Genomic DNA, 144,179 nt, shown 5'->3' on the forward strand with positions numbered 1-144,179 from the left:
AAAATCCATCCTGGAACTTTTTGAACAGGCCTCGTATACATTTAAGATGCACTCTTCAGAATTTCAATAGATCACCAGACATGACGCTCCTCTCCTGAGTCGTGTTACCGAGGACTCTTGCAGTAAAACATACATGCATGCAGAGCTATTTGATTAGCAGAAACGCATTTCTGTTCCATCTAATTCTTCATAAGAAGAGGATTAATTAAACATGAAGAGATACATCAAACAGAAGCCTTGTGGATTAGGCTTTATCACAGCTGGTGTTCCTGTGCACAGCAGTAACAATTCGTTAATCCCCACAGCTCCTGTCCATGTGGCTGGTGTGGCTACCAGCCCAATCTGTGCTATAATACTGTATATCAGTGGTTCCCAACTCTGTCCTGGAGGACCACCAGGCCAGTTGGGTTTTCAGAATAGCCCTAATGAAAATGCATGGAGAAGATTTGCATGCCTGGCACCTCCATTATATGCAGATCTCTCTCATGCATATTCATTAGGGCTATCCTGAAAACCTCCAGGACAGGGTTGGGAACCACTGCTGTATATAGCATGAGAAAACAGAGCAGGAAAACTAGTCTGATAGGTCAGATGAGAAAACAAAGACAACAGTGTGGTGTGGTGGTTAGAGCAGTGTATCTTAAAACTGTGTGGCACGGCACAGTGTTGTGCCCCGAGAGATTCCAGAATTTTACTTTATTAAAAAAAAATTCCCTTCATAAGTCACGTACGCAAGAGTCCCTCAATGTTATGAGCGTCTGTGTGCGTAAGGATACAATCGCCCAAACAAGCATCATTCTTAGACGTGATTGGTCCTTGAAAAACACTTCTTCCTCAGGGGTCCGAGATCTTGTATGTCTCAAGAGAAAGGAACCAAATGGGGGGGGGGGGAGGGTGCAACAATTTGAGGAAGTTTCGGGCCAGTAAAACACCAAAAGTATCCGGTTGAGAATCCATCTCAGTTTGTTCAGAGTATCAAACGGACACGAATTCTCAACCGGATACTTTTGGAGGTTCACATGCCCGAAACTTCCTCAAATTCTTGCACCCCATTGGGCTCCCACTTTTGAGACATACAAGATCTGAGGAAGAAGTGTTTTTCGAAACATAGACCGTGTCGGGTCCAGGTTTCTAATCCAAGTGAACCATTCTTTGGGCTACAATGTTTTATTGACCTCAATCGCTTCTAAAGTCTCTTTTGGGTTTTTGTTGTCTGACAATCACTGCAGACGCGTTGGACGTTTCTTTGTTTGCTTGGGGATCCCCACCAACTATAGAAATGGATGCTTAGTGTTGCACTATGAGGGTCTGAAACTCGAGGGGGGAAGTCCTCCCCGGGCGCCGGGTTGCTGGGGTCACTGATACTCCTCCTCCTCTCCGCCTCCCCCACCTCTTCCCATTCCACCCCGCCATGTGCATGCCCCCTTCCCTTCCCCCACACCTCTAGGTGAAGTTGTTCTTCGTGGCGGGTGACAATGTGCTCTTCATGACCCCGTCAGCTCTCCCACTAATGTCACTTCTGGGTGCTGCGCATAGGAAGTGACGTGAGAGGGGGAGCCGACAGGGTTGTGAGGAGCATGCTGTTGATCGCCCTGAGCGACAACTTCAACTAGAGGTATGAGGGAAGGGAAGGGGAAGCGCGTGGTTTGCGGGATCAGGGAAGGAACGGGGACTGAGATGAGGCTGGGGGAGGGGCGCCACCACCCTAGGCGCCTCTCACGCTCACTATGCCACTGGCAGAAAACAATGTAGATACAGTTCTTATTGTATTCTTATTATGTATGCTTTGATGGAAACCACCTACATGTAGATGGTGTACAAATTTTTAATATAAAATAAGTAATTTCCATTGAGTTTAGCACCACCAATCAAAAAACACCCCAGCAATTCAATGTCGGTCACCAGATACGGCACAGACATTGACTTTCCAGTTTCGCTGCCGATTTTGGGAGAGATCTGGCCATTTCCCATGGTCTTAATATCAGCCCCAATGTCCATGGATGGATTTCATTATAGCGTAATGCCATATGACTTTTCACAGAGACACTACTACCTTTGGAGAAGCTCATGTCTTGTAGAATGATCGATGTGGACAAAGATGGGAAACCAGAGACCTAGGTTTGAATCTGTTGCTAGCTCATGTTTTGGCCATGAGTAAGTTACCGCTTTTCCTCCTTTGCTCCCCTCTTTATTTATGGTCTTCATAATAAGAAAGCAATTACCTGGTGGCGAGTATACAAACCTAAGGATTAGATTAGATTAGATTTATTCGACTCTTAAAGGACCAGATTGGCGCTGCCCAGTCTAAATCACTCAGTGGGTTAATCATGCAAAAAGCCCATTGGTAGAGTAGCAAGAACTAGCTTCATGCTACTCTTTGCTGTTGGAAAAGAACTACGTTACAGGCCCCTGAAAGCCAAACATGTGATTCATAAATTTTAGGGGTTTTGCTATTATAGCACTGCACCATACTCTCATTCTGAACACCTGGTGTAAAGTTTTGTGCTTTATTTCAGTGTTTTTGACATCATCATTAGTGAAATAAAGTCTCAGATTTTTTTAAAATCAAGGATTATTAGCTCTAAAAGTCCATTCTAGTTGTGACCATTAACACAGACTAGGCTGGTGCTCTCCATCCTTGAAGTTTGTCATTTCTCTTTCATTTGGGATCAACTGTGTTAGGTCATTGGTGTATACATCCCTTCCAAGTTAACCTATCACACATATGCATTCCAGAAAAAGTTCTATGTTGCCTCACAGTGTAATATCCAAAGCCATTCTTCTTCTGCCTTCTTGCCTAACTCATTCGATATCAATGAAAACCGATAATCTATTGAAACGGGACAACATTCATATCTGCAGAATGACTTTCTCATGCTCTTCCATTTTTTGACGTTCTTCTGTAGTCAAACACTCATAACAGCTAAACATTCGGCCCTCGGTATCGCCTACCCCTCCCTGAACATCTATTACACAACAAGAAAACACATTCAAGATCGTTTTGTATTTGCTTTTACAGTAGGACAAACTGAATTGTTCCTGGGTCATCCTTCCTCTTCCTCCCTTATCCCCTGTATCCACAGAACTTCGACGATTGAGTTGACATTATGTAGCACCATCGCATATTCCGACAATAAGTTTCAATGCTCCTTGCCGGTGCAGAGTTTGTAGGGCTTTGAACTCCAAAGGCATGGTGTGGGGGCTAGCTTGGGAAGTATACCCATACTCCAGGCTGTCGTAGTAGTGATATTTGACAGGATTTTGATTTATGTCCCGTGGGAAAGGCCAAAAGCCATATAGATGGATCCTGTTACAGAAGCGAGTAGCTAGGGTGTACATTAACAGGCCAGTGCTTGGACGCTTAATATGGACTTTGTTAGTCAACCAGTACCTGCAAGAAAAAGTAGGAATGTTATTCACTTTTTTAATTTTTTTTTTTAAAGTTTAATTTTATTTTGATATACCACCTATCTATCAATCTAAGTGGTGTACATACAAAGTTTAAAAAAACAAAACAAATTAGGTTTACAACAAAATTATCGGTGGTACAGACAAATACAAACGATAAACACAGACTTTGCTACAGGAGGGAGGGAGGGATTCTAGTTACATGAGTTTCCTATCAAAATACAAAAAAAAGATGGAGAACGGTCTAAGTCTTGAAATGGTGATCGGATTTATGTTTTAAGGTTGGATTTGAATTTGATTCTCTAATAACAGCCGCAAACACGGCCATTAATTTAAGTTCCAACATCCCAAAAGAAGCTCACGTGAACCAAAGCTGTGAAAGGTAATTCTCTAAATTTAGACACCGATGGTGCACCTAGATTTGAAAATAGTGTTGCCAATCATTAGCAGTTATGCGTGTACGTGCCAAGTGCTATTCTATAATCAGTGTGCTTAAATGGTTTGAGAGGCGTACACGTAGGCAGATCATGGGAATCATGGGTGTGTCGCCAAGCGACGTGTGCAATTTATAGAATATTATCAGTTGCACGCATCGCACGGCGCCCTTAGGCGTGCCCGTTCATGCCAGCCATTGACCTGTTGCAAGTAGGCGTGTCTAACTTTTAGTGCACAATGAGGCTTTCCATTAATATACTATAATGGCTTAAGTGTAGTGTTAAACCCTTATAAAATTGGCACTCTGCCCCCCCTTTGTGACACCTAAATGGAGATACTAATTTGTAGAATTGCCACCCTAGCAAAAACCCTGTAGGGTTGGATTCCTTGGGGAAAGAAGACAATGGCCATTGGCTCGTCTGCTCTCTTATACTTCTTTCCAAATGTGCGAGGAAGCACCTTTCACTGCTTGACCTACAGGCAGGGTGGGCAGGGAGACGGTCCGCCCCCAGGTGCGGTCTTTGTAAGGGGCGCAGGCACCTGTCCTCCTCTCTGCCCCCTGCTCCTTCCTGACCCCCCCCCCCCCCGCTGCACGCATGCACCCCTTCCTGTCTTTCGTACCTCTTTATTTTTCCCTGCGCGAGCAGCATTACAAACTTGCCCGCATCGGTGTCGCCTCTCTCTGATGTCACTTCCGGGCCCAGAGCCTAGGAAGTGATGTCAGCCGACACGACGCGGGAAGCAAGTTCGTGATATTGCTCATGCCTGGAAAATAAAAAAGGTACGGGGGAAGGGGGTGCGCATATGGCAGCGGGGGTGGGGGTGGAGGTGTCAGGAAGGAGCGGGGGATGGGCAGAAAATAGGGGGAAGGGGAGGGGTGCGCATATGGTAGCGGGGGGGGGGTGTCGGGAAGGAGCGGGGGGGGCAGAGAAGAGGGCAAGGGAGGGGTGTTACCGTCCCGGGCACCCCTCACTACGCCACTGCCTATAGGTAGGTCCTTCCAAATTGCACTGTCTTGTCCAGAGCTCTGCTTCTGACTCCTCAGCCCATCTGCCCCAGAAGTACCTGTACAATACTGCGGAAAATCATTGGCTGGCCTGATGAGTACCATTTATTCAGGTAAGAGCAGCTCCTACCCATATAGGCCCCCGTGAATGTCCACCTATGCATTTTGACCTTATTCTTTTACATTTTTGTATTTCTATGGTACATGCTTGGCAGTCTTGAAAACTGAAGCCACCCGCTTAGACATAGACCGTCGGATTCTGTAGATGGTGCTCAGACTTGGGTGCCCAAATTTGGACTCGCTTCAGAAATGTGCCCACAATTAAATTGGCCTATGCACCTTCCGTAGCCGTGCCTCCTTTTGAGTGGCGGGCTGTGGGATTTGGGCCCCTGGGGTACAGGATAGAATACAGTCAGATATGGGCGCAAATCCCACTCGGTGCCAATTACACCACTGTGATCCTGAGACAAAACAATGGCGGCACTCAGGTTCTCCAAGGCCAAGGAAATTCAAGACCCAAAAGACAACAGGAAAGGCCGTGGCCACAGTGTTTTAGGATGAGGAATGACTGACTACCTTCCAAGGGGCCAAATATTTAATGCAGAATACTACTGTAACTTGCTGTGCCGATTAAAGGAGGCATTGAAGAGGAAAGGAGTTCTCTTTTTGCAAGACTGTCTGTCTGTATATGGCCGTTTGGTGGAGGATGGGCTGGGGAGGGCTTCAATGGCTGGGAGGGTGTAGATGGGCTGGAGTAAGTCTGAACAGAGATTTCGGCAGTTGGAACCCAAGCACAGTACCGGGTAAAGCTTTGGATTCTTGCCCAGAAATAGCTAAGAAGAAAAAATTAAAAAAAATTTAAATTGAATCAGGTTGGGCAGACTGGATGGACCATTCGGGTCTTTATCTGCCGTCATCTACTATGTTACTATGTATGTTATGTATGTAAGACAAATGCACCTGCTTACAAGGCTGGCAAAAACAATGAATGTTAGGACACAGTTGAGGTTTCCGTGCATAGTCCATCCACCCTACTCACCAGATCTTGCTCCATCTGACTAGTTTCTGTTTCCAAACCTTAAAAAGAATTTGAAAGGGCGACAATTTTCAAGTGATTCTGCGGTGATCGCAGCAGCGGAACAGTATTTCAATGACCAGGCTTCAGAGTATTTTAAAGTTTTCTCAACTTTGGAATGATCTTCCATTTCTTTTAAGGAGTTCCGGCTCACTTCAATTTTTTTGCAAATATTTTAAAACTACTTTATTTGCTAAACACTTTGAAAATTAATTTCCCGAAATTTAGTCTTATTTTTTATGGTTTTTATTTGTTAAGTTAATTATTCTAAACCGAGTCGAGCTTTCTTAGAATGATGACTCGGTATATAAAGCCAAGCCTTAGATTAGATTAGATTACAGAAACTTCAGACAAGATGTGCCATGTGTTTGGAACTTAGGGGTGAATATGTGGAATAACTTGTAAGTTTCATGGCTCCGTGTCATTTCCTCCTTGGTTGGGCTGAGAACTTTGCACCGAGAGAGTGGTTGATCCTTGGAACGAGCTCCCGGTGCAGGTGATCGAGGCAAACAGCGTGCAAGAATTTAAGAGCAAATGGGATGCCCATGTGGGATCCCTTAGAGGGTTAAGCCAAGGGAACCTGTCACCAGGAGTGGGATCCCTAGGATAGTAGACTTGGGGGTGGGTCAGTAGAGTGGGCAGACCTGATGGGCTATGGCCCTTATCTGCCGTCATCTTCTATGTTTCTATGTTTCACCCCCACTTATACAAAAATACTTGGGAATAGAAAAGCAACTCCCCCCCCCTGAAAACATTTTACAATTTATGCACCTCCACTATAGCTCAGTGCATGGGAAGACCATGAATATTTATCTTGGTAACATTCATCATTCAGGGCAAGGAACCATTCCCCATTTCATGTAGAGAAGTTCGATGTAAAGCTCCTTCCCTCAGGCAGAGAGTGGTTTGAAACAGCCAGCTGTTAGAATCAATAACAGCCTTAATCTAAATGCTACAGGCGTCAGCCATGTTAGAATCCAAATGCCAAAAATGAGGGTCATAAACCTTTATAGCCTCTAGTCTATAAAATTCTGAGATGTGCAAAAGAAAAACCAAACAAAAAAGAATCAGTACAGGCGTAAATTTCTGCTGTCCAGAGATGATTATTGCCCTCAACATGAGCCCAAATATCCGTTCTAAAACATGGCAGCAAATCCATCAGGAAGAACAGCACCAGATGGTTGGTTAAGCCAAAATGGCAATTTTAAGTTGCTCAGGAATTATTATTATCGTGATTTGTATAATGCAGTCCAGATGTACAAAGACACATAAAGGACGGGTCCTACTCTCTGGAGCTTATCATCTAGTCAAGATAGTCCGGTAAGATATATGACAGAAGAAAGCTTTGGGGGAAGACTACCAGACCACTTACAGAGATCTGGAGAACCCTAGGACTCCAGCAAGGTATTTTTGTAGTCACCAATTCTGGGAGGGTTTATTGAGTGATGCAAAAAAAATAAAATAAAAATGAGGGCGGTGCTTTAAGAACATAAGAATTGCTCTACTGGGACAAGCTTACATAATGTGTCTCAGTGAATCTTTGAGGGGGTCATTGCGTAGGTAGCTGGTAAGAGCATAAGAGTTGCCATACTGGAACAGTCTGAAGGTCCATCAAGCCCGGTATCCTGTTTCCAACCGTGGCCAACCCAGGTCCCAAATACCTGGCAGAAACTCAAATGGTAGCAACATTCCAGAGCTGAGATTGTGATGTCATAATGCCTCAGCCACCAATGCCTAAGAGCCAACCGCATCAGTGATGTCACAATGGCTTGATTGTCTTATGCTTGGTTCACATAAGAACATAAGAATTGCCATACTGGGACAGACTGAAGGTCCATCAAGCCCAGTATTCTGGAGACCCCGAGCAGTCTCACAATACTCTGATAGTATTGTAGGGTACTCTGAGAGTACTCTAAGTTACTCTAAGTGACAGTATTCTAAGTTACTCTGAGAGTATTCAAAGTTACTGCACAGGCAACACAGATACCCATATGCAGAAAATTTGGAATGAATTCTGTGAACCACGCACTTCATGCTTTCCCTGCTTGCTTAACATTTTATGTATGTATGTCTTTATTTATTTCTCATTTTAAAATAAACAAAGCAAAGAACATATGACCTAGACAACTGACCCGTACACCTCTCTCAATAAAGGTTTTCTTGACCTATTCTCACTCTCTTCTCTCTTGTTTACTCATTTTGTACCTCCTGTAATCTTTTGTAAACCGCATAGAACTTGACGGTATTGCGGTATATAAACTGTTATTTTTATTATTATGAAACAAATGATAACACGCAATTGGAAATGTTATAATCGTGTTCTAGTTATAAATATGAAAGAATGAACGCTGAAATTTTAGATTATAGTAAAGTATTTAACATGGTGTAGAGCCCATTGGCATCGTTTATTGAATCACAATAGATGTCATGTACCCTTTTCTTTTTATCTGACCTCCTTACACATCCAGGGTGGGAGAGAGGGTGGTGGGAAATGTATTATTGTTTGTTTTTCCTATTTTATTTATTGTAGGGAAATTATAAATGTATATCTACTTTTATTAGTTAAGGGGGAGGGGGAAGAAAATGAGTGTTTTTTGAATTATTTGCATATTTAAAGTGCGTTTTTTGATTTGTTTATGTTTAAATTCATTGCTCTATTGTACTATTTATATTTTAAAATTAATAAAGGTTTACAAAAAAAAAAAAGAAATAAACAAACAAAAAAGATTGTGGATACCCCTTTGGGGCCATGGAAGACATAAAAAAAGCCTGGAAAGTCCTCAAGATGGTGGTGGAGATTGAGGGGATGGTTGGATAAGCATAAAAAGATAGGCGGTTATGGTCAGTGAGAGGAAGCACTGTGGTAAAGATATCCCCGAGGGATCAGGTGAAGCAGTGGCGCTGTCGGTGGATAGGAGCAGTGCAGACTAGCTGGAAACCACATGAGGAATTTAGTGCAAAAACATTCAAAGCACAGAAATCTTTTCCACTTACAATTCCCAGCATGCAACACTATAAAGTCTACCAGGCAAATGACCTTCTCCATCCAATATCAATTAGAAAAATGTCGGAAACAACTATCGCTTACAGTACGATCTTGTGGCCACTATCTCAGGTTGAGAAATCTTTTAAAAGCAAGACAGGGAGTCTGTTCGGATCGATTACAGTTTAAGCGAATGTTAAAAACTCAGACGCCTTCCTCTGATGCTATGTGGAAGGGAGATGTTTAAAGAGGAATCTTCAGTCATTAACGATTGATGGTATGTAATCTTGGTCCCTGCTATTTTTAGTGGGTTAAATGTGTTTCCTGAAAGTATCGTTATGTGCTGTTCTTTGAATCACTGTGAATTTTTTACGCTGTAACCCGCTTAGTTATCAAGTTTCAAGTTTATTATAAAATTTGATTAATCGCCTATTCCAAATTCTAGGCGATGTACACTAGATAAAGGTACAAAATTATGGGAAACATATCTCACAAACATGAATCTAGACAAGTTAGATCGACAGATACAAACATTCCTGGACATAATTTAAGTCTGTTAAATATAATAACTTATACAAACAATGTCAAAACAAGAGGGAAAATTATTAAGAAATTACAATCGGTGTTTAAAAGCAATACATTTAAGGTAAAAAAACAAGAGGAGGGGAAACAGATGTAGATTATAATGAAATATATGGGTAAAGAGAGTCAATATAGGCGGTTACGAAATTTTAGAAATAAAATAAATAAACCCAGACGTAATTGAAATGGTAATTGTAAAAGCCCATTTCTAGACTGTCTAATGTAGTGGTTCTCAACCCTGTCCTGGGGACCCCCCCCAGCCAGTCGGGTTTTCAAGATATCGCTCATGAATATGCATGAGAGAGATTTGCAAATAATGGGAGTGACAAGTATGCAAATCTCTCTCATGCATATTCATGAGCGATATCTTGAAAACCCGACTGGCTGGGGGGGTCCCCAGGACAGGGTTGAGAACCACTGGTTAATGCAACTCCTGGGACATAACAATGAGCTAAAGACGACCAACTTGAACTGCACTGATCCCCCTGTACTGGCAACTCTATTGATGTCTGCGTCAAACTGTCCATTGTAACTTCCTGGGTAACTGATCCAACCTCTTGTAATACAATCTGACCTTGAACTGAATAGTAAAGGCAGAATAGAAAACCTGATTAATATAACAAAACCTATAGAACTGAGGTTATAGCAGGAGTGAGTAATCATGGTCCTTGAGGGCCATAACCCAGGCGGCCTTTCAAGATTTCCACCTTAGGTTTGTATACCGCATCATCTCTACATTCGTAAAGCTCGACACGGTTAACAAGAGTTAGGGTAGAAAGGAACTCCAGTGGGGGGAAGAGGCAAAATGAAGAGAAAATTTAGAGGACTAGAATAACCAGAGAGGGAGGAGGAGTTACATTTTTGAGAATAACCCGGTTTTCAGATGTTTACGGAAGAGTTGGAGGGAGCTCAGATTCCTAAGAGGGGAGGTAAGGTTGTTCCAGAGCTGAGTGATTCTGAAAGGGAGGGAGGAACCTAGTTTTCGTACAAGTGAAACGCCTTTTCGAGAGGGAAAGGAAAGTTTCAGTTTGCACTGCTACCATCATACGTAAATCAATCTCATGCATATTCATTGTGGAAATCTCGAAGACAGTTGTGGCTGTTAAGGACCAATTTTACCCCCACCCCTTGGGATATAGGGATCCATTTAAGAAGCGTGAAGCAGAGCAGAATCAGAGCGGCCCCCGAGCAATAAATCACCGATCTGTGATCGTTTCTGAAATCATTTTGACAGAAGACCTGCTAAACAGCACTAAAAATGTTCCCGAGGGAAGCCAGGTCATTTTAGAAATTCTGGATTATGTACCCCATAGTCCAATCTAGCTTGTTCCCCTTCCTTTACGAACGCCTAGTGCGGGTTTTAGCGCCGGCAATGGCGGTAACTGCTCTGCCGCTCACAGGAATTGTACGAGCGTCAGAGCAGTCACCGCCGCAGCTAAAACCCGTGCTACGCGTTCGTAAAGGAGGGGGTTAACTAGGCAGTAACCCGACACAGTATAGATTGCCAACGAAAATTAGCTTTGTTTGCTGCGCCTCCCAGAGAACAAACGCTCTTTCTTAAGAATGAAAATCTACTTGGTTAGTAATATTTTATCATCGTTCCAAAGGCAATGTATTGGAATGCTTTCGTTAGTCTCTGTATCCCTCCCCTCATATCATTCTGGAAGTGACAATTTCTCCACACGTCTGATCTTGGCAGCAAATCTTAATCTCATCTGATTAAAGCCAGGGAAGGAAACGGGTGAAAAATGATAGCAGCGTGGGTCCGCACGCGGTTCCGGAATGAAGTATTTTTACATCTCTCCTGACAATGGAAAGCTGCCTCATGAATAAAAGTGCTTGCTTGTCGGCTGTGGGAAACGTGTCTTTGGCAGCTGGTGTCTATTTGAACGATGTTAACGTCACTGCTCTGATATCAAAGCTGGTAGAGATGTGAAGCTGGGGGGCCTTCTCTGTTGCTTATTTCTTTTTCAACAAGCTTGCTATGTCCTTTCATACCCTGGTAGATGCATTATTGAATGCCCCTCATATAACAATAATAGAAACAACTGGGCAGACTGGTCCGTATCTACCATCTCCACCTCTCTTGCTATTTTTGAAAGAATGAGGAAATAGACATTTCTTTTCTTAGTGAAACACATCTCCTCTTCATTACACTCCCGGTAGTAGAGCTTTCTGTGTGATTTAATTGCATTTATCGCACAGTTCAGGTTACTTAAAAGCTATCAAAATGTGATTGTATCGAACACCTTTGTTAAATGAGGTCCTGAACAATGTCTAGCAGGCTATAGGTCATAGTTTAGACCACATGTGTCAAACTCAAGGCCCTCGGGGCGAATACAGCTTGCTGGGCCATTTTATTTGGCCCGTGGTGCGATGCGGCGATTTAACAGCCGCCCCCGGTGTTATCATCTGGCCACTGATGCAGTGTGCATAAAGCCGCGGGCAGCGGCGACTCCTACACGCGTCCAGCTCCTGATCCGGAAGCCTTCCCTCTGACATCGCAACATCAGAGGGAAGGCTTCCGGATGAGGCAGTGAGGAAGAGGGAGCCGGCCAGAAGATAACACTGGGGGTGGCAATGAAAATGCGCATCGTACCATGGGCCGCATAAAATGGTCAGGCTGGAGGCTGGAGGGAGGCACCTAGTTGAGACACAGCATGGAGGGAGGGAAATAACAAAGGTAGGGGGAATTATTTTATTTTCAATTTAGTGATTGAATTGTGTCAATTTTGAGACTTTACATCTGCTGTCTATATTTTGCACTGTTCAGGAAGAAATGCTTTTGTTTCTTTTTCTCTGGAGGTTGTACTGCATGCAGAGTCTTGAATCGTAAGGTTTCATTTGTATATATTAGTACTTTTAGTTTTTGGTCCTGCATTTGCATGGGTTTATCTGTGTTCTGGTAGGAATGAATGTTGAGAAGCATAAAGTTTAATTTTGTGGTTAACCATTATGTGTTGTTAATACGATTATATTGTGTATATATATGAAAAATGAATGGAAAAAATGGTGTTACAATTAGTACTATTATGGGGGCGGGGTCTGGGGCGGAGATTGGGCGGGGTCTGGCCCGCGAGTTAGACTGTGTTTTGGAATCTCACGGTCTCTAATTATCGGCTAATTTGCGTTCTGTATAACACTAGTAAGTTAAGACAGAAGGATCTGGCACTTTTCTCTGCTGCCTCAACAGACCTAATAGAATTTGATCTGTTCATTGCCAGCCGCTTGCTCTTCGAGTCGCCATTCCCAATTCTGAAGGCCGCCTATAGGTCCTAAAAGTACTTCCCTGTAACTTCATCGAGTGTCCCCCTAGTCTTTCTCATGTTTGACGGAGTGAAAAATCGATCCACTTGTACCCGTTCTACTCCACTCCGGATTTTGTAGGCTTCAATCCTATCTCCCCCCAGCCGTCTCTTTTCCAAGCTGAAGAGCCCTAACCTCTTTAGTCTTTCCTCATACGAGAAGAATATCAGCCCCTTTATCATCTTGAGCTCCTGGGAAAAAAAAAAAATTCACTTTCAGCTATATAAAAAATAACTCCCCGAGTTTGTTCCAGTTGTAATTGACTTGCTTTCATCTGTCCAAATAAAATTATGCTCCTATAATAAACCCTTTCAACAAGCAGCCTGCTAATCCGGTGATTGTGCCAGAAACCATGCTGCTTTGGCAGAACTCAAGAGAGCTCTTTCTGTGATGGAAAATGCTTCTTCCCTGCTGCTGCCCCATTCAGTGGGCCGCTGGACCTCACAGGGTTGTTCACAGGTGGTGTCGTGGAGACATCGGTTAAGGCATCTCATTGGCGCTAACAGTTTCCAAAGACGTGGATTCAAAGGAAAGGCCTTTGCTACAATGCTTTTATCCACTGTTTAATGCTGGCACTGGGCACTGTTAGGTCAACGTAAAGAAGTACAATTTTCCCTTAGAAATCTTTGAGGGCCCCTAACTGGTCCATCGACTATTTTGGGGAGTAATTTCATAAATGCACGCATGGGTAAAGAGAAGGCGCCGTCATTCTCAGAGCGGCCTTTGCTGGATTTTCAAAGCAAAAATGCACGCTTTGAAAATTTCTCCGTGAAAACTGCGTGCCCCGCACTTGCGCCTGTCCTTTGGGGCACGCAACTTTCTGACTTGAAATATGGGAGCTTGTGGGCAACGAGCCGCCTTTCCCATCTAGCAAATCTATTGCTCTCTCTCATAGAAATGTGGGCTTCTATATTACATGGCCAAAAGGTTGTCAGGAACAGCTGAGCCACTCATGCTATATTTGTATTGCTACATTCCCAAACTGCTCGTTCTGACTTCCCATTGGTTTCTACTGCTACTGGCACTAATTATTTCTATAGCACTACTTAGGGTTACCAAACGTCTGGGGAAACCCGGATATGTCCTCTTTTTAGCGGACTGCCTGGGCTCCCGGATGGATTTTCCAAAACCTGGCATGTGTCTGGAGGGCCTTTGAGCATGTGCAGATGACCTCATGCACATCCACGCATGCTCCAGATCCTCCAGACGCGGCTGGAGCTCATTCGGAAGGAGAGAGGAGGCTTTGTGGGGGACGAAACTGGGCGGGGCTAGAGATAGAACTGGGCGGGGCTGGAGGTGGAACTGGGTGGGGCTAGAGGTGGAACTGGGTGGGGCTAGAGGTAGAACTGGACGGGGCTAGAGGTGGAACTGGGCGGGGCTAGAGGTAGAACTGGGCGGGGCTGGAGGTAGAACTGGGCGGGGCTGGAGGTGGAACTGGGCGGGGCTAGAGGTGGAACTGGGTGGGGCTAGAGGTGGAACTGGGCGGGGTTAGAGGTGGAACTGGGCGGGGCTGGGGTGCAGAATGGGATGGGAGTCATGTGTCCGAGGTTTCCCGGAGAAAAATATGGTAACCCTAGGACTACTAGATACGCAGTGCCTGGATTATACACATAATGGCCTGGATTCTGTTAATGGCACCTAAATCGGCTGGCATCTACAAAAACGATGCCTGCCGTGTGTCAATCACGCTTAAGCACTGTTAACAGAATCGCGGCTACCGGCGCCTAAGAAAAAACTTAGGCGCCGGTAACGTAGGCTATGGTTTTAAAGGCTTATATTGCTGGTGCCTAAGTTTTATGAGAATCAGGCCTAGTGGCGCTTAATGTAATCTCCGCCCCCCCAACCACGCCCACTTTGACCTTAAACACCTCTAGCCACCATGCTATAGATGCGATTCTGGCATCTACCCTGACAGGTGCCTAGCAACACCTACTTTTTTAAATGACTTTTTAAAATTACACGGTCAATTACTGCGTCAATTAAAGCAATTGCGCTAGATAACAGTAGGCGCGATCAAGGTGCCTACCAGCGCCTAACTTATGACACCATTTATAAGCAGGCTTTTGACTTCTAACTCCTCTCACCTCGGGTTCTGTATCCCCTATCCTCTATGCCATAGGCGTCAGACTGGGGGAGGCCACAGGGGCCGTGGCCTCTCCAAAGATTGGCGGTCTCGCGACGGGTGCCACCCGCTTCTTGGTGTTCTCATTTTTAAACCTTCCAGCGCAGCGTCAGCGAGCAAGCCTGCCCCGGAGCACTTCATCCTACTTCCGGGGGCAGGACTGCTCGCTGACGCTGCGCAGCGGCTGCCTGCCGGGAGGAGGTAGGTGGGGAGTCGGGAACTGGAGAGAGTCCGCACCGTAGGATTCCACGGGGCTAAGGTGGCGCTCCTGGGGGCCCCCAAACCAAGCAGCGTTCCGCTGCCTATGCTCTATGCCATATCTGTCTGTCCAAGTTAGATTGTAAGCTCTTCCGAGCAGGAACGGTCTATAAATATAAAAATGTACAGCGCTATGTATGCCTTTCAGCACTTTATAAGTGATTAGCAGTAGAAGTAGTCCAAGAGCGAATTTCTACAGGTAAACCATTGCATCCACTGTGCCCTATAAGATGGGCAGGAGTCCTCCAACTGCATTGCTGCCAGTGGGGGGTGGTGCTTTAATATTCTGCCTTCCATCACCAGGGACAGGCAGACTCTCTGGAGTTTTACAGAGCTTGCCTGTCTCTCACTATTAGTAAATATGTGATAATGAAATGGCGCCCTCTACTGGCAGGACTACTAATGGAGGATTCCTGATCAGCTTATAGGAAACATTGATTACGTCCCCACGGAACTGGCTTTGAAAATTGCTCTTCCCATGTAACCAGGCCCAAGAAGCAGCACCTCGTCTAGCGATGCTCCTGGTTGACCTGTTCCCCTTTCTTGGTAGAATTTGAAAGGCATCTTACCCTCGAACTGCATGCAGCAGGCGAAGTGAAGGGTAGGCAGTGCGCACATTGATGCGGTGCTTCAGGATGAGGTCATTGACCCACTCGACCCTCTCTTCCCCGCCTTTGGCCATGAATGCTGGGATCCAAAGGATACTTCCATTCAAATTCTGGAGACGCTGCAGGAATTTTGCTTTCCAAGTCTCGTTGACCAGGTCTTCAAAGGCACGCTGTACCACCGAGGGATTCATTGTCACCAGATCTGTTTTCATACCAACATCCGGGGCATATTCTTCTACAGGGGCCAGATTACATCTGAAAGAATAAATCATTATAGTTTGTCACTTCTATCTGTGATGTGCTATGAGGTGATGCAATAATGTGTGAAAACAAAGGAAAATGAAAACTAATTTAAAGACTGTCGGGGCAGTGAACTGGGGCTCATGAGAAGTAAAGAATGACTTGGGGACAAATTTGTCCCCGTCCCTGTGAGTTTTGTCGCTGTCCCTGCCCCATTCCTGTAAGCTCTGCCTTAACCACACATGCCTCAAACACATTATTTTAAAGCATTTAAGGCTTGTGCAGATGAGGTCAGAGCCTAGGCATTGGTGGAATGAGGCATTATGACATCACAATCTGAGCTCTAGAATGTTGCTACTTAGGATTTTAAAGTGTTTGAGGCTTGTGCAGATGAGGATGGAGTTTAGGCATTGGTGGAATGAGGCATTATGACATCACAATCTGAGCTCTAGAATATTGCTACTTATGATTTTAAAGTGTTTGAGGCTTGTGCAGATGAGGACAGAGTTTAGGCATTGGTGGAATGAGGCATTATGACATCACAATCTGAGCTCTAGAATGTTGCTACTTAGGATTGAGTGTTTGAGGCTTGTGCAGATGAGGACGGAGCTTAGGCATTGGTGGAATGAGCTATTATGACATCACAATATGAGCTCTAGAATGTTGCTATTTATGATTTTAAAGCTTTTGAGGCTTGTGCGGATGAAGACGGAGTTTGCAGGGATGGGGCAGGGACAGGAAAAGAACTTGCTGGGACGGGACAGGAAAATGAGTTCCCAGGGGGACAGGGAAAAATTTGTCCCCGTGTCATTCTCTAATGAGAAGTTTAAAAATACAAGAGAGAGACTGTTCTGTGCCACTGACTTTCCGTGTCTCCTTAACCCTTAATTTGGCATTGTTGGTCACAAGCAGCATGTGTCTGCTATGGCTCTTAAGGGAGATCTGCATCGCCAGGTGCCTGTTACTTGGCGAGGTTGCTCTCATTCAACAACAAGCTACGGGAAGCAGCCATGCCGCCATCTGCCAATTAAAGGGTTAAACAAGCCAAATTATTTCCTGGGAATAAAGCACTTAGGGTCAGATTCTGCACCGTAGTGTCTCGCAAACTATGCAGAGCTGCGGCACTCTAAACAGTGGGCTGAGGCTGGGAGTGCATGGATGTCGACGTAATGACGTCATCACGCTGACGCATGCGCGAAGGCCTTGCAGGCAGGCTCTGAGCGGCCAGTGAGGGGGTGCTCAACAGGAAGGACACGGAGAGGAGGAGAGGCACTGGCGCTAGCTAACTGTCTACAGTACGTGCCTCTCTGCGCGAGAGGCTTAATGATGCCTATCTGAAAAGTAGGCGTGGTTAGGGGCGGAGACTAGGCTTGGTTGACTTTGGCTTCACTAAGCATCCAAGTTAGGTACTGGTATATTAAGTAAAACCTGGCCTAATGTGCTGGTGGGATTCTATAAAGGACGCCTCGCGGTCGATTAGCAACCGTACCGAGAGGCGCCTACAGGGTAGTCGCGCTTAGGCAGCGTTTATAAAACTCGACACCAGCCTACACTGTAGCCTCTCAACTACTTGGATTTTTGTGCCTTTTTTATGTTTTTATATCCCTGAGGAAGGCATTTTTATTTTGCCAAAACACAGCCGTTACCAAAAGTATCCTCCACAAACTGATACGAAGTGTCTCGGGGGGGAGGATGTGCTCTAGAACAGTGGTTCCCAACCCTGTCCTGGAGGAACACCAGGCCAATCGGGTTTTCAGGCTAGCCCTAATGAATATGCATGAAGCAAATTTGCATGCCTATCACTTCCATCATATGCAAATGTCTCTCATGCATATTCATTAGGGCTAGCCTGAAAACCCGATTGGCCTGGTGTTCCTCCAGGACAGGGTTGGGAATCACTGCTCTAGAACACCAGAATATCAAAGCACAAGAAAGAGAAAAACAACAAAAAGATTGTGGAACACAAGATCGAATGCATCAGTTTGTAGCACGCGTCCAGATAACTTAAAAACAATAAAAACTATACTCTTCAAGAAATTCCTGAAACAGCCCTAACTTCAAACTTAACGTCCTTCCCCCATCCCTCTTCCCGCCACACAAAAACTACATAAGCTATTCTTTACCTCTCTAGAAAGGACAAATATTCTTCCATTGTAACCCTCCGTTTTTTAATCGCTTTTGTAATCCGCCTTGAACCGCAAGGTAATGGCGGAATAGAAATCTCTAATGTAATGTAATCTTTACAAACAATCCACAAAGGGGGTTTTCAGTCACAAGTGACCTACAGGATAGAAACCAAATAATGGGGGGTGTTTTACTAAGGCGCGTTAGCATTTAGCGTGTACTAAATCGGCTCGTGTGCCTTAGTAAAAGACTCCCAATGTGTAAAATACAAATGACCCAACATGCTAATGGTTTGGGAGCAGAAAGAAGACCGAAACGGAAGTCCGTGCCGCCCCGACTCTCCTGCTCTCTGCCGCCCTTTCCCGCAGTGCAGCCCCGCTTTAAACCCGCGGGTTAAAACCACGGGCTCGCACTGCGAGGAAGGGAGGCAGAGAGCAGGAGATGTGCCTCAGCGGCCTGGTTGCTTTTTCAGGGGAGCCACAGGAGAGTCGGCAGGGACGTGTGCAACTGGTCCTCGGCAGTCGCTTCTTTTGTGACCGGCCAGCCCAGCCGGTGTGCCTGAATTTTTGGGGGGGTGAATCGCTGCCTTCCTCCTTTTGGACGACCTTCCCCTCATTTGCATGCACGGATCGGAAACGGATCGGGAGGAAGGTTAGCGAATCGGGTCGGGGTCGCTAAGTGGTCGGGGCTTGAATCTAGCCCCAAGCTCGACTAAACTGAGGAACAAAGACCCATTTCTCTCTCTTGTTTTTTTTTCACCTTTCTCATGTCTGTTGTCTCTTGCCTGAATCACCATTTTGGAGGATTTATAAAAGCCGGGACACCAAGAGATGAATGTTAAGTCTCCAGCAGCTGGATAAGTGACACAGGAGAAATCTTTATTCAGTCTGATTTTGAGTTGGCAAGACAGACAGGCCGACACCTGTGTTGGCTTGTTGGAGATGTAATATTTTGGCTACATTATTATCTCATGCCTTTCATCCTTCCTGCCTGTACCCTGCAAACAGCAGACACCCGAGGCTTCGTGCAAGTAACAGCAGTGGGTGGTAGAAGCTGCTAGTGATGTCGAGACAGACTTGAACACGCGGGAGCCTGCCAAGAGGACATGATGACGGAAGGCTTGCCTGATCACTTCTTTATAATTTATCTGTCCAACGAAACCATAAGGGCATACCAAAACATAAGAGATCATTTACTTTCCAGTGTCTACATATCAGAATGGAGGAACACTCGCTGCTTTCCCTAGCTGTAATTCATAATCCCAGCTGGCAGAGATAGGAAGAAATGAACGGCAAGTGCAGACAGCTCCAAAGATTCCAGGGCAGTCAAGTCTATGTCAACAATGCAAAGAAGGGATGTAGGAAAGATCTCTATAAGAACCTAAGAATAGCCATACTGGGTCAGACCAATGGTTCATCAAGCCCAGTAGCCTGCTCTCAAGGTGGCCAATCCAGGTCCCTAGTACCTGGCCAAAACCCAAAGAGTAGCAACATTCCAGCATCTCAAAGAATAGCGAGATTCCAGAACCCCAATGAGAGCAACATTCCAGAGCTGAGATTGTGATGTCATAATGCCTCAGTCCATAGTGCCTCAGAGCCAACCTCATCAGTGATGTCACAATGGCTTAATGGTCCTATACTTGGCTCATGTAAGAACATAAGAATAGCCTTACTGGGTCAGACCAATGGTCCATCTAGCCCAGTCCTCACTAGTACCTGGCCAAAACCCAAAGAGGAGCAACATTCCAGTATCTCAAAGAATAACAAGATTCCGGAACCCCAATGAGAGCAACATTCCAGAGCTGAGATTGTGATGTCATAATACCTCAGTCCACAGTGCCTCAGAGCCAACCTCATCAGTGATGTCACAATGGCTTAATGGTCCTATACTTGGCTCATGTAAGAACATAAGAATAGCCTTACTGGGTCAGACCAATGGTCCATCAAGCCCAGTAGCCCGTTCTCACGGTGGCCAATCCAGATCCCTAGTACCTGGCCAAAACCCAAAGAGTAGCAACATTCCAGCATCTCAAAGAATAGCAAGATTCCGGAACCCCAATGAGAGCAACATTCCAGAGCTGAGATTGTGATGTCATAATGCCTCAGTCCACAGTGCCTCAGAGCCAGCCTCATCGGTGATGTTATAACGGCTTAATTGTCCTATACTTGGCACACATAAGGGCATAAGAACAGCCATACTGGGTCAGACCAGAGGTCCATCAAGCCCAGTAGCCCATTCTCACGGTGGCCAATCTAGGTCACTAGTACCTGGCCAAAAACCAAGGTATAGCAATATTCCATGCTACTGAACCAGGGCAAGCAGAGGCGTCCCCCATGTCTTAATAACAAACTATAATAATAATTTTATTCTTTTATACCGCCATTACCAGAAGTTCTAGGTGGTTTACACTAAGAGAAACTGGACAGTCAGCGAAATATATTCATACCATAAAGATAAAATCATACAAAAAAAAGTGAAAAATATGGTAACAATCTTAAGAATACCAAGGTAAGTAATAAATTTGTCAAACAGAGAAGACTTGACTAATTTTTTGAAAAGAACAGTAAGACGTGGCTTGATGAATACATTCACCCAGCCAAAATTGCAGTTGACCTGTTTGAAACGCTATGGTCCTATCAAAGAAGGTCTTATAACAAACACCGTTTGGCTTAGGAAAGGCAAATAAGTGGAAACTTCTTGTATTCCTTAATGGTCTATATAAATCAAAGTGAGGGGAATGATAAGCTGGAGACAATCCCGATATCAACTTAAAACAGATACAAGAAAATTTGAATAGTACTCTCCATCTCCACCTGTCTTCGTCAGAATCCTTTCCGTCCCCACCCATCCCCGCAAGGAATTACCTCCATCCCCGCCCGTCCCCATAAAAAGCAGCAATTACTTCTGACAGGATCATCAATTCCACAGTTTCTTTTGCTGTTTTCCTTGTGGAATCTCTTTGGTGGAAGCCTTTTTTTGTTTTCTGTTCAGGTAATTAACTTATAAACCCCCTCTTTTACGAAGGCTGACGTGTCCATTATATTATATGGACGAACCCTACTTCCAAAGCCTTCCATCCCCGTGGGAGTCCTGTTGGCTAGAGGGGGGGGGGGTCCCTGTGGGAGTCCCGTGGGCCAGAGGGGGGTCCCCGTGGGAGTCCCGTGGGTTAGGGGGGATTCCCGCGATCCCCATTCCCGTGCAGACCTTTACCCCGTAGCCTATTTGCAAACTGTCCGTCTTTCAACTTCAGGTAGGCTTGGTCCCCAGAGAAATCGCCCCCGATTTTTTGTCTATCCCTAACGCTGGCTGTGTAAAAACAAATGGCTGTGTCAGAAGATAACTAACCTGATTATAAAATCATGGGAATCTATCTCTCTCCCGCAGTCGCTGTTCAGCAGAATTCCTGAGTTGCCCACGATGGCACACGTCTTAAAGTGCTTGTTTTTCAGGGGCGATGTCTTTGGTAGCAGCTCGTATAAATTCTTTGATATGTTCATGGTACGGTCTCGATCAAATATGTAATGGATGACGTCACCCGCCTTCAGCGTCCCTTTCAGCACTGATATGTCCCGCTCCGCATCTAAAAAATTTAAGACTTGTTTTCTGACAGGGGGAAAAAAAACAAAACAAAACACAGAAAGAAAAAGAAAACCTTTATTTTCTTAACCCGATTCAAATTCTCAAACTTTTAAGGGTCGGATTCTAACGTCGTCGGCAGGCACTTCCAAAACTGGCGCCAGCCGCGTGTCAAGAGAATTGTAGCTTACATCTAACATAGGTACCGGTAACGTAGGCCAGGGTTTTGTCGGCCTATATTAGCGGTGCCTATGTTTGACAAGAATCGCGTCTACAGGGGCGCATCCAAGGTCATTTCCAGCGCAAACCATGCCTACTTTGACTGCAGGCACCGCCAGGCGCCTCTGTAGATGTGATTGCGGCGTCCATTTCTGGGCATCTACCTTTTTTATTTGAAATAACTTTTTAATTGGTTTCAAATGACGCTGTCAATTAACACGCCAATTACCACCAATTACAACAATTAAGGTAGGCGGCGGCGGGGCACCGTTTCGAGAATATGGCCCTTAATGTAGACGCTAAGGTAGACTCTGATTTTTTTTTTTTTTTAAATCTTCTGTTTCATTTATTTTGATATTGTATCTGTCTTTACAAAAACGCCCAAGGCAGTTTATGAATAAACGAACCAAAAACGAGACGAGAAATTAAGCTGACTGAAATAGAACGCTAGGAGTATCTTCAACCAGATCGAGTTGCCAAACTCCAGGAAGGGGTAAAACGTGGACCTCGCAGATCTAAACCCGCACGTCCTTAAAAATCTGAGGTCAGTGCCGCTTGTAGTTAGTTTCTGGCTCTGACAGACCTCGGTGACAATTTAGCGCTGACGGATCTGTCTCAGCATAGGGAGGGAAAAGTATTAGGATCCGTCAGCGCTAAAATGTCCCCGAGGTCTGTCAGAGCCAGAGTCTAGTGCTGGAGCGGCTCTAAAACGACCTTTAAACTGGTTTCCTGCAGCCCCAGTAAATCGGCTCTGACAGACCTCGATGACATTATGGCGCTGACGGATCCTAATACTTTCCCCTCCCTCTGCTGAGACGGATCCGTCAGCACTAAATTGTCACCGAGGTCTGTCAGAGCCAGAAACTAACTACAAGCGGCACGGACCTCAGATTTTTAAGGACGTGCGGGTTTAGATCCGCGAGGTCCGTGAGGTCCGCGTTTTACCCCTTCCCCCAAACTCCTTCGATAGCAAGAAGAATACTGAAACTATTGTTTTTTTATTTGTTCCCAGAAATAATAGCATTTTTAAAAAAGTAATTGCTCATCCAGCACCGTCGGTTTTACAGGAGAAAGTCCTTTTGCAATCGCTCCACACGGTGCGTCCATCTGATTTCTGCTTCTTGCCACAGGTCATCCCGATTACCTGATCCTTAATGAGAGCGTCTCATTGTGCCGCCATTTCGATTCAGCAACTCTAATGGTGTACTTAATGCTTTCATTACTTCTCTCGGCAACAGCTGGAGATGAAGAGTCGTTTATTACCAGTTCAGCTCTATATAAAAGAAAATAAAAGAGAGAAATGGTTCGATAGCATTCAAATAACGTCTAATGGTTTTGTTTTGCTGAGGCTCGGATTCACTCTTCTTCACAGAAGCAAAATAACCCCCCCACCCCCACCCCTCAACTTGCTGCTATCACATAGGAAGTGCTTAATTATCCTTTGTTGTATAACATTAAATGCTCAAGATTTGCAGAGAATAGACAAAAATGACAAAGTTCGACACATTAGAAACATCCTGCCCTAGAGAAAGTGGCGAAGATGAAGGGCAAAATTATTATGCACACGTAGTAACATGGGGCTCCTTTTACTAAGCTGCGTTAGGGCATTAACGGGTGGAATAGCTTGCGCTGAATTGCCGCGTGCGACAGACCTTAACGCCAGCATCGAGCTGGCGATAGTTCTAGCCGCGTAGCGCGCGGTAATATCTTGCGTGTGCTAAAAGGAGCCCCCATGGTAGATGACGGCAAATAAAGACCAGCATGGTCCACTTTTAGAAAGTTATCCAATCAAAGGGGTATATCACAACATTAATAATAATAATAATAATAATAATAATTTTTATTCTTATATACCGCCAAAGGCGTAGAAGTTCGAGGCGGTTTACAGCAAGAAGCGCTGGACAATCAGCGAAGAGGTTACAATAAAGACAGCAATACAATCTTACATAATGAAGAAATATGAAAGCTGACTCAAAAACAAAAATCAAGATAGGAAAAAAAGGACAGGCGTAATGCTCTAATAGTTTCTTAATCAAGGATCCCTTGTCTCAAGCACAATAAAAAAAACATTTTGAAAATATTTGCTTAACAAACATAATACAGTACTTCAAAATTTGAGCTGAAAACTGATCAGGATAATTGCACACAAGCGTACTTGTAAAAATGAATCATGAAAAAATGATGCAAATATTTTTAATAAAATCCGAAATATTCTTATTTGTTATCAAAATTAGATCATAAGATTATCAATTGGTTATCAGTTGCATCATGAGAATTATTACAGAAGCCAAAAACTGGCCTTGCTCGTAACAAATTCCCCTGATGTAACTGATAACCAATTGATAATCTTATGATCTAATTTTGATAACAAATAAATAATAATATTTTGGATTTAGCATCCTACTTCTTGTCTGTCTCATGTCTTGCAGTTCTTAACTTCAACACTGATCAATGTAGCATCGTATTTATGATGAGAAACAGGATCCCAAGGGCCTCTTATAGCTTGTGGCTGTTGCAGTGCCCGTGCCAGTAGTCCAAATCTTATAATCATCAGTTTCTCCCACCACACTCTCCCATCACTTACAGCCTCTTTTACAAAGCCGTGCGGCAACAGCCCTGAAGCCCTTTAAATCTCTATGGGCTTCGGGGCCGCTAGCGCAGGAGGCCGTTAGTCACATCGGCACATAACTCAGGGCTCCTTTTACGAAGGTGCGTTAGGGCCCTAACATGCGGAATAGCGCCCGCTAAAATGCCGCGCCCGCTAGCCGCTACCATATTTTAAGCAGGCGGTAGTTTTTCGGCTAGCGCGCTATAGCACGTGCTAATCCAGTGTGCGCGCACCTTCGTAAAAGGAGTCTTCAGCATTGACAACCCATCTACAGTCTATGCCCACACTCACGTAAAACATAGAGCTGGTACTGGTACGTGTGGCAGGGATGGGCATAACTTATTTAAGCAGTCCTGTGGGATGCAGTTCCTTCCCTTAGCAGCAGCGCAGGAATCTCTGACTTGGGTCTCAAGAGAATGACACGGTGACAAAATTCATCTCCGTTCCCGTCCCCGCGGATAATCGCGGGAAATAATCCCATGTCATTTTCTAGTGTCTATTTCAACCTCAGTCCTTCTACACCAGCATTCTTCAAAGCAAAGCTTTTGGGTCAGTGGTTGTGGCCATTCATACTCTGATTCTTATGTGAGCCAAGGATAATGAAGCCATTGTGACATCACTGATGTGATTGGCTCTTAGGCACTGGTGGAATGAGGCATTATGACATCACAATATCTGCTCTGGATACCAGAGACTGTCATTCTGTAGTGTCTGTTTCAACCTCAGTCCTTCTACACCAGCATTCTTCAAAGCAAAGCTTGAGGGTCAGTGGTTGTGGCCATTCATACTCTGATTCTTATGTGAGCCAAGGATAATGAAGCCATTGTGACATCACTGATGTGATTGGCTCTTAGGCACTGGTGGAATGAGGCATTATGACATCACAATATCTGCTCTGGAATGTTGCTGCTCAATCTCAGCATTCTTCAAAGCAAAGCTTGCGGGTCAGTGGTTGTGGCCATTCATACTCTGATTCTTCCCTCTCTCCTTAAAGAATGACATGAAGATGGTTTCCCGCAGTTATCCGCGGGGACGGGAATGGTGATGAATTTTGTCACCGTGTCATTCTCTATCATGTCCAATATCAGGATTTAGACCTTTCTTTGAGGTAGTGCGTTGTACATTTTGGGCTGGGGACAGAAAGTCAAGTTTAGGCATTGTACCGACTCCCCAGGATGCTGAGGATTGAGACCAGAACAGCCTTCTGCTAACGGGAGGAAGCATTGGTCTGAAGGAAAGAAATGAGACATTGTACGGGAATGATGAGCAAAAAGTATTTCAGATGTAGAAAGCAGAGATTTCACCCTTGCAAATTATTTGTGAAAAATGCCACATTTCCAGTGGCTTGTGAAAGACTTTCAAAGAATCAAAACCAAATTACTTTAATGAAAATGTGCTTTTAAATCTAACAGCGCACGGCTTGGGGAAGAATGATGACATTTCATAAAATTAGTGCCAAATAGTCTTTGAAGACCGAGAGAGATACAATGCGGGCTGGGATTCTGGCGATGCTTTCGCAATGACCCCGGAGGTCATCTGTAAGTATGATGTTTCCTCAATGCAAGGAGCAGACTTGAAAGGTTTCCTTCTACTACAGATTCAGAACTATTATTACTGATTACTTAAGTTATTATTATTTATTATAAAGTGTATGCAGTGCTTTACAGGCATAAATAATAGACAAAAATAAGTATTACCCTCCCCCCCCCACCCCCGCCCCTAAGAACTGAAACTGAAAGAGGATAGCAGGCACTACAACAGCATCATGGGCCTACCCAACAGAGCAGAAGGCAGCTCTTAGATGCCTTTCAAGATTATAACATGACTTTGGCCTGAATTATTACGCAGCAGTGAGTGAGTCTGCTATTCAACCCCTTCTGCTTCTGTTCCCTGGACTTACCTACTATCCTTTCCAATTCTTTTGACTGTTATATTGGCATTGTAGTTCTTTTCAGACTTTTTATTATACTGTAATTTTTAATTGTACACCCATGTGCGGGATATCAACTTTTAATTACGCTTGGGGCTCCTTTTACGAAGGTGCGCTAGCGTACGCACCAGATTAGCGCGTGCTATAGCTGAAAAACTACCGCCTGCTCAAGGGAAGGCGGTAGCAGCTAGCACGCGCACTATTCTGCGCGTAAAAGGAGCCCTTGGTGGTGCTGCGCAGTGTGAGTGGTGGGGTGTGGTTTGGTGAACCTTTTATCTGTGTATTTGGGGTATTATCACAAACGCAGGTGGAGGAACGCATTGTTTCAATAGCCTGTTTCCTGTTAGCGGACTGAATTCTTGTATTGCTTTTCTGGTACTGTTGGTGGTTCACGTTCCTAGTTCTTCACACTGACATTGTTATACCAGTATGTACTCCTGATCATCTTCATTTGATGGCGCTTGTGTTTGTCTGTATTCCACCACTGCTAATAAAGTACATTTTTTAAAAAAAAACCCACTTGGAAGAGGGCTGGCTTAACCTATGGACCAGGTGAGGCACTGGCCCAAGGTGCCAGCGATAAAGGATGCCAAAATCCTTCAAACTCCGAGAGGGATAGATGCTTGATTGGGATTGTGGCACTCTTTATCACCAGTGCCCTGATCTGGTCCAGCAGGGGAGGGGGACTTGAAAGAGATGCTGGATCACAGGCAATGGGGAGGGGGACATAGATGATGCACAAATACCAGATTGCAGAAATCTGGTATTATGCCAGATTTAAGTTTCAAGTTTCAAGTTTATTTGGTATTTGATTGATCGCCTATCACAATTACTAAGCGATTTACATATATAGAAATACATGATAAAACAATAACAATAATATAGTAAAAATATATAAAAAAAAAAAAAAAGGGCCAGAGAAAAATTTTTTTAAAAAGGATGCCAGAGTAAAAAAAACCCAACAAAAAAGCAAACTCAGTCCCATGAGCCAGCCCTGAATTGAAAATTTAAGAAAAAGCCATGCTTAGATTTTTTTTCTTTTTTTCTGAAGGGAAAGATTTTTGCAATCCAATGGCAGAGAATTCCAGGTCAAGCAGCAGCCTAACTAAAGGCTTTCTTTTGGTTATTATTAATTTAACCTCTAAGGGCCTGATTTAAGTCAACAAATCTTGCTCTGACAGGCGATTAAGAATATACCGGACCAGGCAGCTAAGCTTTAAAACTGTGCTCGCTGATTTTCTGTATGGCAGGAATAAATTGGATGAGGAAACGTGCAAGAAAGACCCACAGGCACTTGGCTGGCCTACAAAGGATTCCACCACCTCACCCCTGCCTACGTCATATCAAAACTACCTCGACGCACTCCTGCCTGCCCACTCCGCTCTGAGGCTGAGAAACGACTGCGCAAAGCTGCAGGAAGATCCCTTCAAATGGAAACAGCGCGCAGACGCTCATACGGCCACTTCGTCCCCTGCCTTTGGAACCAACTGCCTGCCCAGATAAGATCACAAGACTCGCTGATGACCTTCCGGAAAACACCGAAGACTCACCTCATCAAGTGAACATAGAAACATAGAAACATAGAAAGATGACGGCAGAAAAGGGCCACAGCCCATCAAGTCTGCCCACTCCATTTACCCACCCTATTAAGTCTGAGTGCTAATGACCTAGTTCCTTAACTCGACCGTCGTAGGGATCCCACGTGGATGTCCCATTTATTCTTAAAGTCGAGCACACTGGTGGCCTTGATCACCTGCACTGGAAGTTTGTTCCAGTGATCTACCACCCTTTCTGTGAAGAAATACTTCCTGATGTCAACACTAAATTTCCCTCCTCTGAGTTTGAGCGGGTGCCCCCTTGTGACCGAGGGTCCCTTGGGAAAGAATATATCGTTCTGAGCTCCCAGGAGAACGGGATAGAAATATAAATCAATCAATCTAGGCTTCCTTGCGGAACCCGTTAGCATCAGTAATGGAATTTCAAAGGTTAAACAGCATAACATATACCCCCCTCCCCCCTTTTTTACAAAACCATAGTGTGGTTTTTAGCGGTGGCCGCGGAGGTAACAACTCCGACGCTCAAAACCATGCTACAGTTTTGTAAAAGTGGTGGGGGTGGGGTGTAATTTGTAGCCACGTGTTTTCATTAAAACGGTAATAACCAGCTAAGCAGCCCGCTGTCAGTACGGGTTTATCACAATAAAAAAAAGCAAATAAGTCCTGGCATGAACTCGCGGAATGAATCACACATCACATGGCTCTGGAAACTGGCAGAAAGTTTGTTTACTAACTCCTAAGAATAAAGCATGAGAGCTCTAAATCCTTAAGGCTGCATCTGATCAATACATTTATTGATTTGATTTTCCGCTCAAAGGGGCTCGGAATGGCTTACATATCAGGTACTCAAACATTTTCCCTATCTGTCCCAGTGGGCAATTAAGTGACTTGCCTAGGGTCACAAGGAGCAGCATGGGATTTGAACCCACAGCCTCAGGGTGCTGAGGCTATAGCTCTAACCACTATGTCACACTCTGCTCTATTAATGGTCATTAAAGTAAGGAAAACTCCCAGGCTGCAAAGTGCACACTTACAAAGTGACACATGTCGGGAAGGAAGACTAGGGCCCAGATTCACTAAAGATAGCGATTCAATCGCTGTTGGCCGATTTTAAAACAGCAATTGATTCACTATCTCTACTGCATGCAAATGAATTGCACGGAGGTGCAAATCATTTGCATGCAATCTCCCGACTCAATCGCTCAGTGACAGGAGAAGCAGCCTCCTGTCACTGCTGTCAGGGCTTCTCCTGACTTTTTTTTTTTTTTAAATGGGCCAGATATTTTGCGTGTGTTACACACAAAAAATATCAGCCCAATAAAAACTAAAAATAAAATAAGCCCCCCTCCTTTCCCAAACCCCTTCAAAATGCCCACTTCAAAATTCCCACTCTCTCCTGCCATCGGGCCAACTCCTGACTCCCCCCACCCACCAAAAACAAACAGCAGGAGGGATGCTGATTCCCTCCTGCCGCCGGATGACCCCTCCCTGTTCCCCTCCCCTGTAAAAGTTGGGAGCAGGAGGGGTGCTCAGTCCCACCTGCTCCGTAGCCTCCTGCGATGCATCTGGGCCGTAGGCCACGCCCCGGTGCATCATGTGATGCACGGGGAGAGGCCTAAGACCCTGATTGCCTCAGGCACCTTGGGCTCTTCCCTTGGGAGGGGCCTGAGGCACCTGAGCCAATCAGAGACTTCCTTAGACTTTCCCTCATACCTCCAAGAGATTCCATACTTAAGAACGCGGTTGCAGTATTTCCAGTGGCACAGACTCCTACACTTCTCCAGTAACAGATTCAGGAATGATGCATGGCCACATTAAGAACAGTGTGTGGTTGTGCATGCGGTATCTTCGCGGGAACACTAGTTGGCACTTTTGTCAGTTGGGAGCAGAGGTAAGCAGCAAGAATCTTAAAACTACAGGTTTTGAGTTACACGCAAATCTGACTTAAGAACAGCTTTAAAATCACAACTTGTTCTTAACCCGGGGACTGCCTGTATAGGAATAATCAAGCCATTGTGACATCATTGATGAAGTTGGCTCTTAGGCATTGGTGGAATGAGGCATTATGACATCACAATATGAGCTCTGGAATGTTGCTACTTAAGAACGCGGTAGCAGCTTCATTTCATTTCACTGAGCAGTGTTTCCAGTGGCAGAGACTCCTACACAGATTCAGGAATGACGCATGGCCACATTAAGAACAGTGTGTGGTTTACATGCTGTACTTTAGTGCTATGGTTCCCGAGAAAGGGGTTTTTTATCCACCCGAAACGGAGCCCCGTTGAACTGAAAATTGAGCATGCATTCAAGCTACATTCATGCATGATAAGTACTGGCTCCAGCTTTGCGGTCAAGAACAGTTTAGTTGCCAGGCATTTGACTTTGGACGCTTATATACGAGTATAAGTGATTTAAGAACAGACTTTTGTGGCTTTATTCATAGTTTTCACTTCTAGTGATTCACGTATTTTCACTATAAGAGAGTTCCGGGGATGTATCACAAACATTGCCCATTTCGGGTTTAACTTGTGCCAACTCTATTTAGGGGTTGTGGCTACTGAGGACTCTCTTTCACTTGTCAATCATTACCTTTGATAGTCTTTGCCACTTGTCCTTTCTTAACTCGTTTAGAGGGACTGGTAGGGACAGTCGGCCCTTTTGTCAGCTGGGAGCCGAGGTAAGAAGCAAGAATCTTCAAATCTACAGGTTCTGAGTTACATACAACTCCGACTTAAGAACAGCTTTAAAAACCTAACTCGTTCTTAACCCGGGGACTGCCTGGACTTAATCTTTGTCTCTCCCTGGCATTTTGGGACACAGAGCAAAGAAGTCTGCCTGGCTTTGGTTCTACTTCCCAGCTAACGGAGTTGCCATTAAAGCCTTAATCCTGGTCTGTTTTTGCTACCTATGGGACCCAGACTGAAGAAGTCTGTCCAGCATTAATCTTGCTATTCTCACAGCATTCCAGCTATTTTCTAGAAGACTCCACGATAAGCGAGCGTTTTCTAAAATACTTTCCAAATTGTAAAACATTCCAACATGGCTTATTATTTCACAATTGTGATTTTTAAAGCATCCCCAGAGGCTTCTGCTATCCATTAGTAAACGCTGCATCTGTTATTTGTTTAGTGAGAGCATCTTTTTTTTTCAATAGAAACTGACCTGGTACAACTCCTGAATCTGCTGACTTTGGATTCAGTTGCCTAGCAACAGAATCCAATCAACTCTGAGAAACCTCACATGCTCAGTAAATGCGGACTGATTTCTGTAGACATAGGCAGCAGAATGCTTTGGGGGCGGGGCAAAAGCTCTACCCCCCCAGACCACGCCCCAGCTCTGCCCCTGACTCCACCCCACCATAATAATAGTACTAATTGTAATACCCGACACGGTCTGTGTTTCGGAAAACAGTCCTTCCTCAGGGGCTGGGATGTTATGGTGCATAATGTGGAAAATCTTATGTAAAAAAAACCCCAGATAATCCTTGAACAACTGCTCCCATCCAGCTGCAACTCAATAGACTTGCTGATAGCAATTTATAATTTTAATTAAAATGAAGTAATAAGTTTTAAAAAGAAGGCCTCATGCTACAATTAAATGCCTGATCTGTGAGTATGGGTGGGTTTGTGGATACGTGTTCGTGAGTGTACAAGATGTAATCAAAAAAATACAGTGAATGTTTAAATTTAAAAAAAAATTATTACTAAGGTGCGCTAACCAATTGGTAAAAGAGGGCCTAAAAGACACATTGCTGTTAATCCCTCTCGAAATACTCCCCCTCGCTTTGAACACACTTATCCCGTCATTCTTGCCACTTTTTGAAGCAGTTCTGGAAGTCCTCTTTCGGCAATGTCTTTAGTTGTGCTGTCAGGGCTGCCTCGATGCCCTGAATCGATTCAAAACGTTTACCTTTCATGGTCATTTTGATTTTGGAGAAGAACCAGAAGTCGCACAGTGCCAGGTCCGGTGAATAAGGTGGATGAGGACACACCATAGTAGTTTTGACAGAAATTGCCGTACCAGAAGTGATGTGTGTGACGGAGCGTTGTCATAATGGAGGATGAAATCATTTGCCCGTTTCTCAGGTCGCACTCACTCGCCTCGTGTTCAAATCCATTGTTAAAATGTTGTGAACGGAACCATAAGAGATGTTCAGATAATAATAATTAATAATAAATTTATTTGTATGCCGCAACGCCTCACGGTTCAGTGCGGTTTACAAAAAGAGGTTAGAACCTCAGAAATTTCCCTACTAGTCAATCGCCTATTGAATCAAATCGTTTTGCTTACTCTTTCAACATTCTCTTGGGTTTTTGATGTTGAACGACGTCCCAATCTTTCCTTATCTTCAACCGACTCACAACCATCACGAAATTGCTCGAACCACTTGTAATCTTCATGGTCACCGTAGCATCACCGTAAACTAATTTAAACATTTTATGTGCTTCCTTTAGCACTTTTTTCTTGCAGTCGGAAACAAAATTTCACGTTGTTCATGATCCATGATTTATGGCACACTTTAAAAACTTTAAAAAAATGTGAAAATAGGAGGTTTCAGTCCATTTTTTTGGGCTATTCAGTATCACACTTTAAAAACACACCTTCTTTCAACCGTAGCGCACAACCAACTGACCGCATCAAACAAGTTGAAACTTGTCACACACTAAGGCCCTCTTTTACAAAGTCTATGGACGCGTTAGTGTTTAGCGCACGCTAATTCGATTAACGAGCGCTAATCGGTTAGCGCACCTTAGCAAAAGAGGGGGTAAGGTTTGACGCACCGCTTCCCGTACTGACGATCCCTGCCTTTCTGTTGGATGGCGCTCGGCAGCAGCATTCACCGTATTTTTAAAATCACACCTCTTGTACATGTCATTTATAAAACGCGTGCATATGTCACCACTCCACATAAGAACAGCCATCTCCAGAACAGACCCTAGGTCCATCAAGTCCGGTGATCCACACACGCGGAGGCCCCGCCAGGTGTACCCTGGCATAGTGTTAGTCCCCTTATCACTCTAAGCTTCTCATAAGAAATGCGCATCTAGCTTACCCTTACCTATGTCACCTTAAGCCACTCATAAGGAGGTGTACATCTAACTTACCCTTAAACCCTAGAACGGTGGATTCTGCAATTACCTCTTCTGGGAGAGCATTCCAGGTTTCCACCACTTGTTGCGTGAAGCAGAACTTCCTGATATTTGTCCTGAACCTGTCCCCCCCTTAGCTTTAGTCCATGTCCTCTTGTCCTTGTCACATTGGACATTGTAAACATTGTACTGGCAGACCCAAGATTTGAACTGGCTACAGCCTGTGACCCAGGGAACTACAGGGCAGGCGCTCTGACTGCTGAGCCATGACAGGGGTTACCCTGCTCCATCTAAACTTTACCTGTGATAATGCCTATGTGTGACACATATATAAACCCCAAGTATTTGAGGGTACACGGGGAAGACGTAAACTGTATATACCAAATCCTTTTAGAAAAATATGTCTTAATTGCCCATTCAAAGCAGCACAGCAAGCAAAGTTAGACTTAAATAAATGGCCCCAAAGTCCAGAGGCCCAAGAAACGTCCCCAGGGGGGCGCAGCTCCTATAGGGGGAACTAGTTTATTTTTTTTTTTTTTTATTCATTTTCAAGATTACATTAAGTGTTAAAATATATTCAATCACATAAATAATGAATACATCACTTAGAAATAATCATTGGCATATCTCACATAGCCCTTCCTTGATGCCCTTCTTGAGGCCCTTCGTAAAGGGAACTAGTTTAAATCATAGGCCAGCTCCAGAATAATTACCCCATGAAAAAAAACTCCCGTGCACAGGAGAAAACCTTTGGGTGAAGTCTGGGCTAAATAACCACAGCAACCAGCTTCAAAAAAAAGCCTGGCTGCTTTGAAAAGGACAGATGATGCAAAGGAAGATGAGTTTTTGATACTTCAGGTCCCCACTTGTGGATTACAATCGTCGTTGATAGAAAGCGCAGCTTTGGGAGGCTACCCGAGGCCGCGGCGGTTTAAGATAAGTAGATTGGACCTTTTGGTATATATTTTTTTTTTATGTTACTTTGCCTCACAAGTGTTTCACAACTGCCAGACCTCAGTGCACAGAAGGGAGGGTTCATCTGTGTGCGGCCCCTACCATTGGGTGGCCCTGGGTATTTTACCGGGATCCTTCAATAGTAATTCAACCCCTGATGCTCTATAAACATGTCAAAATGTGACTCTGTGTAAAGCAGCTTAGAAAGGATGATTCACTCTGGAAGTATCATTGCTGTAGTGGCATGAATGTTTACCAAATCTTATTGAAAACAGAACGAAAACCTAGTGAAAACCAAACCAGACATATGTTCTCTCTTTCTCAGAAGCATTCTTTATTCCTTTTACTAGCACAAGAATTCACTCAAGACAGATGCTTCTTCCTTTACTCCTCAGAATTGGAAATCAGAAACAAACCGCTGCTTTGCTGATATCTGAAGTAATGAATTGCTGCTTCATAGAACAGCTGGATAACAGCTGGAGACCACAAACCTCGTGAAATCTTCTATCTCCACCTACTGGTAGCTATAGAGGGCTTAACTTTTTTTTACTATCGGGCATAGGTGAAACTTGTCTTAGAAAACCAAACCGCTTTGCCAAAGACCCCGACTCCCTTGTACAAATGGAGACCTGAGGTTTGGCATGCGGGGGTGCAATGTGTACGTTTTAACATTTTTATTGAAGGAATAAAGTACATAATCATTTATGTAATACATATAGATATTCATTACAAATGATTTCATACATTTTGAAAATTCAGTTCACATATTCTATTAAATAAAATCATTCCTCCAAATATTTTTATGACTAACCCTAATTCCCCCTACCTCCCTTCCCCATCTCCCCTCCCTCCTTCCTATTCCCCCTCCCACCCAGGATGGAAGGTGACAAAGACAGCCAGGTCTAGGATACCATGAAGGCAATAAAAGCTTCAGTGCAATTCATTAAGAATCAAGCTTCGCACTCTAGGTGAAAGTTTTTGAATATTGAGGTCTCAAATTTTCATAAAGAGACGAGTTCGTCTAGGAGAACAATGAACCTCCCAAACTTCAAATGAAAGTACATGATGTAATTGGTTCCTCCAATGCCAAAAACTAGGAGGTTCTGCTTGCAACCAATATTGCATAATACATTTATGACCCACCATACAAGCTTTCTGTAGGGTGTTTCCCCTATGACAGCCTCCGGAAGAGCGTTCCAGATTTCTACCACTCTCTGGGTGAAGAAGAACTTCCTTACGTTCGTACAGAATCTATCCCCTTTCAACTTTAGAGAGTGCCCTCTCATTCTCCCTACCTTGGAGAGGGTGAACAACCTGTCTTTATCTACTAAGTCTATTCCCTTCAGTACCTTGAATGTTTCGATCATGTCTCCTCTCAATCTCCTCTGTTCGAGGGAGAAGAGGCCCAGTTTCTGTAATCTTTTGCTGTATGGCAACTCTTCCAGCTCCTTAACCATCTTAGTCGCTCTTCTCTGGACCCTTTGTATGTATCATTTATTTTTTTTATTTTTTATTTTATTTTTTTTTTTTATTCTTTATTTATCATTTTAAAAAATTTTAACAAAATCAAAACATTTTGTACAGAAAGATTGTCAGATCGAACACAAATAATAAGTAAATCATTAACATAATAAGAACAAAATTCAAATCGGACAATCTCAAGTCCTCAATAATTATGTGATCCAAGATATATATAAGAGTGAACTTTTAAGGAAATCAATTTTAAATTCTATATAATAAAGAACAGTATCATGTGTCTGATTTGAGGAATTATTCTATTACCAAGTCCAACAATTACTTAGTTGTTATTGTGGTAGTTGTTGTTATACCCTCTTTTTCCAGACGTTTCAGTGTCAGAAAAGCTGTAAGTTGAGATGGCTCAAAAAACACATACTTATTATCTCGATATCTTACTATACATTTACATGGGAAATGTAAAAAGAAAATGCCACCCAGCTGTGTAACTCCTGCTTTCAACAAAAGAAACTGACGTCTACGATTCTGAGTTTCTCTGCTAACATCTGGAAACATTTGAATTTTCAAACCCAGAAACTCCTTACTCTTGTTCCTAAAGAACATTTTCAAAATCCAATCTTTATCCGGCAACAATGCCACAGATAGTATAAGAGTTGCTGGTTTAACCAAATCTTTATCTGATGTTTCCAAAATTGCTGTCAAATTTTGTTGAAGGTCTTGTGTTTCCTGTCTCTTATCCTCCGAATGTTGACCCCTTACGTTCATAGGCAAATAATATACTCGAGTGAGAGGAGGCAATGATTCCTCAGGAATATTAAATATCTCCATAAAGTACCTTTTTATCATCTCTCTCGGGTTTACTGATAAGATTTTAGGAAAATTCAACAGTCGTAAGTTATTAGTCCGATAGTTATTTTCCATAATTTCCAATTTTTTTCTAATACTTTGATTATCTTTTATTATTGTAGATTGAACTTGTTTAATCATTTTCACTTCATTTTCAATACCTCCCAATTTTTCTTTGACATTAGAAATTTCCTGTTTATTTTCCTCTATTGTCTGTTTTTGAATTTTTATATTCTTTTCACCTTCTTTAATTTGTTTAGTTAGTGAGTCTCCCAGTTTGGAAACTAGGTCCCAAATTGAATCAAGAGTCACTTCAGCTGGTTTCTGATATTTAAAGAAAGTCTCATGTAAAGTTGGGGAAGACTCACCTTGGCTGCCTTCTGTCTGTTGGTCTGGATTTTTTCCTGTATCATTTATTTTAATGTAAATCGCTTAGAAATTATAAAAGCATTTTATCAAATTTTTATTGAAACTTGGAAACTTACAGAATTACTGCAAATTAGGCCCTAAGATGCTGCATTTAGGTGTGCGCATATACACCTGCTATTGACGTGGCGAAAGTGGGCACTCGTACATGTCAACACTTAGGTGCCAACTTAAGCTAGAATTCTATAATAAAGGGGTCCTTTTATGAAGGCGCGCTAACCGATTTAGTGCATGCTAAAGATTAGCACGCTCTAAATGCTAAGGCATCCATTATATTCTATGGGCGCCTTGGCATTTAGCATGTGCTAAATCTGTTCACGCACCTTCATAAAAGGACCCCAGAATCAGGGTGCCCAGAGGCCGTTATAGATTGCGCTGCGTCATACTTTCTAACTTTTGGCAGCCTTTATAGAAATATATTGGAAATAGGGTACACTGTTTCTGAAGGGTGTGCAGTATTTATGTTATTGCGCTCGGGGGGAAAAAAAAATACTAGAACGAAAATTCCCCTAACCACGGGAAACAGAAAAAGATGAAAATATTTTGACCGTTCACCCCCCTACTCTGCAATGCAGTGAGAACGACATGAGCAAACAATCAAATGCCAGGTGGAAAGGAAACCCAACAGATAACAAAAAGCAACATCAAGCTAAAAAAAAAAAATGAGATTAATAGCTGCCCAAAGGCAAAAACTAATGAAGAAATACAATTTAATTTACAAACCTATTAGATTTGCTATGTAAGCTGTTCGCAGTTGATCTGATTTTGCCTCTTCCTCCAGTGTTCCTGCAAGATGAAGAAAAATATATTATTTATACCCTGAAACTTCTTTTTTTTTTTTTTTGCAAACATTCTTCAAGAGGCGTAAAGAAAATCTCAGATCTTGAGCTTCTAAACCTGGAGTCTTAGGTTGTTCTCCCCTTCCAACATATCCTCCAACAGCAAACAACTTCTTGCTTAATGACGGAATTATAACCTGCCAATCAAGAGGGAAGATAAGCTGAGGTCTCGGCTCTTTAAGCCCACAAAAGGGCTTTTGGCAAAGAGATACCTTTTAATTATGTTCATAATCATGAGGCCTTCAGGGTTGTAGCAAAAGAGGAGCTGCTGAAATGTAAAAACAGAGGAGTTCCATAGAGAGAGCTGCATGGGAATGGGGATTGCGGGAATCCCGCGGGGATGGAAGAAGTTGCTGTGGGATTCCCCCCTATGGCTGCACCCGGGGCGGATCTCCCCCCCCCTTCCCCCCTCCCCTTCATGCACCACTGCAGATATGGCTGGACTCCTGGATCTCATTCTTTATTATTCTGGACATCTGCATGATAAGAGAATGCTAAAACGATTCAGGTCACATGATAAAATTCATAAAGCAAAATAAGCAGACATAACTGATGCTAATAGAGAATATGTTGACTGAGCAAATGGCAATGCCGTTGGCACATAAAGATGAATTACGATCTTGATGGTAAAAACCTGCTGTTTCACTGCTTGCAACTCATAGGCCTTGCGCGTTTGTTTAAAGCACAATATGAAATGAAACAGCACTTCTTATTTCCTTTCATTTTGTAAATGATGCAAAAGAAATTATAGAAAATAAATGTCCCCCCCCCCCTGCCATCTGAATACACCAATTATAGTAAGAAAACAAAACCCTCTTGAATTTTGCAAAACACCTTCCACTCTTCTAGACGCTGCGCCCTGGAACTTCTGAGATGTCTCCACCCCTTAACAAGGGCCAAGAATCACCACCTCAAGAATCATTTAAAGTACAGTAGTTGCACGGTAATAGTGACTGGGCTTGTGCCCCATTTGGAACCTCAGATTCAGTAATAGGCTGAGTGGTCTGGCAGAAGGAGATTTTTTGTAGCTGGCAGGGTTCAAGATTGGTGGACAATTTCCGCTACATCCTATTGAAAAATACAGTAGCATATCATTTTTTAAAAATCCCAAGCTAACAAAACAAACAGAAATGGATAGAAAATGAAACGGAACCAATGGAACATATCCTTAGACCTTTAACCAATCACAGTCAAACGCAAATCACTTTACAGTAATGGGGCTCTTCCAACTTTTGAATAAAGATTGCTATTATCGTGTGCTCAGTATTAATGTTTTGTGGGCATTTGCTCCGTTTCTTGTATAAGAACTAGTTGAGTGTTTGTAATAGATGTATAACTAATGTGTGCTCTGTGGACTTCAATTCCCAGAGGGCTTTGCTTTCCTGAGGACTAGGCTGCTTCCACAGAGCATAAGCCCGCCTCCTTCTTCTACAGTCTGGGAGAGAGCAGTGGCTATATTACAGAGCACATGGCTAGACGAGAACCTGAGTGTAGCATTATTCTCCCACCAGGTTTTTTTCATCCTTTAGTGCTAATGATCTAACACAGCTTAGGTTTATTTCTAAGTCTGGAGAACGGTGTCATCTCCACAAGGTGGACGCTCCCAGCTTAACTCTTGATATGCTGGTAGAGTACGAAGATATGTGACGGGCTTGAACTGCATTGAATCCATTTAATTTTAACTTTGTTTTTGATTCATTATTAAAGAAACAGTTCAATCAATTCAGAGTCTGGCTGGTGACACCAAGATTACAGAATTAGGGGTTGGCTGAATAGGAACCTCTAACAGTGGCCAAAATACTTGGAACTCAGAGATGAGTCCTTGCTTTCAGCATAAAGACCTGAGATCTATACAGTAAGCTGTAGCTATAGTGTGATTTAATCAGGACAGTTAATAGGGGCCTCTATATTTTATTAAAATGTTAAAAAGTACCTGCAATATATTCAGATTATTAAACATATATGAGGTCTAACAATTAAGTTCATGAACTCATCCTAGAAAAAGTGCTATATACATCATTGCTGAATACCACTGTGGTCACCTTCGAAGTATACGTCTCCCTCCATATTTGTGGTTTCAGCATTTGCGGTTTCGATTATTCACGGTTTTTTAGCTTTCTGGCTCCTCCCCCCAAATTGCATCAGCTTGCATAGAGAAATCGCTGATTCCCAGCATTTACAGAGAAAATCGCTGATTCCCAGCACTTTGTTCACCGTGTTTTGCCTCTCCTTCAGGAACAGACCAGGTCCCCCACCATGTTATTCGCGGTTTCACCATATTCACGATGGTTTTTAATAGAAAACAGCAAATAACATATAAAAAAGTTATTCGCGGTTTTTCCGTATTTGCGGTTCTGTTAAACCCCTATCACAGCGAATATGGAGGGAGAAGTGTACTCCCCTTGGAAAGCTATACAGCGATGCCAGCGCCTAGTCCACCCTTCAAAGCAATTTTGGAACTCTTTCTGGAACAGCCATCACAGCTGTCGTCTTATTATCCTTGATGTCCTCAATGCCATCAGAAAGTTTTCCTTTCAATATTTCCTTTATCTTCGGGGAAAGAAAAAAGTCATTGGGGGCCAGATCAGGTGAGTAGGGAGGGTGTTCCAGTGAGGGACCATTTTGGCACACACTTTTCTCAAGCCAAGATTTTCAGATAAGAACATAAGAGTTGCCGCTGCTGGGTCAGACCAGTGGTCCATCGTGCCCAGCTGTCCACTCATGCAGCGGCCCTTTTGGTCAAAGACCAGCGCCCTAACGGAGACTAGCCCTATCAGCGTACGTCCTTGTTCAGTAGGAACTTGTCTAACTTAGTCTTGAATCCCTGAAGGGTGTTTTCGCCTATGACAGACTCCGGAAGAGCGTTCCAGATTTCTACCACTCTCTGGGTGAAGAAGAACTTCCTTACGTTTGTACGGAATATATCCCCTTTCAACTTTAGAGAGTGCCCTCTCGTTCTCTCTACCTTGGAGAGTGTGAACAGTGTCTTTATCTACTTTGTCTTGAGTCCCTGGAGGGTGTTTTCCCCCTATAACAGCCTCTGGAAGAGCGTTCCAGTTTTCCACTACTCTCTGGGTGAAAAAGAACTTCCTTACGTTTGTACGGAATCTATCCCCTTTTAACTTTAGAGAGTGTCCTCTCGTTCTCTCTACCTTGGAGAGTGTGAACAGTCTGTCTTTATCTACTTTGTCTTGAGTCCCTGGAGGGTGTTTTCCCCTATAACAGCCTCTGGAAGAGCGTTCCAGTTTTCCACCACTCTCTGGGTGAAGGACTTTTTTATGTTTGTACGGAATCTATCCCCTTTCAACTTTAGAGAGTGCCCTCTCGTTCTCCCTACCTTGGAGAGGGTGAACAACCTGTCTTTATCTACTTTGTCTTGAGTCCCTGGAGGGTGTTTTCCCCTATAACAGCCTCCGGAAGAGCGTTCCAGTTTTCCACCACTCTCTGGGTGAAAAAGAACTTCCTTACATTTGTACGGAATCTATCCCCTTTCAACTTTAGAGAGTGCCCTCTCGTTCTCCCTACCTTGGAGAGGGTGAACAACCTGTCTTTATCTACTTTGTCTTGAGTCCCTGGAGGGTGTTTTCCCCTATAACAGCCTCCGGAAGAGCGTTCCAGTTTTCCACCACTCTCTGGGTGAAAAAGAACTTCCTTACGTTTGTACGGAATCTATCCCCTTTCAACTTTAGAGAGTGTCCTCTCGTTCTCTCTACCTTGGAGAGGGTGAACAACTTGTCCTTATCTACCAAGTCTATTCCCTTCAGTACCTTGAATGTTTCGATCATGTCCCCTCTCAATCTTCTCCTCCTGTTTCCCTATCGATGCTTATTTGCTTTGCTATGCTTTTCACCGTCGGCTGACGATTTTGACACACAATTTGACACATTTTTGCAATGTTTTTAATCAGTTCTGCTAGTTTCTGGCCGCCCTGATCTCTCTTCATCAGTGACACTTTCTCTCCCCTCGGAACAACGTTTGTACACTGCCATTTTCTTCTTAGCATTATCCCCCATAAACTTGGACTATCCTGTCCCTGATTTCACTTCCACTCTTGCCGAGTTTAACAAGAAATGTAATGTTTATTTGTTGCTCCTAATTCAAGCTCCGACATTCTTGCGACGGCACACAAAAACATGCAACAACAACAACAATGAACACCACTCAGCAAGACGCTGCCACACGTCGACACAAGCACAGCTGTGAGATACTGATATACCAAGGTTATGAAACCTTACCGTGCTGTTTGTTTAGTGCTGCCAACATAAAAGCATGGTGGCAAGTTCATGAATTTAATTGTCAGACCTTGTATATTCTTTTATTGAAAGTAACACAAGCTATGATGGTGAATTAAAATCAAAAGCCCCTTTAATCTTAGCAGCTATGAACTGCTCTATTCTCTCTATAGAATTTGGAAGAAACACGCGTTGTTTGAGGGGGTGCTGAAAAGTTCTCAGCCCAACCAACTTCCTAAATTCTGTCACTATAGCTGAAAAGAGGGTTATCTTGTTTGCTCTCCCTCTGATGTCGCTTCCTCGGCGCCAGACCCGGAAGTGACATCAGAGAGAGCTGACACCGATGTGGGCAGCAAGTTTGTGATGCCGATTGTGCCGGGAAAATTAAAGAGGTACGGGGGAAGGGAAGGGAAAGAGCGCAAACATGCGGCGGGGTGGGGGGCCAAAAGGAGGACGGGTGGTGGCGCATGGGCAGACCGCCCTCCCACCCTTATTACACCACTGTGTCCATGCAAGTTTCTAACCTAGGTTTGGACAAGTTCCTGGAGGAAAAGTCCGTAGTCTGTTATTGAGAAAGACATGGGGGAAGCCACTGCTTGCCCTGGATCGGTAGCATGGAATGTTGCTACTCTTTGGGGTTCCGGAATCTTGCTATTCTTTGAGATTCTGCCTGGAATCTTTTTACTCTTTGGGGTTCTAGAATCTTTTGTTACTCTTTGGAATTTTGGAATGCTGCTACTCTTTGGGTTTTGGCCAGGTACTAGTGACCTGGATTGGCCACCATGAGAACGGGCAACTGGGCTTGATGGACCTTTGGTCTAACCCAGTAAAGCTATTCTTATGTTCTTAGTTCATACTCTTGCCTAAAGTGAGTAGCCCTTGTGAAGAACAAAAATCAAAGGTCTTAATGGAACCTAAGAATACCACGTCTAGCTTTCTGAACTAGTCATTTGGCCACCCAATCAAAATGACTGATCGAGTTTCTTTGACACGACTTTTCAATAGCTAAAGTAGGTTGCAATCTCCAGAAATCCAAGATAATCTACTGCCTTTCCCTTTGACACCGATTCAATTAATTTACCCGCCACCGAGAGCAAAGTGACAGATCTGCAGATATCGGCTTCCTCCCTGCTCTCACTTTTGCAAAGAGATTCTTCTGAAACCCATCCAGAGGGTGATTGGACAGAACTGTCAGTGGAGCTGCTGGTGGCCTGTCTGAGCTCTCTGCATAGCTCATCTGTCCTAGCGGTGTCCAATTTCTGTTCATTTCCATGATGCAAACACTTCTCTTCTGTAAGTGGTCTGAGGCTATCCACCTCTCTTCTGTTTACGCTCCTGACATTTACCTAGAGTCCTTTCTCTTTGCCCTTCACTGAGTATTGCACAAATGCATTTGCTTACTGGTGAAGAGAGAAATCCAGAGAAAAGGTTTATCAAAATGTCAACAGCTCTCTTTTTTTTTTTTTAAGGTATAAGTGGGGTGAAATAAAAATGATTTATCCTAGTACACTTCTCCCTCCGTATTTGCATTGATAGGGGATTAACAGAACCGCAAATACTGAAAAACCGCAAATAACTTTTTTATATGTTATTTGCTGTTTTCTATTAAAAATCATCGTGAATATGGTGAAACCGCGAATAATATGGTGGGAGACCTGGTCTGTTCCTGAAGGAGAGGCAAAACACGGTGAAGAAAGTGCTGGAATCAGTGATTTCTCTATGCAAGCTGATGTAATTTGGGGGGAGGAGCCAGCAAGCTAAAAACCGTGAATAATCGAAACCGCGAATAAGGAGGGAGAAGTGTACAATATTTATCTGACATCTTTGGGACATGTATTTAAACAATTAGAGGTATATTATGGTATCTGTGCTGATGATAATCAATTAATTCACCTATAGGAACATGACATAGAACACGATACTAGTATTATAAGTGTATACATAGTATGTAGGATAATTGACTATTGTATAAATGTGTCTGTATTGAAAACCACCTCAGAAAACGCTAACTCGGTATATACAGAAGCTCATGTACTGGTTTTTAAAAAATATATCTTTGTTCATTTTCAATCTAAAAACAGTGCATACAAAAATTGCATAACAAGTTGCCTGAAAAAACAGCACTGAAAAATCCATCAGTGAAATACATAAGAATAATTTTCACCCCCTCCCTCCCTGATTTGAATATATTCAAGATACCCATAGTATCTAATAGTACTAACAACTCATAAATAAACCAGTCCCTATACATTATCCTTCTCCCTCCCACCAACCCCCCTTCCCTGGATGTAAAAAGTATAACCAAAAGTAAAGGGAAAAACCATTCAATTAGAATCAATAAAATTGGTCAATGGACCCCCACGTCAGATTAATATTACCTCTTTGTTCAGACATCATTTTCTCATAACGATAACACAAGCATCTCAAATTCCACCAAAAAGTGAAATTTAAACGGTCACAATTCTTCCAGTTTTTCATAATCATTTGGATGGCTACCCCAGTCATTATACCCAATAACCTGGTTTAATGCCTGTCTACTGGAGATGTAGGAGATAACAGAGTCCCACACAATACCACTTCATATGCGGAACTACAGTCTCCAGAATCAGAGTAATATGTCCCCCTATAGATCTCCAAAAACTGAGTATCAAAGGACAATAGATGATCCAGTGTCCCTATATCGAGATGACAGTGCCAGCATCTGTTTGACTTAGAACTATCTAATTTCTGCAAACGAACAGGGGTCCAAAAACTTCTATGCAGCAAAAAAAAACACCAGGTTTGATTCATAGATGCTGACGCTGTACACCTCATCCTCCAAGACCAAATCCGTGGCCACTGAGTAGCAGAAATCTGCTGCTTAATCTCAAACATCCCTCAAACTTGTGGCTCCAAACATCCCTCAAACTTGTTTGTGGTTTCTTATTCATGTATTGTAACACCCTTACAGACCACTCCAAATTGACTCCCCAGTCATTAGTAGCAGTAAAGAAGTTTCAAGTTTATTAGGATTTTATATACCACCTATCAAGGTTATCTAAGTGGTTTTACAACCCCAGGGTGCTGAGGCTGTAGCTTCAACCACTGCGCCACACACTCCAATTTCAAGCGATGTGGCCCCCCCAAAAATGAACATTGCACAAGGATAAAAAAGGGCAATGGATGAATTTGTCAAAATTCAGAATTGCTGTTGGAGGGAAGTCTGGAGGGCCTCCGAGCACACGCAGGGGGCGGGGGGGGGGGGGGCGTTAACATCATCCACGCATGCTCGGAGGCCCTCCAGACGCGGCCAGCGCTTGGGACTTTCCAAAACCCGGACAAACTGCTGGGTTTTGGAAAGTCCATCCGGGTACCCGGACGGGCCTCTAAAAAAAGATCGTTGTGTATCTTTGATGTAAATTCATCGCGTTTTACGGTTTTCTTTTATTGTGAACTGTAGTGAACTGCGAGGTATTGCGGTGTAAAAATAAACCTATTATTATTATTAAAGTGCCTTCACAAGCGTGATGCAGGCTCTTTTTTTTAGGTTCCAGTAGGCGCCTTGAATTTTGTTTTAAGACCGCGTTTTGCACGTAACTTAGGTGCTGGTAGGGTGTCTACCAGCGCCTAACCCCCCTCTTTTACAAAGGTGCTAAACACACGCTAAATGCTAATGCGTGGATGGTATCCTACGGACGCTTTAGCGGTTAGAACATGCATTGATTTAGCGTGCGCTAAATCCGTACTAAAACGCTTAGCGTGCCTTTGTTAAAAAGGGCCTAAGTTAAGGCGTCGTTTATAGCAATGTTCTTCAAGCTTTTGACACCTATGGACTGGTGGAAATAAAAGAATTATTTTGTGGACCGGTACCAGCCCGCGGGCCGGCAGTTGAAGAATACTGGGCTAAGTCGTGCCCATCTCCACCCAATCTCCGCCCCAGACTCCGCCCCCATAATACTAGTAATTGTAACACCACTTTTTCCATTCATTTTTCATATATACACACACACAATATAATCATATTAACAACAGAGAATTAAACTACACAAAGCACACTGTATGCTTTTCAAACCTTCACTCCTACCAGAAAACAGATAACCCCATGCAAACGCAGGACCCAAAACTAAAAGTACTAATATTCACAAACAAAGCCTAAGATCCAAGACTCTGCAAGCAGAACAACCCCAGAGGAAAAGAAACCAACGCATTTCTTCCTCAACAGACAAATCAATCACTAAATAAAAAAATAAAAGCATTCCCCCTACCTTTGTTGTCTCTCTCCCTCCATGTGCCTTGTCTTCCGGCCTGCCCCCCCCCGGTGTTATCTTTGGGCAGGTCCACGGTGCGATCAATGCCGCGTCTTCGGGACGGCTCCCTGAGTGCTGCATTGCGCAAAGCTGTGAGCAGTGACTCCTCGCGCCTTGTCCCGCGCCTCATCTGGAAGCCTTCCCTCTGACATTGCGACGTCAGAGAGAAGGCCTTCCCGTTCAGGTGCGGGACGTGCGTCGGAGCCTTGTCCTACGGCTTTGTGCACCGCAGCACTCAGGGAGCCGGCCCGAAGACGCCGCGTTGATTGCACCGTGGACTGGCGGCTGAAGAACCCTGCCTTCCGCCCGATGGACGTGCCGGCCTATGGACCGGCAGAAAATTTCTGCGGACTGGCGGTTGAAGAACACTAGCTTAGCGCAGATCATCCCGGCACCTGTCTTTAGATGCCGTTCGCTGAATTCTGCCCAGAGTGGACGGAATGTATGGCCATTTGGACAGAAGAGACCCACCTCCGTATGCATTCGAGACATATAAGTGGAGGCCTATGTGAGATGATTTATTCACTTAACTGCCGTAAATCACATAAATCATCTGTGCTGAAAGTTTAGGGCCACTGCCAGAGACTGAATGCTAACCTTGATGCCGGTCCAGCGGTCTAACTTAATATGGCATTCCATGTATGCTTCTGTTCTTATTTACGGCAGCACAGCAGGTGGGCACAAATGGGCATCCTGAGTGGCCTAACTGATCCCGTCGGGCAATATTTTCTCTGTAACTCTGCGGGATGCCTGTCTTCTTTGTGCTAAGCTGTGGTCTAATTACACAGAGAAGCCTTTTCTAAAGGGCTTCTGTTTCTTTGATGTATAACCAGATTTAAAAAGCTTCTTTCATCTAAAAATATCAGGGACACCACTGCTATATTGTAGATGGGGGGAGGGAGATAGGACTTGATATACTGCCTTCACTGGCATAGTAACGGGGGTGGGGGTGGGGGCTGGGCCGGTCCGCCCCCCACTTCAGCGTGCGCCCTTTCCCTTCCCCCCCACCTTTTTAATGCTCCCGTTGCAAGCAGCAACCCAAATCTGCTCGTGCCAGCGTCGGCTCTTCCTAGGTGCTCGTCCAGGAAGTGACATCAGAGGACGGGCCGACGCTGACGTGACAGCAGGTTGAGTGTTGCTGCTCAAAAAGAGGGCAATAGGATGATCATAAGGACTATCGTATTCTCATTATTCCAAAAAAAATGATAATTGTCCCAAACATCTGGTTTCATCCAAAGAGTTTTATCTTACTACACTTTAATTTTTCTATTAGAATCTCATTAAACACCAAATATTCCTAAGGGAGATGAGCATAGGCTACCGATCCAGGCCAAGCAGTGGCTTCCCCCGCGTCGCTCAACTGTTTACGTCTCAATCATAAAAAATCTAAGACACCTCTTTTCGCAAATGATGATCCTAAAAATTTGGCTACTTCCCTTCCCTCTAACGCATGTGTCAGTCGAATAAGAATAGCCTTACTGGGTCAGGCCAATGGTCCATCAAGCCCAGTAGCCCGTTCTCATGGTGGCCGATCCAGGATAGAGTCGCATTTACCACATGTTAATTTCATGCACCAGAATTGCAAAATTGAATGCACTTTAGTAAAAGAGCACCTCATTCGCAGGGAGCGGCACGCAGCATTTCTAAACCCTAGGCCACTCCTCCCCTATAGTTTTTGGAATACGACCAGACTAAAATATAGAATAATTACCATTCCAGGCACAGGCACTTCGGGAAGAGATCAGTATTCGACGCTTCCTTTTAGATCCTCTTGCAAAGGAGGATTGTCTGATTTTGATATTGACTGAGACACCTATATCCATCCTATCATTCTCTCTGCAAGAAACTCCCTAACCCCTATATGTAAGGGAAAGGGATTGGAACTTGTATAGAACCACACTCAAAGCGCTTTACATATAGGTTCTTCAAGCATTTTCCCCGTTTGTCCTGGTGGGCTCACAGTCTATCTAATGTACCTGGAGCAGTGGAGGAGTAACTGACTTGCCCAGGGTCAGAGGGCAGTGTGGGGTTTGAACCCACAACCTCAGGGTGCTGAGGCTGTAGCTTTAACCACTGCGTCACACTCTCCTCCAGTACAATACCAGAAGTGAGCCAAGTATAGAACAATGAAGCCATTGTGACATCACCGATGAGGTTGGCTCTTCGGCATTGGTGGAATGAGGCATTATGACATCAGAATTTGAGCTCTGGAATGTTACTACTATTTGGGTTTCTGGCACTATGATATCAGGGAAAGAGATTGGGATTTGCATACTGCCTTTTTGTAATTTTTGCAGCCACACTCAAAGTGGTTTACATACAGGTACGTCAAGCATTTTCCCCGTTTGTCCTGGTGGGCTCACAATGTATCTGGGGTGGTGGGCCCAGGGTCACAGGAAGCAGCATGGGGTTTAAACCTACAACCTCAGGGTGCTGAGATTCTAGCTCTAACCATTCGCCTCTTGTGTCCTGTCTCACTGTCCAAATTAAATTGTAAGCTCTTCTATACAGGAACCGTCTATTGCATGTTATATGTACAGCACTGCGTATGCCTTTCAGCTGTATAGAAATGATAAATAGTAGCACGCTTCTCAACTGCCCTGAACTTTCAGGATGCATTTTGCTGTAGGGGGTCTTTCCCAGGCAAGCCCTGCACTCTCTCAGTCTTAATGCCAGATTGCTGCCCCTGCTAGAACCAATTTCTGTCAATTAATTTGTCAGCCCTGACAGCTTCGGTGCTGCTTCCAAGCCAGTCTCCCTGTCATCAATTAACTCGTGCGAGTGGCGTGCACTGAACATAGACTCCAGTGGCATGCTGATGCTGTCCTGCACCAGCAGTCCGTGTTGCATGACTAATTGAGCAGGTCAGTACACGAGGCAAAGAGATGGAGAAACGCGGCAGCCTTCACCCAGGTGGGATGTGCTGTCATTTCCCATTCGAAATGACACAGAGAAAAAAAAGTGGCGCCTTTCTGTAATTTTACCAGAAATTAAATGTCAGGAAGGAAACAAAATGAGATGTAGGGAAAAAAAATTAATTGAAAGTTTTTCACATGCACGCTCTTTTTTTTTTTTTTTTTAAATAATTCTTTATTCATTTTCACAAATTATATTAAGTGTTAATATTTTCATTCACAGTAATAATAAATACATCACTTATAAACAATCATTGGTATATTACATATATTCTTATCCCTATCCCTCCCTATCCCTCGCCCTTCCCCCCCAACCATATACTCCATTATTGTATGATATATGTAATAATAAAATACCCCCCTCCCTACCTCATAAACTAATAAACATAAGGGAAATAATTTTACTTAATCCTGACAATATTTTGTTAATGGTTTCCATACATGCACGCTCTTATAATACAGAGCCAGAATTGGAACCTGGAAAAGAGAAGCAGGAGATAGGGGACACTTGATGAAGTTACAGGGAATTAACCTAGATGTCCCGAAGGAAAATCTGGACCCATGGCCATGCCCCCAGGCTCACCCTGTTCTGCCCCGTTCCGCCTGTGTCACGCCCTGTTCTGCCCCCAGCCCCACCCCCAGACGGCATCCGTGAATGCGCAGATGTGACGTAATGACGTGAATGCTTCTTCCCGATGCGATTTTGAGGGGAAGCTTTTCAAAACCCGCTGAATGCTCTACGCTGCTCCCGACCCTCAAAGGAATTCTATGAGCGTCGGCAGCAGCGCAGAGCGTTCTGCGTGGCTCCCCGTGCTAATAACCGCGTTTAGTAAAAGGGGGGGGAGGTGGAGGAAAGTTTTTAAGGATCTTCTAAAAGCCTGATAAGAAAACGAGTTCAAGATCAAACCACCGAGACTTTTATTCCATTTCCCTGCTTGAAAAGATAGAGTCCTATCAAGAAATCTTTTATATATATATGACCTTTTAATGGTGGAAAGGAAAACAATGAAATACTGCATGAAGAGCGACGCTTTAATGCCGCTGTGGGCGTGGCTAATGCTGGAAGTAAAGCACTTCCTTAGGCGCGATTCACGTGAAAGGCAGGTGCTGGAAATGTAGGCCTGGATAGATTCTGTTAGTGTGCACATATATAATGGCACATTATCATATGAGCATGCACAATTGAGGGTACGTGCAGTCAGGTATCTGTGCACCACTGATCTGTGTCTGTGCCAACTCCAGACTCCGTCCCTTCTGCTTTGCTGCGACGTATGCTTGGAACAGGCTGCCTGAAACCCTATGGTGTGCTCCATCTCTGGCAGTGTTTTAGGCCCAGTTAAAAGCCCACCTCTTCGAGAGCGCTTTTGACTCCTAACTCCTCTCACTAAGGGTTCTGCATCCCCAACCCTATATGTCATGTCTGTCTGTTCAAGTTAGATTGTAAGCTCTTCTGAGCAGGGACCGTCTATAAATGTCAGCCCACCTCTTCGAGAGCACTTTTCACTCATAACTCCTCTCACTAAGGGTTCTGCATCCCCAACCCTATATGTCATGTCTGTCTGTTCAAGTTAGATTGTAAGCTCTTCTGAGCAGGGACCGTCTATAAATGTCAGCCCACCTCTTCGAGAGCACTTTTGACTCATAACTCCTCTCACTAAGGGTTCTGCATCCCCAACCCTATATGTCATGTCTGTCTGTTCAAGTTAGATTGTAAGCTCTTCTGAGCAGGGACTGTCTATAAATGTCAGCCCACCTCTTCGAGAGCACTTTTCACTCATAACTCCTCTCACTACAGGTTCTGCATCCCCAACCATATATGTCATGTCTGTCTGCTCGAGTTAGATTGTAAACTCTTCTGAGCAGGGACCGTCTATAAATGTCAGCCCACCTCTTCGAGAGCGCTTTTGACTCCTAACTCCTCTCACTACGGGTTCTGTATCCCCAACCCTATATGTCATGTCTGTCTGCCCAAGTTAGATTGTAAGCTCTTCTGAGCAGGGACTGTCTATAAATGTCAGCACACCTCTTTGAGAGTGCTTTCGACTCCTAACTCCTCTCACCTTGGGTTCAGCATCCCCAATTGCCATGTCTGTCAGTCCAAGTTAGATTGTAAGCTCTTCTGAGAAGGGACCGTCTTTAAAAGTTAAAATGTACAGCGCTGCGTACACCTTTCAGCGCTATATAAGTGATTAATAGTTGTAACACTGGCTGATACCCTTGTGTGAGATTGTAGGATCTGTTTGTATTTTGGCATGTGACTATGTGCACACCTGGTCACATGCCAAAATACAAACAGACCCTACAATCTCACACAAGGGTATCAGCCAGTGTTATTATTACCATATTCTGATTTGTATCTGCAGGGGATCCTATAGCATATATTTTATAAAGACAGAACAATAATACTTATAAATAATGGATATAAATGATATGTAGTTATATTAAAGGAAGAAATGGAAATTCAAACACTCTGGCAACAAAATGCTTGGAAAAGATTTTCCCTTCAGTTTTGCTCTGTTATGAAATGTTGTTTGACAGAAATTCACATTTTCTCCAAGGCTATGGCAGGAGCAGCCATAAAGGCTGTCTGCAAATATTTTATTTTTCTCTTTCAACGGGTTCTTCCGCTGATTCACAAAATGAATTCGCTTTTCAATTTATAGTACCTTAATATATGGAAGATGCGATAAACAAAAGGGACGAAGACTCATCAAAAGAGAGAGAACTGTTTTTCAGTTCAAATCTGCCTACAAACACCCACAGCTTTCATTTGTGTTAATCTTGATGATACAAGTTCCAAATATCAATTCGTGGGCAGTTGTAAAGTCAAAGTTATTGGAAACAATAGATTCTGTACAAACGTAAGGAAGTTCTTCTTGAACCAGAGAGTGATAGAACTCTGAAACGCTTTTTCGGAGGCTGTTATAGAGGAAAATACCCTTCAGGAATTCAAGACAAAATTAGACAAGTTCCTGCTGAACCAGAACGTATGCAGGTAAGGCTAGACTCAGTTAGGGCTCTGGTCTTTTACCTAAGGGCCGCCGCGGGATGGACCACTGGTCTGACCCAGCAGCGGCAATTCTTATGTTAGAAATTGGCCTGAGGAAAAGGATCCCTTCTCTGTTTAACTATTCCTAAACAGCTAGAATTCTTGTTCACAGAAAAAAACAAAACTGTAAATTAAAAGGTGAAAAAGTATAAGAGCTAATACACAGTTGTTGAGAGGAGGAAAAGCCTCAGAACCCCGTTAGGGAAGAACCCTTCTCTAACTAGAGAGGGTAAACAACGTTAGCGGCAAAAACCTCCTGGGAGCTTGTGTTAAAACTGTTGTTAGACTAGTGCAAGTCCTCACACTAAGACAGCTAGTGTTAGAGCTGATATGAGTTCTTGGAATGAGGCATTATGACATCACAATCTCAGCCCTCACTGGGGTTCCGGAATCTTGCTATTCTGTGAGATTCTGCCTGGAATCTAGAGACTCTTTTGGGGTTCTAGAATCTTTTAGTACTCTTTGGGGTTCTAGAATCTTTTGTTACACTTTGGGATTCTGGAATGTTGCTACTCTTTGGGGTTCCGGAATCTTGCTATTCTTTGAGATTCTGCCTGGAATCTAGAGACTCTTTTGGGGTTCTAGAATCTTTTGTTACTCTTTGGGATTCTGGAATGTTGCTACTCTTTGGGGTTCCGGAATCTTGCTATTCTGTGAGATTCTGCCTGGAATCTAGAGACTCTTTTGGGGTTCTAGAATCTTTTGTTACTCTTTGGGATTGTGGAATGTTGCTACTCCTGGGGGTTCCGGAATCTTGCTATTCTTAGAGATTCTGCCTGGAATCTTGAGACTCTTTGGGGTTCTAGAATCTTTTGTTACTCTTTGGGATTCTGGAATGTTGCTACTCTTTGGGGTTCCGGAATCTTGCTATTCTTTGAGATTCTGCCTGGAATCTTGAGACTCTTTGGGGTTCTAGAATCTTTTGTTACACTTTGGGATTCTGGAATGTCGCTACTCTTTGGGGTTCCGGAATCTTGCTATTCTTTGAGATTCTGCCTGGAATCTTGAGACTCTTTGGTGTTCTAGAATCTTTTGTTACACTTTGGGATTCTGGAATGTCGCTACTCTTTGGGGTTCCGGAATCTTGCTATTCTTTGAGATTCTGCCTGGAATCTTGAGACTCTTTGGGGTTCTAGAATCTTTTGTTACACTTTGGGATTCTGGAATGTCGCTACTCTTTGGGGTTCCGGAATCTTGCTATTCTTTGAGATTCTGCCTGGAATCTAGAGACTCTTTTGGGGTTCTAGAATCTTTTGTTACTCTTTGGGATTCTGGAATGTCGCTACTCTTTGGGGTTCCGGAATCTTGCTATTCTTTGAGATTCTGCCTGGAATCTAGAGACTCTTTTGGGGTTCTAGAATCTTTTGTTACTCTTTGGGATTCTGGAATGTCGCTACTCTTTGGGGTTCCGGAATCTTGCTCTTCTTTGAGATTCTGCCTGGAATCTTGATGCTCTTTGGGGTTCTAGCATTTTTTGTTACACTTTGGGATTCTGGAATGTCGCTACTCTTTGGGGTTCCGGAATCTTGCTATTCTTTGAGATTCTGCCTGGAATCTCTCTGGGTTTTGACCAGGTAATAATGACCTGGATTGGCCACCATGAGGACGGGCTACTGGGGCTAGATGGACCATTGGGCAGACTCAGTGAAGCTATTCTTATGTTCTTATAACATGTTGCAGACCGGCCATCTCTCTCCCCCTCTCTGCTTTCCTCTCCATCTTTTATAGCTTATCCCACTCCTCAAATTGCTTTCACTATGCTAATTTTTCATCTTCCCTTTCTCTCATCCTTTCTATTTATCCTCAATCTCACAAACAAATTTAAAGATATCTAATTTGCAGGATGGCTCGGTCCAACTATTATTTCTCTCTTTCCTGACACAATGAATAACGATGGCGTCAAATTAGCTGGATCTCTATTTAAAGGGAAGTGAGTGGGTCTATTACCCGCAGTGGAATGCATGTAGCTGAGCGATGGAACGCTTTCCTAATCCCATGCACTTGACAGGAGGGAATGTGAAACAAGATCCATGGCAGGCAATCACCCGAAGCCACTCATGTGAAGATCTATTTTCAACGTAGGGCGGGTAACTTATGAACTAGACAGAAAAATAGCGACAGCGTGATGAAAAGTAATGGGGTCGCGAGCAGGAATTATTTGGCTCTGGCTGCGCTCAAGCCTTTCTTTGAGTTTGCAAACATTAAAAAAATAAAATAAAAAATTGCAGGCACAGTTGATTTGACTTTGGAAGCCCTATGTGTGGTTTTGAAGGAAATTTAGGACTGTGGGACCAAGTAGTGAAAGTCAAGACCAATGAGCTGTAAATCACAGTCCTCAGAGACTTCCTAAATCTAAACAATGACGGGCTGGAGTCTCTGCCCTCCTGCCGCCCCTCCCCCACCTGCCGTGCGCCCCCTTCCCTTCCCCCGTACCTCTTTAGTTTTCCCGGTGCACGCAGCATCACCATCTTGCTGCCTGCGCTGGCGTCGGCTCTCCCTCTGGCTTTACTTCCTAGGCGTGGGACCTGATGCGAGCAGTAGGTTGGAGTTGCTCTTCGTGACGATGCCCCCACCAAGACGGCGCCCAGGACAGACCGCTTCAACTTTACTATGCCACTGGCTGAAGTCCTGAATCGTTTGGCAGGTAGATCATGATATAACTAGGTAGGGACTGAAGTTTCAGACGTGTTATTCATGGCTATCTAAATTCTCACACTTTATAGTAGTGTTATGCAACCAAAGATGACACCGCGAGGACATCGCAGGATTGTTTTTAGCCATAGAGGGATAGAGAGATATTTGACAACTAGAGCTGCCTCAAGAGACTGTGGTGCCCTGAGCCAACTTTTGCATTTGCACCCCTCAACTCCTGCAATAAGGTATCTCTCTCCTTCCCCCCTCCTGTGATCTGGTATCTCCCCCACTCTCCTTCCCCCCTCCTGTGATCTGGTATCGACCCGTGATCTGGTATCACCTCCCCTCTCCTTCCTCCCTCCTGTGATCTGGTATCTCCTCCACTCTCCTTCCCCCCCTCCTGTGATTTGGTATCTCCCCCACTTTCCTTCCCCCCTCCTGTGATCTGGTATCTCCCCCACTCTCCTTCCCCCCTCCTGTGATCTGGTATCGACCCGTGATCTGGTATCACCTCCCCTCTCCTTCCTCCCTCCTGTGATCTGGTATCTCCTCCCCTCTCCTTCCTCCCTCCTGTGATTTGGTATCTCACCCACTCTCCTTCCTCCCTCCTGTGATCTGGGATCTCCCCCATGATCTGGTATCACCTCCCCTCTCCTTCCCTCCTCCTGTGATCTGTTATCTCCCCCACTCTCCTTCTTCCCTTCTGTGATCTGGTATCTCCCCCATAATCTGGTATCACCTCCCCTCTCCTTCCCTCCTCCTGTGATCTAGTATCTCCCCCACTCTCGTTCCTCCATCCTGTGATCTGGTATGTCTCCCATGATCTGATATCTCCTCCCCTCTCCCTCCTGTGATCTGGTATCACCTCCCCTCCCTTCCCTCCTCCTATGATCTGGTATCTCCCCCACTTTCCTTCCTCCCTTCTGTGATCTGGTATGTCCCCCGTGATCTGGTATCTCCTCCCCTCTCCTTCCCCCCCTCCTGTGATCTGGTATCTCTCGCATGTATCCCCCCTCCTGCTGGACCAGGAATGGCACTGGCTCTGGGCACTGATGATAAAGGGTATCAAAATCCCAGTCTGGTCTCTGTTCCTCTAGAAGTTTGAAGGTAGGCTGGACTAGGATGTTGGTGCCCTTTATTATTGATGCCCTAGGCCAGGGCCTTACCTAGTGCATAGCTTGAGCCAGCCCTGATGACAACAGAGCGAAGAAAGGCATGGATCTGAAAGAGTATAGAAAATGTGCCAAATTTTACAATGCACTATAGGATATGTTAACACTAGCCAAACATATTTATAAGTTTTCATCAAATCCTGAAAATGTATTTTTCAAAAATCCTCTATACAGACATTTTTTTGGACCATCAGAGTTGAGATTCTCAAAGTAGTTTCAATAAGAATATTTGTTCACCGAGAACTCATCATGAGTCCATTTTTTGTATTACGAGGGGCCGCAGAAAAGTTCTCAACCCAGCCAAGAAGCTTACGAGTTATTCCACACTTTCCTTGACACCTTTTGTTTCAATGATATGAAATTAAATGAAAAGTGTCAAGAAAAGTGTAGAATAACTCGTAAGCTTCTTGGCTGGGATGAGAACTTTTCATCAGCCCCTCGTTTATAATGTTAATTCCAATTGTTCGACAAATCTAACTTTCCACTGTTCCTTTCGTTCATATTTCACTTATCTTAAATCATATTGGGGGGATATTCTCAATGCCGTGCCCCCAATATGATTTAAGATAAGTGAAATATGAATGCAAGAAATAGTGAAAAGTTAGATTTGTTGACAAATTGGAGTTAACGTACAAGAAACAGACTAATGAAGATTTCTCGGTGAACAAGTATTCTCATCGACACTACCTTGAGAATCTCACCTCTGATGGTGAGGACTTTTGAAAAGAATTATTTAGGATATTTATTTATTTTTGAAATTTCTAGACCGTTTTTTTTTTCAAAACGGTTTCTAAAAAGTTACTTGCATAAAATATTAAAACAAATCGGAACCAAAACAGATTCAATTGCTCAAAGAAACGTATCCACAAATAGTTGCATTTTTTAACATTTTCCTAAATGAGTTCCTGTTTCTACATTTTCGAATTTTGACCAACGAGGCTGTTCCACAACTTAACTCCTGCACATGTAAAAGTCATGGCATGGCATGAACATATATGGATCTAAAAGAGACATTTGAAGAGCGACTCTGACTTTCCCACCAACGGACTGCCCTGTTCCCAATCAGGCCAGTGGACCCACTATTTACAAAGTTTCAAGTTTTATTAGGATTTCATATACCGCCTATCAAGGTTTATCTAAGCCACAGGTGTCAAAGTCCCTCCTCGAGGGCCGCAATCCAGTCGGGTTTTCAGGATTTCCCCAATGAATATGCATGAGATCTGTTAGCACACAATGAAAGCAGTGCATGCAAATAGATCTCATGCATATTCATTGTGGAAATCTTGAAAGCCCGACTGGATTGCGGCCCTGAAGGAGGGACTTTGACACCCCTGCTTTAGAAGATGCCTCTTGTCACTAGCGCAGGGGTAGGGAACTCCGGTCCTCGAGAGCCGTATTCCAGTCGGGTTTTCAGGATTTCCCTAATGAATATGCATGAGATATATTAGCATACAATGAAAGCAGTGCATGCAAATAGATCTCATGCATATTCATTGGGGAAATCCTGAAAACCCGACTGGATTACAGCCCTCGAGGAGGGACTTTGACACCCCTGATCTAAGCGGTTTTACAATCAGGTACTCAAGCATTTTCCCTATCTGTCCCGGTGGGCTCACAATCTATCTAACGTACCTGGGACAGTGGAGGATTAAGTGACTTGCCCAGGGTCACAGGGAGCAGTGCGGGGTTTGAACCCACCACCCCAGGGTGCGGAGGCTGTAGATCCAACCACTGCGCCACACACTCCTCCAAAGACAAACTGCAGACCTCAAAGCACACCCTGAAGAAAACCACAGCATGATGGCTGAAATGTCAGTTTCTACCTGACCCGGAAACCTGCAACAAGCACGATGCCGGCTGTGGAAACCCTGAGAGAACTGACTCTGATTACCCCCCCCCCCCCCCGTTCCTTTAACAAAACCACGGCGCAGTTTATAGCGCCAGCCACGGTGGTAACAGGTCGACACTCACAGATTTCCTATGAGCGTCGGAGCTGTTACTGCCATGGCCTTTGCTAAAAACCTTGCTACAGCTTTGCAAGAGGGGGGGGGGGTGTGGGGTAAATCTTCCCCCGTTTAAGTTCCTGTAGATATAAACCAAGCTTGAACCGAGCTTGGTAAAGGAAAGTTTCCTGCGTTTGCCTTTTCTAACATGCTTGAATGGTCTGCAGAAGCACGATTGACAGTACGTCTTGGGTTAGTGTATCCTTATAATCTCCCATCACAGTCAAAAGACTTTCCAGAACCATGGATGCTGGCCAGATTTCGCACCTTGCAGCTCCACAGCAGCATGGAGTCCGTCCAAGACCAGAACATTAAAATTTCAGGACGTTATTCATAACCACTCGGCAACAAGTAAAGCAGTAGGAAGAGCCAGGGCAGTAATTAAAAGAATCATTCAAAAAGTCTGCAGGTTATTTGACTTCGAAAGATCTTTACCACTTGAAAAGTGCGACACGGCTATTGTTGAACCAAAAATCAATTGTCCATGATTAGATCATATTAGCTACAATGTCCCAATCCCCTTATAAAGCATTTCTTTTACTTGAATGTCAATGACAAATGTTGTCATCGTTCAAATACATTATTAGCCTGGACTCACAAGCTATTGAGGGAAGACAGGAAAAGTCCCTGCTGTTAATGCACGAAACGTTCGAATCTTAGTTCAAGCTTGGATTACCAGGGGGTGCTGAAAAGTTCTCAGCCCAACCAAGAAGAGAGTGATGTGGATTAAGCCACTGTGACATCACTAATTAGACTGGCTCTTATTGGTGGAATGAGGCATTATGACATCACAATCTTTTCAGTTACAGTGGTAAAATAACGCTCAGACGTTGATTGCAAGTTTCCAAGTCTATTAAAAATGTGGTATACCACCTTAAAATTATCAAAGCCACCAAGTCCCCCTCCCCCCGCCAGACACTCATGTGTTGACATGCAGAAGGGTTGGAAAGAATTCCATGAACCGTGCTCTGCATGCTCTCCTCTCTTGTTTAGCACTAGAGTAATTTGCATGCTATTAATTTACAAGCTTGGGAGTAATGTGGATACTTAATATACAGTACACTTCTCCCTCTGTATTCGCTGTGATAGGGGATTAATAGAACCGCAAATACAGAAAAACCGCAAATAACTTTTTTATACGTTATTCGCTATTTTCTATTAAAAACTATCGTGAATATGGTGAAACTGTGAATAACATGGTAGGAGACCTGGCCTGTTCCTGAAGGAGAGGCAAAACACAGTGAAGAAAGTGCCGGGAATCAGCGATTTTCTCTGTAAACGCTTGGAATGAGCAATTTCTCTATGCAAGCTGATGTAATTGGGGGAGGGAGGAGCCAGCAAGCTAAAAACCGTGCATAATCGAAACCGCGAATGCTGAAACCGGGAATATGGAGGGAAAAGTGTACATTCTTAATGCACAGCTTATGTAATCTGGCAGTCATTTGCTTCCCTTTCTAGCAGGGCTACGGGGTCAGAGACATGGGCGGAGTCGGAGAAAATGTGCCAAATCCAACTCCGAGTCCTAATAGAGATAAATTGTATGACATGCAAACATTATGATGCTTAAGGGGTCCTGTTATTAAGGTGAGCTAACCGATTTAGTGCACGCTAACGATTAGCTTGCGTTAAATGCAAAGGCGCCCATAGAATATAATGGATGCCTTAGCATTTAGCGTGTGCTAAATCAATTAGTGTGGCTTAATAAAAGGACCCCTACATTTCTTATTTCACAGATAATAGTTTAGAGCTTATTTAAAATTTGCAATACCACCTGGGCTATATACACAATAGATCTCAGTGGTTTACAGTAAAATAAAAACGGAGCGTTGAAAAGAACCACAATGATAACAGGACAGCACTCGGTCAAGCTTGAAATAGAAGTAGATGAGGAAAGAGGACAAGGGAGGAAAGACCGCACCGATCACGAACCAGACAAGCTTAGGCCCTCTTTTACCAAGCCGTGGTAGAGCCCAGAGCGCTAAATGCTCCGACGCTCACAGAATTCTACGAGGGTCAGAGCATGTAGCGCTCAGGGCCACGGTAGAAACCTCTACCGTGGCCTAGTAAAGGTGTGTGGAGGTGGGGGGGGGGAGGTAAGTTGGCTCAAATTTTAACTTATAGGCTATGCTGAAAAGCCAACTTTTCAGCAAAACTTTGAGATTCTTTAAAGAGAGTTCGCAACGTATATCGAGAGGACAAGTATTCCAAAGGTGAGGGAAAGCGACTTAAAGCTCGTTTTTTTCAGGACATGTTTTACTTTTAGAATATATTTTGATATCAAGCTCAAAGTTCTTTACGGATTACAAAATTTAATATATGTTATGATATTTATATTTAGAGAACGACAGGGGTCAAACTCTGTCTGATCCCATTCACACAAGCCTCAAATAGTTATGATCAGGGGTCAGTAACCTGGAGAGAGACCTGGGAGTGATGGTAGACGCAACACTGAAGGCATCGGCGCAGTGCGCCACGGCCTCAAGGAAAGCTAACAGAATGTTGGGTATCATTAAGAAGGGTATCACGACCAGGACGAGGGAAGTCATCATGCCGCTGTATCGTGCAATGGTGCGGCCGCATCTGGAGTACTGTGTCCAGTACTGGTCGCCGCACCTCAAGAAGGACATGGCGGTACTAGAGGGAGTACGGAGAAGAGCGACTAAACTGATAAAGGGAATGGAAAATCTCCCATATACCGACAGATTAAAGCAGCTAGGACTTTTCTCCCTGGAAAAGAGGAGACATGATAGAAACCTTCAAGATCCTGAAAGGCATAGAAAAAGTAGACAGGGACAGATTTTTCAAATTAAGGGGCGCCACAAGTACAAGGGGGCACTCGGAGAAACTGAAAGGGGACAGGTTTAGAACAAACGCTAGGAAGTTCTTCTTCACTCAGAGGGTGGTGGATACATGGAACGCGCTTCCAGAGGCTGTTGTAGACAAGAAAACATTAATTGGTTTCAAAGAAGGTTTGGATAGATTCCTAGAAGAAAAAGGGATTGAAGGGTAGAGATAGGTATAGACCACTACTCAGGCGATGGGCCTGATGGGCCGCCGCGGGAGCGGACCGCTGGGCAGGATGGACCTATGGTCTGACTCCGCGGAGGCAACTTCTTATGTTCTTAAAGTATAAAAAGAAACAATATTCTGTACAAGTCATTTTATAAATCACAAATATAGAGCAAGGCTGAGCAGAACCCCTGTATCCCCTCCCCCTCACAAATATCGCCTCGACCAGAGAGACAACTGAACAAGCCAAATTGCTGCATAGGAAAATCATGTTTTTTCGCATGTTCGTTTATTTCTCAGCCGCCCTTATCCAGGGCGAGTTACATATTAGCATACAAAATAAAAGATTGGCATTTTATCGTACAAAACACTTCAAGGACACACTGTGACAAATGACATACTTACATATCAAATCAAATGACATATAACATACACGTCGCATCAACGACAAATTTCAATTAAGGCCAAAACTGGCCAAACCCATACGTCAAAATATAAAATTCCATAAGTCATACAAGATGCCTCAATAACAGACATTAATAAATCAAATAAACCAAACCAGACCATCGAACGTCTCGGTGACCACCACTCAGCACTCAAGAGTCATGTTAACAGAACACAAATGCCAAATCCAGAATAGCTGACCAAAAACGATAAACAGAGACCATAATCCCAAGTTGCCCCCACCTTGCATGTAGTACACCACCTATATAGATATATAAATAAAGGAGCCTTCCAGTTCGTTAACGAACAAGTTCAACAACATCAACCCTACTAGAGTTCCCTTGAGTATTTATCTCATACCATTGGGAAAATTGACAATTTAGTTCTACTCTTTGTTCCCTATCTTGTAATCAACTATCTGTCCACAGCAGGACATTTCTTCCTGTCCCTTGACTTTTTAATTTCCTGAGGTGTCTCACGTAAGATGGTTTATCAACAGCTTTCTGAAAATCCAGACACAACATATTGAGCATATCTCCCTTATCCATACGTTTATTTTATACCTTTAGAGAATTCTTGCTGATCAATAAGATATGACTTCCTTTTGTTAAATCCACGCCGACTCACATTAAGCCAGGTTTATCTATATGTGTAGTAATTCTGCTCTGAACAATAGCTTCTAGCATTTACCCAGAATCAACGTAGTTTCCTGGTTCACCCTGGGGCCCTTTTAAAAATGTACTGTACTGTTACATTGCTTTAGTGAGCTGAATATTGAGTACTGAAGGGGGATTTGCTCATTTGCTATCGGGAAAGGAGAGGAAAAGAGAAAGCTTCCCCCCTTTAAGAAGGCTCTCAGATCTAGAACATGCATATACAGTGGCGTAGTGAGGAAGGTTGGTGGTGGAGGGTGGGGGCACCCGGCATCGCCGCACTGTGCACGCCTGCATACCTCTCAATTTTTCCAGTTCCATAGTTTTATTGAAATTTTATATAGTAACATACAATAAAGCAGAGAAACATATTAAACAAATTGCTCATAACACTATAACACAAAGCTTAAGATATTAAAAGGCGAAATCCTTGAAACTCCCTTCTCCCCACCCATCCCATTTGCAGAGGGTGAAAAACCGACATCCATCTTTCACTATAATTCAATTACTATCTGCAAACCCATAATGAGCTAAATTTGGCCCCTTGACCTCTCTTCTCCATTATGAACATAAGAACATAAGAAATGCCTTCACCGAATCAGACCTTAGGTCCATCTAGTCCGTGCTCCCTGATAAAGACCTTGTTCTACCCGTATCCCTCAATGTGATTTGCAAGAAGGTGTGCATCCAACTTGCCCTTGAATCCCAGAATGGTGGTTTCCGTCACCACCTCCTCCGGGAGAGCATTCCAAGCGTCCACCACTCGTTGTGCGAAACAGAACTTCCTGACATTTGTCCTGGGCCTGAATTCCACCACAATTGGAAAGATAGCAAGGATGCATTTTTCCAGGTTTTCCAAATGGTTTGGATTGCTACAGCAGTAAGTATAGCAGTGGTCTTAAACTCAAAGCCTTTGCAGGGCCACATTTTGGATTTCTAGGTCCTTGGAGGGCCTCAGAAAAAATAGTTAATGTCTTAGTAAAGAAATGAGAATTTTGCATGAGGTAAAACGCTTTATAGTTTATAAATCTTTACTTTTGGCTAAGTCTTAATAATAATATTGTCATTTATAGTTAAAGAGACGTATGATCAAGAAACGGCTTTATTTTACTTTTGTGATTATGATAAACAGACCGAGGGCCTCAAAATAGTGCCTGGCGGGCCGCAAGTTTGAGACCACCGAAGTATAGCTACCAGTCTTTTATGAATATTAGTGATGTCAACAGACGCAAAGAGGTTAAAGATCACTCCAGCATATGTCAAGGGAACATTTATATGTAATAATGTTTGAATGCGATTCCACACCTCTTGCCAGAAGTTATGAACCATAGGGCAGTAGAATAACATACGATCTAGCGTTCCTTTTTCTTGTCCACAAGACCAACATAGAAATGTTCGCTGGCGTGAGCAGCACCTTCCGCCAGCTGCTCGCGCCCGCCACAGCTCCCTTCTGGCATCACATCCTGGTCCTGTGGCCAGGAAGTGATGTCAGAAGGGAGCCGGTATGAGCAGCAATTGGAAGATGCTGTTCGCACTGGCGAACATTGAAAGAGGTACATGGGGGTGGGTGGGGGTAGGAGAGGCGCCGCTACTGGCGTCCTTTCCCTTACTACGCCACTGGGCATTTTTGAAGGACATCTAAGTCGGAATTGGGACGTCCTGCTCACAATCTCTTGAAAAGCTATTCAAAAATATGTGAGCATGTCCAAAATGAACAGCCTTTTTACGAACGATGCCAAAAATCCAGATACCAGGATGTCTGTCTGGCAATATTTGAACAGAAATGGCCACACAGATCTCCTTGCAGAGCAGAGGGGCAACCTAAAAGGGTTAACAGAAAGCAAAAGAGATGACTCAAGTTTCCACCGAGAAAATGGCAAAACCAAAAAAAAAAGAAAAAGCGTGGAGACCAACAATGTTCAAAAAAACCTCATTTCATTTCTTCAGAAAAAAAACCTAAAATCTCTATCTACATTTGTGCATGGTGTTATGTTGGCGACCCTTGAAAAAGCCGATTGAAATGGCGAAATGGGCCCCGTCGGGGATTTGGTTCATTGTGCAGACGGACGTTGTGCGCCACACATAAGCAGTGCCTCCGCTGGGTCAGACCAGAGGTCCATCATGCCCAGCAGTCCGCACACGCGGAGGCCCATCAGGTCCAGGACCTGTGTAGTAGTCCTCTATCCGTACACTTCTATCCCCTTTTCTTCAGAAAGTTGCCCAATCCCTTCTTGAACCCCAATACTGTACTAGAAACGCCTTCACCGGATCAGACTTTAGGTCCATCTATTCCGGCGACCCGCACACGCGGAGGCCAAGCCAGGTGCTCCCAGATGGAGACCCTGATTACCCACATCCCTCAATGTGATTTGCAAGGAGGCGTGCATAAGATAAGTTATTTTTTTTAAGTTGTTTCATATGTTTCACCATCCTCAAATATTGATACAAGAAAAAAGAAATGTAGTTTATTCAATAAATTGATCCCAGAGAGGTTTTTTTGAGCGATGAAAGACAACGGAGCCCATGTTATGCAAACTTGTTTACCCTGATTGGATTGTTTGCAGGGTTGCTGCGATCTCTGTTTAAGTGATCTTGAGCTGTTTCATGAGATCATTCGTTGTGTGGGTAATTACCTAGGGTTACCAGATTTCCTCTTTTACAAAAAGAGGACACGTTGCCACGCCCCATTCAGCCCCCCCCCAGCTCCGCCCTGCTCCGCCTTGTGTCTCCTTCCCCAAGTTCCAGGCCACATCAGGGGAGCCCCAGCGCATGCATCGAACCCCCTCCCCCCATTCTCTGTTTCAGTGGACAACACTCTCCTCCCTCCTTGTCTCGTCAGCTCGCAATCTCAGGGTCGTGTTTGACTCCTCTCTTTCCTTCTCAACTCAGATCCAGCAAACTGCTACAGGCTGTCGCTTCTTCCTCTATGTTACCAAAATCCAACCTCTCCTTTCCAAGCACACTACCAAAACCCTTATCCACACTCTCGTTACCTCTTGCTTAGACTACTGCAACCTGCTTCTCTCAGGTCTTCCGCTCAACCATCTCTCTCCCCTCCAAACCATACAAAATTCTGCTGCATGACTTATATTCCATGAGAGCCGCCATACTCACATTACCCCTCTCCTCAAGTCACTTCATTGTCTCACCATCCATTTCCGAATATAATTAAAAACTCCTCTTACTGACCTAGAAATGCATTCACTCTGCAGTTCCTCAATATCTCTTCTCACTTATCTCCCCCTATGCTCCCCCCCCGTGAACTCCGTTCATTGGGCAAATCCCTCCTATCCGTACCCTTCTCCTTCACTGCCAACTCCAGACTCCGTCCCTTCTATCTTGCTTCGCCATGTGCATGGAATAGACTTCCTGAGTCATTACGTCAGGCTCCATCTCTTGCGGTATTTAAATCCAAGCTAAAAGCCCATTTTTTCGATGCTGCGTTCAACTCCTAACTCCCACTCACCGTAAAATTATCTATGTCCATCCTATTATTCTCTCTGCAAGAAACTCCCCAACCCATTTATTCATTTCGTTTTATAGCCCAGAATGGGCAACGACGAAACATTCACAGAAATTTGGAGGTGGTACATTCACAATATTAGGAGGCATAGGATGAAGGGTACATTTACATTATACTAACGGGTGGAAATAGGGAGAGAGAGTAGATTCACAATAAATTGGATGCAGGGCAGCAAGGAATATTCACAATATACTGGGGAAGGGATTGAGGGTTAAAGTGGGACATTTACACTAGGCTGAGTTTTTGGGTTACGATCCGTATAAGTTATAGAGGTATCTTTGGGTGTACTGGAGACAGCAAGGGAAGCATTTACAATGTGGCATAATGGGAGAAATTACAACGTAATATTATTGGGAAAATTGACAATTTAGTTCTACTCTTTGTTCCCTATCTTGTAATCAACTATCTGTCCACAGCAGGACATTTCTTCCTGTCCCTAGACTTTTTAATTTCGACATATACTCAAGCCATAGATGTGCATATACATTGTATTGGGGGTAGTTAGTTGGGTTGCTGTGGCCATAAGCTCGAGTCAGGGACTAATGGTGACGGCGTTAATTCGCCACTAGACTGGAGACATGGGGCTGGTGGGATCTTGGCGTGTTGGATGGTACCCTTGGTGAACAAAATCCTGCCATCAGCCTTGAGACTTGGGTGATTGGTGTAACTTGCATGCCGTTAGGACTTGGTCTTCAAGGTTTTGGGGCGGTTATGTGCTGGTTCGAGAACAATATGGTTTTTACCTCCATCCGGAAGGGTAGTAGGTTATCTATAGTTCGGATGTCCGGGGGAAGCTGATGTCACAGCTTAGTCATGTATGTCCTGTCTGCCTGTCCAAATTAGATTGTAAGCTCTTCAGAGCAGGGACCGTCTATTAAGGCTGTGCATGCCTTTTAGCATTATAGAAATGATAGTAATAGAGTAGAACAACCATATTAACTGAAGGGGGTCAAAGCTAAGTCGGTTAGCGCACCTTAGTATAAAGACCCCAAAATGTGGATGGTGAAGGAGTGTAAAAGCTAGACAGGTGCAAGGATCCAGACTCACGTTACGTCAATGCAGTCAACGCGGAAGTGAAAGCCTCACAGTTCAAACAGGCGTTTGAGTTACAAAGGCCACATTCAGAACTACTCGCGAGCATATGGCCCTGAGAATATAGGACCCACCAGAGAAAGCAGAAACCTAAATTGTCACTCACTGTGTAGGACAAAAAAAACAAACAAAAAACTTGCTACTGCGAAGATACTGATGGATTCAATAAGAGACGTGTGAAAGATTAGGCCAGGTCTAGGCTAGAGTTTAAAGTTCAGACAAGCGAGAAGCCGAAAGCCAGTGTTCGGAATAACACCGTGTGGTCATGTTATGAGTCCATTTTGATTTGGAGACTGAAGGGCAACAGATTAGTTAGATGATACCTTGTTTTATCCATTGTCTTAATCAGGGCCGGATTTTCCTATAGGCTAACTAGGCTTCAGCCTAGGGCCTCAAGATCAAGAGGGGCCTACATTCAAATTGTTAGCAAAATTAAAATTACACTATTCTAAAAACAGTGAACACTAAAACACTGAACCGAAAATAAGGAGAAATTCTACGCTTCAGGATCGGAACCGGCTTGGGCCGCAACGGGGCGCCGACTCGGCTTCTCCCTTTCTTTTTCTCGCCCTGGGAGGAGGATCGGGGAGGGAAAGACGTCAGTCCGGAAACAGCTGGGCAAAGCCCAGCCCCGCGGGGAGAGAGGCAAAACGTGGATCTGTCAGAGCAGGGCGGCCCAGACTGGCATCGGAAGGGGGGTGGGGGGGTTTAATGGAAGGCAGGCAGGCAGGATGGCATGGGGGAGTGTTCAATGGAAGGGGGATGGGAGGCAGGCGGGCATCGAAGGGGGGTGAGGTGAGGAAGGACGCACTGGGGGCACTATGGACATAGGAAGGGGCAATGTTGTGTGTTATGTTTGATTAGTTATTGTTACAAGTACTATATACGGTGCTGAGAATAAATGTCCAAATAAGTGTTCTCAACTTTTTTTATTTGTTATCCGTGTCACATTTTTTATAAAGGTTAGTACCAATAACAACGTTTCATTTAACATATTGATATATATCACAGTAATTATGTATTTTATTATCTCTCATGTAATTTACAAACTTAAAAATGGGAGGTGAAAGGGCCTCATAAGTGGAATAGCCTAGGGCCTCTTTTCATCTAAATCCGGCCCTGGTCTTAATATATCTGGGGACTGGCTTTCGAGAATGCTCCCTTCATCAGATTAAGTACAAAGTAAGAGAAAGTCACTGGTGCTTGAATATAGAAGATGTACTGACTTAGGGACAGTCTCAAAACTTTAACGCGGTCACTAAACTGGTTTCCGACGGTTTAGCCTGCATGCACTTTAGCGTTGGGTCATCAAAACAGCTTATCTCTGTCTTTAGCGAGCTTTCTAGAAGTCTCCGACACGGCCATCCAAATGGGCTCTTCAACATGGAAATGAGCACTCCGGTGGATTCTTTAAACTTGCGGAGCCATTCTTCAAGAGTGGTGTTGGCTTTTGGCGACAAAAATCAGCGACTGGTCTGGGAAGGGGGTGGGGGCGGTACAGTGACAGCACTGTTTAAAACCCTGGCAGTGGGGAGAGATGCCCACTCTCTCCTGCTGCCAAGGGAACACCCCTCTGCAGCAGAAAGAGCGAAAGTAAGTGTAAACTTATCTTTTCTTTCTATTTAAACGGCAGTACTTTATTTTGAGGCCTGTTTCTTTAATGTTTAATGTTCTTTAATGCTTTTATAGACTGTGTACTGTACAGGATCTGAGTTAGATACAAATTCAACTTAAGAACGGTCTAAAAAGCGGAACTCGTTCTTAACCCGGGGATTGCCTGTACTCGGATCTTCTTACCGTCTCAGGAACTGGGTCACAACTGGGTCACACGCTGTTGCTTGTGCAGATCAGTAAGCTGTTTGGGAACCCATCGTGCGCAGACTTTTCCTGTATCCCAAGTCATCGTGCATTTTGGCGAATGCAGATCCATAGCTGATGTCCAAATTTGCAGCCAATTGAAGACACCATTATCCGTCCGTCTTCCCTAATCAAGGCATCCACCCTTTCAATGTGCTCTGGTGTGTGCGATGTTCTTCCTGTTCTTCCCGCTTTAAATCTTTTTACCCAATCATAAACCGCTATGTCCATACCGAGTCAATATTTGAGGGTGGATTTCCACAGGTTTCACTTCCTCTGCCCAAAGAGAGCGCACTAGTGCACATTGCAATCTTGCAATGGAGCGGCCATGTTTCTGACCTCGTGGCCGCCACACGACTAAAGGCCGAGCGCTGCGCTGTGCGTGGATGAGTTATCCAACAGGCAATGTACGAGTACATATGTTGCACTTCGCTAGCTCTGTTCCGGTTATCGTGCAATTTAACAATCGCCTTTCATTTCTGATTTGCCCGCGTACAATTTTGAAATAATGTATATTTCTAACAAGGATTTATTTTTCTGTGGATTTTCTGTGCTTTGTAATTTTGCAGAAAGGTAAATCTTGGGCTAAATACTCTGTCTTAAAACTCTATAACCCACCTGACCTGGTGCTTTTTTTGATTATTAGGAAGCCATAGCGTAACATGTGCTCTGTAGAAACTGAGATCAATTGTAGATATCATAGGGAAGGGATCCTTCTAGACAATGGGCGCTTAATGTCGGTCCTTGAGGTCCACAACCAGTTGGGTTTTCAGGATCTCTACGATGAATACTGGTTTGCTTGAGATCTATTTGCATACAATGGAGGTAGTGCATGCAAACAGATTTCATGCATATCTTGAAAACCCAACTAGAGGTACGGGGGGGAAGGGAAGGGAGAGGGCGCGCGTGGCAGGTGGGATTGGGGAAGGATCGGGAAGGGGCGGAGATGAGGGTGGGGGAGGGGCGCATCTCACCCTTGCTACGGCACTGCCATTACATTTCTAGCGTGGATACGTGTGTATCCACCAGGGCAGTGGTTTTCAACCCGGTTTGAACAAATATTCAAAATGAAAGGAAATAAATGCAGTACAGTGTTCCCCTGCGAATTCGCGGTTTGCGGACTCAATCACTCGCGGTCTGCTCCGACCGCCTCTTCCTGTAGTAAAGTCGGGCTACACCAATCAGGAGGTGGTCGGAGCAGACCGCGAGTGATTTTCTTCACCCGCCGGCGCTCCAGGTGCCCTCTCCTTTTGGCAGGTGAAAAACCGCATTCGTGGTTTTTTGAAATTCGTGGGGGTTCCTAGAATGGAACCCCCGTGAATTTTGGGGAAGCACTGTACCCCCAAATTTGAAATCAAGTCCCCAAATGACTGAAGGGCATCTTCTAGGGACGTACATTTTTGTCAGTTTGTGCTGTGTAATGTACTCTGCTTCGCCTACGCGAACGCCAAATACCATGCGCTAACATGAAATAACTCACATTTTCTGTGGAAGTTCACGGTTATTTCATAAGTAAACACAGACACTGCATTAAAACTGCATGAAATGAAGACAAAGCCCTGACTGAGATCAAGTGAAAGGGATTTCCTCCACACACCTGCATCCATCTGGTATTAGCCACAGCTGGCTTCAAGTAGCAAACTCGATTGCACCAGGAACAGCTGCCTTTGCACTTTGGGGGGGAGGGGGGGGGGATTTTGATAGAAAAGATTTGTGCCTAGAAGTAGCACCCGCAATCCAAAAATGAGGGAAATCTGGAGAGATTTACAGATTTCAGTCACTGAAACAAAAAAAAAAAGCAGAGCTGAATCCTAAAAAGGAAAGCCCATCCCCATAGTCAATCCCCAACCACACCATCATACCACATTGGTGCTAAAAACCTGAAGCCTTCAAGTCAGGGTTATCAGCAACAAAGAAGCTGGAGCTAATTATGTCTTCAGGGCTTTCATTTTTGAACTAGAACTTGGAGGAGAGCAAGAGAAAAAAAAAAGGATTTGGGATTGGCATAAAAACTCTTCCAAAGGAAGCTTTTTTTTTTTTTTTTAATATGGAAGAGAATTAAAGCCAGGCCACTTCTTTTTCATCCAAAATCATCCTGAAAAGTTTAAACAGAGCAGCTCAGCTGGTTGGTCTTCATTTACCATCTCCTAAAACTACTGAGGGCGACAGAGATCTACCGCAGTGCCCAGCTGACTTTTAGGAGCGATCCTGATCCACAACAACCTTTATAGATCCTCCTAACAGGAAAAAAAAATAATCCCGATCAAGCAAGCTCAGCCTAACTAGACAAATCACACCTCCCGAGGGGGAAAGAAACAGCAGACTGGCAGAAGAGCCCCAGGTGAATCAACTGGGAGGGAAAGAAATGCAGATGGTACAGACAAATCCCTTCTCTGGAAAGCGGCAGTGAAGGGGGAACAGGAGCGAGTTTAAACCCCCCGAATACAGCCGGGGCGGGAGAAGGCTGGCTTTGCTAGACTGTGGCTTTGTTAGACCTTAACCGCGCTCCTCCTTCTCTCTTGCTGAAAGTGACTCTTGGCAACTTCGGGGGTGAAGTGGCACCGGGTCGGGGCACTCCAGCTCTGGGTACCCCCCTCCCCTCCCCTCCCCCTATCACTTTAAACCCAGCATCAGAACATGGTAAAAACCAGGATTTTCAGGATTCTCAGGACCGGGGGGAGGACAAGAGAAAGCCAGGCAAGCCAGACTCTTCTCTAGGCACCAGCCCCCCCTCCCCCCCCCCCCCCGTGCTACTCACCCGATCTCCTCGTCGATCTCCGAAATGTCTGCGAAAAGCAGCAGCAGGACGAGCAGGGCGACCGTGGCCAGCATCCAGCCCCTGAATTCCAGATGCATCGCTCGCGAGAAGCCGGGGGGACCCCTCCTGCCCCCGAGTCATGCCCGGGGGGTGAAGCTCTCCCGGGGAAATGGCAGCCACGAGAGGAGAGCGAGCCGGGCACACGGTCTGGCTTTCGTGACTCTCAAAGAAAGGAGACGGATCTCAAAGCGCACAGACAGACAGACATCACCCCTCCCCTCCCCCCTCTCCCCCCCTTGGCCCCTCCCCCTCTCTCGCAAAGTTTGCCTGGCACCTGGGGACAGCCTGCTTTTCAAGTTACAGTGCCAGAGGCAGGGGGGGGGGGGGCATTTGGGGAGAACCTCTAAACCCCCACTCCCCCCCCCAAAAAAAAAATAACAGGGTCTGCAAATTCATTTCCTGCCAAAGAGAGGGCATTTCTCTTCTTGTTTATATTATAGGGTACAGTGGCAATGGCAGGGGGACGAGTAAAATCCAGATAGCCGCAGTAAAAAAAAATTTTACCACCTCAGGGGATCGTCTTATTACATGATACAATGGGTGTAGGGAAGGGAGAGAGGTGGAGCTGGAGGGAAGGGGGGAAATGCTGGATGAGGGGCTGAAGGGAAGGAGAGATGCTGAACTAAGGTAGGGTTAGTACTCCCCCAACCCTGAGATGTCCTGTCTGTCTGTCCATAGTAGATGGTAAGCTCTTCTGAGCAGGGGCCGTCTATTGCATATTAAATGTGCAGCGCTGCCTACACCTTTGGGCATTATAGAAATGATAAGTAGTAGTACAATGTTTTGCTCCTGTGAAGGGAGGGGGGACCCCTCCATTAGGACTCTCAGGTTCTCATCCTCCCTCCCTGCTGCTCCCTTTGGAGCTAGCGAATCCCCACCCAGGCCTGTCCATGGCCTTCCCTCTGCCGGGTTCCTGCTTTGGCGAAGATAGCATCATAAGGAGGAACCTGGCAGAGGGAAGGCCACCACTGGGCCTGGGTGGGAGTCTGCTGGCTCCAAAGAATGTGTGACTGGAGGGGACAGCTGGAGCTGAAGGGAAGACTGGGGTGGGGGTGGGGAGCTGCCTGGCTGGACATAAAGGGAAGGGAGAGAGGTGGAGCTGGAGGGAAGGGGGGAAATGCTGGATGAGGGGCTGAAGGGAAGGAGAGATGCTGAACTAAGGTAGGGTTAGTAGATTTTCCGTCTGGAAAATCCAAATCCGGCCCCCCATGCCCGCCCTGTCATGCCCTGGTTCCACCCCGTCACGACCCCAAGCCTGCCCTCGTTGGGCAGGACATCCGCGCATGTGCAGGTATGATGCAATGATGTCACGTTCACCCTCCTGCACGAAGGAAAACTTCTCAAAACCTAAAGTGCCAGGTTTTGAAAAGCCGTCCAGACCCCCGGATATGTCCTCAAAAGGAGGACATGTCCGGGGAAATCCGGACATTTGGTAACCCTACTACGCCACTGGGGAGGGGGTATATGGACACAGAGGGAAGATGCTAGACATGGGGGATGATAGCAACTCAGAAGGGAGATGCTGGACTTGGTGGGGAATAGGGGCACAGAGAAGTGATGCTGGACTCATGGGGAGGGATTAGGGATATAGAGTGGCGATGATAAATGTGAGGGGATGCGCACTGGGGAGATGCTGGACATATAAGTATAGGGGACACAGAGAAGGAAGATGGATGGAGAAAGACAAAATGTTAAATGAGCAGGAGTGAGTTATGAGAAGCCAGAGGGAAATAGAAACCAGAGCCCGGGACCAACATGATTAAAACTAAAATGACCAGATAAGAAAAGGTAGAAAAAATAATTTTAGTTTCTATTATGTGATTAGAATAGGTCAGGTATCCTACCAGTGCCGCTAGTATTAGACATGGCTAGGGCCCAGAGCAGAAACCCCAAAACCCACTATCAGGCTGCTTTCAGCTTCCAGTAGGCTTAGGGCTTTCTCCGGCCAGGGGTCAGTTGCAGTCCTGGAACACCATCCCTGGCATTTGCCATCTTTATATTTTGCATAGTATAGGAGGAAATAGATCTTTCTCTTTTTTGGGTGTTGTACTATTTGCAAGTTGTGGCTTCTTGGGATTTTTGGTTAATGCATTTGGCATTTGAGTGTGTGACTGAGGTATTCTGGGTGCACGAATCTATGTTGCAATTTGGTTCAGCTTTGTCGATCCTTGTTTTGTATTTGTGATTTATAAAACCACAGTTGTACAGAATATGGTTTCTTTTAGATTTAAACCGTTTTATTGAAGTATAAAAATCATAACAGTTTGCGCAGATGGGATCAGACTGAGCGCGCGGGGATGGGGAAGAGTTTTCAGGGACAGGGGCAGTTCTCGCAGGGATGGGGGGGGGTCGAGATGTCATTCTCCAAGCTGAGATAAAATCCCGCGTGTGCGTGGAAGTGAAGGGCTGCCTGGGGAAGCTGGGGGCCGAGGGTCTCTGATCATGTTCAGGCAGAAATCATTTAAGGACTGGAATCCGAGGACAGGCGCCAGTTTGGAGAGTGGTGGGTGCATGGATTATACATCAGACACAAGAAAGCACAGCTGTGCTTTCACAGAGGCAGATAAAGGAGAACTTAAAATTGCGCACATACTTAGGGCCCATTCTTTATTCCAAGAGCGGACGCAGCGTCACAGAAAGGCATTAGATTTATTTCAACAGGGATTTTCCAAAAGTAGTGAGGAGGGCAGCATCTGCAGTACTCTTCCCTCCATTCCTTACGCTTGAGGAGGAATTAAGCCAGCTGCTCTGTCCTGCTGCAGCTAATATTGACAAAGGGGAGCCCTATCCCTGCCTTTTACCTAAAGACCCCTGGGAAAGGCTGCTGTGGGGGAGGGGGGGGAGGAGAGAGGAAGGTGAGCAAAGAGAGTGGGGAGGATGAATAGAAGAAAATGCAGGGATCATTTTTAATCCCATGCTCTGTTGATTGCGTGGGGGAAGAATGGCCAGCATGGGGGCAGGGCGGCTATGAATTTGGTGGTGGTGGGGGTCTTGTGCTGCATTCCTGGCTGCTTGCCCAACTTGGTATCACTCGCCTACCTAGGCAAATTCAAGTTTCAAGTTTATTAATATTTTGATATACTGTCCATACCGTCCCCTACAACTCCCTGGTGCCCACCGACTCCATTTCTACCCCAATGACCTCCTACCCCATCCCAGTCGACAGATCCTGGTCCACCTTTGAGCTCGTATCCGAATCCACGGTCCTCAAACTTTGCCTCAAACTGAAATCCTCATTAGAGCCATTCCCCTTCTACCTATATGAGAAAATTCCCGCGCAGGCCATCTCTTCTATTACCGAACTCATCAATTCCGCCTTACACTCGGGCCTTTTCTCCCCAGAAATGGGCCATATTGCCCTGACCCCGCTACTGAAAAAATCTGACCTAGACCCCTCCACACCATCCAGCTATCGCCCAATAGCAAATATCCCTCTATTAACCAAGTTGCTCGAGTCCATCATTGCCACCCAACTCGCATCTTATTTAGAGAGATTTTCTATCCTCTTACCTTACCAATATGGATTTCATCCCAATTTCAGCACCGAATCCCTACTGACCTCCTTAATCTCTAAGGTCCAATTACTCCACTCTCGAAATAAGTTTGACGTCCTCCTTCAATTCGACCTTTCCGCTGCTTTTGACTTTGTTCACCATGACATCCTAGTCTACCAACTCTCCGAGATAGGCATCAACTCCACAGTCTTAGACTGGTTCTCTAAATTCTTATGCTCTCGCTCTTACACCGTCAACATGAATGGCACCTCATCCGCCCCCTGGCAACCAACGTGTGGAATCCTGCAAGGCTCATCTCTTTCTCCTATCCTGTTTAACATCTATATGTCCTCCCTTAAACTCCTCCACCTATCACCCCTAGAAACAATTTATACTTATGCTGACAATATCCTAGTCCTCCTCGAGACCAACCCAAACCTTACCAACCTCTCGGAGAACATATCCTCCTGTATAACGAACCTCCAGTCCTGGGCCCATACTGTCAAAATGAAACTGAACGAGTCCAAAACTAAACTACTTTGGCTCGGCCCTAAACTTGACCAACTCCCCACCTCCATCCCCCTGTCCTCTGGCTCCACTCTGCAGCTGGAGTCCTCAAGCAATGTTCTGGGCATCATCATCGCCTCCACTTTGTCTTTCAAGACCACCTCAATTCCTTGGCAAAAAAATGCTATTTCAGCCTTCACATGCTGAGGAAAGTAAGATCCTATTTCCATCAAAATCACTTTACTGTTCTCGTCCAATCTATCATCCTGTCCAGATTGGACTACTGCAACTCAATCTACCTAAGTCTTACCAAGAAAAGCCTTCATATACTTCAGCAGATCCAGAATGCCGCGGCCAAGCTCATCTTCACAAAATTCGACCATGTCTCACCGCTCCTGTCCAAGCTTCACTGACTCCCGATTATCGCCAAGGTCCACTTTAAATGCGCCTGTCTAACTTTCAAAATCCTCCATGGCATCCTCCCTCCCTTCATCCCACTCTCCTGGAACTCCTTAAATCTTAATACCACCAGACCCACTCACAAGCTTAAATTATCCTTTCCTTCATTAAAAGGCATTTCCCGCGCAGGAAAACTAGGGACCTCCCTCCCCTTCAGACTCACTGAGCTCTGGAACAACCTTACCTCCCCCCTCCGGACCCTGAGCTCTCTCCAACTCTTCCGCAAACATCTGAAAACCTGGCTGTTTTCAAAAATGTAATACTTACCCCATCTTTGGCATCGTAAGCCCCCCAATCACCCTTTCTCTATACCTTTTAACCTTCATTGGAGTTCCTTTCTCTCTCAACTCCTGTAAACCGTGCCGAGCTCTACGATTGTGGAGATGATGCGGTATATAAATCTAAGGTTTAGTTTAGTTTAGTTTAGCAGGAGGAAAGGGGAAAAAAATAGTTAAACGCCAGTATATTTAAGTATAACAGAATGAACTAGTGTAGAAGATGCTTTTCGTGGTTAGTGAAGTAATCACCAGAATTCACCAGAATCTAATTTATGCAGTGGATCGTCAACTAGACTCGCATCTTCCTGAACCAGTTGGATTTTAGGCTACCTCTAATGAATTTGCAGCAGTTATTTGTATTCATTGCAGCCAGAGCATGCAAATGAGGCTCTTGAATATTCATTTGAAGTAACCTGAAAACCAGGCTGGTGGGAGAAGGGAGCAGGGAACAGGGCCGAGGAGCCACTAGTTGATCCAGCAACTGAATGCTAGTGTTCCTTAAGATACTGAGCTAATTTGTAATTGTAGGGCCTTAACGCACGCTAAAATGCCGCTACCGCCTCCTCTTGAACAGGCGGTAATTTTCCAGGTAGCGTACGCTCAAAACGCTAGCGCACCTTTGTAAAAGCAGTCCATAGTGTTAACGTTTATTTTTCTTTCAATTTTGTAATGAATACCTGGGATCTGCGCCAAACCTATGCGCCTGGACTTACAACAGGTTTCAGGTGCCTCCAAAGTTGGGCGCAAATCCCGACGCTGCACACTAATTCTGTAAAGAGCACTGATCTTGGAGCACCGTCATAGAATACCGTTCAGCGACGATTTTTTTCTTGTTTGGCCCTTTATTCCTAAATGATTCTGAAAAGATAATTGTAATTCAGGCTTTTTTGACAAAAGATCTAAATTGCAGAGATGCTACACAGAAAGTCCCAGTGCAAAACAAACACAGCTCTTTTGTCTATGGGTTTATGTGCAAGCAGGTCCATGGTGTGGGCGGTAAATGCGTCCCTGAAAACATAAGCATCATTTTATTAGCAGTGTAGGTGTAACTGATGGTACAATGCATACCTTTGCTAGTAGTGAGGTCATCGGATTATTGAGATGGAAAACAATATTGGAAAGAGCTGTAAGCAGGGCCGGATTTTCCTATAGGCTAACTAGGCTTCAGCCTAGGGCCTCAAGATCAAGAGGGGCCTACATTCAAATTGTTAGCAAAATTAAAATTACACTATTCTAAAAACAGTGAACACTAAAACACTGAACCGAAAATAAGGAGAAATTCTACGCTTCGGGATCGGAACCGGCTCCGGCCGCAACGGGGCGCCGACTCGGCTTCTCCCTTTCTTTTTCTCGCCCTGGGAGGAGGATCGGGGAGGGAAAGACGTCAGTCCGGAAACAGCTGGGCAAAGCCCAGCCCCATGGGGAGAGAGGCAAAACGTGGATCCGTCAGCACAGGGCGGCCCAGACTGGCATCGGGGGTGGGGTGGGGGGTTTCAGTGGAAGGGGGATGGGAGGAAGGCAGGCTAGCATTGGAGGGGGGTGGGGGGGGTTAATGGAAGGCAGGCAAGCAGGATGGCATGGGGGGTGTTCAATGGAAGGGGGATGGGAGGCAGGCGGGCATCAGAGGGGGGGGGTGAGGTGAGGAAGGACGCACTGGGGGCACTATGGACATAGGAAGGGGCAATGTTTGATTAGTTATTGTTACAAGTACTATATATGGTGCTGAGAATAAATGTCCAAATAAGTGTTCTCAACTTTTTTTATTTGTTATCCGTGTCACATTTTTTATAAAGGTTAGTACCAATAACAACATGTTTCATTTAACATATTGATATATATCACAGTAATGATGTATTTTATTATCTCTCATGTAATTTACAAACTTAAAAATGGGAGGTGAAAGGGCCTCATAAGTGGAATAGCCTAAGGCCTCTTTTCATCTAAATCCGTCCCTGCCTGGGGACCACCAGAAGAAAGGGGAAGGGAGGATGAAGAAATGATTGTGAAGAAAAAAAGGAAAACCAATTGAGAATCGGTGTAGCACTGCCCCACCCCCACCCTCTATCCAGCAGTACAAGTTCTCACTCGCCTGCCAGCTCTGCTGTATCCGGTAGAGGGAAAAAAAAAAAAAATCAGCTGTAAACGCATGGACTAAAGGCTCTCTCCTGGCTCACCTCTTCCTTTTGAGGAGCAGAATCAGCAGATTGAGGCTGTGTATAGTACAGCCTGATCTACGGTTTGAAAAAATACGACCCTGCGAGCCCTTATTATCGAGCATTGCATTGGCTTCCAGCGGAGGCTCGAGCCAAGTTTAAATTTGGTTGTTTCTGCCATCCAGGGCTCTTTGGCATTTCACCGACTTATCTATCCGAATTATTTTCCGTTGCTCAATCTAAGGGTTCTTTTTACAAAGGTGTGTTAGGGCCTTAACGCGTGGAATAGCGCGCGCTAAAACGCCGCTACCACCTCCTTTTAAGCAGGCGGTAATTTTTGGGCTAGCGCGCGCTAAAAACGCTAGCGCACCTTAGTAAAACGAGCCCTAAGTGTCCGCGTAGTTATAGTCGCTTTAATTTTCCATCTATCAAAGGATGTCATCATAAAAAAAACCAGCTTCCGTGTTTGCTTTCTTATCAGGCGGCTTGCTGGGATCAGGAATTGACACCATTGTTATTCAGCTCCGACTCTTAACATCATTTTCGAAAGCAAACTGAAGACATATTTGTTTGCTAACCAATCAAATCTCTCTGATCTGTATTGGGGATTTTTGGTTTTGTTTTTCATATTTGTTAACCGCATTGAACTTACGGGTTATGCGGTATAGAAGTGATTTGTTATGTTATGCTATTCCTCGGCAGTGGGGTCTGGAGAGAGGCTCTGTACTTTTAATGCTGATTTGTGTCAGGCGGATTTGGCGCTAGTAGTGTTGTGAAGGGAAAAAAGAAAGATCAAACTGGAGTGGGCCCACTGCTTAAGGTCACTTATACAGTTGCCCCCCTTGCTCATAACATAGAAACACAGAAAATGACGGCAGAAAAGGGCCACGGCCCATCTAGTCTGCCCACACTAATGGCCCACCCTCCTAACTACCTCCATGAAGAGATCCCACATGCCAATCCCATCTTTTCTTAAAATCTGGCACGCTGCTGGCCTCAATGACCTGTTGTGGAAGATTATTCCAGCGGTCAACCACCCTTTCGGTGAAGAAATATTTTCTGGTGTCGCCATGAAATTTCCCACCCCTGATTTTCAACGGATGCCCTCTTGTTGCCGTGGGTAACGGATGCCCTCTTGTTGCCGTGGGTAACGGATGCCCTCTTGTTGCCGTGGGCCCTTTAAGGAAAAAGAGATCCTCTTCCACCTCGATACGGCCCGTGACATATTTGAACGTCTCGATCATGTCTCCCCTCTCTCTGCGTTCCTCGAGTGAGTACAGCTGCAACTTACCCAGTCGTTCCTCATACGGGAGATCCTTGAGACCTGAGACCATCCTGGTGGCCATTCGCTCAACCGACTCAACTCTACGCACATCTTTATGATAATGCAGCCTCCAGATAGAAACATAGAAAAAGTTAAAAAAAAATAAAATAAAGGGCAATGCGTGCATCTCTAAATGATTGTGTTGGCTTCACATTTTTAAGCACGCAAATGAAATGAACGTATCCAGTGGTGTAGCGAGGGAAGTTTGCGCCTGGGGCTGAGGTACCCAGCACCACCGTGCCATGCACTCCCTCCAGCAGCGTGTGGGGATATCTCTCTGGTGCATGCTTCCTCCCACCCCACTCCGTCTCTCTTCAGCGGTCTTGCTTCTTCTCCACTCCCTTCATGTCTTTTTTCATAAATGCCTGGATTGGGCCAAACTTTTGGCCATTATCTCCAACGGAAATCCGTTCCGGGTCTCCACCGACTCTCTCGCTGAAAAACTATGGGCCCAGTATTTAGAAAATGTTGAACTCCTAAATTTATGCCCCCTTTTTAAGCTAGACTTAACGGCATAACATTTCAGCTGAAAATCCATCTTACGTAATTTAGGAGCTTAAAAGTTACGCTCGTAAATTGTGGCGTGCCATTCATGTGCTGAGATTTAGGAGTCTAATTTACGAGCTCTGCTTCTGAAAATCAGTTGGTTAATACCTCTTTTCCCTGCCTTAAATCTGCCCCTGTTGCCACCCACTTTTTATGCTCCTAAATTTAAGAATTTAGTGAAATTTGGAGTAATAGTAAATTTTCAACAAGGCTAATTTATGATTAGAATCATAATTCCTCTGAATATCAGGCCCCTATGCTTTCAAAGTCCTTGTAATCTTCCCTCGCTTCTGTTTCCATGATATCTTTTGTCTGTCTGCATTGCAGTCTAAGGAAAAGGCTTCCTTCTTGTTGCTTTATAGAACCCTGCTAGATAGCTGAATTTTTGTTGGCTTGCCCCTCTGTTGGTTCTCTTCTCGTTGCTGGTTTTCTCTCCACCATCTAACAATATACACAAAGTTCAGATACGGTTGTGTTCCTCTTGCTGTGATTGTAAGATGCCTTCTCTACTGGCTGGTTCATCTTCAGCTATGCCCACATATTTTTCGAGGGATGATTCGATGAGTTGAGCGTAGGCTCTAGGTTTTATTTAGCTTTGCATGCTAAAATTACACTTAACATGTTGTTCACTAGGATAAGGTTATGCAGAGCACGCAATCCTAAAATATGTCAAAAAATGTGCATGCTAAAACTTTCCATAAATGCAAGGGTCATTTCATAAATAATGCACACTTTTTTTAATTTACATGTTCTATTTTTTTCAAGTATTTCTTTACAATCCTTCAATATAGTTCCCCTTCTATGCAATGACCGAGTCCCAACGTCCGGGAAATTTCATTATTCCATCCAAGACACCGTTGCCGAATGGCTCAGGTACGGGTGGAAGAAAGCTCTTCCAGAGATGCGAAACGATGTCCACGCATAGGTTGTTTCAACTCTGGAAAAAGGTTAAAGTTGGTGGACTCATGCCTGGACTGTAGGGAGCCTGAGGTAACACCTCCCAGCCGTATTTGCGTAGTTTTTCAATGACGAGTGACGAGCTCCATCTTCCCCACAACCAAAAAAATTTCAACGTGCTCAATCAAAAGTCAAACAAATGATTTTTGCTTATGGTCATGAAGCCATCATCATCACAGACAAAGTTCCATGTGGAAGAAGTGTCACAGCAGTGTATTATCATGATTATTTTGCAAAAAAAAATGTGCAGGAAAAATGCACAAAACCCTACCTCAGTTGCTCTTGGCTGGGCCACTCATTCTTCACGACAACGCTCGCCCGCACATAGGGAATGTCATCATTGAAAAACTACACGAATATGGCTTGGAGGTGTTACCTCATGCTCTCTACAGTCCAGACATGAGACCACCAGACTTTGACCTTTTTCCAAAGTTGAAACAACCTATGCGTGGACATCGTTTTGCATCTCTGGAAGAGCTTTCTTCCGCTGTTACCCGAGCCATTCGGCAACTGAACAAAAATTGTGTCTTGGATAGAATAATGAAGCTTCCCGGACGTTGGGATCCAGTCATTACAAAGCAAGGAGACTATATTGAAGGATTGTAAAGAAATACTTAAAAAAAAATTTGAACATGTAAATTAAAAAAAAATAGTGTGCATTATTTATGAAATGACCCTAATAATAATAATCATAATAACTTTTATTTTTGTATATCGCAATACCATAACAGTTCTAAGCGGTTCACAATAAAGAGCAAACTGACGACTAATGAGGTACAAGCAGCAAAAAAAAGTACAAAAGAAAATTATGAGGTAACAAATTTGTTAAAAAGATAGGTCTTTACTGAGTCCCTAAAAGATTGATAGAAAGAAGCTTTTGAAATAGTTTCGCTTAGCCAAGTATTCATTTTACCAGCTTGAAATGAGAGTGTCCCGTTTCAGAATCTCTTACAGAGGCAAGATGTCAGTGTAGGAAAAGCAAATAGGTGATATCTACGAGTACATTTAGTGGTATGGGCCAACACAAAGTGAGAAAAAAGATAAGTTGGGGCCAAGCCAGTTAATGTTACGTCTTTCTATGCCTAAGTCCAGTAATGAAACAAGCAAATTATTGGGATATCAAATAGGCCTCAAAAACTAGCCACACAGGCAAACGATCCCAGATGCATATAGCTTCTATAAGGGGTACTTCATCAAATCATAGGCCTGCTCTGGAAGTAGACCAGAGATCAAAAATACCCAACAACTCCTCCTAGTTAGGGGTAAGAAAAACTCTCTGGTTATAAAGTGGGCAAATTCAATGATCCATCAAGCCCAGTAGCCCGTTTTTATGGTGGCCAATCCAGGTCCCTAGTACCTGACCAAATCCCAAAGAGTAGCAACATTTCAGAACCCAAAGAGTAACAAAAGATTCTAGAACCCAAAAAGTCTCAAGATTCCAGGCAGAATCTCAAAGAATAGCAAGATTCCGGAATCCAAAAAGTAGCAACATTCCAGAATCCCAAAGAGTAACAAAAGATTCTAGAACCCAAAGAGTCTCAAGACGTAGTGAAAAATTGATCTACTCTATTCGGAATTTTGTAGACTTCAGTCCTATCTCCCCTTAGCCGTTTCTTCTCCAAGCTGAAGAGCCCTAACCTTTTTAGTCTTCCCTCATACAAGAGGTAGCCTAGTGATTCGTGCAGTGGGCTTTGACCCTGGGGAAACGGGTTCAATTCCCACTGCAGCTCCTTGTGATCCTAATCCTCCATTGCCCCAGGTACAAAGAGCTCATTAGGGACAGAGAAAGTACCTGCATAGAATGTGTACAGCCAGTGGCGTAGTGATGGCATATGCATAGCACCCAGAAGTGACGTCAATGGGAGAGACAACACAGTTGAAACTGTGGCTCATGGCAGATAACAACTAGAGGTCCGTGGGAAGGGAAGGGGGCGCATGCCTGGCTAGGAGAGGAGTGGGAAGAGGCGGGAGGAGGAGGGGTGCCCCCCACCAACATGGTGCTTGGGGTGGACCGTCCCCCGCACCCTTCTTACTACGGCACTGCGTATGCCTAGTTGTTGATGTTGTTAGATGCCATCGACTCGTGCTTGAGTCCTAGGGACTTGATGAATTGCCGATCTAAAAAGAAATCAGTTTTGTGCTAAGCCGGAAAGGTCTCCAGCGTCATCCCCATGGTTGTTTTCAACGCGTCCAGCCATCTGATTGCAGGTCGCCCTCTTCGCCCGGTTCCTTCGATCTTCCCAAACATGATGTTCTTCTCCAGTGATCTCTCGCTTCTGACGGTGTGACCAAAATAAGACAGTCGTAACGTCATCGTTTGGGCTTTGAGTGACATAGTCGGTTTGATCTCATCCAGAATCGATTTGTTAGCTCTTCTGGCGGTCCACGGCATGCCCAAAATCCTTCTCCAGCACCAAAGTTCAAATGAGTCGATCTTCTTTCTGTCTTGTTTCCGTAGTGTCCAGCTTTCACATCCGTAACTGACCACTGAGAAAATGAGGGCGTGGACAAGTCAGATCTTCGTTTGGAGCGTCACCTCCTTGCCTTTGAATACTTTGTCGAAAGCTTTCATTGACGAGCGACCAAGTTCTATTCTGCGGAGTATTTCCTCCCCTGATCATTGCTTCTCTGTTTATAGCACTATATGTATATCTCTCTAGTAGCATTAATGCAATGTACTTGTAGTAGTAGCAATAGGAATAACATACCTGCGGATGATTGGTTTTGCTGCCAGCAGCAGGGTATCCTGAGCTGGAAAATAGAGACGTGTTTTCTCTTGATGTATCCCTGTCTCTTCTTTCTGTCCTTCCCTCTTTTGCATCTCTCGTTTTCTAATCCCTCCTCATCGCTTTCTAATTCCTTGCTTGCCGCAGCCAAAATTGTTTCATTTCCCCCAGCAAACTGCCTCCGGCCAGCAGATGGTTCGTACAGCGTGTGCAGTCAATACCTAATGTGTCCTGGAGTGGGTAATATATTTGGGACTTTAGAATGGGATTGCTGGTTAATGTGTTGTTAACTGATCATTTGTGTGAGCTTATTATGCCTTCATTTGCATCCGATTGTGCTCATTAGCATGCATCTAGATGATACAGTTTACTGTCCATTCCTAAACGATTAGCTGGTGCCTTCATGTGCATGTTCAGGCTTTATGGATCACTTTTCAAAGACCTGCTGAGCAGGTAAGATAACAAGGTAATTTAACACAGTTATCTTTCTTAGATTTTCAGTTGTATACAGTGGCGTAGTATTGATAGAAGGCACCCCCACGCCCCTGCTTCTTCCGTACCCCCATGCCTTCCCGCCCCCCCCACACACTTACGCTCTCCCTTCCCTCGTACCTCTAAATCTTCGCCAGTGTGAGTGGCTTCTTCAGTATGCTTCTCGTGCCAGCATTGGATTTCCCTCTGATGTCACTTCCTGACAATATGACCTGGAAGTGATTCAGAGGGGAACCAGGCTGGTGCGAGCAACAGGTAGACGTTGCTCGTGCTAGCGAAAATCTACAGAGGTACATGGTTATCAGAGAATTGGATAGAGTGAGAGCGTTAGATGTATTTAGATTTTAGCAAAGCTCTTGGTATGGGCCCCAAAGTGATGGACTGGGTCAAGAACTGGTTGAGTGAAAGGCAACAGAGGGTAGTGGGAAACAGAGATTGCTCTGAGGAAAGGGATGGTATCAGTGGTGTGCTTCAAGGTTTAGTTCTTGAGCCTGTTCTTTTTAACATTTTTGTAAGCAATATTGCTGAAAGGCTGATGATGGGGGTAGGGGCGGAGAAGGTGCGCCTCTCACCCTCGTTATGACACTGGTCGCTTATACACAATATATGTTATGATATCTAGAAGGAAGCTATTTAAACTGCTTGTGTTGTACCACAAAACGGCGGTATATCAAATACATGTTTCCAAGTTTATTGCAATTTTGATATCCTGTCTATCAAAATATGTCTAGGTGGCTTACAATTGTATTGCAAGAACATAAGAATAGCCTTACTGGGTCAGAACAATGGTCCATCAAGTCCAGTAGCCTGTTCTCACGGTGGCCAATCCAGGTCACTAGTACCTGGCCAAAATACAAGGAGTAGAATCATTCCAGAATCCTAAAGAGTAACAAAAGATTCTAGAACCCCCAAAGAGTCTCAAGATTCCAGGCAGAATCTCAAAGAATAGCAAGATTCCGGAACCCCAAAGAGTAGCAACATTCCATGCTACCCATCCAGGGCAAGCAGTGGCTTCCCCCATGTCTTTCTCAATAACAGACTATGGACTTTTCCTCCAGGAACTTGTCCAAACCTTTCTTAAAACTATCTACGCTATCCGCTCTTACCACAAATAAGATAAAGATAAACTTAAATTAAATTAAGATAGTGATGAGACATAACAATGAGGAAAATGGGAAGGAGCTCCATTTTATAAGATAAACTAGGGGAGGGAAAGACATAAGGTATTGGTCCTCCAAACCATTCGGCTATGTCTTGCCATAAATTAAAATCTTAAATTAAGTACAAGCGTCTGTAAAATGATATGTTTTAAGATCCTTTTTTAAATTGTGTTAGACATTTTTGAAGTCTTAAATGGATTGGCAAAAGGTTCCAAAGTTCAGGACCTTGTACACAAAAAATGGCACAACGATGAGTATCAGAGATAATCTGATGAAAAGAATTAGTCGATTTTCATTAATAGATCTTAGAGTTCAAGATGGATAGTAGGGTGTCAGATATAAGTATAAAATAATTTCTGAATCATGAATTTTAAAAACTAGAAGTAGGATTTCATAGATTATTCTGTGGGAAACTGGCAACCAATAGGCAGGAATTAGTAGTACATTTGAGAGACTATGATCATACTCTGGGACTGAGATTCATTACTGTCATGGAAGTGTTGTTCTTTTACCGTTGTATCTTTTCTTGTTTTATTTTGTTCAGACCCCTGATGCAGGCAGATTTGCTGAAACACGGCCCATGTCGGGTCACAATAAACGGAGCTTTTCATCATGTCTTGAAGGCCCTTTGTGCTTTTTTCTGTTTTGTACACTGCTGTGCATTTTAGCCCGGATTCTGTATAGTGACAAATGCAGGAAGCCCTTTTCGTGCATGTGCGAGTACAATAAAATTGCCAACTCACAGACGCAAATAAAAGCCCAGTTAGCAGCAAGAATTTCTTCCCTCTCTCTCACTCTTCCTATGGTGATCGCATGCTCCCCTCCAGCAGAGGAAACTGAGAAACAGCAGAGCTATCCACCCCATCTTGTAGAAGATTACTTAGAGTTATCGTCGAAGAACAACACCCCACATCGAGTCATGAATACCCCTACACAAGTAGCACATGGCCAGGGACAGTGCAGATTGCACCTTATGAAGTGTAGGGATCATCAGACTGCCAGTTGGGTAGCTTAACCCTAACTGGCTGCAATCCTCATTAATCCCAATTATTCTCTACTCACAATATATATAAACTGTCAATTCTATTTCAATAATATTCTTATTCTTATTTTCTTATTAATTAATTTTCTTATTATTATTATAAATTGCTCATAATAAATTAGATGGCAGAAAACCTATCTTGCTGCGTCACCTCAACCGTGAGCCCCGTTTCAATATCAGGGGGTGAGGTGCCTTTCTGCCCGATGAACAGGCAGCGGAGTGGAGGTGGAGCAGGGGTGTAATGAGGCAGGGATGGGGCAGGCCAGGTCTAAGGGGTCCAGATTTTACTAACACAAAATCTGGTAACCCTACTCTTCAGGGATTATCGATGCTGGCTTTGCAGCATTTCCAGCTAAGTCAGGGATCTCAAAATCCCTCCTCGAGGGCCGCAATCCAATGGGGTTTTCAGGATTTCCCCAATGAATATGCATTGAAAGCAGTGCCTGCACATAGATCTCATGCATATTCATTGGGGAAATACTGAACACCCGACTGGATTGCGGCCCTCAGGAGGGACTTTGAGACCCCTGAGCTAAGGGGATGGTGGATCTAGCCCAAGAATCAAAATCGGATCCTCTAAGCCACACCACGGATGGATTGGTGCTTTTGTTAGTATTTTAATAATAATAACTAGTTTTAGTTCTAATGAGGGTGTTTTATTTAAACTTACATTAGAGCTTAAATGACATAACAATGTTAAAGATATTAATTAAGGTTAATTTTATTTTTTTCATTAAATTGTAAGGCCTATTTGAAGAGGAAGAAGTGAAAAACAGCATATGGGAGCTAACTTTTTTTTTTTAAACCATGCGTTCTAAGATCGCAGCAGATCTTTGGAAGTATTTTTGGGATGAGTAGAATGAGATTTCTGTTTCCTGTGATGTCTTCCTGCAATGAATAGCAACATATGTATCTGTCGGATTTAACGTATTTATAATTTCCTTTGAAGATTACTGTGCCAGTCTGCTTAGATAATGTCAAAACCCGCTAAATTTTGTTTCCAGTTGAGTTTCTTGTCTGCATTTTTTCTGGGTTATTGGCTTCTGGGGGGAGCTTTATCGAGGACTGCTTTAAGCATTAGGCAGCCTGGAGAGGGTGAGAGATGGGGGGGGGGGTGAAGGGAGAGGGGCAACGAGCAGTTGCAGTAAGCGTAGATCCTACCAACTCAAAGAACCGTCGGTAGGTATTTTTACCTGCAGGGAGGAGTTTGACATTTAAATAATAACCCCTTGCAGTACTTGCGTGACTGGCCTGCTGTACTGTTGGGTACAATGGTGGTTTGAATTCTTTGCAAACTGAAGACATTGCAAAACACTGCGCTCGCATTATTACACTCTGCAAAAAAAAAGATGCGACAGAGGAACTCCATTGTTTCGGAAATGACATTGGCTTCCCTTTTGAGCGTAGGTGGCATCTAAATTATGTATTACAGTTTTTAGACTTTTTTCATATACGGTCAATTGATCTAACTAAACCTTCTCGACTCCCCAGATATCTAATGCATTTTCCAACTATCAACCTTGTAATCTCCCCGGCCAATTCTTTCATAAACCGCCTGGAACTGAAAGGTATTGACAGGAATAGAAGACACCAATGTAATGTAATTATACGATTCATTTATTACCACCGTTGGTGCATCACAATTGGTAGAGTCTTCCAATTCCATTTTCCTAGAGGTATACGAGTACGATATAAATGAATTATTAAACAGGCCTTTCCATTCCAAATTGCAAAAACTTGGATTTCCCTTTAGAACAGGGGTGTCAAAGTCCCTCCCTCGAGGGCCGCAATCCAGTCGGGTTTTCAGGATTTCCCCAATGAATGTGCATGAGATCTATTAGCATAAGAACATAAGAACATAAGAACATAAGAAGCGCCATCTCCGGATCAGACCTTCGGTCCATCAAGTCCGGCGATCCGCACACGCGGAGGCCCTGCCAGGTATACACCTGGCTTACCCTATAGCCAACCATATCTCTATATGCCTCTCTCAAGGAGATATGCATCTAGTTTGCTTTTGAAGCCTAGGACTGTCGATTCTGCAATAATCTCCCCTGGGAGAGTATTCCAGATGTCAACCACTCTCTGTGTGAAGCAGAACTTCCTGATATTAGTCCTGAACTTGCCCCCCCTTAGCTTCATTTTATGTCCTCTTGTTCGTGTCAAATTGGACAATGTAAATAATCTTCTCTGCTCTATTTTGTCGATTCCTTTCAGTATTTTGAAGGTCTCGATCATATCCCCACGCAGTCTCCTTTTCTCAAGGGAGAACAATCCCAGTGTTTTAAGTCGATCCTCATATTCCAGTTTCTCCATACCCTTCACTAGTTTAGTTGCTCGTCTCTGCACCCTCTCCAGCAGTTTTATATCCTTCTTTAGGTAGGGAGACCAATGTTGGACGCAGTATTCCAAGTGTGGTCTGACCATTGCCCTATAAAGCGGCATTATAACTTTCTCCGATCTACTCGAAATTCCTTTCTTTATCATGCCCAACATTCTATTTGCCTTATTTGCCGCTGCCGCGCATTGTGCCGACGGCTTCAGGGTCCTATCTATCAGTACACCCAGATCCCTTTCTTGTTCACTTTTTCCCAGAGTTGCACCTGACATTCTGTACTCGTATTCCTTATTTTTACTGCCTAAATGCATTACCTTGCATTTCTCCACATTGAACTTCATCTGCCATTTCTCCGCCCAGTTTTCTAACCGACACAAATCGCTCTGGAGTTCCTCACTGTCCTCCTGCGATCTGATTTCCCGGCAGTTCATGCAAATAGATCTCATGCAAATTCATTGGGGAAATCCTGAAAACTAAACTAAACTAAACCTTAGGTTTGTATACCGCGCCATCTCCGCATGCGCAGAGCTAGGCACGGTTTACAGAGTTAAGAGGAAAGGAACTACAATGAAAGAATATAGGAGAGGGACTAAGAAGATAGAGAGGGACAGGATACTAGAGAATGGGAGGTGATTAGATTTTTGAAAAGAGCCAAGTTTTCAAGTGTTTGCGGAAGGATTGGAAGGAGCTTGAATTTCTGAGCGGGGATGAGAGGTTGTTCCAGAGTTCTGTGGTTCTAAAGGGGAGGGATGTTCCAAGTTTTCCTGCGCGGGATATACCTTTTATAGAGGGGAATGATAGTTTCAGTTTTTGGGAGGGTCTGGTGGAGTGTGGGTTTGAGGAATTCCAAAAGAGTGGGATAACGGGAGGAAGGACGCCATGTAGAATCTTGAAGGCTATGCAGGCACATTTATAGAGGACTCTGGAGTATACTGGGAGCCAGTGGAGCTTGGAGAGGAGTGGGGAGACGTGATCGAACTTGCCTTTTGCGAAAATAAGCTTAGCCGCGGCGTTCTGAATTAGCTGAAGCCTATGGAGGTTTTTCTTAGTTAGGCTTATATAGATGGAATTGCAGTAGTCCAGTCTAGAGAGGATGGTGGATTGAACGAGGACGGCGAAGTGAGAATGATGAAAGCAGGATCTCACTTTCCTCAGCATATGAAGGCTAAAGAAGCATTTTTTTACTAAGGAGTTGAGGGAGAGAGAGGAGTCTATGACGATGCCTAGGACTTTGCTTGAAAACTCAAGCTGAAGAGTGGGGCCGGAAGGTAGTGGGATGGAGGTGGGTAAATGATCTAGTGTTGTGGCCCTCGAGGAGGGACTTTGACACCCCTGCTTTAGAACATTAAAAAAAACAAATTTTTCCTCCTATTACTTTTAAAAGTATCTCACTAACTTCATGGAGTGTCCCCTAGTCTTTGTAAATTTTGATAGAGCGTCAGAGCTAAAACCACACTACAGTTTTATTAAAAAAAAAAAAAAAAAAAAAAGGGGGATGTCTAGGCGTCACCAAGCGCTTTTATATAGAGTGTGCCTATCTTTTATAGAATCACGCTTAGCGCCACGTTTCTCGGTACCTTTTAGATACCCTTATAGAATTTCCCTGATGGTGGATGACGCAATGTGAATGAGTGCTTTTGAAAACTAGCTCCAGAGTAAGCAGGGGCGTAGTAAGGGCGAGGAGCATCTGGGGTGGTGGCGCCACACCCCCGCCATGCGTGCGCCCCTTCCCTTTCCCCGTATCCCATTGGACATCACTTCCTAGGTGCGGGCCCCGGAAGTGACGTCAGACAGAGCATCAAAAAGGTACGTGGGAAAGCATGGGGCGAGCGGATGGGGAGCAAGCGAGTAAATGGGCAGGCAAGTGTGGGGGGAGGGGTGCCACCATGCCCTTAGGAAGACTGTGCCCGGGACAGACCGCACCCTTTATTACACCATTGAGAGTACAGAAGAAAGTGAACTCTACGGATCACATTGGAGTCAGTCCATAAATTAGCGCAGATTGTGGGGAAGGGGTAAAACGCGGACCTCAAGGACCTTACGGACCTCGCGGATCTAAAACCGCACATCCTTAAAAATCCGAGGTCCGCACCACTTTTAAGGTCTGTGCCACTTTTAGTCTGGCTCTGACAGAGCTCTATGACAATTTAACTCTGACGGATCCTAATGCTTTTCCCTCCTTATGCTAGGATCCGTCAGCGTTAAATTGTCATAGAGCTCTGTCAGAGCCAGACTAAAAGTGGCGCGGACCTCAAAATTGGTTCGGATTTTTAAGGATGTGACGTGCAGTTCAGATCCGTGAGGTCCGCGAGGGAGCCGGGGGCCTGAGGCCTGCAGGGAAAGCGAAGGCGGACTTGTCAATGCACGGACCTTGGATTTTTAAGGACGTGCGGTTTTAGATCCGCGAGGTCCGTGAGCCCACCAGGACAGTTAGGGAAAATGCTTGAGTACCTGATTGTAAAAAACCGCTTAGATAACCTTGATAGGCGGTATATAAAATCCTAATAAACTTGAAAACCGCTAGGAAAGGTTTGATTATCGCTGCAAAACATCCAAGTCTAAGCCTGCTCAAAGCCCGCCCATAACATGCCCTCCACCCAACGGCTGGGATGCCTCGCAAGACGTGTCAAAAATCGGCACTTGGACGTCCAAGTGCTGGTTTATGCTGTGTTTTGGACATCTGCATTTTTTTTTTGAGAATGAGCGCCGTAGAGTTTGAAAACCGGTAATACAGCACAAATATTGAAATGAAAGAGTTTTGGTTTGAGATTAAAGCTAATTATTTGTGTTTACCAGTCACTTCTCTATAATAACAATGTTCAAAAATTCAGATCATAAAACTAAGTCAGCCAAGTAAACACCTGCATGAAAGAGAAATGGAAGCAAAGATCTTTAGGGAAAAGTAATCAAGGAAAGGACTAATGTCCTCGAAATCGGTTTAGCCTGTTGGAGAGTTGAGGGCTCGGAGCACGTCAGGCCCTTTTCTCTTACTGGCTGCTGTGATCCCACCTCTCCGTAACGCTGTTTATGATTAAAAAGCCATCAAGTAGTCATCAGGAAAAAAAAAAATTTACAAACTAATTTCCATTTTAATGAATTTTTAATTGAACCCAAATCTGTTGTTTCTGTTTAAAGATGCAGTGTTGACTTTCTGGTCTGTGCTGCTGAAAGCCAAGTGGGATCTTAATGTGATAAAACCAATGATAACACTAAGCTTAATTAGGCTTGAAAACTCGTCTCGTAAAGAGATTTAAAATACGAGAATAGAAGAGATTCAGCCCAATAATTCAAAACTTGGAAATGCAAGCTATTCATTTTCTCAGGGGATTAACTCACTGGGTTAGCAACATCCTGGTGGGTTGTTTGCTCGATGTTCATAAACAAAGTATATCTTTATAGATCAGAATTTGCATTAGTGGGGGATTTAATTAGATATTGTTTTCCAACATGTTATGTTTCCCTGTATATTTATTTTTCAAGGGCTAAGTACTATAGCTAAGAAGAAGAAGAAAAAATTTAGATTGAATCAGGTTGGGCAGTCTGGATGGACCATTCGGGTCTTTATCTGCCGTCATCTACTATGTTACTACCTCTTAGTACTCAGGCAACGTTGCAAGATCTGAGTTCTTGTCCTCCTACTGAAGCTATTCAATGAAATATCTGAGAAGGGGATGGAGGCAGACTGAAACCCCACCTTTTTGATATAGCCTTCAATCCATAACCCTACTCCCCACTGCCCACCAACCCAGCCAGCTGATTAACCGTTCCCCTCAACTGTATCCATGACATCCTGTTTGTCTGTTTAGATTGTAAGCTCTTTTGAGCAGGGACTGTGTTCTTTGTGACTCTGTATAGCGCTGTATACATCTATAGAAATAATTCATAGTAGTAGTGTGAAGAGTTTCAGTCTTTGGGAAGCAGAGCTAAGATTGTGATGTCATAATGCCTCATTCCACCAATAAGAGCCAACCTCATCAGTGATGTCACAATGGCTTGATTGTCCTGTACTCCCTTCTGCCCTCCAACCCAGCCAGCAGATTAACCGTTCCCCTTAACTGCATCCATGACATCCTGTTTGTCTGTCTTGCCTGTTTAGAATGTAAGCTCTTTCGAGCAAGGACTGTTTTCTTACTCTTTGTGACTCTGTGCAGCGCTCGTGCGTCTGGTAGCGCTATAGAAATAATTAATAATAGCAGTAGTAGAAATAATAGGAATGCAACACATCAAGGAGCTGTGTGAACATTTTATGATGCCTAGTTTTTCTTTTTGAAGCGCAAAAATGTACTGTTATGTAGCGGCATAGTAAAGGGGAGCAGTCTGCCCCAGGCGCCGTCATGGTGGGAGCGCCAGCGTCCGTCCTCTTTGCTCCCCCTGCTCTTTCTCACCCGCTCACCCCCACTACCATTCGCAGTGCGAGCAGCAATCCTAACCTGTTGCTCGCACCAGTGTTGGCTCTTCCTCTGATGTCACTTCCTGGACCAGCGCCTAGGTAGTGACGTCAGAGGAAGAGCCAACGCTGGTGCGGGAAGCAGGTTGGGGTTCTTGCTCATGCCAGGAGTGTTAAAAATGCACAGGGGAAGAGGGGCCATCAGCAAATTTAATGATCTCACTAGTTATTCCCATCTCTAGATCATTGGTAAATATTTTTTTTAAAAGCTGCGGAACCCAGCACAGGAACCCTGAGGAACCCCATTATTTAACATACAATACAAGCAATATGACCTTCAAAAAGTCTCTAAACTATAGTCATTCAAACCCTGATCCTCTTGGGCAAGGGTACCCAAATGGTCGATCGCGATCGACCAGTAGATCGCAAAGGCAATGCGAGTCGATCGCGTTGCCTTTGCGTTCTTTTTCTTCCTGCCTCCCTGAGCCAGACCAGGCGCGTACAAGCGCCAGACTCACAAGATTTCATGTCCGACGTCAATTCTGACATCAGAGAGGAGGTTCTGGGCCAACCAATCGCTGCCTGGCTGGCCTGAAACTTCCTCTCCAACGTTAGAATTGACGTTGGAGGTGAAGGCTTGTGGGCCCGGCGCTTGTACGCGCCAGGCCTGGTTCAGGGAAGCAGGGAAAAATCGGCGTGGTGAAATCAGGGAAAGAATCGGGGAAGTGGAAAAATCGGCGCGATGGCTGGGGGGGGGGGGGGAGCAGGGGAGAGAGAAAGAAAGGCAGAAAGAAAGAAATATTGACTTTACAGAAGAAGGAAGTGCAACCAGAGACTCATGAAATCACCAGACAAAAAGGTAGGAAAATGATTTTATTTTCAATTTAGTGATCAAAATGGGTCCGCAACTAATAACCAATCTGTCGATCAAATCGGGAAGGATTCCGGAAGACTGGAAAGTGGCGAATGTTACGCCAATCTTCAAGAAAGGTTTGAGGGGAGATCCGGGAAACTACAGGCCGGTGAGTCTGACCTCGGTACCGGGAAAGATGGTAGAGGCGCTGCACTCTCGTGGCAAACATGACTCACTCTCGTGGCAAACATGGCTGCGTGGCTGAGAAGCCTCAGTTTGAATCAACGGGTGATCTTACTAATGTCACCCGAAATGTTTTCTGGTTTCAGACCAGCTTGTTTGCAGTAGATGGTCTACTTAAAATTATGATTGCTAACTCTTCAGACTGACATTACCATGACGTTCTAATTTCCTCAGAAGACTTTCGTGAGGTACTGGGTCAAATGCCTTTTGAAAATCCAAATACACAATATCAACTGGCTCACCTTTCTCCACATGCTCATTCGCCCCTTCAAAGAAATGCAGCAGATTTGAGGCACGATTTAGCCTACGTATATGTTCTGTCATTTTGTATTTTTATAATAGTCTCTACCGTTTTGCCCGGCACCGGCGTCAGACTCACTAGTCTATAATTTTCTAGTCATGTTGGCCACCCTCAAGTCTTCCGGTCATTTTGACCACCCTCAAGTCTTCCAGTCATGTTGGCACCCTCAAGTCTTCCAGTCATGTTGGCCATCCTCAAGTCTTCCGGTCATGTTGGCCACCCTCAAGTCTTCCTGTCATGTTGGCCACCCTCAAGTCTTCCTGTCATGTTGGCCACCCTCAAGTCTTCCTGTCATGTCGGCCACCCTCAAGTCTTCCGGTATATACATAAACTGGTACCTGAATATACGTAAACCACTTTGCATTAGGAGCACATTAGAACGCTGTGGTTTCCATCTGGAAGGGAGGGCAGGACTCCAATGTTGCCTTTTTGCGGGTACGCATTCAGAGTCTTGCCAGGTTAGCAGTAGTTCTTTCATTTGAAAAACATTTGTTCAGTTCTAATTACAAGTAAACACCTGAAGTTATCCACTTTGTGAAAAGTACCTAGGGGCGATCACCCCCTACAATCATTGTCCTATTCATGCCCCAATCAAGCGAGGAAACATGCAGTAGGTGCACGGAGCAGAAGTGGCTGTAGACTGTCGGTAGGCTGCCTCTTGCTGTAATTACCGCTCTCTTCAGACATTAATCTGAGCAGTAATCAAGGGACAGGGAGGTGAGCACTTGAACATCTGATCCTTTCACCAGCATCCCACACCCACTCTGTGAATCTCAATGATTAACCAGCTGCCTGTTATAATTTTCAGCTTAAACAGCACCACACAATCTATTGTCCTTTTACAGCAGGAATGGAAAAAAAAGGGCTAGTCAACCGGAAAATTTCAGCTCTGCCCCTGTTACCAGTGTGCAAAACAGTATACAGAGACACATAAGAAGTGCACTTCCCCCTCCGCATTCGCGGTGATAGGGGAACAGCATGGCAGCGAATACAGAAAAACCGCAAATAACTTTTCATATGTTATTTGCGGTTTTTCTGAAAACCCCCTCCCCCCTAAAAAAAAGATACAACACCGTGAATAATCTGACCTAGAAATAGCTAAGAAGAAAAAATTAAAAAAAAAAAAAAAAATTTAAATTGAATCAGGTTGGGCAGACTGGATGGACCATTCAGGTCTTTATCTGCCGTCATCTACTATGTTACTATGCTACCTGCAAGTGTAGTGATTTGCTCTGTACAACGCTGGGAGCATCAATTTTCTCTGTGAAGCACTGGGAGCAGCGATGTCCTGGGATGTAAATTTGGGGGCGGAGCCAGGGAAAGAAAAAACTGCGAATAATCGAAATCATGGTTAACGAAACCGCAAATACGGCCTGGAAAATGTACTCCCACTTTCAAAGGTCTATATGTTACAATATTGTATATGAAGTGGTGCTAGGGTACATAGGAAGAGGTATGGCCAGCAGGAAAAAGGAGGTATTGATGCCCCCGTATAAGACTCTGGTGAGACCTCACTTAGAATATTGCGACCGACGCCTTCGCTCTCTCGAGATTCTTATCGCACTGAAATCCTGTGGTTTGTGAGTTTCTGGCAGCTATGGCTGTGTTATGCATCCCCTCCTGAAGAATCACTATTGGGCGAAACTCAAGTCGAGAGGTCGACCACATAGGGACAGTGAATAGAAGTCACGAACCTTGTTTAATACTCAGAAAAGTGGCCAAGCAGTTGCAGCGACCGCCAAGGACATTCCGATAAGTCATTTTAATAGGAAATAAGATATACAAGAACTTGATGACTCAAGATGGCGGTTAAGGCAGTGCAGGTTGTGATCTGTGCTGTGCTCATTCACTTTGCACTTTGGTTGTGGGTCTGAGCACTTCACATTACCATTTTAAATTATGTTTAGTGACTGTGCAGGTAAATTACTGTGATTATTTTGAAGATTAATTAGCATCACAGGTATTTAAAATTAGTTCCCTTAAGTATATAATTAACCAGAATTTTATACAATGCCCAAGGTGTGGTTGCACCATGGAGCAACACAGAGGCATCAATCATATTCTCTGTTTCTTCCCTAATGGTTCCTTTTTTGGCCACTGCCGTACATTGAGCAGAAGTTTTCCATGCATTCTCTACGAAGACACCTAGAATTTTTCATCACGTAGCTGGGTTATTCTTTCCAGGGTGGTTCACTTGTAAATTACCTCTACATAGTAACATAGTAAATGACGGCAGATAAAGACCTGAACGGTCCATCCAGTCTGCCCATTAGTTATATCCATTAAAAATACGTGATTAAATGAACTTGTCTCTTCTTTGGTATTTCTGGGTCTCAGACTGTAAAGTCCACCTGGTATTGTCCTAGGTTCCAAATGCTGAAGTTGCCTTCTAATCAAGCCATTGTGACATCACTGCTGAGGTTGGCTCTTAGGCATTGGTGGAATGAGGCCTTATGACATCACAATCTCAGCTCTGGAATGTTGCTACTCTTTGGGTTTCTGCCAGGTAACATAGTAAATGTCGGCAGATAAAGACCTGAATGGTCCATCCAGCCTGTCCATTAGGTATTCTCATTAAAAATACTTGATGAAATTAACTTGTCTCTTCTTTGATATTTCTGGGCCATAGACTGTAAAGTCCACCTGGTATTGTCCTAGATTCCAAATGCTGAAGTTGCCTTTTAATCAAGCCATTGTGACATCACTGCTGAGGTTGGCTCTTAGGCATTGGTGGAATGAGGCATTATGACATCACAATCTCAGCTCTGGAATGTTGCTACTCTTTGGGTTTCTGCCAAGTAACATAGTAAATGTCGGCAGATAAAGACCTGAATGGTCCATCCAGCCTGTCCATTAGGTATTCTCATTAAAAATACTTGATGAAATTAACTTGTCTCTTCTTTGATATTTCTGGGCCATAGACTAAAGTCCACCTGGTATTGTCCTAGGTTCCAACTGCTGAAGTTGTCTTCCAAGCTCACTCCAGCCTATCCAACCATCCTGTTTGCAGGATATCTGCCATAAAGTCTGGCCAGTAACATCCTCATGCTCCAAGTTAGTGGAGTTCCCATTGATGCCCTCCCCAGCCCAATCCTACACCAAATCATCACATATGGGACACAGTCCGTGCAAGTCTGTCCAGTACCGGGACTTTTTTTTTACATTTACATCCTTCGTTTTCTAATTAGAGATCCCACACTTTTTTTTTAATTCCATCACCGTTTTTCTCTCCGCCATTTCCCTCAGGAGGACATTGCAGGCATCTCCCACCCTCTCCATGAAAAATAATCTGTCATTTGAATGCCCAGTCTCCCGGTCTCATAAGAACTTCCTGCAATTTTTCACAGTCCGTGTGTGGTTTAACAGCTTTGATTAAATTTGTGTCTTTTGCAAATTTGATGCACTGGTCCCTTTACAGCTCCTGTGGCACTCCACAATTCGCTCTCCTTTGAGATAGCTGGACATTTAACCCGATTCTCTCATTTTTAGCTTTTAACCAGTTCCGAGTTCTGAATAGGACTTTGCTTACTATCCTATGACTTTTTAAATTTCCTCAAGGAACTACATCAACGGTCTCACCTTCATCCATGTCTATTTACTCCTTCACAAAATGTAGCACTGTGGGAAGAGGAAGGAAAGCAGTTGATTGAATCAGACAGATGTGGTCACCAGACAACAGTTCAGAGGCAAACAAACAGATTTATTTGTGTAATTCAAGGTCAAAATATAAAGATTCCTGTCTTCCTCCCAGGCTTTTCCAATTATCAGTTGTTGTCAGTTAACAGCGCGGATTGATTTGCACACACAACTTAGACCGCGCTGTACAGAATCAGGCCCAGAGACGTCATTTGAATTCAGGCCCCGATGTTCTCAACTAACCGTTTAAAATCCTGCGGGTCGTTGTAGTGCCGGTAAATTTTCCGCTTTCAAAAAGACGAGCAGCGCTGCAAAATGAGCTCCGCAGAGGTCCACGGAAATTCCGCGTGTCATTCGTTGAAGAAAGTGGCCGACACGTGTGCAGAATAGTCCATGGAAAGAAGTATAAATGTGCGCATGCACCAGGAAATGCTACGCTGTAGGCGCGCATGAGCGACAATCCTAGTCGTGCCTTATTGCAGTGCATCATGGGAAGGGAGGGGCAGAGAACTATCAGCAAACCATGCAAATGCTTTTTTCAACACTACTTCTGTGGGACATATATGCTTCCAAAATATAAACTAAAAATAATACACTACAGTCTAGGGGAGATGACCTGTTCTTATAAACACAAACTTGGATGATAAGTATAGAAGCTATAGCTTTGCTCTAGGGCAGGGGTAGGGAACTCTGGTCCTTGAGAGCCGTATTCCAGTCGGGTTTTCAGGATTTCCCCAATGAATATGCATTGAAAGCAGTGCATGCAAATAGATCTCATGCATACTCATTGGGGAAATCCTGAAAACCCGACTGGAATACGGCTCTCGAGGACCGGAGTTCCATACCCCTGTACTATAGGAAGATCCTTTCTATGGCTCTAGCACAGGGGTAGGGAACTCCGGTCCTCGAGAGCCGTATTCCAGTCGGGTTTTCAGGATTTCCCCAATGAATATGCATTGAAAGCAGTGCATGAAAATAGATCTCCTGCATATTCATTGGGGAAATCCTGAAAACCCGAGTGGAATACGGTTCTCGAGGACTGGAGTTCCCTACCCCTGGTCTAGGGCAAAGAAAAATTGGTTCCGTGGTAGAATTCTCGCCTGAGAAAGTGTCACGCATGTGTGTTGTACATGTTGTACACCATCCAGCAGTAAAAGTAACAGCTCTAACAAGGCAACGGGTACCTCTACAACTTAAAATCGACCTTTTCTTATGGGACACTGAAACCTCCTGTTGGGCAACTTGGCGGAATGGACCAAAGATCAGATGGCCCAGATGGTCTTTACTGGATATGTGGTAACCAAGCCAATGCATGGCTCCCCAAAGATTGTACCTTTGGAGTCATTAGGCCAAGTTTTTTCTTACTCCCGCTTGAACATGGAGAGGCAAGACTGTTGTGATTTAAAACTGAGACTATTCAGGACTTATTTTTAGATCAAAAACAGAGGTTATATGGGTTTTACTGAAACACAACTACGAGGGGCCACTGAAAAGTTCTCAGCCCAACCAAGAAGAGAATGATGCGGAGCCATGAAACTTACGAGTTATTCCACACTTCTCTTGACACTTTTCCTTTCAATGAGGCAAATGCATCTAGCAAATGGGCCCAAGTAGAGGGAGAGCAAGCCATTGTGACATCACCGATGAGGTTGGCTCTTAGGCATTGTGGAATGAGGCATTATGACATCACAATAGGAGTGGCCACTGAAAATTTCTTAGCCCAACCAAGAAGAGAATGATGTGGAGCCATGAAACTTACAAGTTATTCCACACTTTTCATTTCAATGAGGCAAATGCTTCTAGCAAATGGGCACAAGTAGAGGGAAACCAAGCCATTGTGACATCACCGATGAGGTTGGCTCTTAGGCATTGGTGGAATGAGGCATTATGACATCATAGTACAAGGGACCACTGAAAAGTTCTCAGCCCAACCAAGAAGAGAATGATGCGGAGCCATGAAACTTACAAGTTATTCCACACTTTTCTTGGAACTTTTCATTTCATATCATTGTGGAATAACTTGAAAGTTTCATGGCTCCGCATTGTTCTCTTCTTTTTTGGGCTGAGAACTTTTCAGCGGCCCCTCGTAAAGTCTGCCGACTTGGTTGCTTGAGATGTTTACTATTTCACGATTAGTACGTGAAAAGAGCGGTGATCATCACTCATCACAGTTTTCATGTGTATGAGTTAAGGATTGTCTAGCCCTGGGGCTCTGAATATTTATTACTGGAAACGGAGAGGGAGGGGGGATTTGCGGAGACACATTTAGTTGGTCTATTGGGTACCACAAGATAGTAATCTTTCAATCCATCATCTTGGGCGATTTCAGCTGTGAGCTTGGCACTGCTAAACTTAGCCACCCCTGGGGATTTCAATAGTCATTATGATGAATCATTGTCAGGAAATTCACTTGATTTTCAGGAACCAGTTATCTGTATAGAATTTTATCCAAATGGTTTAATACCTGCATTACAGTCCTTAAATTCTGTTGAGACTCTGCTACCCACAGGGGTTAGCCCAGCGGCTGGCTGACAGTCAGAAGGCCAGGGGTCAAATCATGTCATTACTACTGTTAATTATTTCTAGAGCACAGCTGCTGTTCCTTGTGATCTTGGACAAATCACTTACCTTTCCATCATCTCAAATGCAAAAAAAAAAATAAAAAAAAAGACCCTAGCCCCAAGATTTAGCCTGCGGTGGTCTGGATATTCAATGCTGGGCCTAATTTGGACACCACATTAAATATCCAAGTCATAGGCAGCTGCTGGAAGTTACCCAGGCGCTGGTAACAGTGATACAGCAAGGGGGGGAGGGGCGGTCTGCCTCGGGCACCGTCTTGGTGGGAGTGCCAGCATCCGCCCTCCTCTCTGCCCCCCCCCCCTCCGAGGAATTCTAGTGTCCTTTTAATGGTAAAGAGGTGCTTGTTTGTATCATTTATATTCTGCATATCCTACAATCCTATGCGGATTACAAATTATCCAGGTACTCCAGCATTATTCCCTAACTATCCTGGCAGGCTCCCACTCTATCTAATGTACCTGAGGCAATGAGCAGTGCGGGATTCAAACCCATGACCTCAGGGTGAGCTCTCACCACTGCACACCACACTTCCCCTGTTCTCCTCTTCCTTTTGATCACTGCTTTCATCTTTTTTTTTTTTTTCTCAGATGGTGTACCACCTGCTTCCCAATCAGCGGATCTGATTTTCCCGTTCACACACGACTGTCTTCCAGCAGCATCACTGGCCGCGTTCGGCTCATGGCATGTCTTGCAAAACAAGGCCGGTGCCAGAGCAATTAACAGCAGTACAATACTACCGCATAGTTCTGGAAGACATGAGCAGGCGAGCATCGAGCCAAATGAGATTTTTGTCTAGCAATTTCTATTCACTTCGTCCAAACCCACATGCTGCCCTCGCTGCGATGCCAAGGCTGGTGGCATTACGGAGGATTTTCTGAGCACCAAACAGACACATCCTTGAAAATTCTTGTCTCAGGAAACCACTTCATTTATTTTATTTAAACAAAAATTATGGAGGCAATTAGTCACAGTCAGGACGGAAAACTTAAAAAAGCACCAGCCCTGCAACCACGGTGTTCATTAAGGCCCAGTGATTAATCTCCTTATTTGCTGCATGAGACACAGTGCGGCCTCACGACCCACTTTCACTGGTGCTTTCCTGTGTTTGCAGTGGATATTATTAGTTATTCCCTTCTGGAAAGAATTCAAATGTTTTTACTTTTTACCCCGTGAATTATTTTAGTCCTGTGTTGTTTCTCTTTGAGGGATTTAAAGGTCACATTTTAAAATGAAGCAAAGGAGAAAACATAAATTCATAGAATTAGATCAGATTTGCACCAGAGATATTTATATCTTGCGTAAAGGTTAGTACCTCTGAGCATGTGCAAAGAGGTTAAGTACGAACCTCAACTGAAACTTGCTGTAAATCTTTCCGTGTAAATTAAGCGTGGATCCACCAAATTCTGTAATACTCTGCCCACCCGATATTCAGCGGTACGTACGAGTACCAGGTCATAGGGTTACCCGACGTCTAGGAAAACCTGGATATGTCCTGGTTTTGGAAGTCCTGAGCTTGAAGGCCACGCCTGGAAGCCTTTGCGCCTGCGCAGCCATCGCCGTGATGATGCCATGTGTGTGACATCATTGTGTTGACATCTGCGCATGTGCGAAGGCTTCCAAATGCGACCTTCGCGCTCTGGGAGGTTCGTGTGGGGACAGGACTGGGGAAGAAAGGGAGGCGGTATGGGGGTGGGGCCAAGCGTCCTCTTTTTTTTTTTTTCCAAAGAGAAATCTGTCAATCCTACCTGGTCGGAAACGGCTCCCAGATAGCTAAGTACCGCTAAGCCGGCTTAACCACTGATCTCCTGTTTAGCGGATTAGCGAGCCACCACCAATATCCAGTGGCTGGGGTGGGGTCCTGTGTCCTGATTTTACAGTCATAAAATCTGGCAATGCTAACCCCTAGGGCTAAGCAATTTTCAGCTGTCATCCGTATAGTTAAGCAATTTAATTACACAGTCTTTTTTTCTGGCCTAAATTTATCCACTTAACTATGCAGACAGCAGCTGAATATCACTGGCTATCTGTAGAGCCAGGATGAATGCCCACTCTCCACCCTTGCTTTGCCCCGAGGCTACATGGCTAGTGTTAACAACATTTAGCAGCACTGTCTGGATAAAGCCTTTGAATATTGGTTGCCATACATGAAGGAGGACACGGTACTACTCGAAAGGGTCCAGAGAAGAGCGACTAAAATGGTTAAGGGGTTGGAGGAGTTGTCGTACAGCGAGAGATTAGAGAAACTGGGCCTCTTCTCTCTTGAACAGAGGAGATTGAGAGGGGACATGATCGAAACATTCAAGATAATGAAGGGAATAGACTTAGTAGATAAAGACAGGTTGTTCACCCTCTCCAAGGTAGGGAGAACGAGATGGACACTCTCTAAAGTTGAAAGGGGATAGATTCCGTACAAACATAAGGAAGTTCTTCTTCACCCAGAGAGTGGTAGAAAACTGGAACGCTCTTCCGGAGTCTGTCATAGGGGAAAACACCCTCCAGGGATTCAAGACAAAGTTGGACAAGTTCCTGCTGAACCAGAGCGTACGCAGGTAAGGCTAGACTCAGGGCACTGGTCTTTGACCTATGGGCCGTCGCAGGAGCGAACTGCTGGGCACGATGGACCAGCAGTGGCAATTCTTATGTTTTTACCCCTGAGGAAGACTGTTATAGCCGAATCACGGACCGTGTTGGGTCCTCTGACTCCTTCCATTGTTACAAATCAATATAGGCACAGACCTGTTGGAAGGATATTTTGGAACTTGCAGTTATACTTATTGTGACATTTACAGAACCACTTTTGGTTTTAAGAACATAAGACTAGCCTTATTGGGTCAGACCAATGGTCCATCAAGCCCAGTAGCCCGTTCTCACAGTGGCCAATCCAGGCCCCTAATACCTGGCCAAAACCCAAAGAGTAGCAACATTCCAGCATCTCAAAGAATATCAAGATTCCGGAACCCCAATGAGAGCAACATTCCAGAGCTGAGATTGTGATGTCATAATGCCTCATTCCACAGTGCCTCAGAGCCAGTCTCATCAGTGATGTTACAATGGCTTAATTGCCCTATACTTGACTCACATAAGAACAGTCTTACTGGGTCAGACCAATGGTCCATCAAGCCCAGTAGCCCGTTCTCATGGTGGACAATCCAGGTCACTAGTACCTGGCCAAGGAGTAGCAACATTCCAGAATCCCAAAGAATAGCAAGATTCCAGAACCCTAAAGAGTTGCAAAATTCCATGCTACTGATCCAGGGCACGCAGTGGCTGCCCCATGTCTTAATAACAGACTATGGACTTTTCCTCCAAGAATTTGTCCAAACCTTTCTTAAAACCATCTACGCTCTCCGCTCTTACCACATCCTCTGGCAACACGTTCCAGAGCTTAGCTATTCTCTGAGTGAAAAAAATATTTTCTCCTATTGGTTGTAAAAGTATTTCCCTGCAATTTTCATCGAGTGTCCCCTAGTCTTTGTCATTTTTGCCTCATCCAGTTCATCAACTCCACTTTCCTGCTTGTTTTTGTGTTTTCCCCTCATTTATCTGGTGGAGTTTTGAGGTTTCTTCAGTTGTTGCTGTGATATGGGTAAATGCCTTTGAATATATGGCCCTCATGAGCTTTTAGACTATGTAATGTCTGCATTATAAAGCTCTGTGAGCAGTACTGGTACAGGCTGATTCTCGATGCTCTTATACACTTCTTTATGGAAGACATTGAGTGGAATGAGAGCTTAGAGAACAAGGAAGCAATAGACGCTGGATAGAAATAGCCACTAATGCCTAGAATCTAAAAAAAACAACAAAAAAAACCCCAACAAAGCACAAAGGTTATTAAGGGCTATATTTAACTGAATCTGTTTTTAAAAGCTGCGTGCCTCGGAATAGCAACACATGACTGTCCTCTGGCATATTTAATTTGATTTCTGTGAATAGAGAAAAACATTTTAATTGACAGCAGCACCTTCAGGTCAAGCTTAATTTCTTGTCTGAAAAATTCATGGCGAGTTTCATGGTGCAGAAATTCCAGGTCAGCCTTATTTTATTTGTGCTTCATTTTCTCTTGCAAACACATAGTCAAGTAGCTAAAAACACCCACACAGAGAAAGAGAGTTAGAGAAAGAGTGAGAGTGAGAGAGAAAAGAGAGAGAGAGAGAGAGAGAAAAAGAGGGAGAGAGAAAGAAAGAGAAAAGAGATAGTGAGAAAAAGAGAGTGAGAGAGTAAGAGAGACAGAAATAGAGAGAGAGAGAGAGAGAGAAAGAGAGTGAGAGAAAGAGTGAGAGTGAGAGTGAGAGAAAAAAGAGAGAGAGAGAGAAAAAAAAAGAGGGAGAGAGAAAGAAAGAAAGAGAAAAGAGATAGAGAGAAAGAAATAGAGAGAAAGAGTGAGAGTGAGAGAAAAGAGAGAGAAAGAAATAGAGAGAAAGAGTGAGAGTGAGAGAAAAGAGAGAGAGAGAATGAGAGAGAGAGAAAGAGAGAGAGAGTGAAAGAGAAAAAAAGAGATAGTGAGAAAAAGAGTGAGAGAGTAAGAGTGAGAGAGAGACAGAAATAGAGAGAGAGAGATAGAGAAAGAGAGAGTGTGTGTGTGTGAAAGAGTGAGAGAGTGAATGAGAGTGAGAAATAGAGAAAGAAAAAAGAGAGTGAGAGAGCATGAAAGAGAGAGAGAAAAAAGAGAGTGAAAGAGAGAGAGTGAGTGAGTGAGAGAAAAAGAGAGAGAGAGAGAGAGAGAGAAAGAAAGAGAGAGAAAACCAGACATATGCATAACTATGTCCACAAAAGAATACACCAGAAGAAGAGTCCAACAGGACAAGATCCCACAAACACCGAACAGCAGAGAAAGCAGTGGGAATGGACAATGAGTAATCCACAAGAGCCAACAGTATGAGTCAAAGCCTTATTTATTTTAATCCAGGCCCCCATGTTACTATACGTCCTGGATTAAAATAAACAAGGCTTTGACTCATACCGTTGGCTCGTGTGGATTGCTCATGGTCCATTCCCACTGCTTTCGCTACCACAAAAGAATACATTCATACACAAGCAGAAACACTAAGGAACTTTGTAAGTCTAAGTACTTTGAAAATACACCTCAGTGTCACCTGGGCCAATGGTTTTCAAGTCACTTCTGGATTGCATGGGATTGATTTGCATACACTGCCTCCATTGTATGCAGATTTTTTATTTTTTCATGCATATTCACTGTGGATATCCTGAAAACCTGACTGGCAAGGGGACAGTGCACTCCAGGACTGACATGGGAAACACTGAGCTACGCTCATGGGAGCCCATTTTGTAAACCTTTCTTGCACCAATGATAAAATTAGTCATACCTAAAATTATCTGCAGTGCCTATAGGTTTGTACTATAGCACAGGTGTGCTCAGGGGAGGAGTTTGGGCGATTCAGGCTTTCCATAGGTACAGTATGTTATGGGAGCAGGGCATAGGAGACAAGCTTCCAAAATTATTGGAGGTGCTAAACCCAACAGAAATTACCTTTCCCTGGACACAGTCAAAGAGTCTATTCAATATTGGGGGTGCTCGAGCTCCCACAGATCTTATTTGTGGTCCGACGAAGACACCAGCTTTGACCTTTGCCTCAGACAGATTAAGGAAGATAATTGTATAATTAGGCCCAATTTAATGTGCTGTGGTGGCATCAGCACCTTCTGGGGGTCCACTAGTGGTTCCCATTTGACATTGTTTCTCCCTACAGAGAAATCAGTCTGCTTTGGCCGGTCCCACCTTTGGTAGTACACCTTTGTGTCCATGCTGTCCGAAAGGCAGAGACAGTAGGAAAACTTGGTAAAACTGCCTTGGAAACCCAACCCATTAGGAATGTCACCATTTTAAAGTCTTCTTTGATCTCCCAGCTGTACTCGACACATTTCAAGGCATCTAGTAAGGTGGAAGAAACAAATACTTGTTCCCATTATGGAGCATCATGACTTTGATGCTACTGGATGAGCTGTCAATGAAGAGAAGCCACTCTTTCTGGTTACAGGCGATTTCAATTGCTTCAAACATACTGGTCACATTGTGGCAGAAGCAGATCCCATCTTGATGGGTGAAGAAGGTGGAAAAAGCTTGGTGATGCTTCCTTTGTTCTGTGACTTGCAAACTTTTATCCACCAAGTTCCACTGCTTGAGCCTAGACATCAAAAGCGCAGCATTGGATTTGGTGAGACCAAGATCTCTGATCAAGTCGTTGAGGTCATTTTGGTTTGGATAGTATGGGGCTCATAATCGAAACAGAAATGCGTCTAAAATTGGCACTTGGATGACCTTAAAGACAGGTCGTCCAAATGCTGATAATCGAAACGGGTTTTAAACGTATCTAAAAACAACTTAAGCCTTTGCAGCCCAGAAATTTCAGCCCAGAACTGAAAAGGGTGTTTTAGGAGGAGTGGTGTGGGCGGGATGTAGGCTGACCTAGACTTAGTCGTACAGCAAGTATAACCGAAAGTTTAACGAGACTGCCTAGACGGAACTTATACATAGTGACTTAGGTGATCTAAAAACAGGTCTAAATGCCCAGAAGGTATCCAAAGTGACCAGATAATCACTGCAGACACAAAGTACAGACTCCCATAGTGATCACTGACTCACCACTATTGTCATTATTTTTCAGATGTAACATTTAATTCACAGGATGAACACGACAAAACATATATTAAGGGAATGATCAATGATCTATAGTTGAGCCATCGCTGAATAGTCATTATGGTATGACATCTTCAATACAACATAGTCTAACCCTTTGGTATGGATGGGCCAGATTGGAAGCTGCCTAAAAAAATTGTCGCTGATCACATGTCAATCATGCCATGGTGCCGTTTGCAGAATCACAGCTTGTGTCAAAGGTAGGCCAGGGTTTTGTTGGCCTATATTTCCAGCGCCTACCTTTGACGAGGATCATGTCTACAGCGATGCCTAATGGCACCAAAGGTTCATTGCCGGTATAAACCACGCCTACTTTGACCGTATGCGCCATTAGACATTTCTGTAGACTCGATTATGGCATCCTTTTCTGCAAGCACCTCCAGGCACCTCCATTTTTTAACATCACTTTTTTAATTGGTTGCAACCGACACAGTCAATTTCTGTGCCAATTGACACCAATTAAAACAATTTAGGCAGCGGTTTAGAGAATTTGGGCCCTCTCTACATTTGGCGCGCACACATTACTAAGATGCCAAAGAAAATTAATAGGGTCAGCTTGTTCTTTGTGATGCAGACTATAGACCTTGAAACGGCACAATTATTTGTATATTAACAAGCAAGACCAGAATTAAAAATTATATTAGTGCAGCTCCTGGGTAATTTTATACTTTTTTTGTAATCATCAGTTTGAGGAAAGACTTTTGTGACCTACATTTGCAATGAGATTTCCCCATTGCAGTGGTGTGCAAAGGCTAGTAATTATATCTTGGAGACTTTGTAACCCCAATGCTGCTAGACTTCCTAATATAGCTTCTCAACAGAAATAGAACCATACCAAAATCAGCCTGATTCAGAGGGAAAATTCTAGCCCACCGTTGTTAAATCTACAACCATGCTCTTGAATCTATGAAAATGTGCAAATTTATGGAATATTGCCATCCATATGGGTAAGTGCACACTTAGCCATGTAAATGAGAGCTTTGTACTCCATCAGTATTCTGTAATTACGTGTTCCAATTGCATGGTGCTACTTGCTAGGGCAGGGGTGTCCAATGTCGGTCCTCGAGGGCCGCAATCCAGTCGGGGTTTCAGGATTTCCCCAATGAATATGCATGAGATCTATTTGCATGCACTGCTTTCATTGTATGCTAATAGATCTCATACATATTCATTGGGGAAATCCTGAAAACCCGACTTGATTGCAGCCCTCAAGGACCGGAGTTGCCCATGTCTGGTCTAAACACTATATAACAGGGGTGTCAAAGTCCCTCCTCGAGGGCCGCAATCCAGTCGGGGTTTCAGGATTTCCCCAATGAATATGCATGAGATCTATTTGCATGCACTGCTTTCATTGTATGCTAATAGATCTCATACATATTCATTGGGGAAATCCTGAAAACCCGACTTGATTGCAGCCCTCAAGGACCGGAGTTGCCCATGTCTGGTCTAAACACTATATAACAGGGGTGTCAAAGTCCCTCCTCGAGGGCCGCAATCCAGTCGGGGTTTCAGGATTTCCCCAATGAATATGCATGAGATCTATTTGCATGCACTGCTTTCATTGTATGCTAATAGATCTCATACATATTCATTGGGGAAATCCTGAAAACCCGACTTGATTGCAGCCCTCAAGGACCGGAGTTGCCCATGTCTGGTCTAAACACTATATAACAGGGGTGTCAAAGTCCCTCCTCGAGGGCCGTAATCCAGTCGGGTTTTCAGGATTTCCCCAATGAATATGCATGAGATCTATTTGCATGCACTGCTTTCATTGTATGCTAATAGATCTCATGCATATTCATTGGGGAAATCCTGAAAACCCGACTGGATTGCGGCGCTCAAGGACCGGAGTTGCCCATGTCTGGTCTAAACACTATATAACAGGGGTGTCAAAGTCCTTCCTCGAGGGCCGTAATCCAGTCGGGTTTTCAGGATTTCCCCAATGAATATGCATGAGATCTATTTGCATGCACTGCTTTCATGGTATGCTAATAGATCTTATGCATATTCATTGGGGAAATCCTGAAAACCCGACTGGATTGCGGCCCTCGAGGACCGACATTGGACACCCCTGTGCTAGGGGATAGTCACAAGGGAGGAGCATGGATAGGCTATAAGAGGGACTGATATTTCTATGGGCAACTTACAGGATGCTGTTATTTTTTGCACGTAAATGTCCCATTAAAATGCGCTCATTTATATGAACTGTAGACCTGTCACAAATGTTCATGACTACGTTTCAGTGCACTGATGCCAGGTTTTGAAGGAATTCTATAAGGACACTTTATGCAATCAACTTTTCTTATAACATAGGTCTAATACCCATGTTATTAGCTGTCTAAATAAATTTGACCCTGCACAGCCCATGTTTCGGCATGAAGCCTGCATCAGAATTAAAAAGTCCTTTCTTGCTTTGAATGAATTGTCAGGAACAAAGTCTCACAAAGCTGATTATACACTGTCTGTTAAGTATCTTAACATAAAATTCAAGTTTCAAGTTTCCAGGTTTATTTAAAATTTTTTGTCCCACCCTAGGGAGAACCGCCAGGGCCGCTTACAATCTAAAACATAAGAAAATAGTATTAGTCATGGTGTACCTTTGTATTCACAATAAGGTGTCGAGGCATTTGATGGATAGCATTCTGCTTTATGAACCGCAGAGTGCGTTGCATTGGGTGACTCACGCCGACCTACGTATTCCGACAACGACGGCTAGCTGTGTCTAGAGCTCGTAGGTTCATGCGCGTGGGTCCTCAGGGGTGGAATAAGCTCCCGGGATATTTATTGCAGCAAACAAATTTGAGTAGTTTCGAGAAAATGTTGAAGAAATATCTTTTCTGTAAGATGAAACATGGGATTTGATTTAAAGTTTTTTGATGTGAGGCGCTGGTGGCCTCTCTGTAATTTTATGAGGATTTACATTATTATTATGATGTTTTATTGATGTATTTCATTGTGACCCGCTTTGGGAAAGTCGGGGTTTAATAAATAAATAGAAATACGAACATACTATACAAACCCAATACAGAATACATAAAATTAGGATTTAAGGGGGGAAAATACAATACATTCATACAAAGAAAAAATTAAAACTAGGGGTATTCTTCAGGACGCTACCCATTAAACCTAAGAATATACATCAGAAAAGAGATTTTACTTAAACTGGAACACATCGCAAGTCTAAATTCAGGTCTGAAATAACAAGATACTACATAACGGTGTGACAGCAGATGGGTTGTGGGAAGCCTGCAGGGAGAGGGAGACCAAGCAGTGAAGATTTCTTGTAAATGAAATAAATATTATGACACATTTCCAAGCTAAGACGGATCCTCCTGTGTTCCTGGTGTAAGGGACCATAGAAAAGAAGACTTTTGCAGCTTAGAAACTTCTAGCAACAATGAGAAACCAATGAAACATGATGTCTGGCATGTTCATAAAATGCAAGCACTAGGAAGAGAAGGATGTACTGGCCAAAGTAATTTAGCAGCTGAATGTGGATAGATTGTAAGCTCTGTTGAGCAGGGGGCTGTCTCTTACATGTACAGTAACGTGTATGTCCAATAGTGCTATAGAAATAGTAATACCATGCTGGGATACCATGACTGCACCCCCCCCCACCACCACCACCCTCCACTTGTTCCTTGTGCTCTCTCTCCCACCCCTCCCCCGTAGCTCTTGATCTTTGCCAGCGCAAGTGGCTTCTGCAAGCAGGCTCCTCGCGCAAGCATTGGATTTCCCTCTGACGTCGCTTCCTGGCCCCGTGACCCGGAAGTGATTCAGAGAAGAACCAGGCTGGCGCGAGCATCAGGGAGAAGTGGCTCGCGCTAGCCAAGATAATATGGAGGCATGGGGCGGAGAGGTGCCAGTACCCCCACCGACCTGGCGCCCGGGGCGGTCCGTACTCCCCACATCCCAGTAAATGACAGCAGATAAAGACCTGAACGGTCCATCCAGTCTGCCCGTTAGTTACATGCGTTATAAATTCATGATTAAATTAAATGTTCTTTTTTCTTTGATATTTCTAGGCCACAGACCACTCGGTACCGTTTTTTTGGTTCCAACTACTGTCATTGCCATTGAAGATCACTCCAGCCTATCCAACCATCTCATTGTTTGCGGATACAGTATAATCTCGTTATAACGGACTCGCTTATAACGGAATATCATTTATAGCGGACGTGGCCCGCTGGTCCCAGCTGTGCGCTTTTATGAACATGCAGAAAATGTAATGTAATGTAATTTATTTCTTATATACCGCTACATCCGTTAGGTTCTAAGCGGTTTACAGAAAATATACATTAAGATTAGAAATAAGAAAGGTACTTGAAAAATTCCCTTACTGTCCCGAAGGCTCACAATCTAACTAAAGTACCTGGAGGGTAATAGAGAAGTGAAAAGTAGAGTTAGAGGAAAAATAAAAATAAAATAAACATTTTAACAAGACAGCATTGATCTAAATACTTTCACTGCATATAGCGGACTCGCCTATAACGGATTTACGCACATAACGGACAACCAATTTGGTCCCCAGAGCCGCTTTTAGCTGTAGTTTTGTTCGGCTATTAACGGACATGCAGGCTCCGCCTACAAGGCGCGTGGCGTGCCAGTGATATAGTATCAAAATACAGCCCAGAAGAACATGACAGAATATGTTTTTTTCCAGTACAGTCCGACATAATGCTTTAGAACATCTTTTAGGGCTCTGGTTTTGCAATCGTTTCGTGCCATACCAATGTTTTGCCGAGTTTTGTTCTTGATGTTGTTGTTATATGAACATAAGAACTGCCATCTCCGGATCAGACCTTTGGTCCATCAAGTTCAGCGATCCGCACACGCGGAGGCCCAGCCAGGTGTACACCTGGCGTAATAGTAGTCACCCATATCCCTCTATGCCTCTCGTATGGAGATGTGCATCTAGTTTGCTTTTAAATCCTAGAACGGTGGATTCCGCAATAACCTCCTCTGGGAGAGCATTCCAGGTATCCACCACTCATATCAGGAAGTTCTGCTTCACGCAACTTGTCCTGGACTTGTCCCCCCCTTAGCTTCAGTCCATGTCCTCTTGTCCGTGTCACATTGGACATTGTAAATCATTGTTTTTCCTGCTCTATTTTGTCGATTCCTTTCAGTATTTTGAAAGTCTCGATCATATCCCCTCGCAGTCTCCTTTTCTCAAGGGAGAACAATCCCAGTCTATTAAGTCGTTCCTCATATTCCAAGTTCTCCATACCTTTTATTAGCTTCGTTGCTCGTCTCTGCACCCTCTCCAGCAGTTTTATATCCTTCTTTAGGTTGGGAGACCAATGTTGGACACAGTAGTCCAAGTGTGATCTGACCATTGCTCTATAAAGTGGCATTATAACTTTCTCCGATCTATTCGTGATTCCTTTCTTTATCATGCCTAACATTCTATTTGCTTTCTTTGCCGCTGCCGCGCATTATGCCGACGGTTTCAGGGTCCTATCTATCAGTACACCCAGGTCCTTTTCTTGTTCGCTCTTACCCAGAGTTGCACCTGACATTCTATATTCGTGTTCCTTGTTCTTTCTGCCTAAATGCATTACTTTGCACTTTTCCACATTAAACTTCATCTGCCATTTCTCTGCCCATTTCTCTAACTGACACAAGTCACTCTGGAGTTCCTCGCTATCCTTCTGCGATCTGATTGCCCGCATAGCTTTGTGTTGTCAGCAAACTTGATGATCCCACTGGATGTTCCTTCTTCTAGGTCATTGATGAAAATATTAAATAAGATGGGCCCAAGTACCGAGCCCTGGGGCACACCGCTAGTCACTTTCTCCCAGTCTGAGAACTTCCCATTTATGCCCACTCTCTGCTTTCTGTTCTCCAGCCATTTGCCTATCCATCTTAGTATATCTCCCTCTATTCCATGGCTTTGTAGTTTTCTGAAAAGTCTTTCATGTCTTTCTACCCTTCTCTTGCTATCTTTTCTCTTCATTCTAATTTCTTCCCTCATTTCTATTTGCTTTCTTCTTCATTCTCTAATGGCTCCTACTCTCCCACCCTTTTGTCCTTCCCCTACTTGTCTTCTGTCCTATCGATATTGTATTTCTTACCCTCCTTTCCCTCTGTCACAGTAAGTCTTGTACGTTGCCTGTACGTTTGACGTTTTCTACCCCTTGAATGTTGTAAAATTTTTTTAGCTATGTTCATCGCTTAGAACGGTGTATCGCAAACTGTGTGCTGCGGCACACCGGTGTGCCTCCTGAGATTTCTGGCATGCCGCGAGGGGGAGAATCATCCACGCCAGCAAGAGGCACGTCCTGTAGGAAGTCAGCCGGCATGGACGACTCGCCTCCTGGCTGGCATCTCTCCTTTTCTCCCTGCACCTCCCCGATCCCTGTAACGGCGGGGTCACGGCAAGACGGGCCTCCACGCATGCACGGACGTTGATGCGATGACATCACGCATGCGTGTGACATCATCGCGTCGACTTCTGGGTGCATTCCGGCCGGGTCATTGCATTTAGTGTGCCACCAGCCGGAAAAGTTTGCAGGACACTGACCTAGAAGTATGAATAAGCAATTTATCAAATTTTAAACAAAACTTTAAAACTTGAGACTTGATAATATTAGAACATTGCTTAAAAATCTACCTTTCAATCTGCTTTAAATCTTAATCCCTGGTTTCACATGGTCACAACCTTGTTGATGTCAGCCATGTTTCCTATAATAACACTTCCTAATGCCTCTTCTCTTGGTCTGTCTGTCTGTCTGTCTGATTAGATTGTCATTCCTTGTTAGATTGTCATTATTTTGTTTCTCTAGTATTTGTATTTGTTTATCTATTTCAATAGTTTTATATGCCATAAACCTGTTCAAAAAGTTCCAGGGCCGATTTTATTAAAAAAATTATTAAACAATCTTATAACTTATTCTGTTGGGTCCCCTTCAACGTACTCCCCTGCCCTGTGAATACACTTTCCCCAACATCATTTCTACTTCTGGAAACAGTCCTTAAATGCATCTTCAGGAATCACCAAAAGTTGCTGCGTCAAATTTTGCTTTATGTCGTCAATGGGTGTCGAATCGCTTTCCTTTCAGCGTCGATTTAAGTTTAGGAAACAAGAAGAAGTCAGGGGGGGGGGGGTCAAGTCAGGAGAGTAAGGCGGCTGGGGAAGAAATGTCATTGTGTTTTTGCACAAAATTCACAAATTTTGATACATTCAAAACACCTTCCACGACTCATGACATGTTCCCCATAATAAACTTTCAACATTTCATAAGTTTGTATAGCGGTCTTACCCAATTTAAAACAGAACTTCACGCTGTAGCGCTACTCATGGAGGGCGCACTTGATGAAAAATAGCCGATCACGAAAACACACTTTCACAAAACCTGCTATAAGCTCGGAGATGAAAACAGATATCAACAAACGGAAAAAAGGAGGTTACTCGTGAGGTTTCAAACTACTGAACTATCGCATCTTAAAAGAATTTCCCATTGGCACGCAATTCAATATGTCCTGGAAGTTTTTGAACAGACCTAGTGAATCACTGGCATGCACTGGGAGAGGCCTAAGGCCCTGATAGGCTCAGACCTGAGCCAATCAGGATTTTAGCCCCTCCCCCCAGTTTATGCCAGTGATGCACTAGGAGGAGCCTAAGGCCCTGATTGGCTCAGGCACCTAATAGGGTAGGGGAAGGGCACTGTATGCATGGCAGAGATTTGCATATAATGGAGGAGACAGGCATACAAATATGTCTCATGCATATTCATTAGAGATGTCCTGAAAACCCAGCTGGCTCAGGGTCCCTCAGGACAGGAGAACCACTGGCCTAGATGGTTTAAAACCAAAGAGCACAACACCACATGTGGACTATTAAATAAAATTCCTTAAACTGCTTGGTTTGATGCAGAGGCACTAGAAAATTGATAGGTTGCAGTAATGGCAGAGCAGTGGAAAGTTTTGGTTTAATTTTCTCTTTTCTTCTCACTAGATGCCTACAGGGGTAACTAGCACATTCTAATGTGTGCAATGGATTTAAACAAATTATAGATAGGATTGGAAAAAATGCAAATGAATGCAAAAGGGAATTATTCTTGCCTTCCCCATTTATAGTGCAATGTAGAACACATTATACGTATTGATAGAGACCTAAAAACAATTTAAAGCCAAATTACAAATCCATTTGGGTAAATCAGAAACAAATAGAGGCACTGAAATCACCTCATCTTCAGGTCTGCTCAAGCCTGAAAGATGTCCAACAGGAGACCTGGGCCCAAAGCCAACCAGCGCATCCTCAAGGGAAACGGTCATTCATCCTGTAGCTGGCTGTGAAGTTGTGATGGCAGCTAAGTGCCACTGAAATGCGTGGTTAGAGCCTAATTCAAAGCCAGGTATGTTATGTTTTCTTATCTGTGGTCTTATATCCCACCAAATCCTCCAGAGCGGAGTTTGAGGTGGGCTACAGCAGTATAATCATTACATAAGAATAAACATACAATGTAAAGTTAATTTCTTAACATGAATTCCAGTTGGGTTTTCAGGATTTCCCCAATGAATTTGCGTGAGATCTATTTGCATGCATCGCTTCCACTGTATGCAAATAGAGCTCATGCATATTCATTGGGGAAATCCTGAAAACCTGACCTGGCGAGGGCCGAGGTTGGACATCCCTGTGCTAAACCCTGGGCCAGTATTTCTGAAAAAGCCAGGCTTTGAGATTTTTTTTCAAAATATAGCATGCATGGTAATGATTATGAATCTCTTTTGTAGTTTGGTAGTTAAACTTATATTTGACACTTTCAGAGGTCAAATGGTCAGAGTCGCGATGTTTAACAGATCTGCCTGAATCTGGGGAAACTGTAGGGAGCCTGCATAATTTTCTACCAGGAGCCAATAGCAGTTCTACAAACAATGCTGTAAAGTGATGAAATCTTGATTTAGCTGGACGTGTTACTGGGTCAAAGTCAGCACTTTGCCACTTAAGTGCTCATATTCAGCCCTTAAGCAGCCAGGGTTAGGACATACAAGGGGGTGCTGAAAAGTTGTCAGCCCAACCGAGAATGACATGGATATGGTTCAATCAATGATCTGAAACAATATCAAAACATTTCATTTCTGCAAATTGACACTTAATGAAATAAAACACTCTTTTCAGCTTCAGTGGCAAAATAACTCTCAGAATTTAGGCCCTTATGACATCACTAATGAGGTTGGCTCTTATTGGTGGAATGAGGCATTATGATGTCACAATCTCAGCTCTGGTTATCAGACACTGAAACTCTTCACACTACCAGGGAATGCTGAAAAGTTCTCAGCCCAACCCACCAACTTCCTCAGTTCTGAGCATTATTTTGCCACTGTAGCTGAAAATGGTGTTATTGTGTTAAATTCTACGTTTTTGACATAGTTTCAGATCATTGATTGAACCATGTCCATGTCACTCTCTTCTCGGTTGGGCTGAGAACTTTTCTGCATTCCCTGGTAGTGTGAAGAGTTTCAGTGTCTGATAACCAGAGCTGATTGTGATGTCATAATGCCTCATTCCACCAATAAGAGCCAACCTCATCAGTGATGTCACAGTGGCTTGATTGTCCTATACTTGGCTCATTTTTATTACATACAACAGGGTGCTAAAAAGTTCTCAGTCCAACCAACCAACTCCCTAAATTCTGAGAGTTATTTTCCCACTGTAGGTGAGAAGGTTATTGTATATCCTTAAGTGCCAATTTGCAGAAACGAAATTCTGCGGTTTTGACATTGTTTCAGATCATTGATTGAACCATGTCCATGTCATTCTCTTCTCTGTTAAGAACATAAGAACATAAGCAGTGCCTCCGCCGGGTCAGACCATAGGTCCATCACGCCCAGCAGTCCACTCCCGCGGCGGCCCAAACAGGTCATGACCTGTCTAAATCACCAGAAGGGGCCCCCATGCCACCTTGGTTTCCTGAAGAGTCCTATCTTCCCATCGAAGTCCTAGGCCTCCGGTCTTGCACATGCACGACCTGGTTGGGTTTCTATACTTTCTCAGTATCCCACATAAGAACATAAGAACATAAGAAGCGCCATCTCCGGATCAGACCTTCGGTCCATCAAGTCCGGCGATCCGCACACGCGGAGGCCCTGCCAGGTGTACACCTGGCTTATTTTATAGCCAACCATATCTTTATATGCCTCTCTCAAGAAGATATGCATCTAGTTTGCTTTTGAAGCCTAGGACTGTCGATTCCGCAATAATCTCCCCTGGGAGAGTATTCCAGATGTCAACCACTCTCTGTGTGAAGCAGAACTTCCTGATATTAGTCCTGAACTTGCCCCCCCCTTAGCTTCATTTCATGTCCTCTTGTCCGTGTCAAATTGGACAATGTAAATAATCTTCTCTGCTCTATTTTGTCGATTCCTTTCAGTATTTTGAAGGTCTCGATCATATCCCCACGCATTCTCCTTTTCTCAAGGGAGAACAATCCTAGTGTTATAAGTCTGTCCTCGTATTCCAGTTTCTCCATACCCTTCACCAGTTTTGTTGCTCGTCTCTGCACCCTCTCCAGCAGTTTTATATCCTTCTTTAGGTAGGGAGACCAATGTTGGACGCAGTATTCCAAGTGTGGTCTGACCATTGCCCTATAAAGCGGCATTATAACTTTCTCCGATCTACTCGAGATTCCTTTCTTTATCATGCCCAACATTCTATTTGCCTTATTTGCCACTGCCGCGCATTGTGCCGACGGCTTCAGGGTCCTATCTATCAGTACACCCAGATCCCTTTCTTGTTCACTTTTTCCCAGAGTTGCACCTGACATTCTGTACTCGTATTCCTTATTTTTACTGCCTAAATGCATTACCTTGCATTTCTCCACATTGAACTTCATCTGCCATTTCTCCGCCCAGTTTTCTAACCGACACAAATCGCTCTGGAGTTCCTCACTGTCCTCCTGCGATCTGATTTCCCGGCAGAGTTTTGTGTCGTCTGCAAACTTGATGATCTCACTGGATGTTCCGTTTTCCAGGTCATTGATATAAATATTAAAAAGGATCGGCCCAAGTACCGAGCCCTGGGGTACACCACTAGTCACTTTCTCCCAGTCGGAGAACTTCCCATTTATGCCCACTCTCTGCTTCCTATTTTCCAGCCATTTGCCTATCCATCTTTGTATATCTCCCTCTATGCCATGGCTTTGTAGTTTCCTGAGAAGTCTTTCGTGTGGAACTTTGTCGAACGCTTTCTGGAAGTCCAAGTATATTATGTCCACCGGCTTTCCACTATCAATTTGCTCGTTCACGGTCTCAAAGAATTGGAGTAAATTCGTCAAACACGATTTCCCTTTCCTGAATCCATGTTGACTGGGTTTCATCAAGTCGTGTGTGTCCAAGTGCTGAACTATGCTATCCTTGATCAGTGATTCAATCATCTTGCCGGGGACAGACGTAAGACTCACAGGTCTATAGTTGCCCGGTTCTCCTCTCGATCCTTTTTTGAAAATTGGCGTGACGTTTGCTTTCTTCCAGTCGTCTGGTATCTGACCAGTTCTGATTGACAGGTTTGCAAGTTTTTGCAATAACTCTCCGATTTCAACCTTCAATTCCTTCAAGACTCTTGGGTGAATTTCATCCGGTCCAGGGGATTTGTCACTTTTAAGTTTGTCGATCTGATAGTATATTTGATCTAAGTTCACTTCAACTGTGGTGAGGCTGTCCTCTATTTCTCCTGTAAACAGTTTCTCCGCTTCAGGTATCTGTCCAGTCTCTGTTTGAATCCCTGTACCGTACTCTGCCCGATCACTTCCTCCGGTAGCGCATTCCAAGTGTCCACGACCCTTTGGGTGAAGAAAAACTTCCTTGCATTTGTTTTGAACCTATCTCCCTTCAGTTTCTCCGAATGCCCCCTCGTACCTGTTGTCCCCTTCAGCCTGAAGAATCTGTCCCTATCCACCCTCTCTATGCCCCTCATGATCTTGAAGGTCTCTATCATATCACCCCTGAGCCTCCTTTTTTCCAGAGAGAAGAGCCCCAGCCTGTCCAACCTCTCGGCGTATGGGCAGTGTTCCAGCCCTCTTACCAGTTTCGTTGCTCTCCTTTGGACTCTCTCAAGTACCGCCATGTCTTTCTTGAGGTACGGCGACCAATATTGAACGCAGTATTCCAGATGAGGACGCACCATCGATCGATACAATGGCATGATGACTTCCCGCGTCCTGGTTGTTATGCCCCTCTTTATGATGCCCAGCATCCTGTTGGCTTTTTTCGAGGCCGCTGCGCACTGTGCAGATGGCTTCAGTGATGCATCCACCAGCACACCCAAGTCTCTCTCAAGACTGCTTTCTCCCAACAATGCCCCCCCCATTTTGTAGTAGTTAGGCTGAGAACTTTCCAGCACCCCCTCGTAAATGGAACCACATGAAGGTCTGTCCTATTTTTATGCACTAACCCATGGCTGCTTAACTGCATTATTCATATCAGCTGAAGCGGCTAAGTTTTAGCTGCCGTAAAAATAACTAGACATTCAAAGGCAAAGCCTGAGCAGGGCCCAGCTTTGAATATCCAAGAATCTGGAAATAACTCCATTGATGGTGATCAAAATACTCACCAGCGCCGACTGAATATTGCCACCTTTGTACTGTGTGTATTATAAATAAATATCACTGTACTGGAAAACCACTGGGATCCTTAATCTAGGAAAATCACAGAGAAAGAAGAGGTTGTGATCATCTGGGATTTCCCCATTCTAACAGATAAAAAAAATTAGATGCCAGATAACCAGACATAGGCTGGGATTCACTAACCTGCCCGATCGGGGTCCGATTCGGGCAGGTCCGATGAATTTAGGAATGGAAAATATGCAGATGGGGGCAATCGGAGGAACGGCCCCATCTGCCTGCACGGGTCGCCCTATAGAGATCCCCATGCATGCGCAGACCATCTGTAGATGGTCTTAGCATGCCCATCTGAGATGCGACCTTTTTTTTTTTAACTTGAAAACTTTTTTTTGTTAGTTTTTAGCCCTGCGAGCCCGTGGTTTTAACCCACTTTAAACCCACTAGTTAAAACCACGGGCTTGCTGGGTGGGGAAGGGCAGGAGAACGGCAATGCAAAAGGAGAGCTTTGAGGAAGGGCAGAAAAACAGCGATGTGGCAGGAGAGATTCGGGGAAGGGCAGGAGAACGGCGATGCAGCAGGAGAGCGGCGATGCGGCAGGAGAGATTCGAGGAAGATCAAGGCAGAGCAGGGCAGCATTCGGGGTGAGCAGGCAGGAGAGATTGCAGGGCAAAGAGCAGGGCTTTCAGCCAGAAAGACGCTTTCGACTGGTCCCCAGCAGTCGTTTCTTCAGGTGATCGGCCAGCCCAATTGGATCGGAAATTTGGTGTTGTGAATCGCGTCCCAGCCTACTTTGCATGCGCTTCACCTCATTTGCATGCACAGATTCGAAGCGGATCGCAGAAGAGGTAAGTGAATCAGGCCGGATGGAAATTCGATAGTAAAGGGGTCGCAAACCGATCGGTACATGATCGGTTTGCTTTGTGAATCTAGGCTATAGTGCTGAACGAGAAAACCACCAGAAAGGCCTTGATTATAGAGGTGTCAGACCCAAGTGATTACTTGGTGAATCTAACAGAGAGAAAACGACCATTTTCAAGCATCAAGAAATGCAGTCTGAGACCAAGAAAATGTAGCGGAAAGATGCAGAAATATTCCCCACCATTTTGGGCGCCTCAAACCTTTTAAAAAAGAATTTCCAAGTGCAATTGATTAAATTATCTTATGAACTCGAGAAGGAAGCTGTCTTTGGCCCAATGGAAGTACTACGATGAGCATTAGCAGAAAATTTGCGAGGTTGAGATCATATTCCACATACCCTGGTTTAGGAATGAGGTTCACCACTGTTTGCACAAAAGTTGCAGAAATTGCCCCAGAGAGATTTCCCAAAGGAAAATCCGGACCCATGGCAATGCCCACAGGCTCCACCCATTCCGACTGCGTCACATGCTGTTCCACCCCGCCCCCAGACAGCATCCGCGTATGCGCAGATACCCCTTCCTGACCTGATTTTCTAGGAAATTTTCAAAACCTGGACAAAGTGCCGGGTTTTGAAAAGCCATCCGGATCCTCGGATATGTCCTCGAAAAGGAAATCCAGATGCCTATAACCCTATCAGAGAGAAGACTCCTTGAGCGCTAGGGTTTATTTGTTTTCTGATGCATTGTAAATCACCCTGGCACCAGCTAGGTCTGTGGGCAGAGGAAGAGCAGTCCATTGAGTTATTTGAATAGTGGTGATAGTTATTTGGTTAATATATGGCTGGGTAGCTGACCCAGCATTTTCTGGTTAGCTGTCTAGATAGCAGACTGCGACAACAGGATTAAAGCTCTTGCTATCCGAAACCGAACTGGACCGATTTGGAAGAGTCAGAAGCAGCTGAGTCACCGCGACACCCTTCCTCTCAAAAGCAAATATGGCGAATTTAAGTAATCCAGTTCCTTGTGAGTATTGGCAAATTCTTAGTGTGTCAGCTTGAAGACTTTGCATTCACTGCCTGCCCCAGGACTTGGCCTAGTTTCATAAATTATTCACACACACAAAGGGTTGTCATGAAGATAAATTTCTATGCAGAAATTTGGTATTCCATCTTGCTAGCCGAGAGAAAACCGTATCGCATGTAGGTATGCACTGTGGAGGAATGGTACCTCAGCTTTGCTGTGCATTGTCCCAGTCCAGGCAGCACCTGTTGGCCTCGGCTCCCGAATAAATTGATGCTACCACTCTGGAAGAAGAGACAACAAAACAATTCCCACGTGAAAATTTGCTAGGATTTCCTAGGTTCACAGTCTTCTGCTACTAAGCATTTATATAGTACGACTGTGGCGTATGGTGAGGGGGCTTTCATGGGATTCAGTGAATCCCCAGCTCTATAGCCCTGCTTTTTTTTTAAAATTTGTTTACTTTTTGCTTGATGTAGTTTGATTTGTTAATTAGGTGGCCTGCTTAACCCAGTCAAATTGTAACAAACAAAAAAAGTAAACTACAAGAACACCAAAAAGCCAGGCTCTTGGGCTGCGGATTCTCAGAACTCCCTGAAGGAACTAACTGCACTGATCTGAATTTGATTGGCTGATCAGCATCTGTCTGTTGCCTGCTCGACCAATCAAATTCAGAGCAGTGCCCTCAGAACCTTCAGGGGGTAGGGCGAATCCCCTGAAGGCCCTGACCACACACCACTGTAGTGCTACAAGATAGATAGATATAACACTGTACTGACACGTATCCCTGGATTCTATATAAGTTGCCCAAAAAGTTGCTTAGAGGCTATGATCGATACTGGCTCGAGACCGTTGTATTTGAATGGCACTGTGGCCCTCTAAATAAGATATCGGACAAAGAACAAATCCAACAGACCTGCAGTGAGGATGCGATAGAACAAAGGCAAGAAAAGAACCGCAGACAGATGTACAAGATGCAGGCAAAGTTTCTTTAAAACCAACAAACACTTGGTACAGATTATGGGACCCAGCACGGTCCATGTTGCGATCAACACATCTTCATCAGGGGTCCCATGAACCAGTGGCAACAAAGAACACGCAACAAATTTGCCCGATCTGTATGCTGTCAACTGTAACAAGAACGTGCACAGCTAGAGGGCCAGAACAAAATTGGTTAGTGATATTCGTCATCAAACATAAGGGGACAGTCTTATAGACCAACATATACCCTGTGAAAGAAAGGCGGGAGACAAAATGGGGCCTATGAGGGGCCGCTGAAAAGTTCTTGGCACAAGCCGTAGGCGGTCAGCTGGTGCCAGCGCCTCCCCTTCTCTCCGTGCCTCTTCCCTTCCAGCACACACCCCTCCCCCCCACTGGCGGCTCAGGGCCTCGCCTGGAGGTCTTTTGCGCAGACATGTACGTGATGTCATTGTGTCAACATCCACGCACATCCAGATGCCTTGAGCCACGGGCACCACGTTTAATATGCCGCGGCTTTGCACACAATTTTAGGGAATAAAAAAGTGTTGTGTTGATTTTTATGTTCATACAGCACGGACTAGGAAACCACGGAAAAGTCAGTAGGGCAGTTCCATGAAAGTTTGCGTGAATGCAGAGGAATAATTTAATGCCATACTCCATATTGCTGCAGGATGTCATACAATAGACCAAGAGAAATAACTGCAGTGGAAAGTAGCTGCAGGGAGACAGGTTAGGGTTGTGGGCCGAACACTGGGGACTTTTCTATGAACAAAGAACAGGAAGCAGACAGCTTGTCTTTGCTTTATTGATTTCTATACCACCTTTTTGAAGAAATTCACCCAAGGCGGTGTGCAGCGAGAATAAGCCAGACAGAGACTATAGTCAAGTGTAGCAGTAAAAATATTCAAACAACGTTACACTTGACGGCATACCTGTCTTTATATACTGCTATGACAGGGGTTAGCAACTCTGGTCCTCGAGGGCCGGAATCCAGTCGGGTTTTCAGGATTTCCCCAATAAATATGCACGAGATCTATTTGCATGCACTGCTTTCAATGCACATTCATGGAGGAAATCCTGAAAACCCGACTGGATTCCAGCCCTCGAGGACCGGAGTTGCCCACCCCTGTGCTATGAGCATGTGGTACAAAAGAAAGCATAGGGTTATAGCGCAACGGTCTTCCGGGCCCCTGACTATGTACATTTCACTTCACTGCAGTTCAGGGCCGGCTTTAGCCTGGTGAAAAAAGCTGCGATTGGGCTGGATTTCAGAACTGGGCGAGCATTCTGGTGACAGGAGTACAAAGCCCTAACGACAGCCCCGAAGAGCTGGTCTCACATGGGCTGGGTTCAGTGGAGTAGTAAGGAAAGGGGGAGGGGCGGACTGCCCCGGGTGCCATGTCAGTGCGGCACTGGCACCTTTTCTGCCCGCCACACCATGCCATGCTCGAGCCATCCCTCCCCCCTCCTCTGTAGATCTTTGCCAGCATGATCAACTTCTGCCCGGTGCTCGCGCCAGCCTGGTTCCCCTCTGAATCACTTCTGGGTCACGGGGCCAGGAAGTGATGTCTGAGGGAAATCCAGCGCTGGCACGAGGAGCATGCTGGAGAAGCCACTCACGCGGAAGGTAAAAATTATGTTTGCTTCGTCGCATGGAGTGGTTTAAGTCTTTCAGTGATGCCGAAATGCTGGTAAAATATTTGACTTAGGTTCAAGCTTTGGAGAAACAAAAATCCCTGCTAGGGTGAGAAATAAAAAAAAAAAATGAACTCAAGACCTGTAAATGATGAATTGCAATGAAACCGTATGATTTATTTGCTTGACAGTTTTAAAGTTCCACATTCGTACCTTTTTGCATAATTTGGCTATGTACCCATAAAGACAGATGTATTTAATTTATTTAAAATATGTATGTACCACACACTCAATAAAGTTCTAAATAATTCACAGTAAACATAAGCCATATTTCAGTATATAAACAACATTAAAACATCGACTGTTAAAAGTTGGCAAAAACAGCAATTTCAGTTTCTCTGTGAAAAACTCACAAATCTGATAACAGTCTAAGGGGTCCTTTTGCAAAGCTACTATTTATCATTTCTATGGCACTGAAAGGCATGTGCAGCGCTGTACATTTGACATGCAATAGATGGCCCCTGCTCTAAGGAGCTTACAGACAAGACATATAGGAGACTTGGGGAGTTTCTTGCAGAGAGAATGATAGGATGGACATAGTTATCTTAAGGTAAATGGGAGCTAAGGCAGCCTTGAAAAACTGGGCTTTTAGCTTGGATTTGAATACTAACATAATGACTCAAGCAGTCTGTTCCATGCATACAGTGCAGCAAGATAGAAGGGACGGAGTCTGGAGTTGGCAGTGGAGGAGAAGGGTACGGATAGGAGGGGCTTGGCCTGACGAATGGAGTTCACCAATGCATGGTTACTGCAGCAAAAAATGACTTACCCTGTTGGACGCTGTGGCACCCTGCAGTAATTCAGGAATGTGAGTGGGCTACCTACGCACTAAAAATTTAAAACATCTTTAGCACTGGGGATTCCTGTGGGTGAAGAATGAGGCTGTGTTCAGCACTAATTGGTTAGCACATATTGTACACTATATGCCATAATATGACTATGATTTCAATTGTCATATTTTTTTGCCTCTCCCTACACTCATCTCTGATTAAGAAGTACACGTTACACACTTTTAAACGTATATATTAGATTTCCAGTGCTAGTGCATTTTTGAGAGAAAACTAAAATAGTTGCCTATGGGAAAGGCCTTAGGCACCTGGGTCAATCAGAGCCTTAGGCCCCTCCCCCGGTGCATCCCAGAATGCACTGGGAATGGGAAGACCCACCATTTTCGAAGAGGGGGGCCTGCCAGCAGGAGGGAGTGGGCATCCCTCTTGCAGCTATCTCCTAAAGGTACCGGGGGGGGGGGGTGGTCGAGAGGTGTCAGGGGGGATGTTGAGGTATGAGGGAATGTCGGGGTGTGTTGGGGAGTATCAGTGAGAATTAGGGTGTGTTAGGGAATGTTGGGTGAGTGTTGGGGAGTGATGGGTGTTTGGTGGATGAATGGGGCTGGTGGCAGGAGAGAGTGGGCATCCTTTCTGCTGGGGGACTTCGAGAGGGGGGTTCGGGGAGGCAGTGAGAGGGAATGGGCATCCTGCCGCAGACCGTGTTGGGTAGGGGTTTGGGGGTGGCAGTGGGATGAATTAGGCATCCCTCCTGCTGGCCAAGTTCAGGGGGAGGGGGGGGTTGGGAGTTCCCTGCTGCAGCCGCTCAGCTGATCATGTTAGGGGGGATTCCCTTGATGCGATCAGCTGATGGGAAGGGATCAGGTGCAATTCTCTAAACAGCACCTGTGACATGAGTGCCGGTTAGAGAATCGGGTTAGGTGGAGTTGGGCGTCTGTCCCTTAAGGTAGACGCAATTCTGTATAGGATGCCGGAGTGTAATTCTCAGCTGCTTCCAAGGCGGCTGTAGAAACAGAATTTCCCCCTTAGTATGCCACACCAATAATCATCAGTTCCACAGTTTCTTTTGCTGTTTTCCTTGTGGAATCTCTTTGGTGGAACCCTTTTTTTGTTTTCTGTTCAGGTAATTAACTTATAAACCCCCTCTTTTACTAAGGCTGAAGTGTCCATTATATTATATGGACGAACTCTGCTTCCAAAGCCTTCCATCCACGTGGGAGTCCCGTGGGCCAGAGGGGGGGGTCCCCTTGGGAGTCCTGTGGGTTAAGGGGGGGGGATTCCAGCTGGATTCTCGCGATCCCCGTTCCCATGCAGACCTCTAGTAGGAAGCCGGTCTGGAAGTTTAGTGGTCATGCGCTGAATGGGACTCCCGAGTTTGATTCCCTCCTGGATTCTGCTTCCTGACAGAGGCCGAGGATGCAATAAAGCCAGGACACAAAAGCGATACCGAAAGAGGAGAAACAATGTTTGCCAATCGATTGGAAGATTACTTGGATGCAACGCATGCTTCTGCTACAAGGCTGTAAATGGTTCTTCACCAAGTTACATCAACCCCCACTTCAACCTCTATCGCACCAACAAGAAATCCCGTCATATTCAGCTGTTCGCCTTCCCTTCGCTCAAACTTTGTCACCTCAAAAGATTCCTGGACAAAACTTTCGCCTTCCAAGCAGCTAAGCTGAACCCATGGCTAGCCCAAATGATACTCGAGGCCCCCACTTACCTCGGCTTCAGAAAATTACTTAAAACCTACCTATTCAGCAAACAAGACCCTAATTGTCCCCCCCTCCGACAATAACACCTCGCCCCCCTCCACTTCTCCTCCTTCACGATGCCATCCCTTTTTCCCTACTTTCCACATCCTCTCTCTAGTTCGTTTAAAGCTGTAATTCTGATAAATAGTTGTAAATCTGCTTGTCTCTGCAGATCCTAATCTAACTGATGTAAACCGCCTAGAACTTGTTGGGTATGGCGGTACATAACAATAAAATTATTATTATTATTTATTATTATCTATCTTTATACCACATTTTTTACCAAAATTTCATCCAAGTTCCAAGCACCCACAACAAGACTACTTGGAAGGGGCAGTGGATTTCCCCAAGCCTATGGACTTCTTTTTTAGGAAATTATCCAAGCCCTTTTTAAACCCCGCTAAGCTAACTGATTTCACCACATTCTCCGGCAATGAATTCTAGAGTTTAATTACACATTGTGTGAAGAAATATTTTCTCTGGTAGTAGCTTCATCGCAAGCCCCCTAGTCCTAGTATTTCTGGAAAGCGTGAATAAGCGTTTCACATCTACCCTTTCCACTCCGCTCCGTATTTTATAGACCTGTGTCATATTATCCCCTCAGCCATCTCTTCTCCGAGCTGAAGAGCCCTAGCCGTTTTAGCCTCTCTTCTTAGGGAAATCATCCCAGACCTTTTATAACTTTCATATTAAAGCTGAGAATAAAAGCCCTAGTACAAAGCCTTGAAGGGAAGAGGACTGACAGTTACAATGCCAACCACTTTTCAGGTCAAACTGGACGGACCAGGCTGGTCTGTATCTGCTGTCATTTACTATGTAACTATTTAAGATATTTGTCTCTCAAATTTCCCTCTCCGTCCACCTCTTGCTCTTTTAATGGCCCTGAGCGCCCGTGCTTTATTTCAAAGACTGGCAGACTCTCAGCTTATTTTTATAAAAGCATTTCTGTGCTTTTTGCACTGGATGAAACCTCTTTAGACACAGAACCGTTCAGGAGAATCCATCGAGGCAGAGCACGGCAGCTGAACCCTGCTTGCTCTCTAGACAAAGCCTGTTCCTAGCTTTCTCTCTTGTTTTTCATTCTCTCCCTGATATAAATTTAAGCAGACTAACTTTTAAAAGTCAGACTTAAAATATAAGCACAATTTAAACAGGTTTAAGTGACTGGAATTGTGTTGATATACTAGAAAGAGGAGGGAGGAGTTTAATTCAGGCGGATTGATTATGAATGCCTTTTGTTTCTATGTATTTCATTTAAATTGTAAATTATTTTGTGTATTTATATTTATAGAGACATTTAATACATTTGAATAAATAAACATGCAAATGGATTTCTATCAGCTATGAACATGCCAGATGCCAAAGCACAAAAGATTTGAGGGCAGTTTGCTAAGCATTCCTTGCTCGTCATTCCCAAGGATTAAAGGAACTGATATTTATCTGCATGTATTTATTTGGATTTCATTCTGTATGTGTAGAGATGTCCTTCCCTTATTCTTTGTGTGCAGAAGCGTCCTTCCTTCCTTCTCTCTGTGTGTGGAGGTGTCCATCCCCCATTCCATGTGTGTAGAGCAGTGTATCTCAAACTGTGTACCTCCTGAGATTCCACGGCACACCGAGGAGGAAGAGAGGCGCCTCCCTACGCGGTACAGCGCCACCGCTGCCCGATTCGCCGAAGGCCTGCATGTTTCCCCCTTCTTTCTAGCGTCCTCCGGCTTCCTCCCTGGCCTCCCGGTCTCACCTTTAAAGCTAATTACATCAGCCTATAGAGGATCGCTGGTAGGTAAAATGATTTTATTTTCAATATAGTGATTGAAATGTGTCAGATTTGAGAATTTATTTCTGCTGTGTATATTGTGTGTATATGAAAAATGAGTGGAAAAAAATTGCATTACAATTAGTAACAGGGATGGGATCTGGGGCAGAGCTTGGGTGAGTCTAGGGAGGTCTGTGGTCGGGTTACTCAGTTGATATTTGTTAGACTTAGGGGGTGCTTAGCTTGAAGTAGTTGAGAAACACTGCCGCTCCTTCTCTCTGGCCCTCTTCCCTGCTGGCACCCCCTACTGGTGTCTCGGGGCCCATCTGGAGGGCCTCTGCACATGCGGGCATCTATGTGATGATGTCATGCATTGATGTCATCACGGCGACGTCCATGCACTTCTGGGTGCCTTAAGCCATGCTCCACTCGTATGAAATGATCTATATTCTGTCACTCATTCTTATACTCGTCTTACACCAATTGATTAATCATGCGTTGAATATTTTTTAAGCATTTTTTAAAGCACAGTTTGTGCAGGAAAAGGCCTCAGAGTTAAGGAGTTCTATGCTTATAGCCTCATCGACATTCACTGTCAGCGTAGATGTAGTCCGAATGTATACTCCATACTACAAACACTGGCCAAAAACCTGCTTAGTGCATTTTTCCTATTAGTCTTTAACTTATAACTCTTTAACTATTTTTAACCTATTTCATCTTTTTTTCTTAATTGTAGCTTGTGATTAATATATTCCACACTGGAGCTCTGAATACAGACCACTTCACAGTTTGAAAAAACTAACAGAGGTTTACTTATCTTTGGTGTTTGTAGTTGTTCAGTTTTCAATCATAGATTTCATCTACTGTGTGCCACCACAAACTACCGGAACCAGGACCGGAGCTGTTCCCTGCTCTCGGAGCTGGAACTGGAGCTGACGCGGCCGGCGTTTCGTGGACCGCTAGTTTGTCCACTGCTTCAGGGCCAATTTTAGGGTACAACAATATTGCCTCATTGTCTTCTGTCAGTGTTTGAAAAATTTTTGGTTTTTGGCCAGTGATTGTAGCATGGAGTATACATTTGGACTACATCTACGCTGACAGTGAATGTCGATGAGGCTATAAGCGGAGTACTCCTTAACTCTGAGGCTTTTTCCTGCACAGTGTACTTAAAAAAATGCTTAAAAAATATTCAACGCATGATTAATCAACTGGTGTAAGACTGAAAGGTCACTTGGACACACAAAGTCAGAGGCGTGAAGAAAGTACAAGAAATTTATTACGGTATACCGGACTCTAGTGCAGTTAATAGCCTGCCTACTAGAGTGTCAGAAACAGGAAATACACGGACTTTTATGCCCTTTTTGCAAACTAATATATGCAAAAACTACAATTTTCATTTGTTACTTCTATAACTTTTCTACAATTATATTGGTCCTAAGCTCACACTAGCAGGTCACTTATCTAACTCTTACAGTTCTAAATGTTAAATGTACAGAAGGGCAGGGTACATCATGGCTCAAACTCTTATCTATTCAGCTTACAATGTGGTAAGGTAGGGACATACATTTTAAGCAGATGAGGTCAATAGATTGTATACTGTTTTCAGCTATGTAGGCCAGAGCAATATTTTAAACAACAGTTAACCATTTCATGACCCTACAAGACGAGTACAAGAATGAGTGACAGAATATAGATCATTTCATACGTGTGGAGTATTGGTTCTTATTGTATACTGACTACTAATACCACTCAGTTATAATTTTTTGAAGCTTTGTTTGCCTTAAGCCATGGCCACGGCTCGAGAAAGTTTGAGAGACACTGGTGTAGAGAGATGCGCTTACCTCATGCCTTCATTTTCAAGTTTCAGATTTATTCTCTACCTGATATACCGCCTACTGAGAGTGTCTAAGCTGTTTTCAATTGATTAAATCAAATCGGGAGGGAAAAGGAAACGAGAAGTAGTAGGGAAGGGAACAGAGAAGGGAATCCAATAATTGATAGGAAAGGGAGGAGGAAGAGGCTACCTTCACAAGCCAGTTTCATTGGGGGGGTCTCCAAATCTAGAAAGGATATGCAAGAGATCTGTAGCATCTAAAATTGGGACAAGGGAACTCAATTAAAGGCATCACTGAAATGGTGAGTTTTCAGGGCCGTCTTAAATCTATCCAGAGATGTCCTTAGTCAAAGGGAAGTTGGTAGGGCATTCCAAAGAGTGGGTCCAGTTATGGAAAAAGACTGTAGCGAGTCGTATCATGTGTAATATCTCATGTGGTTAAAATGACTAGGAGGTTCTGTTGTGTTGAGCGTAAAACACGGGGTGGGCTGTATGGAATCAACCGATGATCTAAGAAGGACGGGGTGCAAGACTGTCAAATTTTGAAGACCAGAATCAGTAACTTCTAAGTAAGTCTACGGGTAACGAAGAGGGGCGACAAGACCAAATTTCTGCGCTCCTGTAGTCAGTTTCACAGAGGTTCTCTGAATCAAGATTCTTTTGTCTTCGGCCCTGATAGATTGCGTTGCAGTAATCCAGGCGATGTATGACTGGGGCTTGATGGAGCAGATCATATGAAATTTAAAGAAACATCATTGAATGACCGCAGAGAGCTGTTGCTGAAAGATGGGTTTATTATCCAGTAACACCCCAAGAATTTTCAGTGAGGAAATAAAGGGGACAGGTGTATTAGTGGGGCGAATGGGGACACCCGGTTCCCGAGAGCTAGTGGGAGGAAAGAGAAGGACTTTGGATTTGGCTGGAGGTGTAGACGAGATGCACTTCCCTCATTCTGGCAGCCTGCCATAGCTCCACACTGGCTTTTGTGCAGCCAACTTATTACTTTCGTTGAGATTGATGAAATAATGCAGCATTAAAACAGCCTTACAGGAACAGCTCTGCAAAAAAAAAAAAACAAAACTCAACAAAAAAAAAACTTCTTTAGCATGCCAAGAAACCTGAAAGAACGTCAATGCACTACGCTTCTTCCAGTTCAATTTGATGTTAACAAAAAGCCTAGTACTCTATTGTTTTTCAAGGCCTTGTGGGAGCAAAGCGCATTGAAAAGGATTGCTTTACCTTTTTATTAAACTCTTTACTTTTCTAAGAGGGAAAGATTCTCTCAGAAGTCATCAGCTTTCAACTGGAATGATCCTGCTGTGAATTAATAGGATGCTTAGCTATGGAATAATTGGTAACTCTTCTCTTAATTGAATCTCCTGCTTTCAAAAGCTTGTTATTTGAATGTCCTGGTGGTTTGCGACACTTATGGTGAAGCACAGGGGCATTTTCATAGCTTGAAAACAAAACTGAAGTGTCAACGTGTTGCTCGCTATTGCAATATCGTTACAGTCCAGTCCAGTACGTGAGGCCGTTTGCCTTCCCTAGTTTATTTCATCATATTGTTTTATAAGGACCTAATTGCACAAACACACCTGGGATCAGTGGCACAGCAACTGGCATCCAGCATCGCCAAGCCATGCACTCCCCCAATCTTCCTCGCCACTTGGGCACCCCTACACTATTCCCTGCCGCTTGAGCGCCCCCCTACATGATATGTACCTCTTGAAATGTTCGCTGGCACGAGCAACTTCCAGCCACTGCTCGTGGCGGCCTTGGCTCCTTTCTGACATTATATCTTGGTTTCATGACCAGGAAGTGATGTCATAAAGAAGGCGAGGCCAGTGCAAGCAGCAAGTGGAAGATACTGCTTGCGCCGGCAAACATTTAAAGAGGGGTGGGGGTGGGGGGGAAGATAGGAGGAGAGGCGCTGATGACCCCGCAAAGATGGACATGCGATGAGGGCAAATTCACTAGAAAAGGAGGCTCTACAGAGCTCCATTTCGGAGATTATCACTAGAGAATGACACGGTGACAAAATTCATCACCGTTCCCATCCCCGCGGATAACCGTGATAAACCATCTTCATGTCATTCTTTAAGGAGAGAGGGAAGAATCAGAGTATGAATGGCCACAACCACTGACCCACAAGCTTTGCTTTGAAGAATGCTGAGATTGAGCAGCAACATTCCAGAGCAGATATTGTGATGTCATAATGCCTCATTCCACTAGTGCCTAAGAGCCAATCACATCAGTGATGTCACAATGGCTTCATTATCCTTGGCTCCCATAAGAATCAGAGTATGAATGGCCACAACCACTGACCCGCAAGCTTTGCTTTGAAGAATGCTGGTGTAGAAGGACCGAGGTTGAAATAGCCACTAGAAAATGCCATGGGATTATTTCCCACGGTTATCCGCGGGGACGGGAACGGTGATGAATTTTGTCACCGTGTCATTCTCTAATTATCACCTCCTTCGTCAGGAGCAGTAGCACGGAAGGTACCCCAAGTTAAGGAGAGGAGCATGGAGACGCTGTGAGCAAGTTGAACCTCAACTGGAAAGGGCGCTTCGATGCAGTGTTTTTGACATTTATGTCGATCACTGCTGAATTATTCTGAGGCTTTTCCTCCACTTCGTTTATGACGTTGCAGTGTTCCTTGGCATGCTCTCACACCGTTAGCTATCTTATCATTTTCAACAGTTTTGTTTTCTAGCAAGTCGCTTAATCCCTCATTGTCCCAGTTACATTAGATAAACGGCCTCTTTTGCAAAGCCGCGCTAATGGCCCCGAAGCCCATAGAGATTTAAAGGGCTTCGGGGCTTTGTAAAAGAGGCAGAAAGTGTGAATCCACCGAGACAGATAGGGAAAAATGCTTATATACCCAAATGTAAATCACTTAGGCTATAAGTGGTATAGAAATCCTAACATTAAAAAAATATATAGAATTATCTTGATAATATAACCTGGCTTCCAATACATTTCAGAGATAAGAACATAAGATTTGCCCTACTGAGTCTATTTAACCCAGTAGCCAGTCCAGATCTCAAGTACCTGGCAGAGTTCCAAAAAGTTAATCTCAGGGATAAGCAATGGATTTCCCCAGGCCTACTTTAATAACAATTGATGGACTTTTCCTCCAGGAATTTGTCCAAATTTATTTATTTTTTTTAAACCAAGCTACATTAACTGGTTTTACCACTTGCTCTGGCAACGAGTTCCAGAGCTTAACTATACATTGAGGCCCTGATTCTATAAAGTCCGCCGAAAACTAGGCGCCAATGTCGGCGCCTAATTTAATCGAGCAACGGGCTTAAATCACTGCCTATATTGGCACTCAACACCTCACAATCAGCTTTAAGCTGGACTTAATTGAAAGTTAGGCGCCTAACTCGAAAAACTCAATTCCACAAAAAGTAGGCACCTAGCCCAAAATCACCTACACTAAAAGTGGGCGTGATTGGAGGTGAATCATAGGCGTGTTTTCGAGTTAGGTGCCTCTTTGTGGATCAGGTGGCGTTAGGCTCTGATAGCGGCACCTAACTTTTAGGCACAGAAGACCCTGGCGTAAATTTGGGATGGCTAAATGTTATTGTTTTTACCTTGATTGTTCTACTTTTATATTTAAATTGTATTTCATCCCGCGTTTTCCTCTTGTTTATTTTTATTTTTTTATCAATGTATGTCTATCTTAATTTATTATGTATTAGTAGCTACGAAACTTGTTTATATTTGTAATTTTAATCATTATTATGTATCAGTGGCTATAATACATTTCTTTTAAGTTTGCCTCCCCTTATTTTGTACTTTTGTAATTTTATTACTTTGTACATTGCTTAGAATTCGGAATAAGCGATTAATCAAATGTTATAATAAACTTGAAACTATGATGATGAGCGCTGCCTAAGCACGCTTAGGAGACTCTAAGGGCTCATTTTATCAAGGCGTGCTACTGGGGGTTAGCGCATTGGACATTTCATCATGCGTTAACCCCTGCGGCAAGCCAAAAAGCTTAACGCCTCGTCAATGGAGACGTTAGTGACTAGCGCGGCAGGCGGTTGAACGCGCGTTAACCGCCTACCGCGCCTTGATAAAAGGACCACTAAGCGTGATTCTCTAATGGGCGCCTGTTTTATAGAATAGGTGCCGATATCGGCTGAATGCCTGTTGCAGTACAAACCATGCAGGGCACTGCGATCTGAAAATTGTGTGTTGCTTGATACAAGGAAATTGAACATTGTTCGATATGTGCGAACTAAACAATCCTGCTTTTCTACGGCTGGGCCTGTTCTGTGGAACGCTTTTGTCTGGCACTCCGAGGTTTGGCGATAATTTGTTGCAATTCAGATAATTGCTCAAAACGTACCTCTTTGTACAGGCGTTTTTCTGTTAGCTAAGAACATAAGAACATAAGCAGTGCCTCCGCCGGGTCAGACCTGAGGTCCATCATGCCCAGCAGTCCGCTCACGCGGCGGCCCAACAGGTCCAGGACCTGTGCAGTAATCCTCTATCTATACCCCTCTATCCCCTTTTCCAGCAGGAAATTGTCCAATCCTTTCTTGAACCCCAGTACCGTACTCTGCCCTATTACGCCCTCTGGAAGCGCATTGGCTAAGGCTCTTAACATTTGCATCTCCTCTTCCTATAGGCTAAGGCTCTTTGCACCTGCATTGTGATGTCACAGAACTTTAGTAACATAGAAACATGATGGCAGATAAAGGCCAAATGGCCCATCCAGAGCATCCACTATCTCCTCCTCTCCCTATTGGCTAAGGCTCTTAACATTTGCATCTCCTCTTCCTATAGGCTAAGGCTCTTAACATTTGCATCTCCTCTTCCTATAGGCTAAGGCTCTTTGCACCTGCATTGTGATGTCACAGAACTTTAGTAACATAGAAACATGATGGCAGATAAAGGCCAAATGGCCCATCCAGAGCATCCACTATCTCCTCCTCTCCCTATTGGCTAAGGCTCTTAACATTTGCATCTCCTCTTCCTATAGGCTAAGGCTCTTAACATTTGCAGCTCCTCTTCCTATAGGCTAAGGCTCTTTGCACCTGCATTGTGATGTCACAGAACTTTAGTAACATAGAAACATGATGGCAGATAAAGGCCAAATGGCCCATCCACAGCATCCACTATCTCCTCCTCTCCCATAAGAACATAAGAATATAAGCAGTGCCTCCACCAGGTCAGACCTGAGGTCCATCGTGCCCAGCAGTCCGCTCACGCGGCGGCCCAACAGGTCCAGGACCTGTGCAGTAATCCTCTATCTATACCCCTCTATCCCCTTTTCCAACAGGAAATTGTCCAATCCTTTCTTGAACCCCAGTACCGTACTCTGCCCTATTACGCCCTCTGGAAGCGCATTCCAGGTGTCCACCACACGTTGGGTAAAGAAGAACTTCCTAGCATTCGTTATGTTACCATCATTAAGGCACTTTTTTGATAGTGTTTGTAACCCTGACCTCTGGTTTTTACCCGTTATGTACTGGGTCTTGTAAGACTGTATGCATTATAAGCTGTGTATGTGAATTGTGAGCCTCTTTGGTACAAAAAAAAAAAAAAAAAAAGCGGATTATAAATGTTTTACATAACTAAAAATAGACAAGCCTCAAAAAGAATTATGCTCCAGATGTTGTCATTGTAGGGACGACCGACTCCCCTCTCCCCTGAGCTCTGAATGTTGCCTTTATAACCCAGGCTTCCCTAGAAAGCCGAATGCCTGACTTAAGATTCAAGGCCAGGATCACTTCACAGCAATGCACAACAAACTTTGAATTTTTGATAAACCTCACGTGACCTGCCAGTAAGTTAAAGGAATGAAATAAGAAGTCGGAAATTGGTCTTGAATGCATTAACGCAAGCCTCTGTTCATGTTCAGTCACAGTACAAATTGACTTCACCTTTAATGAGTTATTCCATCAAAAGGTTTTTCTAATGAAGACAGCATAAATTAAATCTTCCTCCAAATAGATCCCAATGGATTTTGACACCGATACATATTGCAAGAGATGAGCTAGATCATGAATTTTATCTATTATATAGGGAATAATATGTAATTAACTCGGCATCATTTGGCAGACACTTGCAGTTGAAAATGTTTGTCTTGCACGATTGTCCGATTTGCGTTTCCAGAGATGGCTAATCTCTCTCGTCCTCAGTCGACAGGATCTGTTCTTATTTTTTTATTCAATTTTCTCTTAAGGGAGCTCAGAACGGTTTACATGAATTTATTCAGGTAATCAAGCATTTTCCCTGTCTCTCATGTATTTCCAAATGGTATGGGTGACCTTCGCTTACCGATTTCGTCCAAAGCATTCTGTTTCTGTTGTCCCTGCTTTCGCCCTTTTTGTCATCATCAACGAGTTTTGAAGTGCCAAGATCCTGAAGCAGACTCTGCCTCTGCAGGGGTGATCCTGGGCAAAGGTCCATGAGCCACTGTCAGTGTTTCACCTCTTTCTGTCAGAGTTGAAGAAGCATATGTTGCTTTCATGAAAGATCCCCTTTTTTGATTTATATCAGGGCTGTCAAAGTCCCTCCTTGAGGGCCGCACTCCAGTCGGGTGTTCAGGATTTCCCCAATGAATATGCATGAGATCTATTTGCATGCACTATTTTCATTGTATGCTAATAGATCTCATGCATATTCATTGGGGAAATCCTGAACACCGGACTGGAGTGCGGCCCTCGAGGAGGGATTTTGACACCCCTGATTTATATGCAAGATTTTAATTTTGAATTTTATTAATTACCTTAGGAGTGCTCAGAACCCTCAGGTAGAGGAACCGCAAACGGGGACACGCCCCAAAATGTGGCCCCCTTGGTCTATCACTATACGTCCACCAGTAAACCCTTTTCTCTTGTTGTTTTACTTTTGTTTTTTTGTTATTTTTCATTGATTTTTACTTTTTTCTTATATAAACAATAAAAAGGTGGTACAAAAGAGGTGATGGGCTTTGTCCCGGAAGGCAGCTTTTGGCACATGTGGTGGACACGTGAGGGAATAAAATAGTTCTGGCGGGTAGTCATGAAGGAGACAAGGGAAATGACTATAAGAGAAATAGCAATCAGGCCCTAAACTATGTCTCTTGAGAAAACCAATGCTGCATTAAATTAATCCCTTTTTGGGAAGATTTATGGTTGCCAAGCTCCCTACTCTCCCGACATAGTTCTGAGTGACTTCTGCCTTTTCCCCAAGCTGAAAATGCCCCTGAAAGGGACCAGATTTCAGTCAAGAGAAGGCATCGTGCAGAATGTGACGGACCAGTTGTGAGCAATCTCAAAAGAGGCGTTCCGACGCTGCTTCCGACAGTGGCAGAACTGTTGGAAGACGTGTGTGGCAGCCCAAGGCGACTACTTTGAAGGAGATTAGCATAAGATTGTTGTATCTGAATACGAGTATTCAGTAAATAGATAAACCAAGAAATTCTTAAATCTCCTAAATAGTCCACAATAAAAGGAGTATCAATTAAAGAGAAATAAAGCGTAATGAATCCACACAATTCCAGCAATATATATCTCTTACTTGACTTCAAACAATCTTGAGATCAATAAAAAATTTCAACTTTTCAGGAACTCTCCCCCCTCCCATAATTCAAGCCCCCCCCCCCCTAACATATCAGGCATTTACATAGATAGAGCAACTTAAATGAGGTCCCCAGATCCAAAACTTCTTGTTTAAGGTTTAAAAAAAAAAAAAAACCCTTCTGACATTCTTGCATCACTTTAGTCACATCTGGGAAGACCCAAATTTTCTGACCAAAAATGAGAGAGCTTTTTGAATTACGGAAATACATTTTCATGATATTATTCATAAGAACATAAAAATTGCCGCTGCTGAGTCAGACCAGTGGTCCATCGTGCTCAGCAGTCCACTCCCGTGCTGCCCCTAGGTCAAAGACCAGTGCTCTAACTGAGACCAGCCCTACCGGCGTACGTTTCGGTTCAGCAGGAACTTGTCTAACTTTGTCTTGAATCCCTGAAGGGTGTTTTCGCCTATGACAGACTCCGGAAGAGCGTTCCAGTTTTCTACCACTCTCTGGGTGAAGAAGAACTTCCTTACGTTCGTACGGAATCTATCCCCTTTTAACTTCAGAGAGTGCCCTCTCGTTCTCTGTACCTTGGAGAGGATGAACAACCTGTCTTTATCTACTAAGTCTATTCCCTTCAGTATCTTGAACGTTTCAATCATGTCCCATCTCAGTCTCCTCTTTTCAAGGAAGAGGCCAGTTTCTGTAATCTCTCGCTATACGACAACTCCTCCAGCCCCTTAACCATTTTAGTCGCTCGTTGAAGACTTTCCATCACCGATTGCTCCAAAATCTCAGATAAATTATTCAGATCCAATTTCTGATTTTCAAGACCAACAGAAGATTGCATTGGAACTTCACAATGCTGGGTATTTTTCTTAGGCATTTTCAAGTAACCTATTCTATTCATAGAAGGAACCATATCTCAGGAAAAACGTAAGACTTCCAGAAAGTATTTTTTAAGCATATCTCTTAGTTGAATGCGCCGCGCTGCTGTCGACGCTCATAGTCTGGCATCTCTCATGAGCATTAAATCCCACAAAAGATGGCTGAAAAGTCTTGTCCCCTCACTTTCTCTATTTTCCTGCATGTACTTTTGCCTGATTTAGTTCTTTGTCTCTTTGAGCTGTATCTGGTATATTTTTGTGTTCTGTATTTTGTGAACGCTTCCTTTTTTCTTTGCATTTTTTTTTTTAGCCCTAGATATTCATTTAAGATTGCTTTTCCTCTTGCTTCCCCTCCCCCTTTCCTTACATAAGGTTTGGCTTTTATACCTTCCAGGTTAGCTCTTTGTCTTCCCCGTTCCGTTATCTCTCCCAGCTCTTCCTTAGGGTATTTCTCCATTTTACTGGTCAATATGCTTGAAATCCAGAACTTTTGAATGACTGGACATTGCCTTAAGTTTTTTGTGAAACCACCATGTGATTATGACTGCTACTCAAGTGGACACTCACCCACAGATTAGACCCAGGTCAATATTTAAACTTGGAGGTCCGCATTTGCTATAAACTTTAAAGGCCAGTGGCAGTGTTGGAGAAAGAGGGGGTGGGTAGCTTGGGAGAACTGGATGATGTTTTCAATCTCTGGTCGGAGCCGTAATTGTTCAGAAATAGATTTTGGCTCTAATTCCAAATGCAGGAGCCCAGCGAAAATCTGGGGTTAAGCCGGGCTCTGCTTCCAACTCTTCAAGAAAAGAAGCAAAGCCGCTTCAGAGATAAGACGAGCAGGGTCCCTACGGTCTTGCTTTATTTAGACTCGCCTAAGCCAGAGCTCTTCGCCCATTGAGGTTTAAAATGATGTGAAAAGTCTTCCTTAAGCTGTGAAAATAATGACTAAACGTGCACACAATTTTAGATCAAGTCGGGATAAGAACCACCTGGGAAGAAAGTTAAATATTGGTCCGGCACTGACATTTTGCTCAAAGTGCCTGCCTTCACCGAATGCCTCCAGCATAAATAAAGTTTGGGCTCCCAAGAGAGCCGGACAGGTGGGTTTTCAGCTGCCTCAGCTTCTTTGGGCTTGGAGAATGAGAATGTTTAGATTGCATTTTCTTTAGATTTCCCTATAATCACCCACAGTAAGAAGGATGAAATAAATCACTACCTTGGCAAAAAATCAAGCGTTGGTGTCAAGGCACTTACTGACATTAAATCCTATTAACTTGATCCCTAGAGAGCTGAACAGAAAAAAAGACAGTTCCAGCCCATCTCGCACAACTTTCTGGGGGCTGATGCTTTCCAGATGCTATTTTTAACCATCTTGCTTTATTTATGAACTTTCTCCCACCGTAGGGGTCCAGCAGCCCAGAGGCTCTGCTTTTGGCTTGTTACCTTCTGTAATGGACAGAAAGCACCAGCCAGGTGCCATTTAGAAGTTACTGTTCCGGCCTCCCAAAGAGATGGGCTTTTGTGAAATGCATAGAAGAATCAAAAATAGATTTTCTTTGATGAATAGGAAAGGCCTGAGCTCACAGCTTCCACCTAACCTTTTGGGTTCCCGTGTCTGAAAGAACCAGCACTGGGAATCTGGTGCCCAGAACATTCATTTGGTAGAGCGGTGGAGTGAAAAAGCATTGTTTTTAAACCATTTTCTTAATTTCTGAACATTCATGTTACACAGAAAAGGAGAAAAATGACCATATGGCCTTCTCGTCTACAATCCTTTCCTCTCCCTTAGAGTTACATAATCATTTTATTGAAATGAATGTGTTAGACTTTTAACACAGACTTCTCCCTCCGTATTCGCTGTGATAGGGGATTAACAGACCTGCGAACACAGAAAATCCGCAAATAACTTTTCATATGTTATTTGCTGTTTTCTATTAAAAACCATCGTGAATATGGTGAAACCGCGAATAACATGGTGGGAGACCTGGCCTGTTCCTGAAGGAGAGGCAAAACACGGCGAAGAAAGTGCTGGGAATCGTCGATTTTCTCAGTAAACGCTTGGAATCAGCGATTTCTCTTTGCAAGATGACGTAATTTTTTTTTGGGGGGGGAGGAGTCAGCAAGCTAAAAAACGTGAATAATCAAAACCGCGATTGCTGAAACCGCAAATACGGAGGGAGAAGTGTACATTAATTGTCTTAACATGCATTAAATCAATTCAGAAAAGGGTTTTCAGTAGTAGCTGCGGCCAAATTTCCATCACAATCTTTTGGTGTTAAATTTGTTTATTTATAAAAAGAGAAGGGTATTGTGATGGTGAGTGGAGAAGGTGTACAAATCTCTATCCATGCAGTGGCGTAGTAAGGGTGAAGGGGTGGACCCTCCTGCCATGCTCGTGCCATCCTTTCCCCACCCCGTACCTCTGTAGATCGTCGTTAGCACGAGCAACTTCTCCTGTCGGTTGCTCAGGCCAGCCTGGCCCCCCCCTCTGAATCACTTCCGGGTCAAGGAGCCAGGAAGTGACGTCAGAGAGAAATCCACAGCTGGTGTGAGGAGCATGCTGTAGAAAAAACACATGCACTGAAGATTTAGAGATTTAGAGGGAGAGCACAAGTATGGAGTGGGGGACACGGAAAGAAGGGTGTGGGAGGGCGTCACTGCCCCAGGCGCCTCCTACCCTTATGCCGCCACTGTATCCTTGCAAAATTAATCTCCAAAGTAAACAGATAAGAAAGGGATCTGCAGCGTTCCTTATTTTAATGATGGGACAGAGGGAGTCTCGATTCTAAGCTATTGGGGGATTAACAGGAGGGTGAGAGAAAGGAGTTTGGTGAAAGAGTCAGAAGATTTTCACTTCAAATAGCTTAAACTCCTTCAATTCAATTTTGTTTGTTACCAAACACCGACCTCAGGTCAGTCCGACCAGATAAATTGCCCCAATAAATTTGCTTCTAACTCTGGCATTGAAAGCTACTTAAAATGTCTGTGGGGCTGCTCAGTTCCTCTCCTTCACTGGCTGCTGGGAGTGACTGAGTGTAGGAAGGGAAGAACGAGAGGCAGGTGGCACTTTATAGTCTAACAAATTTATTGAGGCATGAGCTATAGAGGACCAGAGTCCGTTTCATCAGATGCATGTAAAACAGGGTTATTTCTAGAGCGTTACCAGCCATATGCAGTCCTGTACAGAATCATGAAGGAGACAGCTCCTGCTTGAATGAGCTTACAATCTAAACAGTCTAATGAGCTAATTAGTGCTAATTGGCTTCTTAAGAAGCAATTTTTAGCACTAATTGTTTTTTTATTTTAAAATTGGAATCCATGCCTAAAATTTACACATGGCCCCAAAAAGGGGACACAGAAATGGGAAGGTCATGGGCAGATTCGGGGCAGTGCCCGTATATAACTATAGGGGCATCTGCATGTAACTTTAGGAGTCAGGTTTTGCGCCGTTTCCTTAGAACAGCACTTAGGTGTGTGTGTGTGTGGGGGGGGGGGGGGGGGGGTGGGAGGGGGGTATGTGTGTCGAATTTTAGGTGCAACATATAGAGTTCTGTCCTATGAGGACAATTTTAGACGCCATATGTGTGCAAAGCAGTACTTTTATTTGTAGAAATTCAGTAAACCCTTAGGCTAGATTCACTAAGCAAACCGATCGTGTACTCCGGCCTGATTCACTTACCTCTCTGCTGATCCGATTTTGATCCACGCATGCAAATGAGGGGAACGGCATGCAAAGTAGGCAGGGACCCGATTCACTAATGAAATCTTGCAAACCGACTGGGCTGGCGGATCAACCCAAGAAACAACTGCTGGGGACCAGTCGCAAACGTCCTTTTCTGACTCTCCAGCTCCATTGCCGCCCTGCTCTCTGCTGCCCCAATATTTATCTCTCCGCCCCGAATATCTCCTGCCTGCCACCCCGAATTGCCGCCCTGCTCTCCCCCGAATCTCTCCTGCCTGCCGTCCTACTCTGCTCCGAATCTCTACTGCCTGCCACCCTGAATCTCTCCTGCCCTTTCCCGCACTGCGAGCCCGTGGTTTTAACCCGCGGTTTTAAAACAGATTAAAACCACGGGCTTGCTAGGCTAGTAAGTAAAGTAAAAAAGAAAAAAAAAGTCGTAGCTCAGATGGGTCTTCGACGCATGCGCACAGCATCTACAGATGGTCTGCGCATGCGTCGGGATTGCACACTAGCGATCCATGCGGTCGGAGGAGGGCGTTCCTCCAATCGCCCTTATTTAAATGTTTTGTTTTGGGAATTTGTTGGGCCTGCAGGTATCAGCCACGGATTGGCCACGCAATTGAGGTCAGTGAATCTAGCCCTTAATTCTATAAACTTGTACGCACAAGTTATAGAATAGTGCCAGTCATGCGCATAACTTGTTTACAGTTAATTGGCATTAGCAATCAATAATTGGTGTTGATGGGTGCTAATTTGCATAAATTTGCTGTTGGGCCCATACCTATCCATAGTCTGTATTCTACAAATTGAGCGTGCAAAATCCAAGGAGAGCGTGGACCTGGGCAGGTCAGGAGCATGTGCCAGGCAAAGTCAAGTATGGGGCTTTCGTTTTCAAAGTCCTGTTCCTAATTTTGCCTCATAAAAATGCGCTTGCTTCAAAGTAGATGCAAATATACTGTATGGTGTAAAACAGCGCCACCCTTTGGTGGGAGGCTTCATTACTTTCAAAAGCCCGCACAAGCCCCATGGCTAGTTTAACAATGGCCCTCATTTGTCATCTTATGGCTTTCAGTAACTTGAAGTGCTTTAATACACAGCCCTGTGGGTAGTGTCAGAAACATCAGGATGAATTTCTCCCTGGAACTCCTGGTGGATACGCGAGTGACCTTGCAGGAATGAGAACAGAAGCTGCCTGCTTACGATGAAATGAGGACAATAACACTTTTTAGAACATGGATTTCAACAATTTCATGGTGGTCTTTTAAGCTGTGCTTGAATGCTGCACAATTACTTACTATATTATCTCAAATCATACAATAGATCAGCATTTAAGTTTACACTAATGACAT

General features: G+C 44.2%; 2 protein-coding genes across 3 annotated transcripts in view; both read right to left on the minus strand.

Moving 5' to 3' along the window:
- Nucleotides 1–2,996: 2,996 nt before the first annotated feature.
- Nucleotides 2,997–71,547, minus strand: ST8SIA2 (ST8 alpha-N-acetyl-neuraminide alpha-2,8-sialyltransferase 2). Of its 2 annotated transcripts, none has more exons than XM_033919476.1 (6): nucleotides 71,295–71,547; nucleotides 37,552–37,614; nucleotides 23,087–23,215; nucleotides 21,493–21,750; nucleotides 15,745–16,038; nucleotides 2,997–3,391 (listed from the first exon to the last, which is right to left on the minus strand). In XM_033919476.1, exons 1-6 carry the CDS (start codon nucleotides 71,390–71,392, stop codon nucleotides 3,106–3,108), a joined length of 1,128 nt encoding a protein of 375 aa, XP_033775367.1. In that variant the 5' UTR covers nucleotides 71,393–71,547; the 3' UTR covers nucleotides 2,997–3,105. The 2 variants fall into 2 exon arrangements, with proteins under 2 accessions (XP_033775367.1, XP_033775368.1); XM_033919477.1 differs by lacking the exon at nucleotides 71,295–71,547 and adding an exon at nucleotides 54,583–54,772.
- Nucleotides 71,548–131,729: 60,182 nt separating this feature from the next.
- Nucleotides 131,730–144,179, minus strand: part of SLCO3A1 (solute carrier organic anion transporter family member 3A1) — a 214,752-nt gene continuing 202,302 nt past the window's right edge. Inside the window, exon 10 of the mRNA XM_033920897.1 lies at nucleotides 131,730–131,788. Within this exon, the coding sequence (XP_033776788.1) occupies nucleotides 131,775–131,788 (14 nt within the window). The 3' untranslated portion in view covers nucleotides 131,730–131,774. The remainder of the gene's footprint in view (nucleotides 131,789–144,179) is intronic.

This window comes from Geotrypetes seraphini, chromosome 14, assembly GCF_902459505.1.
Source record: "Geotrypetes seraphini chromosome 14, aGeoSer1.1, whole genome shotgun sequence".
Taxonomy (NCBI): Eukaryota; Metazoa; Chordata; class Amphibia; order Gymnophiona; family Dermophiidae; genus Geotrypetes; species Geotrypetes seraphini.

What these genes read in the sequence shown, in the direction of transcription:
- ST8SIA2 (XM_033919476.1), bottom strand. Translation starts at nt 71,392, where the DNA reads ATGCATCTGGAATTCAGGGGCTGGATGCTGGCCACGGTCGCCCTGCTC. An exon ending in ACGCTCTCATTAAGGATCAG is followed by an intron (nt 21,751 to 23,086) that starts GTAATCGGGATG and finishes TCCCCCTGTCAG; the next exon opens with AAAACAAGTCTTAAATTTTT. An exon ending in TCCCATGATTTTATAATCAG is followed by an intron (nt 16,039 to 21,492) that starts GTTAGTTATCTT and finishes TTATTCTTTCAG; the next exon opens with ATGTAATCTGGCCCCTGTAG.